The sequence below is a fragment of the Ascaphus truei genome, chromosome 2 (genome assembly GCF_040206685.1).
Source record: "Ascaphus truei isolate aAscTru1 chromosome 2, aAscTru1.hap1, whole genome shotgun sequence".
In the NCBI taxonomy this organism is placed as follows: Eukaryota; Metazoa; Chordata; class Amphibia; order Anura; family Ascaphidae; genus Ascaphus; species Ascaphus truei.
Genome location: NC_134484.1, coordinates 363,921,181 through 364,065,359, shown reverse-complemented (window position 1 = coordinate 364,065,359; position 144,179 = coordinate 363,921,181). Strand labels below are relative to the sequence as shown.

At 44.7% G+C, this 144,179-nt stretch overlaps 2 protein-coding genes and 1 long non-coding RNA gene across 8 annotated transcripts; 1 reads left to right on the top strand and 2 right to left on the bottom strand.

The window, feature by feature from the left end:
• Positions 1 to 43,719: 43,719 nt before the first annotated feature.
• On the bottom strand, positions 43,720 to 65,689 carry OXSM (3-oxoacyl-ACP synthase, mitochondrial). 6 transcript variants are annotated; one of them, XM_075586973.1, is made up of 5 exons: positions 65,137 to 65,627; positions 60,443 to 60,494; positions 59,147 to 59,221; positions 51,641 to 52,643; positions 43,720 to 44,169 (listed from the first exon to the last, which is right to left on the bottom strand). In XM_075586973.1, exons 4-5 carry the CDS (start codon positions 52,621 to 52,623, stop codon positions 43,755 to 43,757), a joined length of 1,398 nt encoding a protein of 465 aa, XP_075443088.1. In that variant the 5' UTR covers positions 52,624 to 52,643; positions 59,147 to 59,221; positions 60,443 to 60,494; positions 65,137 to 65,627; the 3' UTR covers positions 43,720 to 43,754. The 6 variants fall into 6 exon arrangements, with proteins under 6 accessions (XP_075443088.1, XP_075443089.1, XP_075443086.1 ...); XM_075586974.1 differs by lacking the exons at positions 60,443 to 60,494; positions 65,137 to 65,627 and adding an exon at positions 65,637 to 65,689; XM_075586971.1 differs by lacking the exon at positions 60,443 to 60,494.
• Positions 65,255 to 103,908, top strand: NGLY1 (N-glycanase 1). Its single transcript, XM_075586970.1, has 12 exons — positions 65,255 to 65,480; positions 68,404 to 68,518; positions 73,299 to 73,517; positions 75,798 to 75,960; positions 76,681 to 76,900; positions 77,405 to 77,526; positions 79,390 to 79,535; positions 89,255 to 89,365; positions 90,825 to 90,989; positions 94,770 to 94,955; positions 99,632 to 99,809; positions 100,187 to 103,908. The coding sequence occupies exons 1-12, from the start codon at positions 65,374 to 65,376 to the stop codon at positions 100,357 to 100,359; spliced, it is 1,905 nt and encodes a 634-aa protein (XP_075443085.1). The 5' UTR covers positions 65,255 to 65,373; the 3' UTR covers positions 100,360 to 103,908.
• On the bottom strand, positions 101,315 to 113,071 carry LOC142487510 (uncharacterized). Its single transcript, XR_012799243.1, has 3 exons — positions 112,904 to 113,071; positions 109,922 to 110,206; positions 101,315 to 101,695 (listed from the first exon to the last, which is right to left on the bottom strand). It is a non-coding gene; the product is annotated as an uncharacterized LOC142487510 (long non-coding RNA).
• Positions 113,072 to 144,179: the final 31,108 nt, after the last annotated feature.

Sequence of the window (144,179 nt, the reverse complement as noted above, 5' to 3'; positions counted from 1 at the left end):
CGAGGATTAAAAGACTATGAACAAGTACTGGAGGATCTTAAGAAATCTCATGAACTGGTACCTTATGACAAAACTCAGTGGTGAAATACTTTGGGGTAAGCAGAGAACTAAAGATACCCCCAGAGCCTGAGGGTTTAGACTTTAGTCCGGAGTCTGAGCTTCAGAATATCCTGATACCAAGTTTAAGGGGGAGGAAATAATTTTGTTTGGTGATTGGGCAGGTTTCGGGCAAAAACCTGGTGGTAGAGGGAGGCCTAAGAGAGGGAGTACTGTTATGATTCCCTCCCGCAGTACTCCTCATAGACCTGTAGGGATGCACAGAGGAGTTAAAATGAAATTAATCTGAAGCAGAAAAAGTATCTTGATAAAAACAGATTTAAGAATTCGTGAACAATTAATGAAACTTGATCAAATATAGTCATGTTACACACACAGCTCAACCTGAAAAGATGTATTACTGACACCTGGTGATGGACAGCCACGTGGGTTTATGGCTAATAATGAAATGGCAAAAGGGTGGAGTTACCTAATGACCAAGTGTTGGTTCAGTTGAATTGCAGGAACAAAGTTATAGGAATGGGACAGGTTTTATCTATAGAATAAAGTGATACAATTGTTTCTTTGGATAAAGAAATGGTGTTAACAGTAGAATCTGTAGTATTTAGTGATCCTATTTTAATAGCAACAGTTGCATATGCAGACAACACACAATTTATTTCCTTGGCTGAGAAACAGGCGAAAGATGTTTCTATTGTTTTTGGGGGGTTGATTTAAAACATTATTTTGTTCTTGAGAACGGGGGTTTATGCCATGACCAGAATGGGGAGTTGCGTCCTGTAGATCTATAGATGCAGCCACCAGTATTAGATTACTTGCCTTGGAAAATTTGGGTCAATCTCCCAATAAACTGCAACATTTCTGTGAGATTTCTGCAGCCAGACTAATGGCCCATCGGATTAACACAGTGGGGGGTCCCTGCAGTCCCATTCAAACTGAATTGGACTGCAGGGACCCCTGCTGTCTTAATACGATGGGCCATTAGTCTGGCATCAGAATCTCACAGAAATGTTGTGGCATTTACTGTGAGATGCCTTAGTTTTTACCCTGGCAAGTGATCGGATAAAGGTGGCTGCATCTGTAGAACATTTTTAAAAAAATCTTTAAGCAATACAATCATGAATGTTTGGGATAACAGAGACTTTTAGAAGTGTTTCAAGAAATTCTAGTTAGGAAAGACGATGCAATTACAACAGCAAATATTTTATGGGAATAAGTTTTTTTTTTTAGATAAGATTTTTCATGTATTCTTGAGTTAAATAGGGGTAATAATTTCACAGGTCAGGTGATGTAGTTACATGGGAAATTATAGGGATTGAGCAAAGATTTAAATTACCTTAGCATTCACAATCAATTGGTATTGTGGACCGCAAGAATCGGATTTAAAATCTAGAAAGTAAAAGATGTCTCTTCCTGAATTTTCAAAAGTTTTTAAAGGCGGGGGAGATAGAGAACATTATTGTATTGTATTGTATGTCTTTAATTATATAGCGCCATTAATGTACATAGCGCTTCACAGCAGTAATACATGTGGTAATCGAATAAATAACAGATAATATAAATAACAGATCATGGAAATAAGTGATTTAGACAAACATAACATTAAGGAAGAGGAGTCCCTGCCCCGAGGAGCTTACAATCTAATTGGTAGGTAGGGAGAACGTACAGAGACAGGAGGAGGGAGTTCTGGTAAGTGCGTTTGCAGGAGGCCAAGCTTTATGTATTATGTGTTCAGAATGTTCACAGTGCTATTCGTATGCTTCTTTAAGCAAGTGTGTCTTAAGGTGGGTCTTAAAGGTGGATAGAGAGGGTGCTAGTCGGGTACTGAGGGGAAGGGCATTCCAGAGGTGTGGGGCAGTCAGTGAAAAAGGTTTAAGGCGGGAGAGGGCTTTAGATAAAAAGGGGGTAGAAAGAAGACATCCTTGAGCAGAACGCAAGAGTCGGGATGGTGCATAGCGAGAAATTAGGCCTGAGATGTAAGGAGGGGCAGAAGTGTGTAAAGCTTTAAAAGTGAGGAGAAGAATGGAGTGTGAGATGCGGGATTTGATTGGAAGCCAGGAGAGGGATTTCAGGAGGGGAGATGCTGAGACAGATCTAGGAAAGAGTAGAGTGATTCTGGCAGCAGCATTTAGGATAGATTGTAGGGGAGACAGGTGAGAGGCAGGAAGGCCGGACAGCAGGAGGTTACAGTAATCAAGACGGGAGAGAATGAGGGCCTGAGGCAGAGTTTTAGCAGTCGAGCAACAGAGGAAAGGGCGTATCTTTGTTATATTGCGGAGGAAAAAGCAACAAGTTTTAGAAATGTTTTGAATGTGAGGGGCGAATGTGAGAGAGGAGTCGAGTGTGACCCCTAGGCAGCGTGCTTGGGCTACTGGGTGGATGATCGTAGTTCCAACAGTAATGTGGAAGGAGGTAGTAGGGCCAGGTTTGGGAGGAAGTATGAGGAGATCTGTTTTAGCCATGTTGAGTTTAAGGCGACGGAGGGCCATCCAGGATGATATAGCAGAGAGACATTCAGAAACTTTGGTCTGTATAGCAGGTGTAAGGTCAGGTGTTTGAAAAGTATATTTGTGTGTCGTCAGCATAGAGGTGATATTTAAACCCAAAAGATGTTATTAGGTCACCTAGAGAGAGTGTATACAGAGAAAAGAGAAGAGGTCCCAGGACAGAGCCCTGGGGTACCCCCACAGAGAGATCAATAGAGGAGGAGGAGGTGTTAGCAGAAGAGACACTGAAAGTACGATGGGAGAGGTAGGATGAGATCCAGGATAGAGCTTTGTTCCAAATACCAAGAGTATGGAGAATGTGAAGGAGAAGAGGGTGGTCCACGGTGTCAAATGCTGCAGAGAGGTCGAGTAATATGAGCAGAGTGTAATGACCTCTGTCTTTGGCAGCATGGAGGTCGTCAGTTATTTTAGTGAGGGCTGTTTCCGTGGAGTGAGCAGTGCGGAAGCCAGATTGTAGAGGGTCTAGGAGAGAATAGGTGTTGAGAAAATGGAGCAAGCGAGAGAATACAAGACGTTCAAGGAGTTTAAATGCAAAAAGGCAGGAGGGAGACAGGTCGATAGTTAGAAAGACAGGTAGGGTCAAGCTTGCTGTTTTTGAGTAATGGTATGACTGTTGCATGTTTGAAGGAGGATGGAAAGGTTCCAGAGCAGAGGGAGGAGTTAAAAATGTGCGTGAGCATAGGGATTATAGTAGGAGCAAGAGGTTTTAGGAGATGGGAGGGAATGGGGTCAAGAGGGCAAGTGGTAGAGGGAGAAGTGGCGATCAACAGCGACACATCCTCCTCTGAGACAGTGGAAAAAGAGTCAAGGAAGGCAGGAGGAGAGTTAGGAAGAGGTGTAGGATGGGAAGAAGAAACAGAGGGGATGTTCTGACGTATGGATTCCACCTTTTCCTTAAAATAGTCAGCAAAGTCCTGAGCGGAGATGGAGGAAGGAGAGGCAGCTGAGGGTGGTTTGAGTAGAGTATCAAAGACAGAGAACAGTCGGCGTGGGTTAGACTTGTGCATGTTGATTAGTGCAGAAAAGTAGGCTTGTTTAGCTTGCGAGAGGGCAGAGTTGAAACAGGATAGCATAAATTTGTAGTGAAGGAAGTCTGCGAGAGTGTGAGACTTCCTCCAGAGGCGTTCAGAGGAACGAGTGGAGGAACGCAGCATGCGTGTGTGGGAATTTAGCCAGGGTCTAGGGTTAGAAGGGCGAGTGCGGCAGAGAGAAAGTGGGGCATGTAGATCAAGAGAGGAGGACAATACAGAGTTGTAGTTCCTGACCAGGTTGTCGGGGTCTGTAGCAGAGCTGAGAGAGGAGAGGGAGGAGCGTAAAGTGGACTGAAAGTCAGGTAAGTGAATAGAGCGCAGGTTTCTGCAGAACCGGGGTGTAGATGGAGGTGGAGAAGGGGAGAAGCGAGATAGAGAGAATGAGATGAGATGATGGTCAGAGAGAGGAAAAGGGGAAATGGAGAAATCGGAGAGAGAGAAGTTCTTAGTGAAAACCAGGTCTACGTAGTGGCCATCCTTGTGGGTGCTGGCTTCAGTCCACTGTTGAAGGCCAAAAGAAGAGGTAAGAGAAAGAAAGCGGGAAGCCCAAGGGAGAGAGGGGTCATCAATGTGGCAATTGAAGTCCCCAAGGAGAAGAACAGGGGAATCTGAGGAGAGGAAGAAAGAGAGCCAGGATTCAAAGTGAGAGAGAAAGGCAGAAGGGGGATGAGTAGAGGTAGGTGGGCGATAGATGACCGCCACATAAACAGGGAGAGGAGAGAAATCTGGACAGTGTGAGCCTCAAAGGAGGGAAAAGCAAGAGAGGGAGGAATAGGAAGGGTTCGGTAACGACAGAGAGAGGAGAGCAGGAGCCCCACGCCTCCACCCCTGCCATCAGTGCGTGGAGTGTGGGAGAAGGAAAGGCCACCGTAGGAGAGGGCAGCTTCCAGAGTAGAGTCAGACTGAGTGAGCCAGGTCTCAGTTATAGCAAAGAGAAGCAGGGAGTGAGAGAGAAAGAAGTCATGTACAGAGAGGAACTTGTTAGAGAGGGAGCGAGCATTCCAAAGGGCACAGGAGAAAGGGAGAGAGGAGGGAGGGTGGCAGGGGATGGGTATGAGGTTGGAGGGGTTGACAAGAGAAGGAGTAGAGGTTGCAGTTGGCAGGCGAGGACGAGCGCATGTAGGAATAAGACAGGGACCAGGATTGGGAGAGATATACCCAGAAGCAAGGAGGAGAAGCATGGATAGAAAGAGAATGTGTGAGGAGGATTTGTAGGGCTGTGTTTTAGTGCAGGGGATATAGCTGTGTGGTGTCAGAGGACGCAGGTAAGAAAGGAGTTCATGTGAACTGAGAAGTGGTGAAGGAAGGAGAGATGGAGATATATGAATGGAGTTAGAGACATAATGAGGCTGGTAAAAAGAAGTGCCTAATTTGAGAAGAAGTGAAGCCACTGCAAATATAAATGGTAAAGATAGCATCACAGCAGTAATGATGCAGTCTGGTATTGATGATATCCTCCTTTCCAGCGTAGTTCAAATGCAGGAATCAGGACCAGATGGTGTGTCCACTTCTTCCTCACTTCTTTTAAACTTCAGTTGTTCAGTAGTCAAGCCACTTATAATGGGCCACTTGAATATGGGCTGCAAGCAGACTAGCTGTTCTGACTGGGTTTATATAGGCCTAAAAAGTCACCTGACAGTGTGGTTCTGTCTGCTTAATTAGCACATCTGAGGCACATTCAAACAAATGGTTTTCTACATAGGGTGTTCCCTGCCTAGGTGGCAACACTTAATTTTATTAGGGGTAGACAGAAAACAGCATTCAAATATGGTTTTTACCTAGCATTGGATCACTTGCATATACTATATAATACACACAGCAAAGGCTTCAATGATGATTTAGAGATGGTTTTTACCTGAGGAGAGAAGAAGGATAAGATCCATTAGGGTAAGAGTTCCTTCCTTTTAAACTTCAGTTGTTCAGTAGTCATGCCACTTATAATGGGCCACTTGGATATGATAAAACATTTAAGAAAATAAGTCTATGGTACGCAAATTTGGAAGGATCTTATAATATCATTGACATTATGGGTTGGACAATGTTAAAGATACAAAGGTTATCTGATTTTGTGATTCTGTACGTAATAAACATAGACATCAAAGTTTTTGGGTCCACATGGGCAAAGGTAAATATAATTATACTGCTTTATGATGCTAATGATACTGCTTTAATATGATAATGATATGATTATTATGATACTGCTAATGATAATGCCAATATAATGATACTGCTTTATTTTACAGGTCATATGTAATGTATGATGGATGATGGATACTACTCCTTGAGAAAGCGCTATGACAGCGTGAAACGCGTGGGAGGAGAACCCCCCTTTTTGTTTTGTGTTCCCATTATGTTTTTTATGTAGATTTATTAAACATTTTTAATTTGTCCCTACCCGGTGAGTTTTGAGTGCTTTTTTGGCTCTTTTGGCTGTCCGCCAATTCACTTTGTTGTTCCAGGAAGACAAGGACAGCCTTCATCATGGCAGGGGTAAGTAGAACTTTTATTTACTTTAAGCTGGCTGGTTTTATTTTGAATGGGCAAATGCACTATTATCCATATCTGGATAATAGTAATTTTTGCCCATTACATACTGTATGTGTTGGGGGAGAGGGGGGTTGTATTTATGTATTGCACTGTAAAAAAATAAAAAAATTAATGGGGAAAAGCGCTATTAGTCATCTTTGCCCTTTTACCCATTTCTATTGTTGGTACAGGGGGTGGGTGAAGGTAGTAGTTACCCCAGGGTGGGTGTTTAGACCATGCGGGAGGGTAGCACAAGGGGTTAACCCCTTCATTAACCCCTTCATTACCTTAGCGGTTGGAACCAATATGGCAATGAAGGGGTTAACTTCTACTGCCACCCTCCCACAAGGCCTAAACACCAACCCTGATGCAATTACAAGCTTCACTCACCCCCTGTACCAACAACTATGCAGTGCCTGCTATTTAACCCTTTCATTACCTTAGCGGTTAGCCGCTATGGTAATGAAACTGGCTGTAATTTTATTTTTACTGCAGAGAATTGATACCGGAGCCCGGCAGGGATCTCTGGAGACCCACAGGGACTCCCGGGGGGCCCGCGGCTCTCCGGGGGGTCCCCACGGGTCTCCGGGGGTTCGCCGCTGGCCTCCGGTATCAATCCTGTGCAGTTAAAATAAAAGAAAACGCTTTAATGCATCTTGCAATATCTTTAGCACCAGCCTTTAGCTGGCACCAAAATATTGCACGATTTTAAAGTACGATATGCTAATCACTGCTTAGTGAATAGCAGTTTCTGGCAAACAAAAATAGTGATTTTGGCATTTTTTTGGCTTCTCGTATGACTTTTTTTGGTCAGAGTGTTAAAGCTAGTTAAAAAGCCATTGGAGCTCGATAGTGGCCTGTTATCACTGTTAAGTGAATAGCAAGACAGGCAATATCGCGCTATAAGGGCATATATAGTACAATAAACCACTTATCACTCTTTACTGAATAGGCCCCTATACCGGTAAATTATATTTTTATATCTTTGACAAATGTAGTCATGTTGTCATAACAGTTTTTGTCCCTGTTGTTCAGCTACAAGACTAATAAATAGCACCCCAAACCTCTCTCCCGGTCTGTGTTTCTTCCTCTCTGAGTTAGTACAGTATAGTAGAACATAAGGAACAGGAGAAATAATGTGCGGTTGCCATACAACGAAATGGTTGACTACAGTTTGCTGTAAGGGGCAGTTTTCCCATTGCAGTTAAATTCATTACCCGCATCATAAACATATTTGCCAGAATGTAAACACTGTACTTCCTTTAGGTTACTGCTCTACCATAAAAGTATTTTATATTTACACTATAAAACAGCAATTACACCTTGTTCAGGTTACTAACTTCATACAATAGAGGTGATTTGGTGCTCAAGCATGGAATCCCATTAGATTATGTTGTGAAAGGAACACTTCTGGGACATAAGATAATTCAACCTAATAAGGAGCTCCAGTTGCCCTGAAGGCAGGGGTAAATGCACAAAAACACCCCCCCCCTAACCTCATTGGGCTGGCCCCAGGTAAGTACTCACGAACGTGTCACCAGTGGTCCCTCTCAGTCTGCGTGCTGTTGCCAATAGGGAGAAGTCCAATGCAATGTAGGTTGGTGCAACGCACAGCAAAAAAAGTGATGGCAGGTCTGGCAAAAATGTTTCTTTATTATGTGGACATAAAAACAGAAGGCTGCAACCTTCTGTTTTTATGTCCACATAATAAAGAAACATTTTTGCCAGACCTGCCATCACTTTTTTTGCTGTGCGTTGCACCAACCTACTAACTTCATATCAATGTGATTACCACCTTGGTCTCAGTTACCAACAAATAAATACAAAATTAGCTAGGCATTTTTTTTCTGAATGTATGTGAGGATAAGATGTCCTCTCCCTATCCTGACAAGATTCCTGGTCCAGGGGTCCAAACCTGGTCATTCCTGCCATCAGTTGTACTGGCCTTGGTACTAAACCTCGCCTTCTTCACATAGACATATTTACTGTATAGTATTTGGTAACTAGATTTAACTTGCTGCTTACTATTTAAACACACAGCTGTGAAGCCACAGGACATGACACGAAACGTTGATGCAGAGACTTGTTTCAGAGGTGAAGGATGGTATTGCATTAGAACATACAAGAAGACATTTAAATAAAAATACCAAATGTGTGGTAGAGAGGATACAGTTTAATGGCTAATAGGTATTACACAAAAATTGCAGGCTTTTAGGACCATGCACAGCCCTGTTGAGTCTCATGAAATTTGCATGAATCTCACACATTATGGCTGTGTCTCACAGACTCACACATTAGGTCAATCTCACAGTGCTGTGAGACCCTAAGACACAGTCTTAGTTCCCTCCTCGTCATACATCGTTAATCCCGCAATTAATGCCATAGACCCTGCTGCCCCATACATCATAACCCCACCCCCAATGTCACAAACCGTATCACTGATGTCACAGATCCTGCCCCCAAATGTCATGACCCCACCCCCAGCAGTCTCTACTCTCCACCCTCTGTAGTCACAAACCCCTGCTCCAGAAGTGGAGAGGGGTCTGAAGCAAATCTCATACATGTGAGATTCAGTCTCATGCTCCAAAGAGGGGGACCCTTGACAGCTCTGTATGTCTCTCTCTCTTTCTCCTCCTCCTACTGCTGCTGGGGATATCTCTCCGAATCCTGGACCCAGATTTATTCACACATGCTCTCACCCACACGTGCCTCCTCCTCCCTCCCTGCTAATGGTCTTAACCCATCTAATTTAATACCGACCTTAAAACTTACCTCTTAAATGAAGCATCCCAAAAGCCTGGACTCATGGCTACTGTCCCACACCCACAGTCACTCCTACCAACCACTGTGTCCCAGCACTGCCATCTACTGCACGTATTCTCTCACCTGCTGTCTCTGTAAGTCTCCCAACATACCTCTTAGATTGTAACACAGAGATTGTCTTTCCTTTCCTATTGTCTGACTTTGCTGCGCTTATTGTATTATTATAATTCCATAAACTGTATTCTTTGTAAAGCTCTGAGCACACTGTCAGCGTATATAAATAACAATATACATACATATATGTACCACTTCAAACAAGTGTTACAGATGTAACCCCCTGTGTCTGCAAGCAGCACAGGAACATTGCCCCTGTGAAAGTTGTGAATAAAAAACACAAGTCTGAGGATATGTTTTGCAGAATGACAAATAAGTTTATTGCAGTGTACGGTGCACACGCAGAGGAGAGTTTCAAAATAAAACCCTCCTAACGACATGATGGCATACAGGCCTTATTTATACACAAAATACTAAGCCCACGCCCCCTATACGAGGTTGCGTTTGCGTCACTACGTAAACAAAATATGAACATGAACACATCGAGTTAATAACATTATTATGGGATGCATAAATGAAATGATTCAGCAATAACACTTTATTCAAGCCGTTGACCTTTTCTCTACATACGGAACTTCATGGGCACCTCCCTCGGAATGCGAGACAGTGCCTATCTGTCTCTCATTTTCATAACATTGGCACTTTGCTCTTCTATAAGGTTTTGTGGCTTAGCTGAACCGATCAATATCAATTGGAACTTCAGCAGAAAAAAATGTCTTTTAAACTAACTTCCATACCAACTTTCATATAGACAATAGACAATATCAGGCACCCAAGATGGATACTGACTCAAAATGGCGGCTTGGATCCCAGTGCTGTTTATGTCATATTCTCACTTTTTCACTCCATCCTTTTTTTTTATTCTTAAAACATAGCTTTTGAGAATTAAGTTTATGATGATAGTCCAGGGATAACTCAGAGGACAAGGGCGCGTGCCCTTCACTGTCATAGTCTCGTAAGGCGCTGCGGCCAATATGTCTTTTGGAGTTGAATAACTGTGGTCGGCATCTTCTTTCTTCAAGGGACTGCGGTTTCTGGCATCTGTAAAGAGTGGCATCAGATTGGGGGAGGGGGTCTCACACTTGTGGATCATACCTTTGCAACACGTGACACACACATACATGACAACAAGTAACACCCCCAAACACACCAAAACATTCAAAAAAATTGCTCCAAGTGATCCAAGCCATTCACCTAACCCCAGAGGGTCCCATTCCATCCCATCTTCCTTTCTAAGCCTCTTTTGATTCTTTTCTATTTTATCTAGTTCATGCTGCACATTGCTACACTGATCTGAAATAAAAACACAACATTGTTCTTTAATCAAAACACATACCCCTCCTTTTGAAGCTAAAACATAGTCTAAAGCAATTCTGTTTTGTATGGCCATAAGCCTAATCTGAACCTGTTCTTGGTTTAATGATGAAATTAAAAACTGCAAAATTAAGGCCACATCCTTCCTGTAAATTGTTAGCTGACTGAACATACATTTTTACACAGGTTTCATTGGTTGGTGGAGACACTTGACCCATAAATTGATTCTTGTTCCTAGTGTGTGATACACCCTTTAAAGAGGTTCCCTTAAAAAATACAGAAATTTTACACATAATACTAAAAACCTTATTTTATGCAAGCAACCTTTCTTTGGATATGCAGTTGCTAGATAAAGGAAATTGCATCTATCTCTATCATCATATATTTTCAGAATCATCACAACATTCTATTACTGAGAATTGAAGGGGTTTGGTATCTGTGGAAGCGAATGCGTGATCATCGCCCCTGCACGCATTGTATACATCATTCACTCAGAATATCAGAACAGACAATGTCTGCGATGGTCAACATGGCTGACTTATGATCCTTTCCTTGTGGCTGACACACGCCCCTGGGTGACCCCCTCCTTTCGGTGGAGGTGCAACACACTTATGGATCAAAGTTTTGCTGCACATGACACATACATAGAGAGTGATGAGTACTGCCAAAACACATACAGGAGCTTTCACAAGCCACGCTTCCAGGAAACCAATCCTCCCATCAAGGCTCAATTGTACATACACCTTAAATTTCTAACTTAAACACACGCTAAAGAATAAAAATATTGAGTCTCTGAAAAACTGAAATGTTCTGATAAAACCGGGCCTTAGCCTGGTGTCTTATTTTCCTCGTTGGTTAACGGTTAGAGTTTTGACTCGGCAAGACGTTAACTTGATGCGGCTGTGCTTTAGGTGACTTTGGTCTTTGGTGGAGCTGGAACGAGCTTTGGTGGAGCTGGAACGAGCTTTGGTGGAGCTAGAACGAGCTTTACGTGCTTTGGGTCCAGGAAAAGAACTCTGTCACTTTAATTGCTTTATTGGTGGTTACTTTAGGCCTTTTCACCTGGGATGAAGAGCATGCTTGCGCAGGAAATGTGTGACTATTAACCCCATCTCGAGTAGGTGCACTTTCAACTTTGCCTAGAGAGACTCAAAAAATGTATTAGTTGCATACAACTTATTGTTTTATTACTAATAACATGGTCCTTAATTCGTTCCTTTGGACTGCTGATAGTCATAAGTCATCCCATATGTGTCTCATAGGGAGATAATTTATACCTACAGTATGAATAAATTCTTGTATCAATGTGTTTACTCTTGTCTTAGCATCCGCATATAGACAGAGGTATTCCCTATTAATGTTCCTAATTCGTTCCTCAAATTAAAACTAAGTAGCCAATGTGAACCTGACTTTGATACAATCTAAGTTCCTGAACTTTGGGGCCTCATCCCTTGCCAAACCACTTGCTTCCATAATTAATTCTATCCAGTCTGCAGGCCATATCCCTAAGACCTGGGAAACTGCCAGAGTTTGTCCCAATCTTCAAAAGTGGGGACAAAAAACACTGTCTCAAACTACAGGCCTATCTCTCTTCTCCCAATACTATCCACAGTCATGGAAAAATATTCACCCCCCAATTAAGCAATTATTTTACCCATACAAATTTCCCTAGCCAATCCCTATCTGGCTTTTACCCACACAATCCACTGTAACTATTCTGCTAAAAAATTTGAAATGCCTTGTATATAATGCATACCTTATTCACTTATGTAACTGCTTTTGCAACTATGTATCCCCTGTATTTAACCCTATGCACAAGACACACCCACAAATGAGAGGTGACTCCCAAATTCACCCCTTCCTGGCAAACCCATTCTAGATTACACAGCAATTTTTTTGACAATAACCACTGCTTATGGACACCTTTGGAAAAAATAAATGGTTAAAAGTTATAACATATATCACATTCAGTTAATAGACAAATGATTTTGTATAAGACTTCACACTAATGTCTTGCTTTATATAATCTCTTTGCACAGTGCTGAGCACACGGTCAGCTTTATAATTTTAAATACACTCTGCATATTCATCTGACTAAAGAAAAAAATAATTTTATAAGACTTGTTCCCGGGCACAGAGCCATTTTGTTTCTGGGCGTTTCGCCAATTGACCCTGAACAGATAAGATAACGGCACACCATGGCTTCTTCCTGAAAAATAATAATTATTGGATTGGAACTTTTGCTTAAAGTTTAAATACATGGAGCTTTATCCAGAGCCCTAAGAACTACATTTTTTATGGCCTCTCAAAAATTAACCAACGGGCTTTTATATAGCTGAGGTTTATATAACTTCTTAACACACAAATAACTCCCACACGCTCATGCTATCTCCCTCCACTCAGTTCTTTTTAATGCCTTCTGTTTGAACTTTCATAGTTTCATTGACTTCATTCACTACAAATTTATGCTATCCTGTTGCAATTCTGTCCTTTCTCAAGCTACACAAACCTATTACTCTCCATTAATCAACACTCACAAGTCTAACCCACACTAACTCTTCCTTCATCTCACCTCAGGACTTTTGCTGACTATTTTAAGAAAGAGGTTGAATCCATACACCAGAACAGTCCCTCTTTTGCCTCCTATCCTACTTTGCTTACTGCTCTATTCCTGCTTTCCTTGACTCTTTTTCCACTGTATCAGAAGAGAATGTCACCATCACTGTTGATCTCCTCTTCTCCCTCTAATCTGCTACATTTCCATTCTCCTTCAAACATGTAATAGTTATACCATGACTCAAAAATAGCAAGCTTGACCCTATCTGTCTTTCTAACTACTGAACTTGTCTTGTATTCTCTTGCTTGCTCCATTTTCTCAACACCCATTCTCTCCTTAACCCTCTACAATCTGACTTCTGCACTGCTCCCTCCACGGAGATAATTCTCACTAAAATATCTGATGACTTATATAACTGATGACCTATATGCTGCCCAAGACAGAGGTCATTACACTCTGCTCATATTACTCCACCTCTCTGAAGCATTTGCCTCTGTGGACCACACTCTTCTCTTTTTTCTGTACACACTCTCTCTAAGTGACCTAATAACATCTCTTGGGTTTAAATATCACCACTATGCTGACGACACCCTCATTTACTTTTCAACCCCTGACCTTACACCCGCTGTACAAACCTAGGTTTCTGAATGTCCTTCTGTTATCTCATCCTGGAAGGCCCTCCTTTGCCTTAAATTTAACATGGCATCCTCATACTTCCTCCCCAAACCTGACCCTATTATCTCCTTCCACATTACTCTTGAATCTTCCATCCAGTAGCCCAAGCACGCTGCTTAGGGGTCACTCCCAACTCCTCTCTCATATTCTCCTCTTTCATTCAAAACATTTCTATAACTGTCGCTTTTTTCCTCCACAATATCACAAAGATACACCTGCTCTTCTGTTGCTCAACTATTAAAACTCTGATTCAGACCCTCATTCTCTCCCATCTTGATAACTGTAATCCCTTGCTATCCCGCCTTCCTGACTTTCACCTGTCTTCCCCCAAACGCTGCTGCCAGAATCACTCTACTCTTTAAACTCTGATTCTGCGTTTCCCCTCCTGAAATTCCTCTACTGGCTTCTAATCAAATCCTACTGTTTCTGTATGCTCTCCCTACCTACCAATTAGATTGTAAGCTCCTCAGAGCAGGGACTTCTCTTTGCTCAACTGTTACTTTTATGTCTGGATCACTTATTCCATGACCTCTTACCTTTACCATTTGATACCTATATGATTACGACGTGCACCACTCCTGTGAAGCGCTATGCATATTAATGGCGTTATATACATAAAAACATACAATACAATATATACTTCAAACAATGCTTGTGAGCTTTTACCCGCATTTTTAAACACAAAATATTCCCAAACATATCTTAATCCTATAGAAATAAAATTGAAATGTGTTTTTTCTGGTTACACACAATACAAAAAACTTCTCTCATACACAGCCAAACAACATCACAAAAATAACGAACAAATAAAAGAAAAAACATTTCTCCCCTATTACCAAACAATTTCACCCTGCAACTATATTAATAAAAGTTCCCTTCTCTTTCTTTATTCTCATAAATAACCTGAATTTAAAACTACTCTGATGCTCCGGAGCTTTTGAGTTAACTTTCGTATCTTAGCACATTCCTCGCGCTGGAAAAAAAGGTGGGGGCACGCTCTGTGCTGCTGCGATTCTGATTCTCTTTCTTGCAGACATTTGATTTCATTGTGAGCAAATAATATTCATGTTTTTGCACGTACTTGCAAGTTTTTGGATGGTGATTTGTGCATACGTAATACTTAGCATGGTTTATCTTTTACACAGGTATTCATTCAGGAAAAATTCATTAGGGTATCAAATCCATCTAGCCACTCTCCATTAAGGGCGCAACAATTTTACTTGCCGGCACCGAAACTTGAGTTTATATCAGGAAATGATTTATAACCACTTATTGCATGTGGGGAAATGGAAGGAAAAGCTGATACGTTCACACCTGATTTCTGCGGCGTCCGCAGCCGGGCCTGCCATGCATAACTTTAGCCACAAAAACCTCATAAAATCCAAAGATTTATACTGCCACAGACACACAGGGATTACTGAAAGTTAGAAGGTTCCACTATGAGCCCTTGCGTTCGCATTCTTACGAATAAGGAAACCGGTGCGGCTGCCCATAGGTTCACGCTTCCTTCCATAGTAATTTATTGCAAACAAACTTTTTTCATTGGGGTGGCTTGTTTTTTACTGGGACTTGCATGTGTTTTTTCATTGACCTTGCATGTGTATTTTCATTGAACTTGCATGTGTATTTTCATTGGCCAGTAGAAAACCAGACTGTGTGGTGCTCTAAAACGTAGACTCAGCAACTTCAATTATAATGTATTACATAATTTTTGTCCTCGAAGTATCCCACATATAAATGGTGACCACCTATAGCATAAACACCTATTTCCACCAGGTATCAATAAACCGGAAGACTATAACCCCAATTGGTAAATACTCACACTAGCTAGTGTCCAGCCAAATCATTGAATAGGAAAAACGGTGTACATAGAGTAAATAAACTCACTTAGAGCAGGTGGTCCTCCCGGGATTAACCTTCCTAGGTGCGTGCATCCGGTACTCCACAGCAAGGGCAGATATCCAGAAAGGAGAATTGGAGCACAGCTACATGAAAAATATGCTAGAGAGTGTTTCCCAAAATAAGAGGTTTATTATGGTCAGAGCATGGTAACAGAAAAAATAGAGCCCTCAGGCCCCCACCGACATGTTTCGAGCGTGCGCTCTTTATCAAGGTGTACAATGATCTAATATTCCCCCTTACCTAATATAGTCTCCTTTTCCCGCCAAACGTCCCGTTAATCCGTCGCTTAGCTGTATCACCTGCCATGCGCCCTGTTGCCAGAGTGCATCACGAGTACCACGCTTCACGGCGGGTGTCGCGGTGACGTCAGCGCGTCAAGAATTACAACAAACTTTATTGACTAGGTATCAATCTTCACTTTAGATATGGGTTTAAATCCCAATCTGTATTCAATCCATAGGGGATCCTAGTATTTAAAGTAAAAATCCAGAAGAGTTCTTTTTATCCAGTAGTTCCAATCTATTACCACCCCTATATGGCATTTCAATATGTTCAATTCCTCTAAATCTTAATTTAGTAATATCCCCATGTTTACAAGTTGTAAAGTGTTGGGATACCGGATGCGTGAGATCCTTAAGTTTAATCAACCTAATATGTTCTCGCATTCTGGCCTTCAATGCTCGTGTTGTGCGTCCCACATATTGCTTACCACATCCACAGTCCAATAAATAGACTATGAATGTGGTATTGCAATTAATGAAGGATTTTATAGTGTATATTTGTCCTGTATTAAAGGATTTGAAATTAGATGTTTGATCCATGAACGTACAGGAAATACACTTCAAACATTTCCATACCCATACCTTAGGTATATAACTTACATACAATTGAACAAATTTCTGTTGATACAGGCATATATGCTAATTATTCATTATATTGGATTAAGTAAGTGAATATATTGACTAGCTTGTAGATATATACTGGTTATAAAATCTTGGATATGGTGGGGATATGTGGATTCATATGTTTCACAACCCAATATATAAATAAACACTTCTTTTAACCTTGTACGATCAACGTTTTTTCATTAAACCTTGCTTGTGTATTTTTCCTTAAACCTTGCTTGTGTTTTTTTAATTGATTTTATTCGTATTATATGTTTGTATCTTTAGTTAATATATATTATGTTTTAGTAGATTAATAAAGTTGTTTGAAGTTGAGTTAGGTTTGTTAAGTTTAGATTGTCAATAAAGTTTGTTGTAATTCTTGACGCGCTGACGTCACCGCGACACCCGCCGTGAAGCGTGGTACTCGTGATGCACTCTTGCAACAGGGCGCATCGCAGGTGATACAGCTAAGCGACGGATTAACGGGACGTTTGGCGGGAAAAGGAGACTATATTAGGTAAGGGGGAATATTAGATCATTGTACACCTTGATAAAGAGCGCACGCTCGAAACATGTCGGTGGGGGCCTGAGGGCTCTATTTTTTCTGTTACCATGCTCTGACCATAATAAACCTCTTATTTTGGGAAACACTCTCTAGCATATTTTTCATGTAGCTGTGCTCCAATTCTCCTTTCTGGATATTTTCATTGGCCAACAAAACATATTTATATTGTCTCTTCTTGTTCTCTGTATCCATTCTTTATTATTTTTGTCTGCAGACACACAACCTCTAACGGCAAATTTTGAGAACTTTGGTTTCCCATTATTCTCCTGTTACAGTAATCACATTTAATTGACCTGTACAATACTCCTGATACAATAATCAGCGCAAGCTGATTGCGTACAACTCTTTTGGCATGTTATTGTTCTGAATATGCAAATAAGGACCTGTCACGAGACTGTTCCCCAATCATATTTTTTCACCATAACTATACCCAAGAAAACACTTGAATTACTTCAGCGGGTACAACCCAGTCCTGATAAACCTTATACTTTTATAACATGGATACAGATAAGACCTTCTAAACAGATATCCATAAATAAACTCACTTGGTATGTTAATGACAAGACAGAGCAAATGTACAATCAGGGACTCGTCCTGCTCAGACAACAAAAATATTTATCACAACCCAGGACAGTCTGAAAAACAATCCCTTAAGCATACAAACACTCACCTTCATCACCAAAACACCAAAACTTTTAACGGGACTCTCACCTTAATCCCAATAAAACTTAACATCTATAACACTTTAAAATGGATAAAGGAACAGACAAATAAACTTATTTGAAACTGCTAGGTAAACCCGTCAACCAGATTGAGACAGCCTTCAAAACACATCTCTCTACACACCACTCAAAACAACTTTTTAAACTCAGGCTTTCCTCAAAAGGTGCCTTTTACCATGATTCTTACGAGCGCTCAGATTTGAGTGACCGAGGAGTGTTTTTTTCAGGTGCTCAGCTTCCGGTATTTTTGGATTCCTATTCGGTGCGCCATCTGTGAAAGTTGTGAATAAAAAACACAAGTCTGAGGATATGTTTTGCAGAATGACAAATAAGTTTATTGCAGTGCACGGTGCACACGCAGAGGAGAGTCTCAAAATAAAACCCTCCTAACGACACGATGGCATGCAGGCCTTATTTATACATAAAATACTAAGCCCACGCCCCCTATACGAGGTTGCGTCACTACGTAAACAAAATATGAACATGAACACATCGAGTTAATAACATTATTATGGGATGCATAAATGAAATGATTCAGCAATAACACTTTATTCAAGCCGTTGACCTTTTCTCTACATACGGAACTTCATGGGCACCTCCCTCGGAATGCGAGACAGTGCCTATCTGTCTCTCATTTTCATAACATTGGCACTTTGCTCTTCTCCAAGGTTTTGTGGCTTAGCTGAACCGCTCAATATCAATTGGCCTTCCTGCCTCTCACCTGTCTCCCCTACAATCTATCCTAAATGCTGCTGCCAGTATCACTCTACTCTTTCCTAGATCTGTCTCAGCATCTCCCCTCCTGAAATCCCTCTCCTGGCTTCCAATCAAATCCCGCATCTCACACTCCATTCTTCTCCTCACTTTTAAAGCTTTACACTCTTCTGCCCCTCTTTACATCTCAGCCCTAATTTCTCGCTATGCACCATCCCGACTCTTGCGTTCTGCTCAAGGATGTCTTCTTTCTACCCCCTTTTTATCTAAAGCCCTCTCCCGCCTTAAACCTTTTTCACTGACTGCCCCACACCTCCGGAATGCCCTTCCCCTCAGTACCTGACTAGCACCCTCTCTATCCACCTTTAAGACCCACCTTAAGACACACTTGCTTAAAGAAGCATACGAATAGCACTGTGAACATTCTGAACACATGATACATAAAGCTTGGCCCACTGCAGACGCACTTACCAGAACTCCCTCCTCCTGTCTCTGTACGTTCTCCCTACCTACCAATTAGATTGTAAGCTCCTCGGGGCAGGGACTCCTCTTCCTTAATGTTATGTTTGTCTAAAGCACTTATTCCCATGATCTGTTATTTATATTATCTGTTATTTATTCGATTACCACATGTATTACTACTGTGAAGCGCTATGTACATTAATGGCGCTATATAAATAAAGACATACAATACAATACAATTGGAACTTCAGCAGAAAAAAAATGTCTTTTAAACTAACTTCCATACCAACATTCATACAGACAATAGACAATATCTGGCACCTAAGATGGATGCTGGCTCAAAATGGCGGCTTAGATCCCAGTGCTGTTTATGTCAGACCTCCCCCCCTTACGTCATATTCTCACTTTGTCACCCCTTTAACTGTTATGCTCCCCAGGACATTGCCCCTTTAACTGTTTTGCTCTCTGATGGACATGTGACTGTGATCAGCCAGTGAGAGAGCTGGTGAAGGAGGAGGGACTATGAGAGAGACTGAAACATTGAGTCTGGGGAGTTAGCCATGATGGGACTCTCGGATATTCATGGACCTGGGATTGTGAGGCATGCTTGCACAGCCATCCACAAAGAGGGATCTGCACCTGCTTGTCAGAGAGTTGGAGAGTGTAGTTATGTGATGAGCTGTACACAGTGAGGATAGCTCAGTGAAACACCAGAGGGGAAAGTGCCAGCCCAGAGGAACAGCCCAGGAGACAGATAGCTGAAAGAGGGAATTTCCCTGCTGTGAAAAGGAAAGGGTACCTTTACATTTATCATAAAGAAGCAAAAGCCTGTAACTCGGAATTCAGAATAAAGAGCTTCAACGAGATATTAATGTCACATAACCCGTATATCCAAAGTGAGTGTGTGTGACACACAGCAACAGAGAATAGGTCTAGTGGCAATTAAAAAATGAATTTATTAAAGCTGCATTTAAAAAATGGGGAGACAGGGTGAGAAGATGGCAGCGCGAGGGCGGCCGGAAGGCGGCGCAAGGTGGGGAGCAGGTGTCCGGTTTTCACCCGGACCGGCCGGTAATTCCGATGCCTGTCCGGTATAAAATTGGAGGTAATACCGGACACCTATGTGTCTGGTATTACCATTATAACTTGCAGAGGGATGGCAGCGCGAGGGCGGCCGGAAGGCGGCGCAAGGTGGGGAGCAGTGAGGGCGGAAGCGCGAGGTCGGCCGGAAGGCAGCCTGTGCTGAGGCTGAAGCAGACGTGGCCGGGCGCAGTCAGGACTGGAGGAGTGTGCTGACTGGAGGAGGGAACAGCGGTGGCGGAGCCCACACCCGAGCAGCTCAGAGGCAAGCCAGCGATGTCTGTGTCCTTCAGGAAATAAGGTAAGGACACAATATGGGGATGGGGACCAGGGTGAGTTGATGGAGGGAAATGATGATGATGATGGGGAGTCAGGGTGAGAAGATAGGGGGGAGATGATGATAATGGGGGGCAGGGTGAGAAAATGGGGGGAGATGATGATAATGGGGGGCAGGGTGAGAAGATGGGGGGGAGATGATGATAATGGGGGGGCAGGGTGAGATGATGGGGGGGGGCAGGGTGAGATGATGGGGAGGTGGGGAATACGATGATAATGGGGGAGGGGATAAGGTGGTGATGGGGGCCAGCCTGGGGAGATGAGATGATGATGGGGGTATGTTTTATATGTATTGGGAGGTGGGGTTATATTTTATATGTATTGTTGGGGAGGTGGGGGTACAATTTATATGTATTGGGGAGGTGGGGGTATATTTTAAATGTATTGGGGAGGTGTGGGTATATTTTAAATGTATTGGGGAGGTGGGGGTATATTTTAAATTTATGGGGAGGTGGGGGTATATTTTAAATGTTTTGGGGAGGTGGGGGTATATTTTAAATGTTTTGGGGAGGTGGGGGTATATTTTAAATGTATTGGGGAGGTGGGGGTATATTTTAAATTTATTCGCTGGGCGTGGGGGTATTTTTTATATGTATTCGCGGGGCGAGGGGGTATATTTTATATGTATTCGCGGGACGAGGGGGTATATTTCATATGTATTCGCTGGGCGAGGGGGTATATTTTATATGTATTCGCGGGGCGTGGGGGTATTTTTTATGTGTTCGGGGGGCGTGGGTGTCCAGTATTGTGTCCAGTATTTTTGGACAAGCCACCTGGCAATCCTAGCTGAGGTTGAGGGTTCCAAATGAGGTCAAACAATGGAGACAGACAGAACTATGGGCCTGGCGTAATTGTTGTACCACAGCTGAGATATATCTATTCGTATGAATGAGACTATGGTTTCAAGCTGACCAATGGCTTATGCTTCAATCTCCTATAGTTGTTTCCCTAGACGCATCAGTTTCATACCAACACCCATGTTATCCCCTACCCTCACCCCTTCCTAAACCTTCCTAAAATCTCTCCAAAACCCTCCAAAGTCACCCACCTCAAGGATACAATGGCCTGCACTGTCCCACTGTCAGACCCATCACCATGCCACCGATAAGACTAAATCCAAAGATGACCCCAACCTCTGTCCACCAACCAAGAAAGCTCTCAATTCACCTAACCCATAGCCTGATTATAATGTTCCCACCTCTGCTTACCACAAATACATCTCAACAATTACTCTATAATCTAATCTATATGTAACCACACCTTTTGTTTTAATAACTAACTGAATAATGGAACTATATAAATGTTGTTATAAATAAATAAATACTGATATGTATTATAACCCCCTAGTCTCCCTCTGGGAGGTTTGCTCTGGCTACAGGTCTGTGTGGTGCTATATACCTGTTTGATTCAGGAGAGGCTGAGCTTCCACAATGTTGTGGGGAAGCAGCACAGGCTTTAGGCTGCGTCCCCGCTAGCACTGAGCGGGCGGCGCTTGCCGCGTTAACTTGCATATATATAAATATGTAAGTTCCCTCTCACGCGGCGCGCTCGTGCGCGGGCACACACGCTAACCCGCGCTCGGTGCTTACCAAAACAAAAAAAACTGAATTCCCTGTGCGCTCAGATGGCCCACAATGCCGCCCCCTCCTCCTCCCCCCCTGTGCACGCTTGCATAAATCAGAGGACACCCGGCGCTCATGTTTGGAGCTCTCTCCAAGCATTTGCGCACTCAGCACCAGCGAGTACTCAGCCTTTGGCGGTTTCAGGCAGTAGTTCTTCTCTTGGTGCTGCGCCTCCAGTCACAGTAAGCTCCAGAGTTCTGGAGACAGTCCATCCTGTGACAGTCCTCTGAACATACCCCTACCCAATAGACTGTAGACTCAGGCAGGGGTATATAAAATGCGATCCTTTATTGAGACAGTCACTACAGTTCTTCTTACAGCAGGTGCATGATGTTACTCGCAGGATCCAGGTCTTAGGATGGCTCTGGCCACACTGGTAGCCCCACCAGGTGCCTCAACTCTTCCCTAACCCATAACGGGGATGGAGGCATAGGTCTGTACCCTCTGGAGGGTGAACCTGGACTAACCAACTTTACATGCTTCCTCGATAAGGCATAGAAGGGGGAGGGCACTAGGTCTGCACCATGACTGGCTGTACACAGACCCAGTTCCACCTCCACACCCTGTCACTCAGAAAGGTTGCTGGAGGAGGGGAAAACCCAGGATGACAGTCTGTTATAGCCTGCATCTATCAGAACTTACATAGCAGGGGGGGCACTAAAATAGCCAAACCTACCATGGCAACATACCATTGCTTTTTCTGATTCTGAAGGAGCATGCGTATACCTATCCTTCCTATATACTTACACTCTTCCTCTATTTGATATATTCTCTATCTTCTTCAACTTACTTTTGCATGTTACGATGACAATACTAACCTTTCTTTTATTTTTATTTTTTAAACTAGACTACCCTGCTAATATTATATTAAATCGTTGGTTTATGTTTTGTTAAAAAAAATACTTAATATATACTGAAGCATGGCATTGCTGATTACATTGCATATATCCCTAAGTGGTAGGAGTTCTTTAGAATCCTTAAACAGATGGTTTTTAACTTTGTATGACCCTAATCTAAGTTATTTACATTGGTATTAATAACCCATCATTACGAAAGCTAAAAGCATACAAAGATAATAATCAGGGATTAGTGGTTTACTATTATAGATTATAGGCAACTGAGATGAATAAATCTGCAAATCCTGTATATAAACAGTGAGTTTTGTTTCTTTGAATGTATACTGTAAATGTATGGTTTGTTGATGAAAACTACTGTAGCAAAAAATAAGGTTGCCCTCCAAACCTTGCAAATGAGTCTTTAGATTGTATGCAAGAATGCTCACTTTATTTGTGAGAACCTCAGTGGTGACATTATTTTGTATCTTGTACCGTATATACCGGTATACATCAATGAAACCTCAAAGATAATAGTATATGCTTGGTGTAAATACATGCATATATAGTGAAGTCCATTCTAAACAAATTATTTCACTTTATTTTGAGAAAACACGTTCCTTAGCCCTGCTGGCTTGTGGTGTCAGTGGTTATGGTATTTTCCTGCTACTTATACTTACCATAGAGGAATTGTCCAAAGTTTTCAAACCACTGATTATTCTGATTCACATAATTGATGATTCACACCCCCACACCTCATAGAATATTTCCAAAATACTGATACTTTGAAGTCTAGGGCCCCTTGTGAGAAAGGGGATACTGGTATCAGGATCAGAACCCACAACCACTGCTATTCTGGGCAGCAGCTCTACCAGTGTGATCTAAACCAGAAGCTGGGGAACAAATACAGTATATTGTACATTTTTGGAAGTAGACTGATTAGTCTATAGTTCCTGAGGTATTCTGTGTCTCTTTTCTTATGAATGAGGTTAACTATGGGATTGCTCCATTGTTCTGGAATTTTCCTGTTCTTCAAGTAACACGTAAAGTTTTGCAAGGATTTCCTCTTCTTCTTCCCAAAGATTTCAGTTGTAATTTAATCTTCCCCTAGGGCAGGGCTGTCAAACACGTGTCGTCATGTGGCCTGCGGCTGCTCTGCAGACAGACCCTGCACTCGAACCAGTGGGGAGACCTGCAGATGGTCCTCCTCTGCCCCTCATTGGTTCTCATCTGCCCCATGTTGGCCCTCCTCTTCCCCCTGCTGGTCCTTCTCTGCCCCATGCTGGTCCTCTTCTTCCCCCCCACTGGTCCTCTTCTACCCCCCGCTGGTCCTCCTCTGCCCACTGCTTGTGTGCGCGCTAGAAGTAGGGCCCACACGGAACCAGAAGCTCCCCCCAGGGAAGGTGTGGGAGGGAGGTATTGTGTGGTTATTACAGGGAACAAGGGGGTTGTGGGGGAGAAGAGTTTGTGGGGGTATTGTGGGCGTAATGTGGTGGAAGGGGGTTTTGTGGGGGAGGGAAGTTTTGTGGGGGTATTCTGGAGGGTATTGTGTGTGTATTATGAGGGTGGTGGGGAGAGAGGATGAGATGGGGACAGAGGATGAGATGGGAAGAGGAAGAGTGAGTGTGTGTCAGAGAGGGAGAGTGTGTGTCAGAGAGTGAATGTCAGAGCGTTTGCATGAGTCAGAGAGTGAGTCAGAGAAAGAGTGAGTATCAGAGTCAAAGAGAAAGTGTCAGAGCGAAAGAGTGTCAGAGCGAAAGAGTGTCAGAGCGAAAGAGTGTCAGAGTGAGAGACTGTCAGAGAGTGAGAGAGTGTCAGAGAGTGAGAGAGTGTCAGAGAGTGAGAGAGTGTCAGAGAGTGAGAGTGTGTCAGAGAGTGAGAGTGTGTCAGTCGGAGAGAATCAGAGAGGGTCAGAGAGAGAAAGTGAGAGTAAGAGAGCGTGTCAGAGAGAGAGAGAGAGAAAGAGAAAGAGAGTGTCATAGAGAAAGAGCGTGTCAGAGAGAGTGAGTGTCAGACATAGTGTGTCAGAGAGAAAGAGAGAGAGAGTGTCAGAGAGACTGTGAGAGTGAGTGTGAGACTGTGTAGCTCTCTCTCTCTCTCTCTCTCTCTCTCTGTGTGTCGCTCTCTCTCTCTGTGTCACTCTCTCTCTCTATGTTGCTCTCTCTCTCACCCACCCTCTGTCTCCCTGTCTGTCTCTCTCTCACACTGTCTCTGTCTCACACTCTGGACCTGGATATCTTATTTACCCTATATATCTTAACTACCATATACCAACACCGAAATAACCTATACTGCTTTCTTCCAGGTCTGACTCTCAAGTTTCACACACACTCTCACACACACACACTCACACACACACACACACACACACTCACACACACTCACACAGTCACACTCACTCACTCTCTCACATACACTCACTCACACGCTCTCGCTCTCTCTCACACACACACACTACCAGAAAGGGAGCTGCTCGAGCAGAACCGGCCCGGGAGTCCCGCTCACCATCGGAGGTATGTGGGAGTCATCGGGGTCTGCGGGCAACATCTGGGTGCTGTGGGAGACATCGGAGGTATGCAGGGGCCTGCGGGGGTATGCGGCGGCCATTGGGGGTTTGTGGGGGCCTGCGGGAGACATCAGAGGTATGCGGGGGTATGCGGCGGCCATTGGGTGTATGCAGGGGCCAGCGGGGGTATGCGGCGGCCATTGGGGGTATGCGGGGGCCTGCGGCAGTAATTGCGTGTATGCGGGGGCCTGCGGCAGCAATTGAGTGCATGCGGGGGCCTGCGAGGGTATGCGCCAGCCATTGGGGGTATGTGGGGGCCTGCGGGGGTATGCGGCGGCCATTGGGGGTATGCTGGGGACATTGAAGGTAAGCGGTGGCCATTGAGAGTATGCTGGGGCCATTAGGGTTATGCGGGGGACATTGGGGTCATCGGGGGCCTGCGGAGGCGCTCTCTGGCTGCCATGACTGACGGGGGAGGAGAGAAAACGTGCTCAGAGAGGTGGGGGAGGAGGAAAAGCGCTGTTCACGGAGCCGGAGGTGGAATAAGCTCCTGAAGCAACATGAACGCGCCTCCGGCTTTTTTTTTTCTCCTTCAGCGCGCGGGGGAAATTCAGCACGAGCGGGGGAATTAAAACAGCAGCATGTGGGCTGCTTGGGCCAATCGCCAAGGGGCAATTTCGAGTCGCCCGAGGCGACCGGGCTTGTCGAACACTGAATATATATATATGTAACGGGTATTCCCTCTATCCCAATCACAGATATAGTGTGTGTGGGTGGGAACCTATGTGTTACCAGGTGTGGTGCATATACCTGTAGGTTCACAAGAGGCCTGAGCCTCCGCTTGTTGGGAACCTGGGGTGAGTCCTTCAGCTCGATCCGGTTTACAGCGCCTCCACCTGTGCAGGGTTCTAGGAATGTAGAAGGTTTCCTACACAGGACCCACATATACAATAAGTACATACACGGAGATGTATATAACCAGTTTATATATATGTAGGAATAATACACACTTATAATACTACTCCCACTAGGGGGTAACTCCACAACCTATATCGCAGTCCAAAGTGTCTTTCACTCCACTAGGAGTGTACCTTCCACCCACCACTGTGTACCCCACACTGTGTCCACAGTTAACCCCTTTGTCCCGTGGTCAGCGCTGCCACTATGTGAGAATATAATATAGATAGGTGATTTGTTGGTGCACTTATGAAGATACCTGCCGAGCGCTCCTGCACTCGGGCCTGCAAGCAACTTCGAAAAGGATCTGCCGCTTGGTGATCCCGTCTGTGATCCGGTGCTTCCTCGCATGAGGGTCTGCCAGGGGCGATCCCACCCTGGAGATAGTCTCTGTCTCTTTGGGCACAGACTTGAGCCCAAGTCTCTCCTCGGGGAGCGCAGTGTCCGCTGTGTCCCTAACTAACACTAGTACTAAGGTGGCAAGGTCCCTAACCTGTGGCCTGTCCCTGTAGCACCACAAACTGTAAGGGGCTCTGGACCTAACTGGGGCCTAGGGGACTGCTAATGCAGTGGGTCACTGACCCCTGCACTCACCTCCTTCCCCTAGCTCTTCCTGGTCCAGACTAGCGTGGGCTCCTTCCGCGTGCGAAATGTATCAAAAATCTCCTCTGCAGGGAGATTATAAGCCCTATTGGCTCCCTGGCGTCACATGGGGTCCCTTAAGGCTCATGGGACTCGTAGTCCCGTCAAAGAGCCCTCCCTGATAGGCTATGGTTTCGCGGGCTGCCACTGCGGCAACCTCTGCGCCAGTGCCTATCTGCCCCTCTCTCCTGCGATCGCCGACGGGTCCGCCATTGGGTTCGGCGGCACCCGCGATTGCCAGCCAGGTGAGGGAGGGGCGACAGGTAGAGGGGGACCTGGCTACATCCTCCCCCTGGTAAAAACCCCAACGACCTCGCTTGGGCCACAACTTACGTAACTATACACAGAATGTTATATAATAAAAATGGCACAACATAGTTATATAATAAAAATGCAACAACCAAATGCGATCTTACATATCAGCTTCTAGATCAGATTGCACATTTCATTGAACATCACAATGACGGACTGCACTTTGCTGCGAGCCCACTGCTGAGCCTCATAATGGGGTGCCCCAATTTGATCATAGGTTACCCGGTTTGGAGGGTACCTTACTCTTTGGCGCCTACGGAGCTGTTCTTCAGCAACTCCCTCTGGGGAGTAATAAGTACAGTCCTGAGGCTCAGCCTCTTCCCCGAGGGGAGAAATGTCTCTGAACAGTCTCGGTTCGGCACAAAGCACGGGCTCTGTGGATCCAAAGGCTGGCCCACTGGAGCCACCTTAGTAGGCGTTGGCCTACAGGGCCCTTTACCCGTAGCTCCTCCGGGAGATGCCCCTCCATTGGGAGGATCCCTTTGAGAGGGTCCTTCCATGGGATCTTCCAGAGTTTAAGAGATTGGTATGATCATGTACAGTCTCTTGACCAATCTCTGAGGAATCGGACTCACTGTTCAGTGGTGTGGCTAATATTTTTGTGTCCTCATCTCCCACTTGTGGAATGGGGAGAAGATGATTACGGTGCCATACCTTTACCTGGCCGTTAGTGTCTTTGATACGATAGAATCTCAAATGCCTTGCCTCCCGGTCTATTTCATATACACCGTCTCTCCATCGGTCAGCAATTTATGTTTTCCCGGGACTCCCAGATTGCGAAGCAACACAGCGTCTCAAAGACGAAGTTCCCGATATTTGACCTTATGGTCGTATCGCCTTTTATTGTCCGCATTCAGCTTAGCTGTAGATTTCTCAGCCTGTTGGTAAGCCTGTTGCAAGCTGTCTTTGAGTCTTTGCACGTATTTGAAATGGGTAGCGTTGTGTATCCCATCCGTCGATACTCGAAGGCGTACATCTACTGGCAGTCTCGCCTCTCGTCCGAACATGAGGAAGTATGGGGAGGTCCAGTTGTACGCGTAAACGTACATGTCGACTCCATTCAGTCTTCTGAGCACCCTTTAGAGTTCCGAGCATGTCCAGCAAGGTCCTGTTGAATTGTTCTGGCAACGCATCTCCCTCTGGATGGTACGGGGTCGTTCGTGATTTAGCAATGTTCAGCATTTTGAGCAATTCTCGGATCAGCGTGCTCTCAAAATCTCGACCTTGGTCTGAGTGAAGACGGTTTGGAAGACCGTAGTGAACTAAGTACTTCTCCCATAGTATTTTTGCCACTGTGATGGCATTCTGGTCTTTTGTGGGGAAAGCCTGGGCATACCGGGTATAATGGTTGCATATTCCTCGGCTATCAGGCTCAATGCACAGAAAGTCCATACACACAAGGTCCATTGGGCCAGAACTCTTCAGATGGCCCATGGGTGCTGCTCTGGTAGGCAGGGTCTTGCGTTGTATCACCGAGTACACCGGCGACAGTGGTGTTCTACGGCCTCTCGCATCTTAGGCCAGAAAAAGTGGTCTCGGACCAACCCAAAGGTCTTCTCTACACCGAGATGTCCAAGCTCATCATGTAGGGACTTCAACACCAGGTATTGCAAGTTCTTAGGGAGGACTAGTTGTCGTCTATCGGGGTGGTTGTGGTATTGCACCACCCGATAGAGTAAGCAGTTATCGATTTCAAATATGTCCGCGTCCCGCATGAGCGAAGCTACCAAGTCTTTGGTAACACGCTTCAGGAGGGCTGGGTTCCTTTTTTCAACGGCTTGCCTAATAATACTAACTACAGGGTCTTGTATTTGGTAGTCTATTAGATCTTTCCACGTAGCACTTTGTCATGAGTTATGTTAATTCCCTTCGGATCGCAGTATCCCAAGGAATCCGCAACCCGTAATTCAGAGAAGGCCACTTGATCGTTGATGGTGGCGGCAGTGCTACACATAGCTCGCACCCCTGATCCTGGGAGTTCTTCCCATTCCTAATCATCTGGAGTAGCACTTAGCCCTGGTTGTCGGGATAGGGCGTCAGCCCCTACATTCAAATGTCCCGGCTTATACTTCAGGGAGAATTGGTAATTGTTTAGCACTGCCAGCCATCGGTGCCCTGCTGCATCCAATTTGGCAGAGGTATTGATGTACGTGAGGGGATTGTTACCTGTCCTTACCTAAAACGTAACACCGTAGAGGTAATCGTGGAGCTTTTCCGTGATCGCCCATTTGAGAGCCAGGAACTCCAGCTTGTGGACAGGGTATTTCTGTTCACTGGGTGTCAGACTGCGGCTGATGTAGGCTACAGGCCGAAGGCCCTCGGGGTGCTTCTGGTGCAGGACGGCACCCAGTCCATTGAGACTGGCATCCACATGCAGAACGTATGGTTGCTCGGGATCAGCATACGCAAGCCCCGGCACTTCGGGCAGGCTTTTCTTCAACTTCAGGAAGGGCTGTTCACAGTCAGGCATCCATTTATCGCCAAACGGTTGACGGGCCGACGTTGCCTTCCTTCCGGTATCTTCGGGGTATATCTTCAAAAGATTGTTCAGGGGTTTAGCTCGACTAGAGTACCCTTCCACGAAGCGACGGTAATACCCGCAGAAACCCAGGAAGGATCGCAGCTCCGTGACATTCTCGGGACGAGGCCAGTTCATGACCGCTTCTACTTTGGCTGGGTCGGTGGCGATTCCTTGAGCTGACACGATGTGTCTCACGTAAGTCACCGAGGTGTGGCAGAACCGGCACTTGTCGAGGGACAATTTCAACACTTCTTTCCCAAGACGGTCGATCACTTTAAGCAGCCGGTCTTTGTGCTCTTCCAGGGTCTTTCCGAAGACAATGATGTCGTCCAGGTAGACTAGACACTCCCGAGGGTTCATGTCCCCGATAGTCTTCTCCATCAGTCGTTGGAAGGTATCAGGGGCCCCACATATACCTTGGAGCATATGTGTAAATTGGTAGAAACCCAAAGGGTAGACGAAGGCTGTATTCTCCTGAGCCTCTGCATTAATGGGTACCTGATAGTACCCTGATAATAAATCGAGCACACTGAACCATTGGCTTCCGTTCAGAGCATTCAGAATCTCTTCAATGCGAGGAAGGTTGTACTGGTCCGGTATCGTACGATTGTTCAGGGTTCGATAGTCGACACAGTCGTACGGATCCGTTCTTCTTCCTTACCACCACTATGGGAGAGGCGTAAGGACTCCGAGACTCCGTCAAAATCCCAGCGGTCTCCATTTCTTGCAAGACGTTCCTTACATCGTCCACATCCCAAGGGGCGATGCGACGAGAGCGTTCACGGAACGGAGTGGCGTCACTCAGTCTAATGGCATGTTGAGCGCTGCGACTGCACCCCACGTCCATCTCACTCGTGGAGAACACAGTCTGTCGTTCATTCAACTTGATTGTCAGCCGCTCTTTCCATTCAGTTGGCAACGTTGACTCGCCGAAGTTGAAGTCCAGATCGACTAACCGCTCACCCACTGCAACAGCGTTCACCTGGGGCGCTGTTTCCACAGGGCTAACCGGATATATGCAACCCAGACTTTGTCCTGCATCAAGGTCCATCGGGAATGGGGAGATATTCTGCACATATACGTAATTGTCGTCCACTCTCTCACTTCGGGTAGTACCCTATACCCTCTCTGAATCTCTTCCTCAGGGGTACTCTCCAGAGAGAAAAGCTGATCGTTCTCATCTCGCTCGGGATAACAGCACCAGACGGCCATATGTTGCACTCCCCCTGGTAATATGGTCGTCAGCCAGCGTTGACGATTGTAGAGGTTCCTGTGACGCTCCAAGGCATATACCCGGTTGCACTCGTCTCGTAGAACGGGATCGAGGAGCGGATTGGCCATCGGCAACTCGTTGGTCTCTTTGAGGTATGCTCTGATTACCGCTTGTACTATATCAGTATTGGTCCCAAAGATGATCGGATATTTGCACTGGTCTTGGGGCTCCGGGCATACCATTGCTGCTACATGCATGGGGTGTTTCTTCCGGTGTTCAGTTGGAGTATTTCCAGTCGAACCCTTACAATCCCATCAATGGGGTAGACTTCGTTACTTAACCCCCTCACCTTCATATAATCGGCCGACTGCAGGGGGCAGTGTTTGAGGTGCTGGTCATAGAACTTGTGGTATATTATGGTCACTTGGGACCCGGTGTCCAGTAGGGCAGAGGCATAGATCCCTTCCAGTACAACCCGCACGATGGCCAACGGATCTACTTGACTGTAAGCATCCCCTGATAAGGCGTCATCACTGGGGCCGGAGTCAGGAGGAGCCTCTTCGGATCCAGTAGGAGTTTCTATGTCAGATTCCGCCGTCTGTACGCGGCAGACCATTGACCGGGTAGAATTTCCCAATTGGGAGGTTTCTCCTCTGGTGGGTCCTCCCTCTCTGGACAGTCACTGGAGAAGTGGCCCTTCTTACCGCAGTTATAGCACACAACCTCGCTGCGTTCTGGACGAACCTTGGACGGGGAAGGTGGTTTGTCAGAGGATTTTGGCTTGTACCCCTTGGACGGGGCTGCAGACTCTTCCTTCTTCTCCATAGACCCCTTTCCCTTTGAGACGGAGGGGCTCCTGGGTTTTGCGGGAGAGTGTAACAAAGCATGTGCTTCATGAATTTTCACCTGGCGCAGCAATCCGGTGAACGTAGGGGGACTCCCTTCCATTAGTTTGCTGCGGAGCATATTGGCTATGGGGTGAGTGGGGCTTGATCCCCGCAGGTATTGCTTACGAAGCACCTCATCCATCCCAGAGGCGGGAATCAACTTACGATTGAGTAGGATTCCCAAGACCAGTTGCAGGCGGTGTATAAAGGCCGATAAGTCTTCCCCCTCCTTCTGATAGAGATTATAGTACCTCGTCTAGATCGCTCCTTCATCTTCTGCTAGTCCGTACGCTTCAAGCAGGAATTTCACCATCTCCAACGCCGTCAACTCTGGGTGTTGGTCCCTGTGGATGGTTACAATGGTAGAAGCTGGAGGCCTAAGACACTCCATGATACGCTGCCTTTTTATTGTGTCAGTGCATGACCATTCCTCGACAACTTTTAACGCATTCTCCCTCCATGGGTCTATCCCTTCCTCCCCCTGTGGTGTTGGAAGTACTCCAGAGAAGGCTTTGAGTTTCCGGTAGCTTTGTGACTGGGAGGCCATGGTGATGGCCTCTACGAATTGTGGTAGCGTCACCCCCATTACGGAAACGTCATTAGTTACAATACTGTCTCTGATATGCCGGGGGTTCATCACACGGGGAGTGGGTGCTAGTGAAGGAGGCGTACTGTCAGCCCAACTAGTGGCTCCTGTGAGAGCACTTGGAGTAAAGGAGACTTTTGGTGGGGGACGGTCTACCAGGTTTGGGGTACTTGACACCGGGGCAGTAGGTGGCCAAGTACTGGTGGATGGTTCATCTGGAACCTGAATAGGGCCCCTTGATGAAAACATTTCCTGTATTTCTGGTAAGTCCGAATATATAAGGGGGTAGCCTTCTGGCGGGGCCTCGGGGGCTACTAGGGTGTTCGGGGCCGTTTCTTGGCATATGTCCCACCCACAGTGAATAGTATGGCGCTCCAATTAAAAGTAGAGTCGAACACCCTGCCCCGGTACCATACTTCATCTAGACCTAGGAGCTTCCTCAGAGAGTCCCGGATGTCAGTTTCCGCCACTAACGCTGGAACGTTCCCTACGGCCACTACGTAACTAGGTGGTTCCCGGGAGGAGATGGCCCAAGCATGGACCTCTTGACTTGAGGGAATGACCATGTTGCTGATCTCTTATGATACTGATTTGAATAAGCCACCCCAGGTCTGCGATCTCAGCAGCGCCTCCAAATGTAACGGGTATTCCCTCTATCCCAATCACAGATATAGTGTGTGTGGGTGGGAACCTATGTGTTACCAGGTGTGGTGCATATACCTGTAGGTTCACAAGAGGCCTGAGCCTCCGCTTGTTGGGAACATGGGGTGAGTCCTTCAGCTCGATCAGGTTTATAGCGCCTCCACCGGTGCAGGGTTCTAGGAATGTAGAAGGTTTCCTACACAGGACCCACATATACAATAAGTACATACACGGAGATGTATATAACCAGTTTATATATATGCAGGAATAATACACACTTATAATACTACTCCCCCTAGGGGGTAACTCAACAACCTATATCGCAGTCCAAAGTGTCTTTCACTCCACTAGGAGTGTACCTTCCACCCACCACCGTGTACACCACACCGTGTCCACAGTTAACCCCTTTGTCCCATGGTCAGCGCTGCCACTATGTGAGAATATAATATGGATAGGTGATTTGTTGGTGCAATTATGAAGGTACCTGCCGAGCGCTCCTGCACTCGGGCCTGCAAGCAACTTCGAAAAGGATCTGCCGCTTGGTGATCCCGTCTGTGATCCGGTGCTTCCTCGCATGAGGGTCCGCCAGGGGCGATCCCACCCTGGAGATAGTCTCTGTCTCTTTGGGCACAGACTTGAGCCCAAGTCTCTTCTCAGGGAGCGTAGCGTCCGCTGTGTCCCTATCTAACACTAGTACTAAGGTGCCAAGGTCCATAACCTAGGGCCTGTCCCTGTAGCACCACAAACTGTAAGAGGCTCTGGACCTAACTGGGGCCTAGGGGGCTGCTGGCCTAATGCAGTGGGTCACTGACCCCTGCACTCACCTCCATCCCCTAGCTCTTCCTGGTCCAGACTAGCGTGGGCTCCTTCCGCACGCGAAATGTATCAAAAATCTCCTCTGCAGGGAGATTCTAAGCCCTAATGGCTACCTGTCGTCACATGGGGTCCCCTAAGGCTCATGGAACTCGTAGTCCCGTCCAAGAGCCTTCCATGGTAGGCTATGGTTACGCGGGCTGCCACTGCGCATGCGCAACTCCTCGGGGCCGCCGCGAACCTACTGCGCATGTGCGGACTATCAAGATGGCGGCGCCCTGCACGGGAGCCACCGAGAACCCTAACGACGCGCTTGCAGCCCTAACAACCGTCCGCTCACATCCCCGGCATCCTCCGTGCCAGTGCCCATCTGCCCCTCACTCCTGCGATCGCCGACGGGTCCGCCATTGGGCTCAGCGGCACCCGCAATCGCCAGCCAGGTGAGGGAGGGGCGACAGGCAGAGGGGGACCTGGCTACATATACATATATATATATATACAGTGGTTGACAAATCACCAAAAAATCTACTCGCCACACAAAAAAATCTACTCGCCACCTAGTACCAAACGTGTGCTGCTTGGGCCAATATTTACTCGCCCGGGGGTTAAATCCACTCGCCCGGGGCGAGCAAATGTATAGGTTTGTCGAACACTGTATATATATATATATATATATATATATATATATATAATATATATATATATTGTGACAAACGCCCCTCTTTTGTAGTGCTGACGTCTGTCTGGGTTCTTCCCGACACAGTCTTCTAGGGTTATTTAATACAAAAACAGGATCATGCAAAGTATTAAGCTGCTTAACTCAGGCTTCTGCCTGCTTTATTTTCATCCAAGTAAGGTACTGCAGCTTTAACATGTGTAGGTTAGAGGTACTCAGATACTTTCATTCAGCAGTTCACTCATTTCATTGTTACAGTATTTCCCACACTGTTATTTCAAGTAAAAAGAAACCAAATTATATAAACAAAATCCTATCCCTTTCAGGGATCTAACTACACATCAAAATCAGTCTCTCTAACAGCTGCTGGCCAACTAAACTGGTTCCCCAGCTTAAAACAATGCTCTCTCATTTAGGGTCACAAGATACAGCACAGTCTTTTAGCAACAGCAGTAACCATTTGTTTATCTTATCTGTTTGGGGTGTCCAGGCAAATCCTCTGGTACTGTGATACGTGGAGAGGCCGTCAACCTCGATACTGGATGCAGGAGAGTAGCGACACCCCCAGCCCCCAGGCTCCAAGGAGAGAGAGTGAAATGCAAAACCTCTCTGCTCTAAATACCTGTACATGTGATTAGAAGAGCAGGTGAGGGAGAACTAGAGCCATTGTAATCTGTGGTCTGGATTTTCCATCCAGCTGCCTGAGTTAATGTGAAGCTGTGGAACGGATCATTTTTAGCTATTCCTGCACTTTCTGCTCTAAAATGGGGCAGAAAGCTGCCTAACATCTTTGGACTATGTCACAATATATATATATATATATATATATATCAGCATCCATGCATATCCTTTATAACTTTGGTAGGATTGAGTGTCCATTGAGACATCAAATGATAACACAGGAAGCACTATTGGAAATATGCAAAAAGTACATTGTGTACAGTATCTGCTTAAAAAAGCAGGAGTGACAATTTATAATGGTTATATAAACCAATGAATTGTACATTTTGGAACTATACATTTTAGCACTGTAAAATACTTTAGGGATTATTTATCAAAGCCTTCTGATTATGACACTGGTGCAAAAACTACAGCACACAATAAATCTTATTTTATGTTTATAAATATTTGCACCAGTATTGCAGCCAGGAGACATTGATATTAAACCCCCTATTTTTTGATGTACACAATTAAAACAGATATTACAAAATTGCTCATATTTATTTGGCCACCATGTGTGACTGCATGATTGTCATGCTAGATTTTGGAATATTAGCAGAACAATTGCTATTCAAACATGAAAGCAAGGTAAAACAGCGAAAAAACTTAGGCGCTAACCTCCACAGAAGAAACCCAAAGGAAAACAGGTTAAATATTACCAGTTAGAGACAGAAGGAAAAAACGAATGTTTTTAATTTAATTCTTTTATAAATACATGTTCCGAACAATGTTTCAAAATGCATATTCAATGCATAATGGGGATTGTTTGTTTTTTTTTAAGGTGTGATATATGTCAAACTGTATGTCTTTTATATGTGGGATTGGCATGGATAAGTATAACCACTTACAGCAGCTACATCTAATAATGTGATTATATTGATTTGTCCCTGCTGTGGGGTATTAGTTAGCGTTTTATATATTTTTCATTCCAGGTCCTGTATACTACGATAGCCTTTAGTGTGAGCGCAGGGGATCTGATGTGATTGGTGCAATGTCGGCTGTCCAGCACTATCATTGGTGATGCAGCGACATATATCGGCCTATCAGAGTCCCGCGGTGACGTCACTATGGGCAGGAGTAGACATACAGACCGGATAAGCCTTGTTGGCCTCACGCTCCATTCTGAGCATGCGCGGACATTCACTATGGGCGCTTCTTACCCACAATCCCTCGGGTAGTGGATGCGGCGCCATGAGTGACGTCACGCGCATGCGCACGGGGCGAATGTGCTAATCTTGCGCAGATTTCTTCAATTTACCTATCATTAACCAGGTATATAAGGTGCCTTATCCCAGCACATCCCACACTCCTTGATAAAGGACCCCCAGGTCCGAAACGCGTAGGAGGTTCCTGTCTTTGTCCCAACAAGGGGATTACTTGTCTCGCTGCATGCACCAATAAAGAAGCAGTTTTACTCCACACCTGGCTCCCTGGCTGTGCGCCATTCGTTTTTTCCTTCTGTCTCTATCTGGATTCCGGATCCCTCATGGCTGGCACGCCTGTCCATCATCCCTGGAGATGACGTGAGTAGGGTTTTATGGTCTCTAGACTTGCGCATTGCGGATTGGCATACCGGGGCATTGAAGCAGTGGTGGAAAATTGGAGAGAGGGAGATAGACTCAGACGTCTCCGTCAACGAGAGACGTTCTGGATATATCAGTTACAGACGCTGGCCCCACATGGCCTCAATGTGGATCTGGATATTGGGGCATTTATTTAGTTGCTCCTGATGCCTGGGTTCTCTCTGTGAGTGATGGGGCCAAAAAACCATCCTTCCTTTTCCCTTGCCCACCCCCATTCGGCGCATTGCATCTATATATCATAATTGTTTGTCTAAGTACCTATGTTTTCATTTTTTATTTTTATTTCCATTGTTGTTCTCATTTTGACTCTAACATCCAGCCTCTTTTCTCATTGTCTTTTGTTCTCTTTTAGGCCTCAGAATTAGCCTTTAGAGTTGCTTTAAGCTATATTAACATTTGTCTTATTGGTTTAAATAGTGTATTTTAAATTTTGTGCATAAATTCTGAATAAATTGTTTTTTATTTAAAACTATGGATATTATGTGTTTTATTCACTTTTCATTTTGCTTGGTTTTGTTTTAAAGCCATTGAATTTAGCTATATAATGCTTTTAACATTGTATTTTAAAAGCTATATCTTTCATGCTTTTGCTAACCAGATTAGGTAGTGCAATAATTAGACTCTGTCCCAATTGTTTTTTGCTTTAGCACATTAAGATTTTCAGTATATCTGTTTGAGTTTAACTTATGGTTCATGTGTGTGTACTATGAAGCTTGGGGAAGCATTGATAGTGCATTAATGATCTTTGAATGTAATGGTTTGTTAATTAGGGTTATATGCTATGCTTGAGGCTAAGCTATAACTTAGGTTGCAAGCAGATAGTATGATTAACGGAGGAATAGTAAGCCTCCATTACCTTTACTTTAACCCAGGTGGGGACTGTTTTCAATCAATGTTCTGAGGGTCTATAAAAGACGAATGGACCCCTTAGTGTGTATTTCTGAGCCTGATGAAGCCGAAGTTTCGGCGAAACGCGTAGCTCCCAACTGGCCTAAGTTTTTGTCCCAGGAGAGCCTCTGTAGCGGTCGCAGTTGCAAGCTGTCTAACGTCACCATTACACTTCAGTGTCTTCCAGACGCGGTAGCAGGGACCACAGCTGCAGGGCGTGCGCCCGCACTACGAGTGCAGACCAAGGACATTGTTTCTATGTGAGTGCTTTGCCTATACAATACCATCTACCGATTAAATTTGGCGTTTTTTACTAATGCATTTGCCTCACCATCTGTTTGAATACTCCACGTGGGAGACGCTGGGATAGAGGGGCAGAGTGAGGGTTCCCTTGTCATACCTGCCAGTGACCCAGCCCCCCCTGCTGCATGGACAGGGGCAGGAGAATTGGATTGCTACAGATACCTCTTGTTGTAATTGTACTTACACTAGGCCGTGTAAGTATTGTGGATCCATATATATATATATTTATTCCCCTCCCCCTCCCATCTAACCCCATGAGGTTTGATTTATCTGAAGACTGTTTTCTCCGTTTAACCCTTGCTCCCCTCTGTTTTCTTAATTGTCAAACATGAAAGCAAACCAATTTTTTTTAGAAACAAACAAAATGCCTGTGACGTATTTGTGTGGGCTACGAAGTGAATGTAAGAAGATGACATCCTGGGTAGTTTTAGCACCAGTGGCCACAGACCATTACCCTGCATTCCAAACCATTGTCATGTGCAGGTACACAAATTCCATTGAGTAAAAAAGTGACAAAAATCCTCAATGATAAAGAACACTTATGAGCATGTTCAAAGGCTGAAAAGGGTCCACAAACCTACCTTAACACAAAATCACATAACATAGTGTTTCCACTGCACCAAAGGATTCTGTGTAATGATATGTATATGAGCACTCACAGTGTGTTATGTTTTGCTTCTTATCCACTTTAACATGGATCCCTATCAGGTTATGGCTGCTGTTCATGGAAATCCACATATACAAGGTAGCATAAGTGATGATACCATTAGTTCAGTATCATGCACTGCAAAAGTTGTTTGTTAGTTAACAAAATTACAAATGCATATTTGCACTGAAAACTTTGAAATTATTAATTAAATACTTCATTCTTAAATTAGTAAGAATAGAAAAAAAATGTTCAATCACTTAATTGCAGAGCTCAACTTTATTCGAAATACAAAAGTCATAATTTTTTTTTTTTTTACATAATGTTTAATTTGTAATCTTTTTACAGTCATTATCGATTTTTACATTTTTGTCAGATGAGTCCAACGTATTTATTATTTGTTTGTTTTATTGCATACCTAATAGAAATACTTTAAAAAGGCAATATTAAGCATTACAGGCATACCCCGGCTTAAGGACACTCACTTTTAGTTCACCCACGAGTAAGGACATATCGCCCAATAGGCAAACGGCAGCTCACGCGTGCGCCTGTCAGCACGTCCTGAACAGCAATGCCAGCTCCCTACCTGTACCGAAGCTGTGCGCAAGCGGGGAGACTATAGAGCCTGTTACAAATGCGTTATTTACATTAGTTATGTACGTACAGTATAGGACGATTGCAGTACAGTACATGCATCGATAAGTTGAAAAAAGGTAGTGCTTCACTTTAAGTACATTTTCGTTTTACATACATGCTCTGGACCCATTGCGTACGTTAATGTGGGGTATCCTGTATTGACTTGGAGAAAACAGAAAACATTGCAATCTAAATGTTCCTATTGGAAACATTGCTAAGACTTCAGTGCCATCTGCTGGCTTTTTCCAGTAAGCGATTTCCATGTTACACAGATAAGTATTTTAAAGTGTGTGATACAATAGATTGCAATTTTTTAAAGAAATTCTTGGAAACTGGTAGCTTAAAAATTACATATCTCACTGTGTTTACTTGCATGTCTATACCCAGAATATCTGAATATGTGTTTTGACAGCAGTTGGGAAATTGAGCAGGATGTTCACTTGAATAGGGAAAGGTATCAGAGGCGTGGCCCTGATTCTGTTACCTGTAATACTGTCCATCCGTTAGTATGACACAGAAAACCCCATTGGGGCTTCAATTGGGGGTTTCCGATCGGTAGCATCAGATCCTGATTTGCAGAATAGAGGCCAAGGAGAAGTGGCAATGCTACTTTATAGATTATAAGTAAAACTTCCACTCGTGAGCACATTAACAGATCTGCAACCCTGTATTTCCCCATTATCTCTTAGCATACATTCCTTCCACTGCAGCCAGGGATTCTGGGAAATGCAATGCAAATGAGCACGCAGCTCTATTTAGTAAAATTCTTAACCATCTGAACCCTTTTTGGCCCTACAATTTGGCTTAAGTATGTAGCTATGAAAAAGAACACGTATGAACTATGTAATATATTAATATATCACTACCAATATTTCCTTTTGGTCCTGAGTGGTCTTCCCCTATTAACCTTTACAGTGCAGACAAGGTGCAGGCACCAGAGTGCCACTGTGTTTCTGGCACTTCAGGACCATGGGATCGCTGCAGGAACAATCTCAAGCCAGCCACAGATGTTGGAGCATTCAGCGCGTTCATCCCTGTAAAACGAGCAAGTGTTTATGATGTACTTGTTACATCACAAGAACCTCTGGTGTGCCAGGGCTAATGCCGTTGCAGAAAAATCATGAGGGCACTGTAAAGATTAATGGATATTTCAACATCAAAAACTTCTATGTGAAAAAGGCAATAGTTTTACCATTTAGAATTTCTGTAAATGTATCAGTGTACTTTGCATTGATTTTATTCAGTTTGTGTTATCAAACAATAATATGGTATTTATATAGAGAAATAGAAAGAGTAAAGAAGGAGAGACCTAGCCCACGTTTAGTACACCTCCGTTTCAGCGTTTCCTATAGTAATTGTCCTCCACAAGTCTTTAGCACCATTCAGATGAACTCTTCTCCAGCCCAGGGAAGACAGTGGCCTTACCTTGTCCCATAACAGGCTCAGACTGTCCCTATAGGAAATTCCCTAGCGGGCCTAGCATTTAATGAGCCTTAAAAGTCCAGACTGGCCAAAGTCTACCAGATGACTGGGGGACACACAAAATTGAGTCGTCTCGGGAAACTGGCTAAATCTTCTATGGCTGAGAATGTCTATCTGTTTATGTGTCTCTTTAGTGGCCCTGAAGAATCTGTTTCCCCCAGTGGGCCCTTGATACCCTCATCCAAAATGGTTCCTCAGTGGTAATGGTGTGCATAGTGTGTAAATTAAAAGCAATTAAAAGTAATCATGCTCGATATGGGTTTAAGTTGTCTTAATTTTTATTGTAAAGACAACGGTTGAAATGGCTACAAAATGATCCTAGTACAAAAAATGTCTACTTTCCACAAGTAGCCATTGTAATATGGAGCTCTATCCAACTTTGGGTCCTGTGGTCAAAAAGCATGTTCAAAAGTTCTTTGCCCATTTATGATGGTTAGCAATGCATTTTAGGTTCTTTCAGCATTATTACAGTTAAGATAGCAATGTGAAGGGAAAAAGAAAAGCTGTTTTTAAGTCACCAATTAAAATGCATGTTCGTTATCTACACCATATTACAATAAAGCCAATTATTACCAACGTGTCATAACACTATAGAGCAGGGGTGGCCAACCTGTGGTCCAAGGGCCGTGTGTGGCCCATCAGTTGCTTCATATGTGGCCTCTTAAGGGGGGGGGGGAAGGGTGTGTGTGCCAAGCATGTGCATTTTAAGTGAAACGTCTTTGTCTTTTGTCACACAAATTGTATTTCTGATGGTGATGTTTTTAATTACAAATCAAAACACGATTTCAGTGACAAAACACAAAGAAATATGACGTAGAACGCACGTGCACGGACCTAATATATTTATAGTAACTGTGAATTCTGCGTGTGCGACTCTGCATGTATGTGTATGTGTGTCTGCGACTCTGCATGTGTGTGTGTGTGTGTGACTGTGTGTGTCAGCACCAGTATCTCGGGGGACACAGCTCTCTAGCTCTCTCCCTGCCCGGTGTTCCCGGTTCCTCTCCTCCCCCTCTGGCACGCGGCCCGTGGTGCACATGCGCAGAGGGGAGCGTCAATGTACTTTGTGGACAAGGGAAGTAGTGCGCATGCATGGTGGGGCCTGCAAGCTCCTTTTCTGCGCATGCACGATGGACGTATGCACGCGACGAGCGCGCATTCATTAGCAGTGTGACGTCACTTTTGTCACGGTTTTTCGTTACAAGGCAATGCATTTTTTTTCCATGAAAACCCTGTAGGCGCGCCAGCAAAGAAGTTTCACTTAAAAAAAAACCCTGGGGCTCTGACTGCAGACAGTGCAGAGAGACCATAGACACATGGAAGAGAAGCCAGAGCGCCATCCAACCAGCTTCACTCCTGAGCTCCTATGGACTAGTGACACCTGGTGGGCTCCTAAGCAGCACAGGGTGCAGTGAATATACACCCTGCCAGATGAGAGCTCCATGTGGTGCTAGCTGTGGAGACTGGAGACCAAGGTAGGGACAATCACACAACTGCCCCTCTTGTCCCCAAATGCCCCCATCAAAACTTCCCCATGTTACCTCTTTCCCCCTCCCCATGTGTCACACCCTCTTCCCCGTTCATGTCACATCCACTTCGCCCTTCTCCGTGTCACAGCCTCTCACGCACACCCCTCCCCCCCACTTGTACTCGGTCAGGTTATACCCAGTGTCAGTGTATAGGTCCGTCAGGTTATGTCCTTTGTCAGTGTATAGTGCCATCAATTTATACTCCGCACTATACACTGACACAGAGTATGTAGCCAGGCGGCACTACACACTGACAACGCATAACCTGGTGGCACTCTACACGGGCACGGTCAGTTCATCCTCTGTCACTGTATCCAGTTATTCATTTGATTTTTTTTCTTATTGTGGCCCTTTAACAATGGTACTAGTAAATTCTGGCTCCAACCCCCAGTCAGGTTGGCCACCCCTGTCCTAGAGTATTACGGACCTGTGACAACTGCCATCAAAATGTATCAATTAAAAATTAAAAATGAGCAAAGAGAGAACGCAATATGATTTTTAGGTAAGAAACCAAACAAAAAAGATGAATTTGAATTGACATAAAGAAGCATACCCACACCTACATACTGTATATTCCCTTTATCTTATCCCGAGAAATTCACTGTACAACTATGGGCATGTCTCAGTGACAAAATGATTTATAAAGCATACACTGCCAACACTTGTTTAGTAGGTTTTTCTTTTTTAATCCAATGTTTTTACACCATCAGGTTTCTCGCTATTTTGTTCCTGTCCAACATTAGCAAGCTAGAAACAAATTTCCTAGAATATTTAGCAGACCACCTGCCTCTCTGCTGTTCACATGCTGCCTGTCATTTTCATTCCCCTAAGATCCCAAAATAATTCATCAAATATTGTTGCAGTATCTCATTCTTGCACCATCTGGAAGATATGTTTACAACGGAGATGACATCAAATCTCTTATGTTCCCGACCTCTGGTTAATTTTGATCTCCGTTTAGTTCTTCATTTCTTTTAAAGTAACTTTAGTAAGCTGTTTTCCCAGGAAATGTAGTGCTGTAAAAATAACTTAACATTGAATGCACTGATTCTCATATTGCTTCCTTTTTATACATTGTGCTATATCCATCCAGTTTATTATATTACTTCACACACATGATGTTTCTAATATCGATGGAGGTGTTTTCTGGGGGCGCATTAAAACTGCAAGACCTTTACCGAAAAATCAAGCCAGGCCATGGCCCCTCTGGCACTTGCGATCACATGATCGCTCTTCCGACTTGTCTCTCCAGAAGTCGCACCCCATAATGCCTTGCATGGCGCAAAACAAGGCAGTATGGGGTACGCCTTCAATCAGTAGAGGGGTGAATCTGTAGCAGTCACAATCCTTCAGTTCCACACGCTTCTTCCCCCTCCCCCTCACCCCCCTCCTCTTGGACATGGATTTTTCCAGCCCTGGTTATCATAAGCTAATGCATTTAGGCACTAGGGAAAGAGGGGATGTGCATTAATACTTAGTAATCACATTATTCTGTTTTATAATTCCTAGGTACTAATAATTCATTTTTTATTCAAAATAATAATTTCATTTTTTTTTATATAGATTTGCAAAACAAAGTGTGGCATTGGTGCCACCAAAACCAAATGAATTAGTTAGAGCTACTCGTCTCTTAACAGATTTCCACTTCTGTGATTTAAGAGGAACATAATTGAGATCAAACTCAGACTCGGTCCTATCCAGGTTCAGAGTAGGTGGCAATGTTCCATGATAACACGAGAGCACTGTGAATGCTGCTTCAATGGATCCCGCTGCCCCAAGAAGATGCCCAGTGGCTCCCTTAGTTCCAGACACCGCAAGAGAGTATGAATGTTCTCTAAAAAGTCTCTTGATGGCTCTGTTTTCAGCTGCATCCCCAAGAGGTGTAGAGGTGGCATGGGCATTGATGTAGGATACGTCCTCGGGTTGTATTTTGGCATCCCTAATGGCTGCATTCATGCACCTAATCAAAATTAAAAGAAAGGTGAAATGATGTGCATTCAGACATATATAAACCTAAGAATCCATATTTAAATTAGCTGAATTTGTAACAAAGTGTATCCGGCTCTGCTGTGAGCTATTTGAGACAATTTTGAATCCATGTTTCTGATCCCAAGAAGATTACTAATGCTATGTCAAAAAAAAAAAAAAAGATAGTGGTCTACCGCATATTTCTGGCTTTAAAGCAGCAACATTACACACACACAGCCCCTCCCCCGTCCCTTTTTTTCCCCTTATTATTTTTATATGTAAAGCATGTGACAATGTATAATTCTGCATTCTGACCTATACTGCAATTGTTTGGTGCTCCTGTTATAAATCTGTAAAAATCCTGATTGTGTGCCCAGCGTAATGGCCACTTTTCAGTTTCAATCAATCCTTCAGTCAGTGTAACTCAGCAGCTACAATGTATCTGGATATTACTACGGTAACTGACTATTGTTACAGTTTCCAGCTCAAACTGCTGGGAATATTGGCAACAAATGATCACAAACAAGAAAGGGTTACAAGGATCTTACACTCCTGGGGAGGTGGCTAAAACCTGCTATAGAAATCAAAAGATGCTCAATATATTAAAACTCGTTAAAAATAGCATTAAGAGTTGAATAAAAAATTAAAAAAAAACAGTCACTTATCTAATACTACTGAACTGATTTATTAAGAAAAAACAGAAGATTTCACATTTTACCGCTTTAAAGTGTCTGTGCATGGCTACTTTGACAGTAAGTAGTACTGTTCTTGTCATGCTAAATGGCAATAACCTACACTGGAGCTTATAAGATGTGTTGAAAATTAGAAGCCTGGAACCAACAGAGTTCAGAATCTCTTCTTCCTACTAGTGAAGCATTCTTATAGTAAAGCCGTACTTTTCAGGTTGGATTCAACACAACGCTCTCTTATAATGTTTATACATGGGTTAAAACAAAATGTGGTAATAAATAATTTACATGTAGACACTACTTTGTATAACAGCATTTTCTTTGACATCAAAGAGTGGCTGAATAGTGAATAGTCGGACACAGAATCATATAAGCAGTTTCTGTAATTGGCGAAAAAGAGGAATGAGCCTACAAGTGCATAAGCTTCGCGCAGGTTTTTGTATCGCATGAGAAAGAGCAGAAATGGGAGGGAAGTCACTGGTAAAGTGATATGAAACAGGCCAGGGGCTGCCTTGAAGGGCATGTGCAACTGGGTGCTTCAACGTGGTCTCTTTTTAATGTCTGACAAATAAAAAAAGACATTTTAATTTCCTTTATTTTAAAGGCTTCAGCTCCTTACTCATTTTGTTCCAATTAAATAGAAGTATTCCCTGACCAGGTCTGGCGTAAGATGGCAGGGTGCTTTTTTTGATTAACTGCATTTTGCTTGGGCTACCAGCAAGAATATATTGAAACATAATGCAGAACGGTCAATAAAAAAACGGATACGACAGATCTAAAGGAGAGGAGTAAAGACCTTGTTCCCATAGAAACAGATTGAACGCAAATGCAATGGTTGACATGCTAGACTAAGCACTGGAACACGGACTTCATTACGGAAAACCCAGAGAGCCCTTTAGTAATATGCATCATGGGCTACAAATCTATAGAACATCACCTATATCTATATTGCTTATCAGTTTTAGTAAGAATGTTTTAAAGGATCTTTTTTAAACAGGAGAAAACTCTACGAGTGCATCTTATGGGAATCTTTTGTTTCCTGGTTTTGATATGGTACATCACCTACCTACAATATTAAAGGGGAAAAACAATAACTGGTAAATCTTCATTTAAGACAGACAGATAAAAGGGGACAGAGAGAGAGACACACACACACAGGGGCAAAGAGGCACACACAAGGGGGTAGAGAGAGGCACACACATACACACACTATGGGGCGGAGAGAGACATACGAGGGGGCAGAGAGAGAAAGAGACATACAAACACACACAAGGGAGCAGAGAGACACACACGTGGCAGAGAGAGAGACACACAAGGGGGCAGAGAAAGGGAGACACAAGGGGGCAGAGAGACACACAAAAACAAAGGGGTAGAAACACACACACAAAGTGAAGAGAGACGAAATAGACTGGATGCAACTATTTCAAAGATAGACAGTAAAACAGAAGCAGAGAAGGAACATCATTACTGTATTTAAATAATATATAAGTGGTATCCTTGTGTATTTTTATTTATTTTTGTCTAGTGTGTGTGTGTGCGTGTGCGTGTGCGCGTGCGTGTGTAGGAATCAAGAACATGCAATTTGGGATGACCTTAATACAAGGAGACATGAATAAAAATCGATGAAAGCAAGGGTGCTACAAGCAGGAATCCTAGTCATGGTACTGGCATAAATAGCAAATGGGGGAAGCCGTGCACACCAAAAAAAAAAAGATGCAAAAAAGTTAATGCAAAGAAGTCATTTAATGACTAAAATAGTCACATAGACCAATGTTTCGGTGCTAACCACCTTCATCAGGGCTCCAGTGACAAATAATACAGAACCCTTAAATAGTGTCACACAGCATCCACACCCACAAAAAAACAAACAGCCACCCTCCCTCCCTCCAGCTGCTCCAACCGCCCATCGCTATGCATCAAAGTGTCCACCATGAATTGTGGGATTGATCTCCTGGACGGCGTCATGACGTCACGAGTCGCCGTCTCATAACAAAGAAACTGAATGAGGAAGTTTTGCTATGTCCCAGACAGGGTCTAGGGGACGGAGCAATGACCTTGACACAATCCACCAATCACGGCCCCAGGATGCCTCCTCTGCTGACGTCAGTGTACCAGCATAACTGAAGCAGCGGCAGGCAATGGGCTGGCAGAAGGGAGGATGCTTCACCCAGTGCAGAATAAGACCCCAGTCACAGCGCACAATCCTGTGAATAAAAAAAAGAGATAATAACAGAGATAAAAGCTAAACGGCTAAACAGCTCCTCACTCAACCACTGCCCAAAGGGAGTAGGGGAAGCCAACATACAAAAAACAAAATAATAAATAAAAAATAGATCTATAGCTTGGTATGAAAAAATTAGCTGGATAACAGCAGGATTGTTTAATATACACTATGAGCAATAATAGTGCTCATAGAAATAGTACTAATAACACAGGGAATTGCCATACCAATGATGCAATACAGAACATCAAATGAACAATATACCGACCAAGTATCAAAAAATTAGGGAATTTAAGATTGAGAAAACGATAACTGAAAAAAAATGGTGATAAAAAAGTAATCAGAAATGGGGAAAAGAGACGAGCCAAGGGGGACTTCCCCCCCCCCCGTCTCCCTCCCTTTCCCTCTCTCCAACCCTCCATCCCCCCTCTGTCTGTCTACCCTCCTCCACTCCCATTCCCCCCCACCCCTCCCCCTCCTCCACTCCCTTAACCCCTACTATTAAAAAAACAATGTTGGCTAGCATGCACTCAATAAAGTCGTACTTAAGCAATTTTATGTTATTGAAAACTATGTACTCATTCATGTAAATGTCAATGCCAATAAAAAAGATTGATACAAAAAAGAAATGGGGAAAAGACGGACAAAAAACAAAACAACAAAAACATGAATAAAAGGAAAGGGGGTAATTGGGATCCTGAACCTAAGCAAAAAATGATTTTATAAAAAGCAGGTTAATTCAAAATCATCATTTAACCCGGTAGGTTTGTGGCTTTCAATGAGAAGATCCAGAATGCCTCTCTTTGTGGGAGTAATTTGTCGATGGCCCATGATTCTCTGATTTATCCTTAGCTTTTTGCCATTAAACAAAGTATGTCTACAACAGTGTTTACTATGGGTGTGTTCGTGTATGATGGCGCTATATTGATGATGTATTTCTGATATGGAAAGTGTTGTGCGGCTATGCTGGCTGAGTTTATAGACCATCTTAACACCACACCCATCCCCATTCGCTTTACATCGTCATGGAGCAATATGAACATTACTTTTTTGGACATTTCCATAAGTAAGAATGAAAATGGGTGGGTTACTAATATTTTTTGTAAATCCACTGACAAAAACACGGTCCTTCACGCTAAAAGTCATCACCCCCTAATCTCGTTAAGAATCTTCCATTTTTCCAATTTTTAAGAGCTATACGCATCGTAAAAGATCCCGTAGACTCAAAAGTGGCTATACAAGTAATGAAAGACCGGTTTAGTAGATGGGGCTATGATGAAACTCTACTCACAGAATGTGTCAACGAGCTGAAGTATATACTGGGAAAAGGGAAGACCGTAACACTGTGCAACGTTTCAATTTTCCTTTTGAGTTCAACCTGTTATCTTAAGGGATCAAATTCTCCATACTGAAACATTGGCCAATCCTGCAAGCAGATCCTCTTATAGGTGCACGATGCAAAAATAACCATATTCTAGTCTAGGCAGAAGGCAGATACCTGGGAGACTCGTTCGTTAAAACGGATGATCAACAAAAATATGCCATAGAGCATTTTTTGAGTTACAAAAAACAGGATGTTATAAGTGCAAAGGGTGCTCAGTATGCAACTCTATTATTGTACGGGACACATTCTATCATCCTATCAATGGCAATATAGTAGGACTAGGAGAAGTGAGAATCTTCACTCTTTGATAAAGCACCCTTTGGGTGTGAAACGCATCAGAGGACTTTTTACCTGTTGCTGATATGCGCAATTAATAAATTATTTTTTGTTTTGGATTCAAGCCTCCAGCCCTATTTTGCTTCCTGTGATCAGTCTTTACCCTACCTTCTATCAATGGCAAAACGCTAAGGATAAATCAGAGAATCACGTGCAAAACATCGCACATGATTTACTATCTGAAATGGCCTTGTGGGCTCTTTTATGTGGGGAAAACCACACGGTCCCTCAAAACCAGATTTATCGAGCACAGAAGTAATATAAAGAAGGGAGAAGATAACCACAAGCATTGTAAAGACCATCGACACAATGTTTCTGCCATGAGATTTATGGGGATTGAACATCTATCGCATATGGGTATTGGAGGTGACATCGACAAATTACTCCTACAAAGGGAGGCATTCTGTATCTTCTCATTGAAAAGCCTAAAACCTACCGGGTTAAATGATGATTATGAATTAACCTGCTTTTTATAAAAAATAATTTTTGCTTAGGTTCAGGATCCCAATTATCCCCCTTCCTTTTATTCATGTTTTTGTTGTTTGTTGTTTTGTCCGTCTTTTCCCCATTTCTGATTACTTTCTTATCACCATTTTTTCAGTTATCATTTTCCCAATCTTAAATTCCCTCATTTTTTGATACTTGGTCAGTATATTGTTCATATGATGTTCTGTATTGCATCATTGGTATGGCAACTCCCCGTGTTATTAGTACTATTTCTATGAGCACTATTATTGCTCATAGTGTATATTAAACTATCCTGCTGTTATCCAGCTCATTTTTTCATACCAAGCTATAGATCTATTTTTTTTTTATTTTTTTTTATTTTGTATGTTTGCTTCCCGTACTCCCTTTGGGCTGTGGTTGAGGAGCCGTTTAGCTTTTATCTCTATGTTATTATCTCTCTTTTTTATTCACAGGATTGTGCGCTGTGACTGGGGTCTTATTCTGCACTGGGTGAAGCCTCTTCCCCTTCTGCCAGCCCATTGCCTGCCGCTGCTTCAGTTATGCTGGTACACTGACGCTGACATCAGCAGAGGATGCATCCTGGCGCCGCGATTGGTGGATTGTTTCCAGGTCGTTGCTCCGCCCCCCAGACGCTGTCTGGGACATAACAAAACGTCCTCAGTTTCTTTGTTATGAGACGGTGACTCGTGACGTCATGACGCCGTCCAGGAGACCACTCCCACTACTCATGGCAGACACTTTGATGAATATCGACGGGCGCTTGGAGCAGCTGGAGGTATGTGGGTGGTTGTTTTTTTGTAGGTGTGGATGCTGTGGGAGACTATTTAAAAGTTCTGAATCATTTGTCACTGTATCCCTGATGAAGGTGGTTAGCACCAAAACGTTGGATCTCTGTGACTATTTTAGTCATTAAATGACAACTTTGCCTTAACCTTTTTGTATCTTTTTTTTTTGGTGTGCACGGCTTTCCCCGTTTGCTATTTATGTATGTATATATAAATGTGTGTGTGCATGTCTGCATGTGTATACAAGTGGGTTTGCATGCATGTGTGTGCATGCATGCAAGAGACTTTGATACGTAACCCCATTTGAGAGAGCAATAGTAGATATGTTGGCTTTTGTACCTGCCTTTTGGGGGGTTAGGTATCCCCCAAAGTCTCCCAGCTGCAAAATAAGAGAACACGTAGGAAAAAAAGTTGCACCATATTGAATGCACAAAAATGTAAATGTCATTGTTTAATAAGTTATTTGTTTCTTTGATCAGGTGCACAATTTTGCCCGGATATTGAGAGATGTGACTGTAATTGCGATGTAGATTTGTTTCATATTTATGTGATGGGGGTCAAAGGAATTTTATTTCATTCTAAGGGGGCTCAGTCTAAAAAAGGTTGGGAAGCACTGCTTACACATGCCCTAATTTTCTCCCAACTGGACTACTGTAACCTTCTTGCCTCTAACCCTTCTCCCCTATAATCTATCCCAAGCGCTGTTGCTAGAATCTCTTTACTCTTCTACATCTGTCTTCTGAAATCCCTCTCCTGAATTTCCAATTATTCCTTCATTTATCCTTCCCTCTTTTAGGCCCATACACTGCCAATCCTTATCTCAGCCATAATTTCTCACTATAATCCTGCACACCTCTTGCGTTCTGCTCAAGGATGTCTTCTGCGAAAAACCTTTTCCTGACTAAAACCTCTCGCTTACTACCCCAAACTCCTGGAATGCCATGCTCTACGAAAACCGCCAAGTAGCTCTTCTCTCCGCCGTCAATGCCAGTCTCGAAATTCACACCTCGTTAACAAAGCAGTTCAGTAGCTCCAAAGTGCTTGCCCATTGCATACACAGTTGCTTTAACACCCTCTTACTATCTCTGTAAATTCTAACTACATACCACTTAGATTGTAAGTTTGTCAGGGCAGGCACTCCTTTTCGTAATGTTCACTTTTTTGTGTTTGACGCGCTTATCCCCATTAGGTCGCATATTATCTTGTTGTATTACTGCTGTGAGGCACTACACAAATAAAGATATACATTCATGTCTGAAACATCCACTGACGTGCTTTTGGATGAAGGAAATACTTTCAGCGAAGAAGCAGAAACATAATGTATGGTATCAGGAAGGGCTAAGTAGACATCCCTAAGTAGACCTACCAAGGGATGTGGTAGGGGAGTAAAGGTCAGTAATTGAGATACATTCTCCCCTACTTGTGAATGATATGGACTCCTCCTCCCTTTGAGTGCAAATGACTCATCTCCAAGTGAATGAGAATACCTGCTCTCTCCTCCTCACAACAGTAAGTCAAATCACCTGGCCCTCACGTAAACGGATTTCCCCCTGCATTGAGATCAAAGTTCTTGCATTTACCTGAAAGCACCATCCCCATCAGAACTTGGAGCTGTTATATGGCAAGCGTCACCCGACAATCCATAGCCCAAAACTTCTGCATAGATCTTGGCATTTCTGTCCACAGCATGTTCATATTCCTCTAGCACAAGCACTGCTGCTCCCTCTCCCATTACAAAGCCTTCTCGTTCAGGATGGAAAGGACGGCAAGCCAGCTGCGGACTTGAATTGTAACTAGTACTAAGTGCCCTGGCTCTCGCAAACCCAGCAAGTGATAGGGGGCTAATGCAGGCCTCTGTGCCCCCGGCTACCATGACATCAGCGTCCCCATGAGCAATAAACCTAAACGAGTCTCCAATTGCATGGGCTCCAGTGGTGCAAGCTGTTGACACAGCATGATTTGGCCCTTTGAGCTTGTACTTGATACTGATGTGACCTGCTGCCATATTTACTAGGATCCTGGGAACAAAGAAAGGGCTGACTTTGTTGTATCCCTTTGTTTTTAACAGTATGGCAGTCTCAGTAATATCATCAAGAGGAACCATCCCCATGCCTATTGCTACACCTGTGGACACCTGTTCATCTTCAGACTCTGGTTTCCAGCATGAGTCAACAATGGCTTGTTCTGCAGCTCCCAGGGCCATGACTGTGGCAGATGACATTGCTTTCATCTCTGATCTTGAAACATAGCTTTCTTCACTGAACTGTCCCTCAGCATGTCCTCGTGGCACACGGGCAGCTACTCTGCAAGGGATATTTCTATATCCTTCTCCTTCCAGAGCGATGATGCCACTGTCTCCTTGTATGAGACGATCCCATACCAACTGGGTGCCAACACCAAGAGGTGATACTATGCCAATGCCAGTGACCACAACCCGCCGGCACGACTTGTGAGGTGCAACAATACTTAGGCCTCTTTTGTTCATTCGAAAACTTTCAACATTTTTAAGGATCAAGTGATGAAGTTGGACAGATTGCAGCAGCTTTTTGGAGTGAGAGATCATGATGAGTGCTAATCATATGCCTAATAAAAAAAAACACAATGACCAATTGCAAAAATATATAGATATATATTAAACACATTTAACTAATATTACAACATTTAAAATAATGTGAATTAGTTTATCTTATAAGTGAAGAGAATTGCTCATCAAAATATAGATGCAATTTATCTACTTTTATATTATATCAAACAATAACAAGATTGCCACGTTCAAAATTGTAGTTCACAATTCAAGAAGCCTTATTTATCCTAGAGAAATGCAGCTTTGTAATAAGTTGTGATATTTTTTAAGGGAATAATGTGAATGCTTCCAAGAAAAAATTATTATGCACAGATATTTCAGGACCTCAGAAGTCTTTTCTTCAAGTGTACTCTATTCTTGACTTTGCTGTTGTTTAACAAGTACTGTAATCTTCCCTATGTTATTTTAAATTAGCTAATAAATGGTGCCCTGGAAAAACACCCTCCCATCATTTACAGACCACTACATAAGGTAGGGTTTTACTCAATATGCTGTAAAGCTATTTCCCCATTATCACTGCCACTGAAATAAATGGGACTAGAAGTTTATTTGGCTCCAGGAAGCAGCTTCACAGCATAATAAATAAGGACCGTGGACCTTGGAGTTTCATCCTGACTATCGCAGAGAAGTGTTACAGGCACCATGAGCACATCATAGTTAAATCCTCTGGAAAAGGCAAATGTTCTCGCTTAGCTCTTCTTTAAGACTTGCTATAAACATTATCGGATGGTATCCCACAATGAATCCTATGATTACTGGAAGTATTCTAAACTGGTTACAACATTTTTAAGACTCTGTTTTTAACAAATTATTTTACATGTTTCTTTCTAATTACTGGAATTGGGGTTATGAGCATCCCTTTAATAATCAATACCGGTAAAGATTTATAAAAGATTTATAAAAGATCTATAAAATCTCTCTCTCTCTCTATATACATTGTATGTGTGTATATATATATATATATATATATATATATATATATATATATATATATTAGTCCCAGACAGTGTAATTGAAGTTGGAGGAAGCGTCCCACGTTGTCAGTGATAATCACTGAATTCATAGAAACCCATTGAATATAAACATGAAAAACATGAATAAGTCCCATGTTGCATGCAGGTTAACTAGCCCAATCCCTATGACATAAAAAGTTAACTCTGCAATTCACAGCATTGTGGTAAACATCCATAATATGGGGAGTATTGTTTCTAAAGGTTTTTACTCACTGCATTCTGTGGGTCCTCGTGGACTGTCAGCGTGCTCCTGCCGAAAGGATCAATATGGAATTGCAATGCTGAGGCAGTGCATCTGCTTTGAAGGAAAAATGTGACCGGACTGCTGTATGCTAGTACAAAAAGAATTTTATTGGCACATAAAAAAGCATCAAGGGAAAGTCCTCTTACACGTTTCATGCAGGTGTATGCACTTTATCAAAGAGTCTTTGATAAAGTGCAGACACCTGTACAAAACGTGTAAGAGGACTTTCCCTTGATGCTTTTTTATGTGCCAATAAAATTCTTTTTGTACTAGCATACAGCAGTCCGGTCACATGTTTCCTTCAAAGCAGATTCACTGCCTCACCATTGCAACTACACATTAGATTAAAGACCAGGATGTCTGCTCACCCTATTATATCTCTCTTTCATTTATTCAGTTTAATGGCCTTCATAGCAGCCCGTTTTATCTTGATATAACAGGCCCAGTTTCTTATTTTAGTTATTCTGATTTCTTCTTCGTCCTCTATGGCAGCCACAAACTGCTGTGATAACATCTCCTTCCAACTGGGGTAGGACAAGGATTTTATGACACCGGTATAAAGGAGGCGTCCCCTTTTCAGTTATTCTTGCCATACCATAGCTGGGGGACAGGGTATGCCGCAGAGCAGGTTATTTTTTTTACGTTTTGGGCCACCTGATAAAGGGTTGCTCTTATACCCCCTTCCTTATTTCCCCGGGAACACAGGCCGCTCTCAAGCCGTCATGCGAGCATGCACCCAACTCGTCTCCTACTCTGAAAATTGATAATTGGTTCGATATTTGGCATCTGAGTGAGACAGAGAGGATACAAGAGGTAAGCTCCGTAGGGTGCGTGGCTGTAGACTTACACAGCGTCTCTCCCGGCTTTAATGCATGTTTCTGGAAGATGCTAGCCAAACCTAAAGTGAGCACGAGTGATGTAATTTGGGTACAAATCTGGCAGATGGCATGCTACCCTCACTCGAAGTGACAAGAGAAGGCAGGGGCTACCTTACATGCCACTCCTTGACAAAGGCTGCTGTGGCAGCCGAGAACACTGGACACTTCCTTTGGCTTTAATAAATATTTGCATTTATGAAATCTGTGGAGCCTCCTTTCGTTTGTATCCTGTACTTGGATTGCAGTTGGCCTCCCCTAATCGAGTTGGAGAGCACAGGTATTAATATCTTTCATATTTTGATTATTGGTGTGCAAACTTTCTCATATTACATGTATTCAAGCCAGTCTCTCCTTACTAGCAGGGTTCTTTTTTGTCAGTAGGAGATATAACTTTGATTCTGCATAAGCAGTAGGTCTGCTGTACCTGCTGCTTCACGGGACCAGAAGGCTAAGCAGTCTCAACAAGAAGTTCAAGCCCCAAAACCTAAGAAAGCCATTTCTAAATAAAAGTATTGTGCAGCAAGTGATGTGATGTTACCTGCGTCTCACACTAAAAAGCTATGTAATTCATGTATTGTGAAGAATGTGCTTCTCATCTGAATAGTTTTATTGATTGGCTGAAGACTTAACTCCTGCAATCATTTGAGAAGATGGAGTCACAAGGTAATTTAAAAATATCCAGGTCTCAGACATCCATCGATGTGGACAAATAAAGCATCCTGGAGGTTCAAGACCAAGATTGGTTTTCAGAGCAAGATATTCATTGGAAGATATAAAGCGACAGTATTAGCACTCATGTCAAGGACAGTAAGAATCTGGGTCTCCAACTTGGGGGAGAGACTTGAAGCAGGAACATGTAGGTTGGTACAATACTTCTCAAATCTTAAGGATTCCATTGATTTTCTGTGGGATGCTTCTATAGACATATTTTGATTGATTGCAAGATCATAAGCATATTCAGTGGTGTCAAGGAGGGCATTATGGCTGAAAAAATGGGCTGCAGATACTTTAAAGAATATAATTTTTTAAGCATCAATTCAAAGGATGCATAGCTCCACATCCCAATACAATATGTCCACGCTTTTGTCTAGATAAATTACATTTCCAGTTCACGGCTCTGCCCTTCGGACTAGTCCCAGCACCCAGTACCTTTACGTAGGTCATTGCAGTAGTGGCAGCATCCCTAAGACTTGACAGAGTTGCTGCCACATCACACCTAGATGACTAGCTCACCGAGATTCCCCCAAAACAAGTAGATACTTACCTCCTAGGGGGTGCCGGTATCGATCTGCAGGTTTAAATGTTTCGGTCACACAGGCCAATAGGAAGCCGCAAGGGATGACATCACAGCTTCCTATTGGCCCGCTGGACATCATGCCCCGGCAGAACTGCTGCCTGCACAGATACCGGCACCCCCTACAGAGGTAACTACCTCAGGATGCAGGGGTCCCCGTAGCTGAAATTAACCAATATAGTGCCATGCCACCTTTCATTTGATAAAACTTCAAAGATAGTTTCTGAGGGTCAGAGGGCATATGAGTTCCAATCAGGTATACAAAATGCCATTGTTGCCAGCCGCAAAGTTTGATCTTCTATTGTGGACAAAATCCATCAATCTTCCTCCAGGTCAAGGTCAATGGTCAAGCAAAAATTATCGATCAATGTTCTAAAGATACGTGCAGTATATTGCGCAATTCTGAAACTAAAAGATGTATTAAAAGGGTCACCATTTGAAATCTTGTCTGACAATGTCTCAGTACTGGCTTACGCCAATCGACAATGAGAAACACGAAGTCAAATAGCCCTCAAGGATGTCTCGAGAATCCTGGATTGGGCAGAAGAGGTTTCACGTCTATCAGAAAATACATACCAGGGGAAATGAATGTTGAAGAACTTCAGAATTTGGGGACACAGATTTAGTCACTGGAATAGATAAAAACACAATATAGTGCACTATATTGTACTTCCCAAATTCGGAAGATTTTCATACTTGGAAGAATATCTGGAACAGCTCTTAATAGGGTTCAGAGTTGCATTTTCACTATTATTCACTTTTAACACGTGTTAACATGAAATCTAATAATATTTAAATAAATTATCTTTTCACTACAAATCACTTGTTTTGCACTTAATTAAATATTATTTACACTATTGATTGATATTTTAGTGCACTGCTTTTATAACGCTAGTTGGGAGCGTCGTTTACATTTTTTATTTTGAGATTAATGTTGTAATCGTACAGAAATGGGGTCCTCCGACAATCGACTTTATGTCCTCCACAGTAAACAAAAGAAAGTTCCTGTTTATGTCGTATGATGGCAGGATCCAAAGGCAGTAGTATGGGACGCCTTGTTGGTAATATGGAATTTTCAATTGATATATTTTCTTACTTCAAGCAGTAATGCCCTCATGGGATTTAAATTTAGTATTAGATCAATTGGCATCAGCAAAGTTTGAGCCTCTTCAAGATTTGCCCATTAAAGCTGCAGTTCAAGCAATATGCTACATGTGTTTTTTTAAATAAATCAGTTCTGTACTATGAGAAAATACTTGTTAAACTTGCAGCAGACTATTATTATGGTTAACAGGGAGAAGGAGTTGCTCAGTGAGTAAAGACAATGACTGGCACTGAGGTTGAAGCAGGGGAACCTGGTTCAATTCACAGTGTCGGCTCCTTGTGACCTTGGGCAAGTCACCTTATCTCCCTGTTCCTCAGGCACCAAAAACATAGATTGTAAGCTCCACGGGGAGGGACCTGTGTCTGAAAAAATGTCTCTGTAAAGTGCTACGTAAAACTAGCAGCGCTATACAAGAACATGCTTTAAAAAAAAAAAACCAGGAACTAGAATCCCATTAGTCATTTGATTAACCCTCAGCTTACACCCGCCTAGCACTATTTTTATGTGTGTTATGTGTGTGTTATGTTTGTGTGTATTTTCTGTGCTTATTTATTTGAGCAGATATCAATAAAATGTACGTTTGAAATTATCCATTACATACGTCTCAAGTGCTTACTGTAGAGCTTGCCCTCCAGTGCCTTTATGATTAACAATTAATCAGACACCGGGGCTTGCCTTGGGGGCAGGCGGGCTCGGGCTGGTCATGAAGAAGGTTCCTTGGACCGAAACATCAGGCTTCTGTGTGTTATGGGTCAATAAACATCCTCTATATTTTGCATTCATTTTGTCTGGTGCCGACCAGAATTCTGGTCTTTTCTTCAAGATATATAGTAGAAACAGCTTCAGTAAGTACTAATATGTATATAGAAAACTTGCTATTTGTAAAAAGAGGAAAACATTTTAAAATACACTAGAACAAAGGCTCTAGGTGCAGGTGTGACTAGGAAGAGATACCCATGTACCTCTTGGGAATGGGTATCATGGCAGAGGTGATGCCTACCTTGCCAGGATTGGAGAGATATAGAGATGGAGTTTGAGTACGAATCCGATCAGTCAAATTAAAATAAGGGTCGGAGTGGGCGAGCTGCTGAGCAGGTGGCAGGCCTGTCTCGGCCCACCAGGGAGAGCAGAAAAAGAGCCTGCGCGAAGCAGAGTGAGAAGCACCAAGGCGGCGAGACGCGCTGAAAAGACAGGGTCTGCAGAAAGAAAAAGTCTGACTGGATGCACAGGATCACTACGGTGATCTGGTAATGCAGCATGGAACAGAGGAAAGAAGACAGAGAAGTGTTAGAGCTGAGGAAGAGAGCAGCAGTGACAGAGGAGCCAAGGCCCAGCTGCAACAGAACAGGGATAGCAGATAGTGGGTATGATTTAGCTAGAGCATGGAGGGGCCCGCAGAGTAGGACAAGTGAAGTCCTGAGGTCCTGGGTGCAGAGCAGCACAGGGATAGTGAGTTCGGGGAGCTTGTGGGAGTATTAAAAGCACTTATTGGTAAATTAAATACAGGCGTGCCCGCACAGTCAGTAATTTCGCAGGTTACGTCAGGTGAATCTTCGTGTCATGCAGGGAGCCTCAGGCCTCGGACATGGTAGCATTGACAGCGCTCAGCAGCGCTGACGCTCATGCTCTCCTGCTCAAGCAGGAGTTTTTTTCTGTCCCTGCATGAGCGTCAGCGTGCGCGCTTGTGTGCCGGGTGGGAGGCAGGGCTAGCGCGCCACGTCACGGCGCCTACGTCACGGACTGCCATTGGCTTTTGACAGTCACGTGACCGGCCCTCCGCTTCCCTCAGCGGGAAAACTTACATTTCCCTATCGGCTGCAATTCCACACGCCTCCGGAAGCGCCAACTAAAGCCGTGCGGATAGGGATAATGTTTCCCCTCAGCACGGCTCAGCGCGCCTCAGCATGGTCTTTTTGACCTGGTCCTGGACTTATATGTGTAATGTTGGTATGTTAGGTATGCACTTACCTTTAGAGATCAAGGAGAAGATATGGAAGGAGGATTTTATCGATTTATTGACATTGTTGCCAGTAGATGATGACGCTTTAGAAAAAGCAGATAGAAAAGGCAAATTAAGATCAGATTTTGCTAAAATGAGACAGTTGGCTATAACATTTGGAAATTGGCTTCAGGATTTTGCAATATTAGCTAGTGTTATTGGTGAGAAGACATCCCAACCTTGTTCTGCTATGTTTTGTTATATGGACATAATATGGGGTGCATATAAGGTGTATGGCGTTATGGTTTAGTGGAGATACGACGAACAGTTTTGTCAAAACAAGGCGATAAGGAAGAATGTTAATTGGGATGTGACGGAAATTGATTTATGTTTGACATTAATGACACCTAATAGGCCTTTGCCCTTTCCAGTTGTGGCCAGCGTCTCGAGGCAAGCGGGAACACAGGACGAAGACCAAGAGTATGCCGGTTGTTTAACAAAAGCCACTGTAAGTGGTATAGCTCATGCAAGTTTAGGCACAAATGTTCATATTGCGAAGGAGCTCATTCAACACTGCAGTGCTTTAAAAAAGGAAGAATGGTAAGTTTTAGAACAGGCCCTAGGGATTAAAAGTGAGAGGACGCCGGTGAGCGTTCAAGAGATGGGACGGTGGCTAGACAGGTACGTAGAGGAAGATAACTCAGGGCACTGCAGATTTTCAAACTAATTTATTCAGTCAAATATATCGACGTTTCGGCCGGCACAGTGGCCTTTTTCAAGTGTGACTAGCATGCCAGTCACACTTGAAAAAGGCCGCTGTGACAGCCGAAACGGCAATATAGTTGGCTGAATAAATTAGTTTGAAAATCCACAGTGCTCCGAGTTATCTTCCTCTACTTACACTCTGGATTACGGACAGGTGTTCCCTGAACCAGGAGCACCGGTAACTGTATGTATTTCTTATATTTTTTTGGTGTGCAGCATAGCTCCCATATTTGGTTAGACAGGTAACCCAGGAAGCAAAAAATATTGAGGAAGGTTTTTCAGAGGGTTTTTGGACACTTTTGAGTTAAAACAACAATATTTGGCTGAAAATTTAAAATCGGTTTAAAAAAATGAAGTAATTGAAGCTAAGTTGACAAAGGAGGTGATGATGGCTGGCCCCTTTAATGACATACTGTTTGAAAATTGTAGAGTGTCTCCGCTTCGTTTGGCACCTAAATAAGTGCCAGGAAAGTTTAGGTTAATTAACTATTTGTCATACCCCAAAGGGGATTCGGTGAATTAGGACATCGATATAAAGAGGATTATAAAGTATCTTATACCTCTTTTGATAAGTCTTTGAAATTGGTGAGGAACACAGGTAAAAGGGCTCTCCTAGTGAAGACAGATATTGAGTTAGCGTTTCGTTTGTTACCTGTTCCTCCTTTTTGTTACCATCTGTTAGAATAATTTGTAAAACAAACAACCTACAGTATGTTGAAACGTGCTTGCCATGAGATGTTCAATTTGGTGTTATTATTTTGAAATGTTTACTACATACTTGGAAAAGGGTAGTGAGTGTAAAATGTCCTTCAGTCTCTTTCGATCTATTACCCAAGCATAACAATACTCCGCATTCTGGATTTAGCACATGAAAAGAAACGTTTATTTTGAAGATAAATACTCACATACAAAAATAGCACAAAATGGCAGAGACATAAAATAAGTTAGGATATCTTCAAAGATGGTTGCATATTACAGTATTCTGTTCCTGTGAAAAATACTTCTATTTCTCATCTTGATATCATGATGTTCAACCCGATTCCTTCTTTAACCTGGTTTTAACCATTCTTTACTCCATCTCGCTGTAATCCCTCTCACATCCTTCTGGTATAATCCCTCTGTCCTCCAACTAGTTACACACTGCTAGATATTTATCCAGATATTATCCCTTTGTACCACAAACCATTACCAGATAAGGTCCTACAACTTAAAACTGATGTCATACTGATAAGGAACTACCCACCCTCCATACAAGTTTATAACAAAATTTAGCATTTCTTCAGGAAAGATCTGAGAACTCCTTATTAATACAACCTGATGCCATAGCCTTTTAGGATTGTATCAGCTCCAACCACAGTTGTCTATGGTCACTCAAATGTTACCCACAGGGCCCCCCTTGTCCACACAACTCAGCACAGCTGCAATCCCATTTTAACGCAAAATAATATCCCAATGTAACTGAATCTATCAAAAGATACCAATAACCCCCCATTAGAATATCATATTGTATATAATATGTATTAAAGAGTTGTTGCAAATCAGACAATATCATACTGCATGCTTGGCATTTTGTCTTTATATACCGGATTCAAACCTAATTACAATATAACTTATGCAACAAAAAACAAACAAAGATGCCCAAAGCTACTTCCAATGTGTCAAAAATACACAGTGCAATACCTATATATGCTCTTGAAAAAGGGTCATTTAGTTTAAGGGTTAAACTAAATGACCCTTTTTCAAGAGAATAAATAGATATTGCACTGTGTACTGTATTTTTGTCACCTTGAAAGTAGCTTTGGGCATCTTTGTTTTTTGTTGTATACATTTAGCCACGTCCACAAGTACTCCTTTTGACACTTATATACATATACATATTATGTGGTAATGTTTGGGGTTTCTCAGAGCTTGTTGGGTATCTGTGTGTTTACAATATAACTTAACTATAACTGAACTGGGAATTCTTACAGTGAGACAAGAAGATGTCATTCAATTTGACATTATCTGGATGCATTTTTGTTTGTGGGATCTACCATCTACCAGCAGATAGTAATCAATGTTCCCAGTTGTTAGGTACATTCAAGAGTGTGGCTTAAAAGTTTGGGGTATCTTTTGGCAAAAGGAAAAAAAAAAACAGAAGGTCCAATGACTGTGAAAAAAATTTTGGGAATAGAAATTGATACCTAGAAAATGGTGTTCAGATTGCCACAAGAAAAATTAATCGAAGTTATCGCTGTTGGTAGCAAAGGTGAGGAGTTGTAAAAAGGTACACTTAAAACAGCTACAATCATTGTTGGGTCATTTGGCTTTTGCTGAAAGAATAATGCCGATGGGAAGAGTTTTCTGCAGAAGATTAGCAATGGCAATGAGAGAAGTTAAGAGTCCTCATCATTTTGTTAGGGTAACAAAACCAATGAAGGAAAATTTGGAGATATGACAATCGTTTTTGTTCAATTATAACCGGAGATCCTGTTGGCAGTATGAAGCGATGCAAAATTGGGATATACAGTTGTTTACCGATGCAGCCTGTTCGGTGGGTTTTGGGGCCTTCTTGGCAGGAGAAAAGTGTGCGAAAAAATTGCCACTATGGTGGGAAGGTTTGACAAGAAACTTGATTATTTTGGAATTGTTTCCAATACGGGTGGCGATAGCGATTTCGGGAAAAGAATTGAGCAACAGAAGAGTAATCTTTTGGAAAGATAACTTGTTCACTACCTGCACCACACTGATGTTATCAGTGACTTGTTTGGTTGTTGTTAAGATTTTAAGTAATTTGATGGTCTGGTGTTTAGATGAATATATGGTTCAGAGCTCGCCACGTGCAAGGAGTTCAGAATTGTATAGCTGATGCTGTTGTCTCGTTTCCAGTGGGCAGAGTTTCAGAGGTTTGTTCCGGGAGTATCCAAGGAGGGTCGGAAATGGCCAGATATCTTATGGAACCTTGTTTCAGAGGTATTGTAAGTCTATACCGTTTGAGTTAAAACTGCAATGTTATTTGGCCGAAAACTTAAAATCATTTTTTAAACATGAAGAAGTAGTTGAAGCTAAGTTGACAAAGGAGGTGGTGTTAGGACGGATAGTGGGCCCCATTTATGACATACATTTGACAATTGTAGTGTTTCCGCTTGGTTTGGTACCTAAATAAGAACCCGGGAAGTTTAGGTTAACTCACAATTTGTCATAGGCCAAAGGGGATTCAGTGAATGATGACATAGGGTCGCTCTCGCCAGCAACTTGGGCGGTGTACTCGAAGGTATAGGGCGAATATATAGTACAGCGACTAGAGGATTTAGGAGATAACGAGGCAAGACTTAGGGTTTTACTTTTATTTTTGTGTAAACTGAGAAATGATGGTGTGGCCGTTTTTTTATCCAAATTGGTGTCAGTGTATTTTTGGTATTGGATGGAAACGCCTTTGGGAAGGTTATGAGGCATCCGATGTTCATGAAGATACCCATGTACTCCCTGGGAATGTATATCATGACAGAGGTGACTCCTACATTGCCAGGATTGGAGAGATATAGTGATGGAGTTTAAGTACGAATTAGATTGGTCAAATAATTAAAATAAGGGGCAGAGCTAAAATGACAGTTAGGCTAGTGAGTAGATTGTCAAATTAACCATTTTATGTCAACTTTTGCAATACCGGTTTACAGGCTTCCCTCCCTTTATAAAAAATAATAATATATATGTTTATAGTTTGTATTCTATTATGTATTTTATTTATATAATGGATGATTTGTCGCAGTGGCGGGGATTCCTTGCCAGCTGAAACGATATGTTAAGGAATGGACAGGTGGTTTGGCCCCAGTGAAGTCTGGGAAAGGTATAACAACACATTAGCTTATGGCATGTGTTGCTACAACCTTCATTTTATATTGTTGAACGTGCCCACTTGGCAGTAATGTCAGTGGCTGGCATATGGTTATGTTAAATATGTTATATATTAAATTGCTGGCAAGGATTGGAAAATGCTAATAAAAGCTGTGGCAGTTTTTTTTATCCAAATTGGTGTCAGTGTATTATTTGGTATCAGATGGGGCGGCCTTTGAGGTTATGAAAGAATGCGTTGGTCAAGCGTCATCAGTAACAGATACTAACGAAGAAAAGTCCCCAGCACTAGTATTCCAAGTTGAAAATGAAATCTGTTCAGCAAGAATGAAACAGCAAAACTAAGCCTATAAGCTTTTATATAAGTTGATAGTCAGGTGAAGTGATGAATGGCCTGCAACCCCCGAAACGTTATCTTCTCTGAAAAAAAATTAAAATAAGTTTTTCAAATGTCCTTGTGACTATATCTAATTTGAGTGCTGTCAACTTGATGCTTTTTCTTATCTAAAGTGGGATGGTGAAGGACTCCCACCTTGTTCAACTGCACTGCATGCTCAGGTAAGACTACATTTTGTGCATATAACTCACAGTGAACCCACTTGTACTTTTATATGTATATAGAGAGTGCGATAGAGAATGTATTGTTTATGTAGATGGCGCATATATTTATGTAGCACGTATGGTGTATGCACAAATGTAGCACAAATTATTACTTAAGCTGGTGTGTTGCAGTGGGACTAACGTGTTATCACAACCACTATAGTTGGTGCCGTAAAGTGTGCTACATCTGTATGTATATAATGCACATGTTGTGTGCATGTGTATATATAATGCCTTCACTGTATGTGTGGTGTAGGGTGCATGTGTAATGTGTGTGATGGGGATATAGATATATATCTATCTATATATATAGATATATATCTATATATATAGATAGATATATATCTATATATATATATAGTTTGTATCTGTTCGACCCGTGCGTTTGTGTGTACATATGAATATGGCGTGTTTATTGTGTGCTTGTATATTTATGGTGTTTGCTTATTGTATGGTGTATGACCGCCTGATTGCTAGCACCTGGTAAGTCATGGCTACTACACAAAATAAATTTTAAAAAAAGTACATTTTAATAAAGTCTATTTACTTTGTGGGCTGATTTTGCACACTATAAGACAGTAACCAACTAGACGTACTTTAACGTATGGGGAACGACAATGGGCTGCTTGTGGCTTAAGGTTGATCATGCCTAAAGCATGGCCATTGACATGTATGGAGATAGTAGCTCGTTTGTCCTTACTTGGTATGTCATTCTGTTTATGTAACTTATAAAACTCTGCACCCCCAGCTCCAATAGGTTGGAGCTTTACAAATAAACGATGATAACAACAACAATAGCAACGATGGCTGTGTTTTTCCTTACTAACAGTGCAGATAGAGCGGCTTATTCCCTCTGAACTCCTTGTCTCTCCCTCCCCTGTGCTGCCTGCTGCTGCTTCCTGATGACGGATGGGAGGTGTTGCTCTTTGTTCATATCCGGCCCTGCGCTGTGCACTTGGAGGGTGGCGCGGCGCATTGCGCTCCTTCCTGCGTGGGGAGACACATTTGCGTCTCGTACGGTATATTTCCTGCCGGTTGCCGGTTAAGGTCCAGGAGAGCCATGGCTGCATCCGATGCCTCGGCCGTGGCGGAGCTCTGTCAAAACGAGCAGCAGGTTTTTCTGGACGCTTCCCAGCTGCTGACCATTTACGCGGATAACATCTTGAGGTGAGGGGGGGGGGGAGAGGCAAGCTGCTGTCCTCTGTGACGTCACAAAGCGAGCTGGTCTCCAGCCTGGTGAGGTCATAAAGGGTTGCTCATGTTGATAGTAACGTGAGAGGTAATATCTGGTCATCATACACTGGTGGGTCGAGTTCCTCCTACCTGCTTCTGGACTAACTGCGAGAGCACCCACATTGCCTGATTTTCCTATTTTCTGAGGCTTCCTCCAGAACTTAGCACTTTGTGACTGGCTGAGTATCATGTGCTTTTTTCGTGGCCTTCTGGGAGTTGTAGTTCAGATGTTTATCTGCACCACAGTTCCCAGAGGAGCTATTTGTATTCCCAATGTTTTTAAAGTACCAGGGAGAGAGGGAGGATGAAAGGAGACACACAAAAAAAAGGAAAGAGAGACATGAGATAGAAACGTAAAGAGGGAGAATCAATTAAAATAAAATAAAAAAGCAGAATGAGAAATGAAGATGAAAAGCAAAGGAATGGAAATTAAAAAAAAAAAAAGTTGGAAGGAAAAAAGGGAGTGAACAAAATGACTGAGGGGGGGGAGTAGAAAAATCAGAAATAGGATGAAAGAAAAAAAGGGAGGATGAAATCAAATTTTAAATAAAGGAAAGAAGTAGAAAGGAAACGAGACAGCAATAACAAATTAAGAAGGGGTAATTTGGAATGTGAAATGACAGAAAATAAAGGTACAGGCAAGGAAACCAAACAGGACCAATTTAACACAAATAAGAGAGAGAGCCAGATAACATAGGATACATACTATAGGGGTATAAGACCGAATGCAGCCTATTGTATTATTTATTTATTTTTTACAAACTTTGAACCAGGGGTCCTTCAGAGTTGAATTCTGCTAATTTAAACAACAGAGATCCCTGTGGTTCTAGAGATACTTACGATTATTTGCCAGTGTTCCTTCCTGGCCTCTCAAAGATGAGCCCGCATTCATCCAATAGGAAGCTGAAACGTCATCCCGTATGATGTAGCTTTCGAGTGGTCTGCAAGAGCCCTAGTATTTGTTACATTTTTTCTATTCCCCTAGTAGGAGCAGAAACACTAGCAACTAAACTGGTAAGTATGTTGGGTACTAGGGCAAGACCGTGTTAGAATGATGTAAAAGAAAAAAAATCAATATAAAAAGAAAAAAACCAGAGTAGGTAGAAATCTCTTTAAATATCATGAATTGCATTCGTTTTAACTTCACATTTTCTTTATAATTTAATAGAGAAGGTTTCATCTATCACAGCGGGTGCGGTGTTGTTAAAGGAATCCTCACAAATTCCTAGTTAGACTTTCCTATATTTAATTTCTTATGTCAATACCTTATTTTATAGCCCATACTTTTATTAATAAATGCCCTGTTCCTTATGACAAACCTGTAGCTTACCGTTGGATGTCTGAAGGTCTTGACAGGTCATGGTCAGTGCACAGCTCAGTCTAAGGCCACTTCAGCCATTTTTAACCCTTTTACTGACAAGGTCTGGGAATGCATTAATTTGCAATATTTCTTGTCAGCAGAGGGGTTGATTCTTGTGAGTTTTATTGTATTCCCATCATTGCCACGGGATCCTGCAGTTCATTGCTCTATACCGAAGGTGCTCACATCTCACAGTTCCTCTTTATATTTAAATATGGCATTTTAGGGTTTTCTGCTGGTAAAAGGGCATAACACTTTCTGATATGACACACCTGAGCCACCTTTAGCCGTAACAGGCTTGCAACATATAGACCAATATCATTCCACATTACAGCAAGCCATTAAGCAGTTAATGATGGCAGCAGATCTGTTGAAGTCGAGGGGTGGTTGCTTGTGATGTAACATGGACCGATGAGACCATCATTTTGGTATATTCTTTCTTTTTGCAGTGCTATATTACAAAGGGAAAACACCTCGTTCATAGTAATGCCTGTCAAGGCCCCGAATCTAATAAGGCCCCAGAGAACTGTTAGCTACTTGGCACTCCCTTCCAAGCAATACCCAACTCTTAAATCGGCACTCGCGGTTTTATTTATTAATTTTTTATAGGTTTGAAGCATGGGGTCTCAGGAGCTGAACCGTGTTAATTTCAGCTCCAGGGATTCCCTTCTTCCCGAGTTACTTACCTCTGTAAGGGGTGCCAGTAGCAGCTCTGGCTGTGCTAGTTGGGACAATGGTGGGTTTAAATGTCCTGCGTCACGTGGGCCAATAGGAAGCAGTGCGTGTCGCCCCTTACGGCTTCCTATTGGCCCACATGACCGGGACATTTAAATCTGCGGAGCTGCTATTGGCACCCCCTATGAAGGTATGTATATCGGGAAGCAAGGGGTCCCCAGAGCTGGGGGGGGAGGGGAGAGAACATATGCAATTTTCAGATTTTAAAAAATTGTAATAAAACAAATCACTCTGTGTTAGCGTTAGTTTCATTCTGCGCAGCTACCAGTTATGTCAGGTAACACATTGCAACGGATACAAACAGAAAAGCAGAGTGAGAAAAGCCGGACATGCATCAAGGCAATAACAATGCAAAAACATAATGTACACGCAGGAAGTAAGAAAAATATGAATACAAAACACTTGCCAGCCACTGATCAAATGGGTAAATGAGCAGTAATATTATTATGAAGAACGGCGGCACATAAGGCAAACATTTCAAGAGATCAATAAACAATAATCCTGTTAACTTGGTGCAAAGATCAATCCGTCCTAATCGTGACGTTATTGGAATGAAATCTATGAATACTGTAGTTTTCCCTTGCGTGACTTTTTAGATATGTTCCCCGCCTGCTCATTTAGTTTTATGGAGAATGGAACCTCTTTTTACAAAGTAAAATATAAGGCGCCCATGGGTGACAAACTGTGCGTCGGTTTCATTCCTATTTGAAACGTGAATAATATCTGTGACAATAGGTTCATCTTTCTTTTTTAATTCAACAGGAGTCCAAACGAAGAAAAATACAGATCCATTAGGATCGGGAACTCAGCCTTTTCCAGCAGACTTTTGCCTGTCAGAGGAGCTGTTGAATGTTTGTTTGAAATGGGATTTGAAGAGGTATTTATTTTGTTTATAAATAATCTTGGCAATGCTGTATAATGCACAGGCTTGTATTCACTGAAGTATGCTAGCCACTGACTTAAATGGACATTGACTATTTATAATGGCTTATACACTTTAGTAAACATGCCCAAAGAAACACATTTTCAGCATTTTAGTGCTGAAGTGGTTAAAATGTATGTAATTTGTGACGGGGAAGGGGTACCCAGGCTCACTAATAAAGGTTAAGCCCACTGGGTTACCCCTGATCCGTGTGTTGAGGTCCTAGAATGTTAGCTCTTGGACCTAGATATCAGAAATGCATTACTGTGACTTTGTGCAAATTATGAGACATTAAAGATGTGTTTTTGCCTTTCTCGGGGTGCTGGGACCAGGAGATTTCTAGGCTGTAAGTTTCAGGGTGGGTTTGCCGGAGAAAGTCTTCACAGAATGTGTCTATGTATCGGTGTTCCGGAGTTATAGGATTTACCAAAAGTTGGATCCGGGAATCGAGTGAGATTCTCGGATACAGCCAAGCACATTACTCCGGGCAAACTCCGACCCTGAAAACGTTCTTGCGACTCACCACCAGGATTCCTGCTGCAGCATAATCCAGACATGGTAAACGGGGCATGAAGGGGTTAATGTAAACCTGCAACATACAGGGGATCCCTAGTATAAGGAGGGGTGCCCAGATACATGCACAGGTACCCTGAACCTGGTATAGGGGGTCATGGGGATGCTCCAGCTATATGATAAAGCTGAGAGTGGTTTTGTGTGTAAAAGTATTAAAGTAATTTCTAGAGTGTGCCAAGGATGAGGCTTGTGAGTGTAGGCAATATATACCCTTACTCCATCCCTGACACCAGAACAGGGACTTGTACATTTTTACCACACAAAAGACAGGACACGGTATATTTTATTAAAGAGTTATATTTAATAGGTATATGCAGTGCTTGACAAATCACCCAAAAATCCACTCGCCGAACCAAAAAATCTACTCGCCACCTAGCCCCGCTCCCAGCCCCACCGCTTAAAAAAAGAAATTGAATAAATTCCTAGTACGAACTAATAACATTCGTTTTTGACATAAGTTTATTTATTGTATTACATGTATACTTTACTATTAGTCCGTGTGTGTGTGTGTGTCTCTCTCACTAATCTAGAAAAAAAAAAAAGCCAGATATGAATGACTAGTTTCTTGAACCCCTTAACCAGTGTCAGGATGCCCCCACTTCACAATTTTCTAAAGCAGCAATCCCACCTGGGTTCTTACCTGATCCGCAGTCCCTCAATGTCCAGGTACCCTCATTCCTGCAATGTTGTATATTGGAGGGGAGGTGTTCCCTACATGTCTTCTGGGTTAGGGGGGATTCCGATGTCTCCCGTGTGAAGCTTGAGAGTCCGATCTGGAAGAAAGCAGCATAGGTGTAGGTATAGGGCAGTTAAGATATATAGGGTAAATAAGATATCCATATCCAGAGTGTGAGACAGAGAGTGTGGGTGACACACACAGAGAGAGAGGGTGGACGACTGACTGACACTTGACTGGGTGGGTGCTTGTGGTGTCACACAGACACACACTCACTCCCACACACACACCCTCACTCTCCCCCCCACACACACTCACCTCTCACACACTCTTCCCCCCAAACACACAGTGGAGTATGAGGCAGCGATCCGAGCAGGCCACCTTCCCCTGCACTCAACACCCGCCCAGCAACCGGGGGTGGAGGAAGAAGTGTACCTGTGCATGTAAAAAAGCGCCAAGACATTGCCCTCCAGCCTCCCCACCCCGTGCGCGCCAGTACCTCATCCGCTTCCCCCTCCACTCCGCCCACATCGAGCGAGCAAGCATGGAAACGAGAGCGGGCAAGTATGGAAACGGGAGCGCACCTCGCCAGCTAGCCACGACCGCGCACCACAACCGCCCCGCTCCCATCTCCCGCAACCCGGGAGCGTCAGGAGGCAAGGGAGCACATTGTCCCCTCCCGAGGAAAGGATCATCCCCCCCCCCCCGGCGGACGCACACGGGGACACACACACACGATGCAAGGGGGGAGGCATGAGAGGGCAACAGTTCTTACCTCTGCAGAGAAGGAAGGGCGAGTTGACTGCTCAGCTCACATAGAGCATGACAGCGCACCAACACGTGCCAATCAGGACGGGGGATTTTTTTTTCAGCGCATACGCTGCTTGTCAGGTCACCAGCTGTCAAAATCCGTTGGACAGTGGCGACCAGGTGACCGGATTTGTCAACCACTGGGTATATGTACTGATAACCTGTGAATGAACTGTGGGATTTCCAAGTCATGGATTCCGAGGGACCAGATGGCTACCAAGCTTGGTGCCTATGTGTCAGTGCGGAGTCCGGACTTCAAAGCCTCGGGGATGCCAAGGTGTTAGAACAGGAGGGGTTCTGCAGTTATGCTTGAGTACCCGCAACCTGGGCTAACACAGTGCTATCCGGTCACCATTTGCCACCAGAGTCCAGACTCTGCAGAGCCTGGACAGCGAGTGGGCTCAGTATGCAAAGAGGCAGAGGTGCCAGGTTGGCGCATGCTCCTTTGTATAATGAAAAAAGGTGCCCGTCCGGCTTTACAATACCGGCAAATCGGTGATTGTCTGGCAGGAGAATTCCCACGCTCTGATAGGCTGTAGAGGTTTCACAAAACCCATAATAAACCTTGCAGCCAAACAGGAGAGCAGATTCCAAGCGCCAAACTAACAGCGGCAAATTCAAAGATGCTCTGTGCTGAATAGACGCGAGCCGGCTTCAAAGATTTTGAGTGAGAAAATGTTCTAAGTCCCGCTTTTCGAGAACATAGTGTTCGCGGCTGGCATTGCATGCCGAAATCAGTTCCAGGATTTTGTGAGTAGCTCCCGGTCATTGGAAAGGGCTCCTACAGAGGTAATTTTTGTGAATTTCGTTCCGACTATTTTATTTGTTAGCCCCGTTCCCAGTAAGTGTGTTAACCGTGCAAATTGTGTGTATGTCTTTTCCTGAAATAAATTACAATTTATTTTACGTCATTGCTTTGCTCAATGATCCCGGTATAAAAAGGTGTTGATAAACCTGGTCTCCCGTGACATAATTAACCATTATGTACCATTCATCTTTGAGGAAGACTATGGGGAGATTAATTGCATTGCAATCCTGTGTTAACTGCCATTCCAATCAATGGCAGATAATGTGGAATTGAGGTGCAATAATGGGTAATGCACCTTCGTGAATCCCGGTGTTTCAACATGACGTGTCAATGCATATTCTATGAAATGAATACTACATATAAACATGGTGGAGCCTGCTATTAAAACATTAGGTAACACGCTGGATGCCTTATGTCTGCTGAGGATGGAATATAGCCCAGCAATGTGTATTGTCCAGATGCTTCGACTCTGTGACGGTGCTTGTCTCGAATCAGGAGGCGAACCCACAGGGCTGAGGTAGGAATGCAGAATAACCAACCAGAGCCCTGGGACAGAGTCCTGTAAGAGTTTTTGTAGTTGGTAAGCAGACAGGGTTCAGGGCTGGTGGCAGTGGTGCAGAGTCCAGGCAAAAGGTCAGGGCAGGCGGCAGAGGTCAGGGCAGGCGGAAGGCAGCAAGGTCGGGGTCACGGTCCGGGGTCAGCAACAGGGATTCCAAATAGGCGAAAGGGTAATGTTGGGGCCATGGTGCTTTCGCCCCTGTGCGGTGGCTGGGAAGTGACCCGCGTGAAGTGGGTGCTTTCCCTGGCCTTGGTGGAGGGGGCTTCACAGAGCTGGTTCACCCTCATTGGGCAAACCGCTCACCTGACTGGCCTGTCGCAGCAAGAAATCAGTTTCAACTGATTTCTTGCACAACGCGCACCCCCTCCCACACGCGCACGCCGCATGGACGCGATCACTGCCTTAAGGCAGTCATAGCTCAGCGTGCGGACGCATACGCACGGTCTGCGGCACCATGGCCCCAGCCTAATGCGTGACAGCGAAGATCAAACGGAGCAGCACCAAACAGAACTTTGCTCGGTGACTCCCACCAGGAACTGCAGACTGCCAGTACCCAAAATGGCCACAGTGAGCAGAAAGGGCAGGAGAGACAGAAAACCTGGACCGTAGTGAAAACCTGGCACGGATCACAGCAGAATCCTTACAGACCCGTTGTTGGATAACTGATTGAGATGTCTATATGTTGATTCAGAGGAAGGCAAACAGAAATAAAACTTAGAGCAACTATTGTCCATACTCTTTTACAAAGGGAAAAAAAAATTCTGGCTCCAGTAAATAGGAATTAACAAACACATATTCAATAGTAAATAGGAACATGGTCAGATGTAATCTAATATGTCTCTAAATCAAGAGCACAGTCCCATTTATGTAGCAATACATGTTAGAATCACGATCAGGTGAAAGCACTAAACCACTCATCACCTCTCTACCAATTTCAAAGTTGTTTAATGACATGTATGTGCTATAGAGTTGCAAATTTTGTCTCAAAAAGCTTAGGTAAGAAAAGCATCATAAATATTTGGTTTATTATGGGCTTATTGCTGACAGGGGAAATATTACAGCATCAATTCCAAAAATGAAATAAACTAGGTGCTCATTTCTAAATCTGTTTTTACAGTGACATGGTGCAGCATTTTAAGAGCTTCTGTGTAAAATGTAAGAGAACAATTTTTTCCTCTTATCTCGGTGGACAACTGTTCCTTAATCCTTTGGGCTTAAAATACCTTACACCTAAAACTGGCCTGCCGTCTTTCAAATGCCCTTGTTATAATGACATGAATATACTTATTAAAGTATTACTGTTCTACAGGGAGAAACACATATTGTGTTTCCTAAAAAGGCATCCGTTGAGAAGCTGCGTAAAGTCAGAGACATTATAGCCGCAGAGAGGAACAAGAGACTGGATGGATCCAAAGTAACACAGCCAGCTGAAACTAGTACACAGCCAGCACCCAGCAGGCCCATTGCACCGAACTCAAGCCCGTTAAGCAGACCTCTACCAACCGCAGATGCTGCATCTAACTTCTTGGTAATTGCATTTTGTTTTTGTCTGATCTGACAATTTATAAATAAAATAAATAATGTATGCTTTTGCTGTTTATGACTTGAGGTACGCAGTTGGTTGTACTGTTTACTAGCAGAAACTAGGTACATTCACCTATGCAAAATATACAAAAAATCTCAAGCAAATGTACTTGGCGTATTGGTAGCTAGCTTAAATCTTTGCATGCAATAATTATGTTGGAATAATATAGCATTACACGTATTTCCTAATTGCATATTATAGCATTTCCTTTGTATTGCATGAATGGATGTAACGCTAAGATGCCGGAATGCGAACATGCTGCTATCATGATTGTCTTTGGCAACTTCAGTTCCAAAAAAACAATTAAGCAAAATTAAGTTTGGTGGACTCTTGTGTTTCAAAAAGAGATAACAAAACATAGAACCCCAGCAAGCTCTTTTTGGGAACCCCTGAGCCCCCACAAAATATATGCATATGTGTCAAAATGGAGGGCTATTGAGCATGGCATATGTATACAACAGACAACAGAGAAGCCCAATGCTACATCCAACATGACAGAAATACCCAGTTATGGGTAAAAGCCCGCCCCTCCCCACTTCCCTAGTTTGCAAGTTCCTCAGTCTTCTGGATATAGACCCACTGTGGTCTTTCTCCCTCCTAATAGAGGTAAATGAGAATTTTAATCCTAATAGAGGTATATTAGTATTTTATCTGGTAGTGTTAGGCCTTGCGAACAGGTGTCTGCCTTGTCGTGGCTCACAGGCTTACAATGCTTTGGCCAAAGGGTTAAACTAAATGATCCTATTTCAAGAGAATATATAAGTATTTTACTGTTTATTTCTGTCATGTTGGATGTAGCATTGGGTTTCAAAAAGAGAGCATGCAGACGAAAATTTGAATTGAGAAAGGTTAAAAAAAAAAAGTATGTGTTGTTCGTAGCAGAGGGCCAAACTGTTACAGAAATGTCACTGGGGTTGTATTTTGAACGTGAGTGTAAATGTGGACGTGCAGAGCATATGCTGCCTCAGTGTGTGTGCCTCTGACACCCAGAAATCAAATAAAATTGCTCTGGTAGATTATTTGCTGAGGCGATGCCTCTGTCCAGTATACTTTGACTCATAAAGAAAACAACCAGGGAAGCGCTATATTAGTTGGGATCAGGCTCAGCAGCCAATTTTGTGTATAAACCACATATAAAACAATAGCATAAAATAGCATGAATGAATACACAAAAATATAATATTATATAATATGAGTAACACAAGTCTCTGCCAGTTGGAGATTGTCCAGGTGATGTAAGTGCAAGTTAATGCCCCTGTCTGATGTGACAGACTCGGGCAAGAGTGACCTTTGAGAGGTATATATCCAGAGTGGTAGCTGGGATGGAAAGCGCTACCAACTGTGCAGGTAATGAAGTGTGTAGAAATGGGAAGGTGCCGTAGGCATCAAATATGGAAAAAGCTCACCCAGACTTCAAACTCTTTGCGCTGGTGGCTCCTTTTGTTTCCTCCTTCACAGCCTCGCTGCAGAAACTCCGCTGCACAGCTCTCCTGGGCTTGCACACCAGGCTTGCTGAGCCTGATCCCAACTAATATAGCGCTTCCCTGGTTGTTTTCTTTATTGTCCTTATTCAGCAAGGTTTGGGTACCTTGCATTGGAAGCTGCTTATGTGTTTGGATCATTTTGGTTCCGTCTGCCATTTTTTGTGCTATAACCACAATTAACCCCTCTCACTCCTAATGGTTCATGTCACATAACCTATTAATGGTATAAAAGTATATGTATTCATAGGATTTAACTACTCACATCATCAAGGTGGATTTTCGTTTCCATTCAATTTATATTTTAAAAAAAATTTTTAATTACACTTGGATTTATTTAACAATCCATTTTACGGTGAGTGGTTTCAGGAACAGATCACCAGGCGCACGAATTTTTCTTTTGTGTACTTTGACTCATATCAGGGGTATGAATAAACTATTTTCACGTATGCATCAGATCCATAACACAACACAGCACAATCGATTTCTTCAAAGTGCAGGCCTGGCACTGATGAAAGTCCATATGGGACCTGAAACGTTGTCTTTGCACTGTTCTCGGCTGTCACATTAAAGGAGAATTTCATTATGAACCTGTTAGTAGACCTCTACTTTGTATGTCTATCTTTGAGGAGACCTGCACTTTGAAGTATTCTTTGGTGTGCCTTTAGCAATACTGATTTAGAGGAGAGCTTAATTATATAACAAATTGTGTGGTTTTTTTTTTTGGTTTTTTTTACATTAGGCATCTGAAATCAAATTTTTCAAGACCTTCCAGTCAAACTCCCAACATGTATTACTGTATGAGATTCCTGAACTCCAGCAAAAGGCACTAGCACATATTCCAGTATCAGAAATGAAAGAGAGAGCACAGAAAAAACTACTTGAATCCAAAAGAATTGAGCCAGGTAATGGAAGGGGGGGGGGCTATAGATGCCTGCTTTCACATAAGTAATAGGAACTAACATTGTGCAAATAAAGTATTGTTGTTATTTGTACAGGAGCTTGACAAGGAAGGAGAATGATAAAGATGTTCAATAGTGCTTAGCATAACTGTGCTATTCTAAAAGGAAAAGAATGGAAGGAATGCTGTTTAATGTCAGCCCGGGCAGATGAAGAGATTTTCACTCTAAACCAGCGGTGCGCAAACTTCCCGCGCCTGTGCTCCCCTTACCTGCTGCCTCCTCGGTTGCGCCCCCCCCCCCCCTCGCCTCTAATGATGGGTCAAATGACACTATGGGGTCATTTGACGTCACGTCTCCATGGTAACGAGATGTCATTTGACGCTGCGTTGCAATGGAGACGCGTGGACAAGAAGCCGGTAAGTAAATTTACAGAGGCTTAGCGCTGGGCTTCTGTAACCACCGCGCGGCCCGCGCCCTCCCAATAAGTCTCGGGGGCGCACCCCCAGTTTGTGCACCACTGCTCTAAATCACACCCTGTTGGTAGTTGAGGTGGGAGTAGAACTCACAGCTTGGTGTATTCAAATCACCAACTTGCCTAGTATGTCATAGCCAGTCTTCATGGCTTCCCTTGTGGCCCCTTGAGCACTGTTGCAGTACACTCCAAAAAGAAGTTTGAGGCTTGTAACTAGAACACACTCATAAAGCTTCCCATTGTTTGTATAGATACCACTGTGACTGGGGAGGATTTTCTGTTGTTGGAGCTGCTACGTTGGTATAAAGAGAACTTCTTCAAGTGGGTGAACAGCCTTCCCTGCAGTCGCTGTGGAGGCCAGACGCAAGTTAAAGATGCTCTGCCTCCTTCTGCTGAGGATCTGCAATGGGGGGCGAACCGAGTGGAGAATCATTACTGTGAAAAGTGCCAGCACATCAATAGGTTCCCCAGGCAGGTATCGAACAGGGATCAATATTATTATTCATGTAGTTAAACCCAGTGGGGTGTAAACTGATAAAACGTTCATGAAGGATTGCCGTGTTGTGTCCCAGACTCTGCACCCCCTTATCCCTTTCAGGGCAGGAGGACACTGCTGTTTATTGGAGGTTACTCCAGCACCAAAGTGGTTAACATGAAGGTTTCCATAAATCTTCTAAAAGTGCCTATTATGTACATTTCCCAAGTAGCAGCAACATAAACTAATGGCAATGATATGTTATAAAGGCTGAAGCTACATGAATGCTGTATTTAAATTTAATCTTAAAACAGGAGTTATTTTGAACAGCTGTTTCACTATTACATGGAGCAGCGAAGTGGATAAGAGAACTCCCCTAAAAAGAAGGATTGAAAAGTGCGTGACTTTGATCAGTACGCGTGGTCACTGTGGCCATGAATAAGGTGTATGTTGGTTGCACACCAAACCACGGCTGAATACATTTGATTTCAATCTCCTAGGTACAATGACCCTGAAAAGCTTCTGGAGAGCAGGCGTGGGCGTTGTGGAGAGTGGGCTAACTGCTTCACTTTGTGCTGCAGAGCTTTGGCACTGGAAGCTAGATATGTCTGGGACTCAACAGGTGAGCAAAGCATTTCACACGGTCCTCTTTGAAGGTGTATTGCCACTGAACTAAACATTGGAATTACAAGAAATCACTCAGTACTCAGCAACACCTTTTTTAGCATGGCTCTTTACATGAAAATTGCATATATCTTCAGTGTACTGTATATAAGCACTTTCTAGGCAAGCTCCTCTTCCTGAAGAGTTGACCTATAACTTTCTATAAATGTCCTTTATTCTTCACTGGTCATGTTTTTTTCTTTCTTGACAAAGAAAAGCAGCTTATACATATCATGGAAATTTTTTACAAACCGTTTGTCTCTGTCCGTAGCTGATGTAGGTTGATTCACAGAGTGTAGCCTTTTTCTGTGCTGCAAATCATTGTAGTCACTCAACTATTCCTATTTAGATGAGAAGGGATTTCAAGCTCCATAATTTGCGGGCCTATGTTAAAATACCATGTCCCATTAACACACTCAGACCTGTTCCTAACATCATTATTTAGCTTGACTTCAGAGATATTTTCCTTCCCATTCTGTATTTCTCACGGAGAATTTCCTCTTATCATACAGCTGTTCACTGCGTGTGCATTAGTAATCTATTGCTTGCTTTAGTATATTCAGTCAAGTACTTTGTTTACTTCTGTACATACAGATGTACGATTCAACTTCACCCTGCGCGTCACTTGTAGCAGGTGGACCGCGCCCCAAGTGCGGCCGTGATTCCGGCCAAGCACGATCACGGCCCAGCGCAGGTGGAATTTCCCGTAAGGACCGCCGCCGCGGGGGAGTCCCTGCTTCTGAATGGGACTCCCGCTGGGTTAATCTTAGTGGGCCACACCGGTCTGGAAGAGCTGTGCAGAGAGAAGTGGTCCCTCTCTCTCTGTCTCCCCGCACAGCTCTTTTAAAAATTAAAAAAATCAAAATTGTACGTGTAATAAATACATTGCATTGAAGCAAGGGGTCTCTGGAGCTGAACAGCGTTACTTTCAGGTCCGGGGACCCCCTGCTTCCTGAGGTACAGGCCCCAGTATGGGGTGCCGGTATCTCCTGCAAGTTTGAATGTCCCGGTCACGCGACCAGGACATTTAAACTTGCAGGAGATACCGGCACCTGATACGGAGGCCTGCACCTAGGGAAGCAGGGGGTCCCCAGACCTAGAAGTAATGCGATTCCGCTTCCTTCTGCTTTCTCTCTCTGCTCAGCTCTTCCAGACTGGTGCAGCCCTGTAAGAATAATGCAGCGGGAGTCCCATTCAGAAGCAGGGACACCCGCTGCGTTAATCCTTATGGGAAATTAGTGTACTGGCGTGGGGAAGCCTCGATCGGGCCGCGGTCAGGCTCCATTGAGCTGCAGTTTCCTTGTGCCCAAAATGAACATTAAAAAACCAGTCCATCTGTACTAAAGAGTTTAAAGCTCCAAGGCCCCATCCTTCCCTATTTGTTGTACAGTTTTATTTTATTTTGTTCTTTCCCCATACTTTATTGTGAAATCGACAAGTCGTTTTTCTGTTTCGGAGAAATGTTGACTAAAAAAAAAGTGTGTGGTTGGATCATCTAATAAGTCTGTAGTGAAAAGCGGCTGGTTCTGCACTTTCCATGGTGCTTGTCATTCTGCTTTTTTTTTTTTTTTTTGCAATAAGGCTTCTGGGCTTATATTTAGAAAGCCACGAAACATCCTAAATTATGATTGAATTGTTTAAAATGATTTAGAAGTTGTGAAATGAAAAGAGGCACTTCACTTATATGTAATTCTCAAGTGCTGGGCCGTTAAAAGCATTGTAAAGTTGATTTTGTTCTCTAGGGTTGATTATAGTCAAATGTTACATGGTGTATGTAAACATTGCATTATAGTCATACATTAATGTTTTTCACTTCCTGCAGATCATGTCTGGACTGAGGTGTTTTCTTCATCTCAGAACAAATGGCTTCATTGTGACCCATGCGAAAATGCCTGTGACAAGCCTCTCTTGTATGAGGTGGGATGGGGGAAAAAGCTCTCTTATATCATTGCATTCTCCAAGGATGAGGTACAGTGTATAGGAATCTCTGAAATACGTATGTACTACAGTTCTGTTTTTCTGTTACAATGTGTGAACGAAAGTAATGTATTGTAATATTAGAGTTGTAATGATTTTTTTTGTATTTAATGTAACGGTGTTTCCCCCACCCTCTGGGAGAAGGAGGGGGTGGGAGGAAGAGGAGAAGGAGGGAGTGGGAGGAAGAGGAGAAGGAGGGGGTGGGAGGAAGAGGAAGAGGAGAAGGAGGGGGGTGAGAGGAAGGGGGCTATTTAATCGCCGGCCAATCAGATCAGATAACTCACTGGTCCTATGGACGCAGTGAGAAAAAAATACCAGACTAACAAAAATATACAACAAGCAACAGAGAAGCCCAATGCTACATCCAATATGACAAAAATACACAGTAAAATACTTCTATATTCTCTTGAAAAGGGGTCATTTAGTTTAACCTTTTGGCCAAAGCTTTGTAAGCCTGTGAGCCACGACAAGACAGACCCAGTTCACAGGTCCTAACACTACCAGATAAAATACTAATATACCTCTATTAGAATTAAAATTCTCATTTACCTCTATTAGTAGGTGAGAAAGAATAACATTGGGTCTATATCCAGTAAAATTAAAAGGACCTGCTGACTTGGGAATTGGGGAGGGGCGGACTTAAAACCTGGGAGTGTGGGGCCACTAACCTCCAGCAGCTTCTACATTCATACAGGGGTTCCTAAAATGAGCTTGCTGGGTTTCTGTGTTTTTTAAATAATGTGCACTAAAATAGGAGAGTTAATGTAAAAAAAAATCCAAATGAGGGGATACCGAGCAGAACACCCAGCCGTGACACCCACTGGGAGGCAAACTCTGAAACCGTTACAGTGGACTCGGCGTACGTTTACTCTGCCCGGATAGGGGAGCGCACCAGCATCTGGAACATGGCCACTATGTTTGTTGGGACCTCCCTCTCCAGACACTGCTTCCTGGTCTTATAAATGGCTAGCTTAGCCAATGCCAGGAGCAGGTTGATGAGGAAATCCCTAGGCATATTGCCCCGGGACACTGGGCACCCAAAAATATAAAGGTGAGGGGAAAACTGCAGCCAGAACTGCAGGAGAAGGCCCCTCAAGGTGGATAAGAGGGGCTGCAGTCTGGCGCAGCTAAAATAAATATGGTACACAGACTCCCGCTCGCCACAGAAAGGGCAGGTGGCGGGGGAGTCCGTGAAGTGGGCCAAGTACTCTGCCGTGCTCAGTGCACCGTGGAGGACTCTCCAACTCAAATCCCCAGCGGGACGGGGAACCAACTCTGAATAGAGTTCCCTCCACCGGGGCCTCTCGCCCTCGTTTGCAGGAAGCACCCGCCTCCAGATGGTATCGGGGTGGGCGACATGGGCGAGGTAGTGCACTGTATGGAGCACGAGAGAGTACAGGGCTCTCCTCGGCATGCCAGGGACATATCCCCCAACCTGCTGAGGTTGGGGAAGAGAGGAGCCTGAAGGAGTTGCCGTGGCTTTGGTCCCACGCAAAGATCTGGAGAGTTGGGGGTGATAGGTGGGCAGGGCTCCGGTCTGCAATACCCCCTCGAAGGTGCGTGAGTCGGGGTGGATGGTATCTTTAATCTCCTGGATCAGACGACGAGGGACGCAGGCAGTAGGCTGACCCATGCGGTGCGCAAGCACCACTGCCCTTACCCAGTCCGGCCGTTCGTAGTCAAGAAGATCCCCGACTCTGGTCACCTGCGCCAGGATGAGTTAAAAGCAGATATAGGGTGAATCCAACATCCGAGCCCTCACTGTTTAAACAGCAGGGGCTCAGCGAGGAAACCAACCCCCACCACCGCCTGTCCTTTCCTCGTCGCAGAGACCTGGCTCCAGGACCTTAGTAAATCCCGTAGTATGCCGGCAGCACCGAGAAGTCTCTACCTAACCCCTCGGGCTTGATGATAAACACTTGCCGGTCATACCCCATATTGCGCAGCTGGCGAAAGAAACTGGTCGCCAGCTGGCAGCACTGCGGAGACGGATCTGCGAATAGGTATCTCTGCAGGTATTGGAGGCGGAAAGTGTGTATCTGGGAGTGAACACACACCACTCCCTGTCCTCCCTCTCCCAGAGGGAGGCACGCAACACCCGCAGAGACCCAATGCTTCCCCATCCAGAGAAAGTCCAGCAACGTCCTCTGGATCTTGCTGACAAATTCAGGGGTTGGACCCATGGCTATGAGCCGATGCCACAGCTGACTGGCCACCAGCTGGTTGATCACCAGATACGCCCACGACCTCAGACGAGCGATGACTCGGTCTTCAAGATCACTGAAGTTTTCTGGGGTCGGGTTCTCCGCAGCAGACAGGTAGACACCCACATACCTGATGGAATCGCTCCCCCACGAGACATTACGAAACGCGGGGGGGCAAGGAGTCTACCTGTAAGGGACCCACCAAAAGGCTGGAGTACTTGGACCAGTTGATCCGAGCTGAAGAGGCCGCAGTGTAGACCTCTTGGCACGCTTGCGCCCACTCCAGATCAACTAGGTCCTGGGCCACGAGGAGCACGTCATCAGCATAGGCTGACAGGACTACCCGCATGTCGGGCTCCCGCAGCACCAGCCCGGTGAGCCTCTTCCTCAGCAGGCAGAGGAAGGGCTCGATTGCCAGCGCGTACAGTTGCCCGGACAGGGGGCATCCTTGACGTACCCCCCGACCAAACGCCAAAGGTGCCGTCAGGGACAAATTAATCTTCACCAGACACTTTGCGGAGGCGTACAGCATCTGGAGAAAGACCACAAATTGTGGGCCAAAGCCAAACGCCTGCAGGGTCTCTGTGAGGTATCAGTGATCCACCATGTCAAACGCCCTGTCCTGATCTAGGGACAGAAAGACGAGTGACAGACCAGTCCCCTGCGCGTGGTGCAGCAGGTCCCGGACCAGAAAATTGTTATCATGAATGCTCCGGCCCGGGATAGTATAGAATATAGGACTGGTCGGGTGAATCACCTCTGCTAGCACGGACTTGAAAAAAGGAGAGTGTCGGTGGCGCTCCCTCGTGTAATATAAATCCCTAATTCGGATAAGGGCTACAATAAATGAATGAAAATAAATATAAGAAATACTGGCCCTGAAAGTGCTGCAGCTCAATCAGAAAGGATTGTCCCGTGATCCTTAGTAGATATGTGAGTTGTCGAGGAGATGAGCGCATGCAAACAAGAAAACAAGAAGAAAAAAACAGAAGAATATATATATGGAATACAACACACCTAATAGTTTGTTAGAGTGGGGGTATTAAAATAAAGGTTCTATATGTACTCACACGGGCATGTGTGAGCAAAGACACCCAGCGTTGTCTTTACCCACAGTGCGTTGGTTTCTTCTACGAGACTGTATTTAAGCTCCCTTATACCCCATGCTGCCACCAGAACCTGAAGAAGCAAGCAAACTTGCGAAACGCGTAGTTCTTGGTGGCGCTTGGAGCCTTTTGACTTGTGACGGCCACCGTAGCCTGTGTGATCATCCGGGAACCAGTCTTGCAATCCGGACACGGAGAAAGGATCGATCTGAAAACCGGAACTGTTTACCTTGACTAAGGGGATCATCACTCATTTCTTTTATGTAAGTTTTTCTGTACTTCATGTAATAAACATTTTTTATACTTTATTACCATCCTGGTTGTTCTTCTCCCTTGGGTCCGCTGCGAGTCAAAATCAGTCAGTGTACGGTGGACGCAGAAACCTAATGACGGAAGGAAGCCACCTCTAAAGACCATTTATGTGCACCCCACTCACACAAGCCCGTGTGAGTGTTAATATCCTTGTCATCTTCCCCCACAACACCCCCCCTCCCCTCCAACCATTCAGCTAACACTGGTTTGTTCTACCTCTACCCATGGGCTCACTCCAATGAGTTTACCACGGACACAAGTGGCAGAAAAGCAGCTGATTGTGTGTATGGACAGAGCTCAGTAACTGTGACTCAAATATGCCCGCTATCTCCCAGCGATGGAATAAAGCAACTGACAGTGAGCCAAAGACAACACTGAGTGTCTTTCACTGACACACGCCCGTGTGAGTAAATATTGATAATTTATTCATCTCATTTCCCTACCCTCATAAGCAGCCACTAGTATCTTCTAATCAGCAGGTTACATTTCTTTACATTTGGGCTATTGTGTCTTTTTTTGCTTATGGGTCCACCACGACGAGTATACTTCCGCTACTGAGGACATAGAAGAAACCAACGCACTGTGGGTAAAGACAACGCTGAGTGTCTTTGCTCACACATGCCCGTGTGAGTACATATAGAACCTTTATTTTAATACCCCCACTCTAACAGCACGGACTTGAGCCTCAGCGAGAGCACTTTGACTACGATCTTATAGTCCGTGCTAAGCAGCGAGACCGGTCGCCAGTTAGAGATCTGGCAGAGATCCCCCTTCTTCGGCAGCAGAGACAGTACTGTCCGCGGACACGAAAGGGGCATCTCACCGGTCTCCAGGGCTTTGGCCAGGACCTTGGTGATATCGGGTCCCAGTATCTCCCAAATAAACTGAAAGAACACCACAGTCAGCCCGTCTAGCCCCGGCGCTTTTCCGCAGGACATGAGACGGAGGCTTGGCCAGAGTCAATGGTAACTCAAGCCACTCCCTTCCATCCTCGCTGACTGTGGGAAGCCCCTCCCATAAGACCCTGCATGTGTTCGGCTGGATGGACTCCGGAGAGAACATTTGGGCTTTGTCCCGGATGCTCTTTGGGTCCATCTCCATGTACACACTCTGCAGGAATTGGTCCACTGACACAGACAGCCGCTCCTCGAGATTGAGCACCTCCCCCCTAAGGGCCTCGATCTCAGCATCGCGCTGTCTGCTAGCACCTTTTTTTGGCGTGCTCCTGACAAACGAGGCGCAGACAAACCTTGCCCACGTCCCACCACTGCTCTAACGTGGCAAAGTCTGACCTGCAACCTCTCCAGGCTGTCTAAAAGTCCCGGACCGACGTCGCAAACCCCTTGTTCTCCAACAACGTATTGTTGAAGTGCTAATAGGCGGCCGAGGGCGCTGCTGGTAGTAGCGCCACCGTCATGGACGCACAATTGTGGTCCGAGAACAGCGCCAGCCTAATGGCACTGGACTGGGCTCACGACAGGCTGTGGTTGGATATATACAGCCTGTCGACCAGGACATCCGTTCACCCATATACACCCTAACATGGGTGAACTCAGTGGATGCCCCGGGATGTTGTTTTCGCCAGACTTCTACCAAGGAGTTGCGGACGATGATCTCCCGTAGGGTCGACGCAGAGTACGGGCAGAGTACGGGTGTGGCTCTGCACAATTCCGGTCCAGAGTCTCGAGGGTGCAGTTGAAATCACTCCCGAGCACCACGTACTCGTCCGCGTCGACTGCCTCCAGGTATTCAGACAGTCTGACGAAGAACTGCATTCTCAAGGATCCGGTGGCAGGAGCATACACGTTCAAGAAATCGTGCAGTCCTCATGCCGGACCCCGAGATGCAACAGCTTTGGCATGCAGTAGCTCTGGCTGAAAGGACTCTGAGAACAAGGTCATCACCCCACTAGATGACGAAGTGAGGTGGCTAAAGAAGACCCTGCCTCGCCAATCCAGATGCCAGCTGGCTTCGGCCTCTGGAGTGGTATGGGTTTCTTGCAGGAAACTCACAGAATACTTATCCCTACAGCCATTTACATTAAGCATACCGATGCTCAAAGCCATTGGTAGTCAGGAGTTTTTCTTGTGCTTCCCACAGGCGCTCTGGGTGCTAAATCCTGAGTAGCCATGTGGGCTCGCAACAAGTGGTAAAACTTCCGGGTGCGAACATGGTCAAGGGTCCCGAAGTTTTTGGCCCTGTGTTTGGCCCTCATGTATTCCATGAGAGAGTGGACAATGAGTGAGCCATCCTTCCACCTCTCGAGGGCCAACTGCACCTTCATGCTTCTCTGCCCATAGAGGGTACTTTCCAGTAACTCAGCTAGGATAACGGGAGTCAAGGATTCCACCGACTCCGCAGTGTCAGAGGACTCCTCACTGAGCCCCAACTACCCGGGCTCCTCTTGGCTGATTATCTCAAAACTCCAACCCTTCCCTGCGGGAGTTAATTTCCTCGGCCTTAGAATGAGTCCCCCATTGGTGTTTTCACGGTGGGGTCCATTGTACCCTCTACGTTTGGTTCTGGGGTAGAAAGTTCAGGGGCAGCTGGTGGTGGTTGGGTGGAAGCAGTGGACCCCTGAGTAACCTTGGGGGCCACAGAGGCACACAGTGCCTTCACTACTTCCTCCCCGCCACCTGGGCAGAAGAGATATCGCAGGAGCCTGCAGTAATCGTGAGAGGGTTCTCCTCAGTGAGCAACCCATGGGAGGGTCCGGCCCAGCCGGCGCCTCCTGCAGAGACCCCGATGGAGACTCCCCACAGAGAGGACCCACATCAGACGCCTCTCCGATGTAATTTGGAGTACTCGCCACAACACCACCACTCATATCTGCCCCACCCTGCTCCATCCCCCACACCCCCAACAACCCCCTTAATCCCACTCCCAGAGTCATACATGGGGATCAGCCCAAGTTCTTCCCCCTCCTCCGATGACATGAGCAGGGGCATTGCCCCAGGTGTGCCACGCGAAGGTGGCACAGCCGGAGGGGGATCCTGGCCGACCCCAGAATCCCCGAAGACAGCTGCATCAGATGTGGTAGATCCACCGAAACAAGTCCCTGGGGTCTACCTTCCAATTGAGAGGGGTATTGGAAGGCACCCCAACATCTATGTCATGGGGCAGGGCCTCATGTTCTATAGCACTCTGGCCTCCCACCCCTGAAACGTTGGGTACCTCCCTTCCCCTCTCACTTCCTCCAGATCCCATGAGCCTACAGCCTCAGCCCCTTGGGAATCTGAAGTGGGACAAGACCACACTGTGCGGAACTGATCCTTTGTTCCGCTTGGGAGTCTTTAGAGGGTGAACATAGTAAGGTTCACCCTCCTCGTCCTTAGCCACCCTCTTGTTGGTTTTAAACTTCTTCCTGGGGAATGATTCCCCAGGAGTGGGTGCTGCTGTCTCCCCAGCAGGAGTTTCCTACCGCTCCCCCACACCCTGTACGGTGCTTATATTAGGGGTCGGGTGTGCTCGGGGAGAGACAGCAACAACAACAGAGGGTGGCTGTACAATGTTGGCCTTTTTCCTCTCCCTTTGTTCTTTAGGGAGAAGTCCAAAAGTCGATGCCTGAGCAGGGGCAGCGACCTCTCCTGCGGACCTGAGCCCTCGAGGGCCCCATTGTGGTGGGTACAGCGGTACAGGGTGTTTTGGCAGAGGGAGGAGCGGGTGCAAGATCTGGGGTAGATCTTTTGTTCCCTTTGGGACAGCTCCTACGAGTGTGCCCCAGCTCCTTGCATAAATAGCACCTAACCTCCTCCGTGCCATAGTACACCGTGTACATGATGCCCTCGTAGGGCACCCCAAAGGACCCCTCCGCAGACTGTGCTTCCTGGCATCAGCAGTTGTACCTGCCGCCTGAAGGAGAGCACGTGCCTCAGCGACCTGTCCCTGCAGCCCAATAGTATTTTTGTAATGGGAGACTTAATGTCTCCCAGGGCTTGCAGGTGGGGGTGCATGTGGCAGTCTGGGAGGAAGGGGGGCACATTAGAAAGAATAATCCTAGTGCCCAACCCTTCCAGGGGTTCAATGGGGATGTAGGTCCCCCCTACTGCAATGCCCCTCTGCACCAGGGTGTGGATGGCAGCCAGCGTACCTGCCACCACTGCAGAGGGACCCACTACATCCGCCACCGCCCTCACATAAGCCTCAATGCCCTGGCTAGGTGATATTGGGCACCTCACCCCATGCTTCCTGCTTAGGCATGGTGTGGCCCCAGCATTGTTGTTGCTGGGGTCAATGCCTGCAGCTGCCACCTGCACCCACGATGGAGCTGGGGCTACAAGGGTTAAGCTACCAGCAGGAGCTGGGAGAGGTGCAGCCAGGGCACTGGATGTACCAGGCTGAGGGCTGTGGACATGGTTGGTGCTCCTAGGTACCTTAGGTGTTGGGGTCCGGGTGCAGCCCCTGTTTACCTACTATCTCTCCTCCCCTTAGGCATGATATTAAAAAGCCTCTATGTTAGGGGAGGAGGTAGTGCCCAGGGAGAGATGTGCAGAGAGGAGCTGTCCCTTTAAGAACAAATTAATAACTACCTCTCTGCTAAGGGAGGTAAAAAAAAGACAGCTTTTAAATCGCTGCAGTTTTTTTTCCCCTCCCATATTAATTCCTCTCTCCCTAGCAAGGAGCTGCACCACAGTATCTCTTTCTTTAATTGCACAGAGCTCCCAAATCCAAATGAAAAACAAATCAACTTAAAATAAAAGTGAAGAAAAACAAACAACCAGTGATGGGGGAGGGGGTAGGGGTTGAAGCTGCAGTTACCAGCCCAGCCAAAGTACAGCTGTGCTGGGTTGAATCACGGCAGCCTCTGGGTGAAAACAAAAAAACATTTTTAAACACCAAAATAAACCCCAAACACCCTACAAAACACACAGTGTATTCCCCTACAGTTCCCACACCAAAATACTGTATGTCAAGTGAAATTAAATTAGAAAACAATAAACCCAATTCCAAACCAAATGTTTGGGAGCTCTGTTCACACGCTTCCTGAGTGGGAGGGGGTGGGAGGAAGAGAAGGAGAGGGTGAGTTACAGTGCCATTAAAAAAAAAATGGGGGGGGGCGTGTCCCTTTCTTGTCTGGCGAGTAGCATTTTGCATAATTTCTCGTGTCCGGAATAGGATACATTGTAACTCAGGGCTGTCAAACATGTGGCCCACAAGGTGCCGTTATCTGGCCCGCACCCACTCAGCAGGCAGACCACGTCACGCATGCAGACAGGCGCTGCACTGGAATCTGGAGTGTGAATGAGTCTGATCACCCCCACACCCCCACACCCAATCCCTCCAATTGCCACCCCAACCCAGGGAGAGAGGTGTGATGGAGGTAGAGGGACACCAGTGAATACCAGTGACATTTACACATTTTGAAAAAGGAAAGCTCAAAAAAAGGGCACACATAGGTTATAGTGACTATTTAATTTTTTCCTTCCGCCGCGCTGATGATGCAGCCCGAGTCTTGTAGCCGAATTTAAGAATTGGCCTCCCAAGCTATTCTGAGTTTGATGGGCCTGTTGTAGCTGCTGAGTTAGGCCGCGCTTATAGTGCGCGACGGCGACGTGACGGATGACGTCACCGTCGCTACCCGCGAAAGTTGTATTTCGCTTTGCAGTGACGTCGCAAGCGACCTAGCCATTGATTGGTTCAGAGGCTGTCACATGTGGCGACAGCCTCTGAAAAATCAAATTTGACCGTCTTCCAAATTTCGCGCCACCATACTATACTATTACTATAAGCGCACGCGACGTCGGCAATACATTTGTTTTGCCGCGACGTCACGTCGCTGGCACTATAAGCGCAGCCTTACACTGGCGGAAGGATTGATTGAAGCTGGAAGGCAGCCAAGATGTTAGGCACACGATCAGGATTTTTACAGATTTATAACAGAAGCACGATGGCTTTACATATAAAAAGAAGCAGAAAAAAGGGGGGTGGGGAATGTAGTAGTGCGGTTTTAACCTCTGCAGTCCTGTGCTCTGTTGTGTGATATGTGAATAGTGTGGCAATTAGTAAAGCACTGTGTAGAAGGTAGATTGCTGGATTTTACATTTGGAAAGCTTCACAGCCTGTAATACCATGTTCTGTGACGTTTAAGGTTGTGGATGTCACCTGGAGATATTCGTGTAAACACGGCGAGGTGATCTCGCGAAGAACAGAGGTCCGAGAAAGCTGGCTACGGGAAACGATTGCTGGTCTCAACAAGACGGTAATAGATTTTACCTTGAGGATTAACGATGTAGGTCATTATATAGAACATGGAGATAATAACATTGGGTTTTCCCCTCACACAAAAACTGAAAGCAGATAAAATGACCGATTTGCTTCTTAAACTCCAGAAAACATTAAGGCCCATATTTACTAAGCAGGGATATTCAGAAAGACACCTTAAGGTGTCAGTGGCCCTAGGTCTTTTCTCTTTCTGTTTAGTGTCCCCATGTGTCTCTCTATTGAAGTGAAACTTATTTGCTGGCACCTACAGTGTTTTCATGGGAAAAAAAGAACTGTAACGCGGGTGACGTCTCGGTAGTAATAGGCCTGCGTTGTCGCGCTTGCGTATGCGCACATAAACACTGTCTGGTCTTGGCCTTCGGCGGGTATGCGCAGAAGCCTCCTGCGCTCACACGCATGCGCAGAGGCCTCCTGCGCTCAGCGCGCATGCGCATGGGCCTCTTGCGTTCGGCACGCAGGCGCCTCCTGCTCTCCGCTTGTATGCGTAGTGGCCTCCCACACTCAGCGCACATGTGCAGAGGCCTCCTACGCATGGCGCACATGTGCAGAGGCCTCCTGCGCACAGGCACCAGCGCACCAGCAGCAGGACACGGAGACCACACACACACATTGACTGACACACACACAGACTGACACACAAGGAATTCAGTTATAAATATAGAAGTGCAAATAGCTAACACACGCATTCTAAGTGAAACTTCTTTGCGTTTTGGCACTTAAATTGTGTTTTTTGATTTTTAAATAAAAACATCACCATCACAAATACAATTTCTGTGACAAAACAGTGACAAAAGACAAAGAAGTTTCACTTAAAATGTGCGTGCTTAGCATACACACCATTTTTTTTCTTTTTTTTTTTAAATGTCATTTCTTTTCAACATTCACCCCATAGGCTGGACTTTTCCATGCATTTATTAAGATTCAGTAAATAAGTATTTTCCTGTGTTTTCCTTGAGTTTACCACACTCTAGATAAGGTAAAATGTCTGACATTGTTTTGGTATTTTGTACACTCTGCAATGTGTTTTCCTGCTGTACCTTATTGCTACCCTTCCATGCATTTGAAAATAACTAGTATGCGGCTGCTGTTTTATATTTAATTTCTCAAGTTACTTTTTTTGCACTGTTATTTTCTGAATTTTTTTTAGTGTTGGCATTTACCAGTCAGGGAGAACTAAAGGGACAGTATTGTGAGAGCTGTTGTACATTGAGATCATCATTCATAAATTGACATACTGTATTGTTGTTGGTAGAAAAGACTATTGCAGTTCTCCCAGTCACTGGACGAAGACATCTAAGATTAACACTACTAACAGGCAAATATTCTTGTTTTACTAGGTCTAAGGTATTTTAATAATGACTTTGAACAGAAGTGAATTTGGGGAGGGAAAAACAAAATAACAATGCCATGTTTTGTTTTTCTTTTTTGCTCAACAGAGGCAGCAGTCTCTGCAAGAACAGAGAAAGAAGGAGCTTCTTGGACGGTTAGTTGTGGAGATTGTTGAGTTTATGTCTCCTAAGACACCAATGCCTGGAGAACTCGGTGGCAGGGTATCTGGATCACTAGCCTGGAGGGAGGCACGAGGTGAAAGGGGTTTGAAGGTGAGTAAGTTGTGTGTCAATTTCCCTGTTTCTATTGAATTATTGTAATATTGGAAAGTCTATTGCTTGTTGACTTAAGAAAATAACTCAATGCAAATACAGAATTTTCTTCAGGTTGTGAAGGGGGGTTTTGGGCCATCTTTATGCATGCATGTCGTAGTGCATAGGCAACCAAAATTACTTTGATGTGGGAAACGATGTGGTCAAACGCTAAGAGGGACTGAGGTGGCTTTGAAAACACAAATGTACACCTGAAACAGTGATCCTCCCCGATGTAGGACCCTCCTGAGCAGAACCATGCTATTTTCAATTACAGGGACCCATGACCCCCCGAGATACTGGTGAAGTTATTTGGTTTAAATGTCCGTCCAGGGCAAATAAAATAGCTGCCAAAAATATCAGACCAGTAAGGAGCCACAACATCATCGGTTGCGGTTTCCTATTAGATGGCTATTTAAATCCCTGTAAAGAAACATTGGTAACTTCGCTGGTAAGTATTTTGAGAACCGGGGAGGTTCCCATAGCTGGTAATTAGCATGTTCAGCTTTGGTGTATTTACTTGTCCAAGTTTCATGTTTGTACATAACGGTGTCCGATTGCCTAAACAAAGAACCTACAAATTACATTTTGATCGCTGTATTAAAAACAAAGTTTATTACATCTAACAGTAAGAATTAGCTTATCTTGTTATATTTCATTGATTTTTAAAGATTGGGCCCTATAGCCAATATATACGATGGCCCATATTTACAAAGTGGCGCTATGCCATAAGACAACTTGGTCTGCTACATATGCTGCACAATGAAGTTAAAATGTTTCAAACAAAGAACTGTGAAAGGGGGTGGAAGCTGAAGGTGACGCACGTGCTGTGCTCATAGACCTCAGAATGAGGTACAGTTTACAGACTGTAGACACTGGAATAGATATGAGGAGTCTTTGTGAACATGTAGATGCACCCCTGAGTGACGTATTTCTCTTTTTCTGAAATTGGATTAATTCTATTATGGGTTATTATCATTTTATTGTTATTTTGAAAGTAGTGATGCCTTAGAATGGACCATGAGACTTCTTCGTAGCTATGGCTAGTAGTTGAGCTTTCGCTACCTCAGACGTTTCTTTTATGGAAGAACAGGAGAAAAGACTAGTTCGGTTGCAAACATTTGCATGCTGACTACATCTCTTAAGTACTGTAACAGTGGACCATTAAAGTATCAGCTAATGCAGCTAGAAATCTGCAGTGACATTAAAAGCTACTTTTCTAAGGAATACATTATTAATTATAAGCCAGAGTGAAAAGTAAAGAAACAACACATATTGGTGCTTCTTATATAAAACGGGATTGAAAATCAATATAATTTTGTCTTTAATGTTTCCTATTTGTGCTCTACCATAAAGGCTCCTTTTGTGGTGTAGATGTTAAACAAATAAACTACATTTCCTAAATTATTGCCCTCCTTAGGGTTGCTAGGTGTCCGGTTTTGAACCAGACAGACCGGTAATTTGCCCCTCTGTCCAGTAAAAAATGAGAGATAATACTGGACATGTATGTGTCCGGTATTCTCTCTCTCCCTGAATGGGCAGCACGAGTGCTAAGAGTGGCCGAGTGCAGGGTCTCCGCTCCTACCTCTGATGCAGAAGCGGCAGCGTGAGTGTCCTGCATGCAGCAGCATCTTGTATCCAGGGCAACGGGCGGCATCATCAAGCCAGGAGAAAACTGACCAATGGGAGGGCTCCATGTCATTGAGTGTGCACAGCTTCCCCATATGCATGCTGGGAAATGTAGTTTCCTTACAGCTATACATGTGGGAGAGAAGAGCTCCTTTGTGTCCCTGTCTGCCAGGTGAGGAAAGAGGAGGAGGAGGATGGTGGTGGTGGTGGTGGTGGTGGTGGTGGTGGTGGTGGTGGTGGTGAGAAGGAAGAAAGAGGAGGAGGAGGGTGGTGGTAGTGGTGAGGAAGGAGAAGGAGGGTGGTGGTGGTGTGAGATGAGGATGAGTGGGGGTGAGAGATTGAGAGGGTGAGAGGATGAGGGGGGTTGCAACAATCTTGGAAGTAGTGGGAGACAAGCATGAAGATCAGTATAGCACGCCATGTATGACTGCAGGTATTTAAAACCAGAGACATAACATAAAACACAGACAAAGCTCAGTGCACATCCAGATAAACTTATATACGGTACAGTGCCTAAATATACATGTATAAATAACTAATAAATAAAATGGTCTTTTAGTTTAACATTTTGGCCAAATTTTTGTAAGCCCTTGAGCCAAACTTCACGGCAGACCACGTTTCAAGGGTCCCTACACTAATATAAATTCTTAATAACCTGTGCATTGCCAGGAAGAATGATTTATAATAAATCTGTCAATATAAGTTGCAAAAGTTCTAAGTCTGATTGAAGCTTTTATTAACCTGTACATTACCAGGAAAAGCACTCTGTAATAGATTTGTCACAATCACACTGCATGCAGGCAAGTTCCCCTGATAGTTGGAGATGCCATGGAGGGAGCTTTTAACCATTTAAATGTGGGAGGGAATGAGCTTCAATTGGATAGGAGGTTGTCACCCTCCAAAACAGCCAAGACTAGCTGCACAAGAATTATAAAACATACAGAACACCTACAAGTTCAAATTGAACCCCCAAAATGCCCACAACATATATATAAGCATATAAGTTTCACAGAGGAGTGCTACTGAGCATGGCAATATATATTTAAAACCAGAGACATAACATAAAACACAGACAAAGCTCAGTGCACATCCAGAAAAACTTATATACGGTACAGTGCCTAAATATACATGTATAAATAACTAATAAATAAAATGGTCTTTTAATTTAACATTTTGGCCAAATTGTTGTAAGCCCTTGAGCCAAACTTCACGGCAGACCACGTTTCAAGGGTCCCTACACTAATATAAATTCTTAATAACCTGTGCATTGCCAGGAAGAATGATTTATAATAAATCTGTCAATATAAGTTGCAAAAGTTCTAAGTCTGATTGAAGCTTTTATTAACCTGTACATTGACTGCAGGTATGTAATTTATAAATGATCTGACCGTTATGTCATTTTTTTCTAAATTTCACTCCATGTATGCACCAATTTGCACCATTTCATATTCTATTTCGTAAAAAATACTGGGAGGGCACTCAATCTCCAAACCCCTCCCCAGAAGTTTTTACGAAATAGAATAGTGCAAATTAGTGCATACTTGGAGTTAAATTTAGAAAAATTGACGTAATGGTCTGAGAATTTATAAATGACATACCTCCCCACCGACTTTGAGCGTGCCACATTTTTCACCACAGTGTCCAGTATTTTTGGAAAAGCCACCTAGCAACCCCAGCCCTCTTCCATTAGCAGAATTTCATCTCAATGTGAGCAACTTTTCAGTAGCTATATACTCGCTCGCTGGATTCAAGGGTCTTCAGCTTATCAAGCAAGCAAATGAACCATTAAATAATATACAGAGTGTCTTGGTTATTGGTGTCAAAGTGTGTTTTGTGGGAAATGCTAAAGATGTCGCAAAATCTGGATATAGTATATTGGTGCTGTCATGAGTAATTCTTCAAATAGTGTATACACCGAGAACGAGGTTTTATTTTTCTATGGAAATTCAGCAGCCTCTCCAACTCCTACTCAAACTATCTAATCCACAACATGTACAGTATGAATGTAGCAATATCTTTTTATTCGCAGACCGTGACCAATTTAAACAAGCATATTACAACCACTTCATTCAAGTGTAACTGTTTCTATGATTTTATGTTTCATTAATTCAGAACAAGAGTGTTGTTTTCATCCCTTCTGAAACGGAGAAAACCACCAAGCATTTCCACCTTCATTATAACATAGTCGAAGATTGCTACACACGAGTATCGAATAGCAATGAGGTGATCCCTGGCTGGGAAAATGGAGCTTGGAAGATGGAGTCTCTGTGTAGAAAAGTAGAGAGTGACTGGAAAATGGTACGTCTAGTGAGCTGTCATTGATCACGTTACTTCCCCACATTGACCATGATCCAAAAAACTAATGTAGAATGGCGACCCAGCATTTATTTATTTAGAAAATGTTTTACCAGGGATTATAGGCTAAAGCAGTCAAATTCCGGGCATTATTGAAATTCCTGCCCTCTGATTGGTTAAAATTCCAGGCATTATCCAATCAGTAATGCCCGGAAATGTAGCTGCTTGTAAAGTGCTGATTTCAATGTGATTATTTTCAGCCAATCAGCTTTCAGAAGAACTGAGACAGGGCAGGGGATTGGTTAAAAAGTATCAGCCACGGGTTGACTCCTCCCCCTTGCTCCGTGAACTGAGAAGATTCAGTTGAATTGGTGGGGTGGGGGAGAGTCTGCAAAGCAAGTGAGTGTCTGTCTGCAGTTTGTTTCTGGCTGTAGTTTCTCTCTGTGTGTGTGTGTGTGTCAGTGTGTGTGTCAGTGTGTGTGTCAGTATGTGTCAGTGTGTCAGCAGCAGGAGCAGCAGCAGTGTTTGAGTTTAGCAGCAGCTGTGTGTGTGCTGTGGTGTTGTGTTGTATTTGTGTGTAGCAGCAGTTTGTAAGTAGAGGTTATGTGTTGTGTGTAGAGGTGCTGAGTTGTGAGTGTAGATGTGCTGTGTTGTGTGTGTGTGTAGAGCTCCAGTGTGTGTGTGTGTGTGTGTGTGTGTGTGTGTGTGTGTGTGTGTAGCAGCAGTTTGTATGTGTGTGTGTGTGTCAGTGTCAGCAGTAGCATCAGCAGCAGTGTTTGAGTGTAGCAGCAGCTGTGTGTGTGCTGTGCTGTTGTGTTGTATTTGTGTGTAGCAGCAGTTTGTGTATAGAGGTTCTGTGTTGTGTGTAGAGGATCTGTATTGTGTGTAGAGGTGCTGTGTTGTGTTGTGTGTAGAGGTGCTGTGTTGTGTGTGTGTGTGTGTTGTGTGTAGCAGCAGTGTGTGTGTGTGTGTGTGTGTCTGTGTGTCTGTGTGTCTGTGTGTCTGTGTCAGCAGCAGCATCAGCAGCAGTGTTTATGAGTGTAGCAGCAGCTGTGTGTGTGCTGTGCTGTTGTGTTGTATTTGTGTGTAGCAGCAGTTTGTGTGTGTAGCAGCAGTTTGTGTGTGTAGCAGCAGTTTGTGTGTGTAGAGGTTCTGTGTTGTGTGTAGAGGTGTTGCGTGTAGAGGATCTGTGTTGTGTGTAGAGGTGCTGTGTTGTGTTGTGTGTGTGTGTGTGTGTGTGTGTGTGTGTGTGTGTGTGTGTGTGTGTGTGTGTGTGTGTGTGTGTACACGGGGTGGCAGTGTGTGGATATAGATATCTGCAGTGTAAAAGTATATAGAGGTGGATTCATGTATTTACCATTTTAATTTAATAAAAAAATCTATATAGCTTTACAAAAGTGTCTATTATTTATTAAATAAGCCTACATTTAGCCTATAATAGTAATAATCCCCTCAGAACAGGGCATTATTGGCCAGTAATGCCCTGTTCTTTGGGGATTATTACTTAATTATAGGCTAAAGCAGTAAAATTCCGGGCATTATTGAAAACCCTGCTCTCTGATTGGTTAAAATTCCGGGCATTATCCATTCAGTAATGCTTGGAATTTTAGCAGCTTGCAAAGTGCAGTTTTCAATGTATTTATTTCCAGCCAATCAGCTTTCATAACAGCTGAGACAGGGCAGGGGATTGGTTAGAATGAAGTAACAGCTCTGAGACAGGGCAGGGGATTGGCCGTGAAGTATCAGCGACGGGTTGACACCTCCCCCTCCCGAGCTGACAGATATTCTTGGCAGATTCAGTTGAATTGGGTGGGGGGGGGGGGTCTGCAAATAAGTAAGTGGCTGTCTGCAGTTTCTTTGTGGCTGCAGTGTGTGTGTGTGTGTGTGTGTGTGTGTGTGTGTGTGTGTGTGTGTGTGTGTGTGTGTGTGTGTGTGTGTGTGTGTGTGCTGTGTGTGCTGTGCTGTGCTGTTGTATATCTATGTAGAGGTGGTGTGTGTGTGTGTGTGTGTGTGTGTGTGTGTGTGTGTGTGTGTGTGTGTGTGTGTGTGTGTGTGTGTGTGTGTGTGTGTGTGTGTGTGTGTATAGAGCTCCAGTGTGTGTGTCAGTGTCAGCAGCAGTGTTTATGGGTGTAGCATGTGTGTGTAACAGCAGTTGTGTGTGTGTGTGTGTGTGTGTGTGTGTGTGTGTGTGTGTGTGTGTGTGTGTGTGTGTGTGTGTGTGTGTGTATAGAGCTCCAGTGTGTGTGTCAGTGTCAGCAGCAGTGTTTATGGGTGTAGCATGTGTGTGTAACAGCAGTTTGTGTGTGTGTGTGTGTGTGTGTGTGTGTGTGTAGAGGTGTAGTGTTGTGTGTGTAGAGGTGCTGTGTTGTGTATAGATGTGCAGTGTTGTGTGTGTGGTGTGTGTGTAGAGGTGCTGTGGTGTGTGTAGAGGTGGGGGGGGAGTGCAAAGTTTAGTAAGTGGCTGCATTTTTGATTGTGGCTGCAGTGTGTGTGTGTGTGTGTTGTGCTGTTGTATGTGTAGCAGCAGTTTGTGTGTGTGTAGAGCTGATGTGTGTGTATAGAGCTCCAGTGTGTGTGTGTGTGTGTGTGTGTGTGTGTGTGTGTGTGTGTGTGTGTGTGTGTGTGTGTGTGTGTGTGTGTGTGTGTGTCAGTGTCAGCAGCAGTGTTTATAGGTGTAGCATGTGTGTATAGCAGCAGAGTTTGTGTGTGTAGAGCTGCTGTGTTGTGTATGTAGAGCTGCTGTGTTGTGTGTGCAGAGCTGCTGTGTTGTGTGTGTAGAGCTGCTGTGCTGTGTGTAGAGGTGCTGTGTTGTGTGTGTGTAGAGGTGCTGTGTTGTGTGTGTGTAAAGGTGTTGTGTTGTGTGTCTAGAGCTCCAGTGTGTGTGTGTGTGTGTTGTATGTGTAGCAGCAGTTTGTGTGTGTAGAGCGGATGTGTGTGTATAGAGCAGATGTGTGTGTATAGAGCTCGTGTGTGTGTGTGTGTGTGTGTGTGTGTGTGTGTGTAGAGATGCTGTGTTGTGACTGTAGAGGAGGTGCTGTGCTGTGTGTCTAGAGCTCGTGTGTGTGTGTGTGTGTGTGTGTGTGTGTGTGTGTGTGTGTGTGTGTGTGTGTGTGTGTGTGTGTGTGTGTGTGTGTGTGTGTGTGTGTGTGTAGCAGCAGTTTGTGTGTCTTGAGCTGCTGTGTGTGTGTGTGTGTGTGTGTGTGTGTGTGTGTGTGTGTGTGTGTGTGTGTGTGTGTGTGTGTGTGTGTGTGTGTGTGTGTGTGTGTACACACAGAGGGGGCAGCAGTGTGTGGATATAGATTTCTGCAGTGTAAGCATATGTAGAGGTGGTTTCATGTATTTACCATTTTATTTTAATAAAAAAATCTATGTAACTATACAAAAGTGTCTTATTTATGAAATAAGCCTACATTTAGCCTATAATAGTAATAATCCCCTCAGAACAGGGCATTACTGGCCAATAATGCCCTGGCTGGGTTAAAGTCCCCCAGCTTCGCCTCGGGCCTTCAACTCTTCCAGCCAGGGCATTATTGGCCAGTAATGCCCTGTTCTTCGGGGATTATTACTTAAGTAATACATTGAGTGTTACCTCTCGTTTCCAAGTATGTCCTGGGCCTAGAGTTATGGTTACAAATACATGGTTACATTAAATGAACAGGATTATACATTATATATAAAGAAATTGCATGAACAGTTAATGATAATATATGTAATAGGCATATGGAACAGTTACAGACAAGATTTAAATGTGAGACGGCTTTAGTTTTGAAAGAATTTAGACTAGTGGCGGCTTTAAGAGTCTCCAGTAGATTGTTCCAGTTGTGAGGAGCACGGTAAGAGAAGGAGGAGCATCCTCATCTTAATCCCATTGGGAAGCTGAAACAATAGGACCATGAAGCATAATTTCTGCCTAGAATAGTTTTTTTAAGTTTGAAGACTACTTTGTTTTTAAATAACCCTTCTGGTATTTTGCAAATGTTGTAGGTCCTCAGGCCTGGGATTGTAAATCCATCCTCTCTATAGTGGGCAAAGAAGAAACAGGTGCGCAAATCACATCAGGACATGGAAGAGAAGTAAAATTCCAAATAGTGCAATATTGTCAACCCCAACCATTAATTCAATGCTGATAGTTCTATAAAGTTTAAACTCACGTGTGCCACGTGGTATTATAAGTTACCAACTTTAGTTTCCAGATGGGTACTCCAGATCCATAGAGAAGAGAGGGATATCTGTATACAATAAAGGAAAAAAGCAAAATAGTATAATACTGCTTTTAATTTTAAAAAACACAAAGTATTCCACTTACATAAGTGCCTTATGTAAGTGGAATACTTTGTGTTTTTTTAAATTACTGGTAAGCAGTAATACCACGTGGCACACGTGAGTTTAAACTTTATAGAACTATCAGCATTGAATTCATTGTTGGGGTTGACAATATTGCACTATTTGGTATTTTACTTCTCTTCCATGTCCTGATGTGATTTGCGCACCTGTTTCTTCTTCGCTTGCTGATTGGATTTGGTCTGAATCCTGTGTCGGAAGCTGCACTCATTAAGGATAGTATATTATTTTATGTTGTATGTTTTAAGTGATGTTATTTGCGCTTGATTTTTTTCTTCCTATAGTGGGCAGGCTTGTTTTTAATAAAAAAATACTTAATAGATGTTCTCCCTTTGCAGGTTTATTTGGCTCGCAATGAAGGTTCCCCATCAGCAAGCATTAGCTGGAAGTTTGAATGCGCGTCAGTGGGGCTCAGAGTGGAAAGTCTAAGTGTTCGCACCAGCAGTCAGACCTTTGAAAGCGGTAAAATAAAGTGGAAGCTGCATTCTAAAGAATCGGAGGTGGAACTAAACTCTGGTAAGCACACATCTGTAATAAAATAAAAAAACATGACATTGCATATTAAACGTGTAAATTCACAAAATCCAGGTATGAACTCTAACCGTGTATTCTTTCAAAGTGTTTTGCGGAATTCTAGTAAATTGCAAAAAAAAAAAAAAAAAAAAAAAACACCTTATAAATAACATTTTATCCCTCAATACATTTTTATACAATGATATTGAGTGCCAGAAAACCTGTATTATTTCATTAGGTCTAGAAGATGTGTTGACCTGTTAGACTTTTATTACTTTGATACATCATCTGTGAACTGTTCACTGAGCAAAAATTGCAAATGTAATTAGTTTCTGTGCTGTGCACACATTTTAGTAACTGTTCCATTGATTCCTTTTTAGATAAAAAGCTTCATTCTTATCCTGAGTTTTTAAATGCATCGGAGGTGGTGTTGGAAGCAGAGTTAAGCGGCGGAGATGGAAATACAGCATGGCAGCATACGCAGCTGTTCCGAGAGAGCCTAAATGAGAGCAAAAACTCGTTGGAAATTATTCTAACCCTTAAAGATCCTTAAAAATGTGATTTTCTGATAGGCAATTTGGTGGATTATTCTGCTGTCATGAAAGGAGGCCATGTTTGGGATACTAATGATATTAGCCGACATGAGATCTAGGTGATGGGAACTTTATCTACCTAAGCATTCACATTTCCCCACTATAAAAGAGAAATATTTACATAGTGGGTCAACAAATCGTCTTGCAACCAACACAGCAAGGTTTTTTTTTGTGATTAGTTTCCCCCTTTTTAAAAGTAGTAAAAGTGTGCAAAGGTTTGCAAACACTAACACAACAGAAATGTAACCAAAATGGAAAGTGTTCACTAGACATGTGCAGGGTTGTTACTGATTTGTTTTGTGCAAATCTAGTAAGATTAATTTTTCCAAGGTTCACTGTAAAAATTGCCAAAATCAAAGATGTTTAGAAAACTGTTCTATGCCACTTTATGGACAAATTTTTTTTAAAAAAAATTAAATTTTTATTTTATTTGAAATTGAGATCATAAAAAAAAAATTCTGGGTTATGAGTGTTGAAAATTCTTTCGTTTTGCAAATATACAAACATGTTTTTGCACATTGCCGGGATCCAGTAAGCGCAGATGCAGGGTATTGCACCACGATTCTGCTTTTACTGCCATTGATTTCAGTTGCAGTTAATCCAGGTGTGACATTCCGCAGCAGTGCTTAGTCACTCGCACCCCTATGTATACCAAGTTTAAAAATGTCAAATTAAAAACCTGTTTTTATGTGTTTTTATTTTTAATTTTTTTTTAATTTTAAAGCTACAATCCCCCCGAAATTGATTTATTTTTTTGTCTCTCTCAAACTTTGCCTGAATCTATTTTGCAAGATATTTGTAGTTTATTTTATGTCCGTTTTGACATTAAAAAAATGACAACCGTGGCCGTATAGTCACAAATAGAAAGTTGTGTCATCTCCTGATGACGTTGCTCCTTCCAATTCGTTGTGTGAGCGAGCCCGAAACCCATGGCCCTTTTGTGTATAATACCTGCCCGACCGGTGGAACATTGTTGGTTGCGAACCGGGGGTTACCCGAGATTGGGGACTCCCCCAATCAGGTTAATAACACAAATTGGGAGCATCGTGGATTGCTGCTTCTATATAAAGGGTTTTATTGTGATTTATAAATCAAGGTTATGAACAAGAAGAAATAACCGTGGAAGGGGACATAAGACTCGACACAAAAAAACAGCACCGCTTCATGTGAATAACTCTGGATAAGGATAACTGTGGCGGAAACACATTTTCCAAGTAGCTCTATCATTCTAAACTTCACTCCTATCCATGCATCATGTATGTTTCTCTTGTGGAGGAGGGGCTCCTGACTGCAATACTGGAATAAATAGAATGGAACTACATTGTTATGCCGTGCATATTTTAATAAATCCTCTATATTTCTACAGTTTATATACCTTTTGTAGTTTAGTACTTGAGTCCCAGTACAAGATGAGTAGTAATGTTCACTATTAAGGTAGGGCAGTCGGGTCTTTTTTTTTGGAGTTCAGAAGGGGCTGTTTCCTTTTAAACAATTCTCCCCCCCCCCCCCCCTTACAAGAATGTATCAGTTTAATTTATCAGGGACCTCTGCAGTTCAGTTAAGACAATAAATAAACACATGGGGCTTATTGCTTTACACTTATATTATTTAAAGCCGCAGTCCCACCTGGCTGTATTTGAATTTTTTTACAGCATTGGAATCGGGGATATTCCCTGGAGCTGAACCATGTTATTCTCAGAGATACCATAAAAAGCTTGTTTAAATCACAAAAAAAATGTTATCTTTTACATTATCACAAACTACATTTTTAGAACAGCGTTGTGCTGTACCTAAAATATATTATTGGGTCACAGTTAAGTTTTGGAGTAAATAAATCAGCCCTTGTCAGTGTATGTATAATTTTATATAGCGCCAACAGTGTAGATGGCGCTTGACAAACTTTAAATACAGGGCAAATAAATAAATATCCCCATCACTGGGGATAACCGCAATTAAATGATTACATAAGGCGAAGGAAGATCCTGCCCCCAAAAAGATTACAATTTAAGTGGTATATTGGGAGACTTGCAGACGGAAGCAATACAAATGCGTCAGGGAGGTCAAGGTCGAATGGAACCCCTAGGCAACGTACTTACGAGACTGGGTGGCTAGTAGAATTACTGACTTTAATTAAGTAGGAAACAATGGTGCCTGGGTGCAGACAGAAGGCTAAACAGGCAGAGATTGCTTATAGGCAATCTTTAATTTGTGACTACTGCAGGTGTAACGTCAGGTGTAGATAAATATAGTTGTCATCAGCATAGAGATGATGGCTGAAGCCAAAAGAGTTAATGAGGTCACCCAGCGAGAGTGTATATAGAGAGAAGATTAGGGTACCTAAAATGGAACCTTAAGGCAGGGGGTGCAAACCCTGGGGCGTGGGGTTTACAGAGGCCACGCGCACTTCCCGAAGGCACTTAAAATGAAATGCCAGGGAAGCATAGAAGGCCTCTAAACTTTACTTACCTTGGTTCAGACAGCGGCTGGAGACACGTCGCCATGGCAATGTTGCATCAAATTACATCGCGGGTCATGTGACATTGCGTTGCTATGGCAACGTGCCGTCATGACGTCGGAACCAAGGTAAGGGGAGGGGGACAGCCGGCAGGGGGGTGCAGGAGAAAAAGATTGTGCACCCCTGACTTAAGGCACACTAAGAGATCCATAAAGGTAGAGGAGCAGTTAGCAAGAGACACCGAAGGAGTAGTGAGACAGGTTGGAGGAAAAACACTAGAGGGCAGGATGGAGTAATTTCATTGACATTTGACAATATGGAGGTCCTTATCTTTTGTGAGTGCGGTTTCAGTTGAGTGCTGTGCAGATGTACAATAGGACGGAGTCTAGTATATCTGGGGCATTACAAAAATGAAATGTGTAACCCCTCTCTTACCTAAGACTAACACCTGCTGCTAATGTGGGGCCCCGAGTTTTCCTCCCTTATACGTTACCCAACACGTGGCCGTAGGTCAGACAAAGGGAAACATACCACAGTGTTGTTTCTAGCATAAGACTATGTATAAGGTAATTATCGTTGTGCACCAAGATAAACACTATGATCCCCAAACGGAAGGATCATGCAATACATATACAATACATATGGATATAAACACTTCCCATCAGAAACTGCGCAGGTGTGTACCCGTGTCTCTCCCTGTGAACACCCCATCCTGGGTATAAGAGCCTGTGTAAAGGTGCCGACACCGTTGGAGCTCTTAGTGCAGGCCTGCCCAACTCGTAAAGTGAGAAGGGCCGAACTGCTCCAAGGAAAAAACATTTGGGCCGCACGGGTAAAATCATCATCATCATCATCTCTCCTCCAGCACGTCTCATCATCATCATCCTCATATCTCTCCCAGAACCCCTCACTATAAACCTTTACGATACTCCCCATCTATCTCTCATACCCCCATCTCTCCCCGTCACCCACACAATACCCTCCTCCACATCAAACACACAATACCCCCCTCCACATCAAACACAATACCCCCCCACATCCCCCCAGCCCATTCCATGGCAGCAGCCACCCCCCAAGTCAGCATCCCATGTCAGCAGCCCCCCCAAGTCAACATCCCATGTCAGCATTCCCCCCCAAGTCAGCAGCCCCCCCATGTCTCTCTTCCCTCAATATGTCACTCTCTCCCTCCTCTCAATATGACACTCTCTCCTTCTCCCCTCAATATGACACTCTCCTCCCCTCAATATGACACTCTCCTCCCCTCAATATGACACACTCCCCCTCCCCTCAATATGACACTCTTTCCCCCTCCCCTCAATATGACACTCTCTCCCCCTCCCTTCAATATGACACTCTCCCTCCCCTCAATATGACACTTTCCCCCTCCCCTCAATATGACACTCTCTCCCCCTCCCCTCAATATGACACTCTCCCCCTCCCCTCAATATGACACATTCTCCCCCTCCTCTCAATATGACACTCTCCCCCTCCCCTCAATATGACACACTCTTCCCCTCCCCCACTCTCGCTCTCTTAAGCCTGCTCACTTACTTTCACTATAAGCCTGCTGCAGTCCCCCATGGGCGGCTGAGTACTGGGACAGGAGGAGGAGGGGCTGTGTGTGTGCAGGGAAGGCCCCGCCCCGCTGCAGGCAGAGATCACACAGGGAGCAGCAGCACGGAGCTTGTGAGCTTCTGGCCGCCCGTGCACAGCTCTGCCCGCCCCCAGGCTTTCCCGCACGCAGCCTGCGCCCCCCCAGTTTGCGCATCGCTGCGTACAGCATGCGGACGCGCGCACCTTCTTTCCTTAACAGGGAAGGGGGGCCGCCGCGGGCCGTATGTTGTGCAGTAAATCATAACCAACATTGGTCCATATTAACCATTGACCCCCTGCTCAGGAGCATTACCACCACGAGACCCAGATTTGTTTTTCAAAGATCACAAACAATAGGAAATATTGTAGCCCCCAGTGTAATTAAAAAGAACATATTAACTACAAAAAAAGATTTTTTTCCTAGATTAAAAGGATGTTTTGCATGTGGGCGCTGTAAAATTTGTAAGTATGTTACGAAATCCACAACTTTTACCAACATTGACAACACGAGATCTTACAACATCCCAATGTTCATAAATTGTAGAACAGAATTTGTGATCTACATGCTGACTTGTGGTTGTCAAAAAAAAAATATAGGTCTAACGACACGTATGTTTAAACTGAGAATTCTTGAGCATATGCGATTAATACTTAAAAAAGATGAGATACATCCTGTATCAAAACATTTTAATGTTTGCCAAGCTGGTACCTTAACAAATTTCAGATGTATAGCAATTGAACAAATCCCCATACATTACAGGGGCGGTGATAGAATAAATACACTTTACCGCAGAGAGGCCCACTGGATTTTCACACTCGATACACTAATTCCCAAAGGGTTGAATACAGAGTGGGACCTCAAATATTTTCTTTAACATGTTCATTACTTTAGAGAAACTGCATAATATGTATGAATATTCACATCTGTTTTCTTTTGCAACACCTGTCTTCTGTCATAATTAACAATGTTTGGTAATCTTGTTGCTTATTTCTAAATCAACCATTTGTGACTTTATTAACATGTGTCTGTTAGACCAGCGGTGCGCAAACTGGGGGGCGCGCCCCCTTGGGGGGGCGCAAGATTATGTAGGGGGGGCGCAGGCTGCGTGTGGAGAAACCTGGGGGCGGGCAGAGCTGTGCACAGGCTGCTTCCAGTTCTCTGCTGTCTTGCAGAGGGGGCGGGGCCTTGCAGAGGGGGCGGGGCCTTGCCGCGGGGCCTTCCCTGCACACAGACAAGCCCGTCTTTTACCCGCCCGTTTTCAGCTGCACATGGGGGGACCGGAGCAGGTTTAGTTACTCCCTCCACCCACTGTGTGTGTGTGTGTGTGTGTGTGTGTGTGTGTGTGTGTGTGTGTGTGTGTGTGTGTGTGTGTGTGTGTGTGTGTGTGTATGTAGAAATGTGTGTGTATATGTATGTGTGTATATGTGTATATGTGTGTGTGTATATGTATGTGTGTGTGTGTATATGTAGAAATGTGTGTGTATATGTAGAAATGTGTGTGTATATGTATGTGTGTATATGTGTGTGTATGTGTTTTGTATGTATGTGTGTGTGTGTGTGTGTGTGTGTGTGTGTGTATCTATATATGTATGCGTGTGTGTGTGTATATATAAAGTATGTGAATGTGAATGTGTGTGTGTGTGTATATCTCTCTATATGTGTGTGTGTGTGTGTGTGTGTGTGTGTGTGTGTGTGTGTGTGTGTGTGTGTGTGTGTGTGTGTGTGTGTGTATATATATATATGGATTGTTGTGTGTGTGTGTGTGTGTGTGTGTGTGTGTGTGTATGTGTGTGGGTGTGGGTGTTGGGATTGAGTGTTGTGTGTGTTGGTGGTGATTATGTGAGTGTTGGTTGTGACTGTGTGTGTGTAGTGATTGAGTGTGTGCTGTGTTGCTTGTGATTTGAGTGTGTGTTGTGTGTGTGTGTGTTGGTTGTGGGTGTTGTGATTGAATGCAGCGTTGCACAAACTGAGGGGGGGACGCCCCAGGCGCAAGATTATTTAGGCGGGGCGCGTGCAGCAAAACCTGGTTGTGCAGGCGAAAAAGATGTGCGCGCCCGGGCGGCCAAATAGAATAGTGGAGGTTGGGCCACGTGATTCGGAGGTACGCGGAGGAGCATGCCCCAGCGCTGTGATGTCAAACGCCCCTCCCTCCGGTGTCTGCCTACAATAGCGCTGTGGTCCTGCTCTCCTCCGCTGGCAACCTGCTTCGCTGCGATCCTCTTCAAGTGTGAGGGTAGGCTGCCAATATATCAATCATACTATGAATGTACAGAAATAATAAAAAAAAGTGTAAACACTTCCCCGCTCGTGCTTGCAAAATTATGCAGGACACCCTGTGCTCATGCTTGGAGAGTTGGCGATGTCACCGCTCTCAGCGGCAGCGTGGACGCAGCCTAATTTTGCAAGAGCGAGCTGTTGAAGTATGTAAGTATTTAGGCTGCGCTTATAGTGCCGGCGACGCAACGTCGCCCGAAAACATGCATTGTCGCCGCCGCGTGCGCTTATAGTAAGCGTGACGTGGCGACGCGATTTTTTGAAGCCGGCAATATTTGATTTTTAAGGGGCTGTCGCCTCATATGACAGCCCCTGAACCAATCAATGGCCTGGTCGCCCACGCCGCCGCCGCAAAGCGAAATACAACTTTCGCTAGCGGCGACGGGTGACGTCGCGGGCACTATATGCGCGGCCTTAGACATATTTGTATTTACATTGTATACCGTTTAATAAAGGGTTTTTTTTCATGGGATTTTGATTACATCAGGCAGGGGGGGCCCGAGAAATTTCATGGATAAAAAGGGGGGCTCGGCATAAAAAGTTTGCTCACCCCTGTGTTAGACAGTGAGCATTATTTAATGATCACTAAGAATACTTAATGTCCTTTGACATTTCCATCCAACCAATCCCTTGTCACTATCCATTTCCCTCCCCCCCCCCTTCTTTTTTATTATAGCCTGTACCATGTCTCCATATAAATAATATTATTGTGTTACAAGATCGTACCATTGAGATAATACTCAAATCTTAATATTGTTTTTTGTAATTTTTATTTATAATTGTATGAGTTGCATTGTTCTTTAATTATTTTGATCATTACTACTAAGTATTCTGATATGTTCCTTTGAATGTTCATTAGTTTTCTTGATTATTCATAGAGACATGAGATGTTATAATTAACCAATTAATGTAACATCAATCCATTCCAGCTGCGTGTTAATTGAATAGGAGGGGCTATATATACCAGATACACTCTCAGTCCCCATTATCCCCCTTGAGAAAGGGCACTAAGGTGCCTGAAACGCGTAGGGTTGTCATGTATTAGTTTTTGTTTGTTTCCTTATTTTCATTTTATGTAGTCTTAATAAAAGTTTTTTTAGCCCTCAACTTGGTGAGCTGTTGGTGCACTTCTTTGGACTTCAGTGATTCTGCTTTCCAATCTCCACCTTACATACGTATGTTGTGCAGGCCTGTCTTAGTGTATTAACTTAGCATGCCTGTACGTCGCAAATACTTCAGTACCCTTTACTTGAATGTCGCTGAGGATCCCCTCTGTCGCTAAGCGTGTCTTCTGATATGTGGCAGATGGCTGCTCTGCTTTGACTACACTCCTGGAGTCGACCTGTGATCTTGCCCAGCTTCCGTCGAAACGTGCAGCTCACTGGCTGGCTCACTCCTAACACTAACACTCCTTAACATGGCAATAACAGAGTTCCTCATACTTCCTCCCAAATCTGGCCCTATTTCGTCCTTTCACATTACTGTTGGAAGTACTATCATTCACCCAGTAGCCCAAGCACGCTGCCTAGGGGTCACACTCGACTCCTCTCTCACATTCTCTTCTCACATTCAAAAGATAGCAAAAAACTGTCGTTTTTCCTCCGCAATATTACCAAGATACGCCCTTCTGTTGCTCGGCTGCAAAAACTCTGACACAGACCCTCATTCTCTCCTGTCTCGACTACTGTAACCTGCTGTCCGGCCTTCCTGCCTCTCACCTGTCTCCCCTACAATCTATCCTAAATGCTGTTCCAGAATCACTCTACTCTTTCCGAAATCTGTCTCAACGTCTGCCCTGCTGCAATCCCTCTCCTGGCTTTCTATCAAATCCTGTATCACACACTCAATTATCCTCTTCACTTTTAAAGCTTTACACTCTTCTGTGAAAACAAAATTAACTAAACATATACTAAGCGCTCAACCTATTAACCTAACTTAACAATCCACTATAGTGAAGAATAAGTGCTCTAAAATATGTTGGAATCTCCTTCTCAAGAAATACCAATATATTAATGGAAATCCCACAGACTGACGTGGCAGACTGGGAAAATGGCTGCCTAAGGAATGAAAAAAACAAACCTATCCACAAGGTAAGTACAACATTAGCAAAAAAAATACACAGAAAATAAACAAACAATGAACAAAACAAAATTGGGTATATAAACCTGACAAAAAATGAAGTCCCAAAATCTTGGTAGTAGGGATGATGAATAAATCCGAAATCCAATCACACTTAAAATCCTTTAGGATGGCGGAACCAGATCTGAAATCATACAAAACAGAACAACCATTGCGCAGTATCTTCTGGTCAATCGTTATCTCCCCCAAATAAGCGGGGATTCACGCTAGTTCCCACCTCCATCTGCATCACCCCGGCATCCTCTCACGCAAGCGGACGGCACGTTGTATCCTGTGTGTAGGGACTAACGGCATGTGAGTGTACTGTTGTTTAGCCCTGTAGTATTTTTATTAAATTTTACGGTTTCATTCCATTGGTGCCTTATTTCTCCTTGCTTTCTGGTGTATGGTGTTGCGAGCGTGTATCTGAAGAGAGGTTACATCGCCTGACAACACATATATGAACAGCTAGCCGGGAAGGAAGTTAAAGATACCTTTTGAGGCCCTTTTTTATCTATTTTTAAGTAAGTGGCTGGCAACGGTGGGGGAAATAACGATTGACCAGAAGATACTGCGCAATGGTTGTTCTGTTTTGTATGATTTCAGATCTGGTTCCGCCATCCTAAAGGATTTTAAGTGTGATTGGATTTCGGATTTATTCATCATCCCTACTACCAAGATTTTGGGACTTCATTTTTTGTCAGGTTTATATACCCGATAGTGCGCCAAGGACTATTTTCTTTTGTTCATTGTTTGTTTATTTTCTGTGTAATTTACACTCTTCTGCTCCTCCTTCCATCTCAGCCCTAATTTCTCGCTATACACCATCCCGACTCTTCCGTTCTGCTCAAGGATGTCCCTCTACCACTTTTGTATCTAAAGCCCTCTCCCGCCTTAAACCCTTCTCACTGACTGCCCCACACCTCTGGAATGTCCTTCCCCTCAATATCCGACTAGCACCCTCTCTATCCACCTTTAAGACCCACCTTAAAACACACTTGCTTAAGGAAGCATATGAGTAGCTCCATGGCTGATAATTAACACCTCATACATTAACCTTGCCCCTTGCAGACGCACTTACCAGAACACCCTCCTGTCTACAAATTAGATTGGAGAAGAGGGGGGACGCAGAGCAGCAAACCACCCCTCTCCAGCTGTCCAGATGAAAAAGGTAACCCTCGCTCCCTTCACTTGTCCTTCCCAATACTTCATCCTCTTTCTTTGTAGCATGAATGGATAATCAGATATAAAGAACAGCCACAGTCCAAAACTTCAGTCCAAAAGGGCGGAGGCAGTGTCTGCCTGAGCAGCACACTGCAATTAGTCACGGTGTCCGTTCCGTCAGAGCTCAGAGGCCGTGCATCTCCTGTTGGATAGATCAGTGAAAGTTACCTGTGAGAAAGGCGGATAGAGAGCACAGCTGCTTGAAGAGATGGGGTCCAAAATATTGACTGCAAGCAAGATTTTGGACCCCATCTTTTCAAGAAGCTGTGCTTTCCATCTTCCTAATTAAATATTCCGGTACTAAAAATAATCTATCTTATGGTCTTTGCTCAATCAAGCTTAGAAGGAACCAGGGGAAGCTATGCCTGACTTTCACACACCCAGATCCACATAACCTACCTCTGTGATAATGAACCTGGGATACCCAAACTGGATGAACTAAGGGCATGGTGCCTTATGCATAAACCCAAAGCCATAGTTCTCACAGAAACATGGCTAACCCCTAAAAACCCCAATGCAAATATCGCTGTGTGTGTGTGTGTGTGTGTGTGTGTGTGTGTGTGTGTGTGTGTGTGTGTGTGTGTGTGTGTGTGTGTGTGTGTGTGTGTGTGTGTGTGTGTGTGTGTGTGTGTGTGTGTGTGTGTGTGTGTGTGTGTGTGTCGGATGACCTCACTAATCGAACAAAAAAAAAAGCCAGACGTGAATGATTCTGAACCCATTAACCAGTGTCAGGATGCCCCCGCTTCACAATTTCTAAAGCAGAAATCACGCCTGGGATCTTACCTAGTGAGACGGAGGGAGGGAGACAGGGAGAGGGAGACAGAGAGACAGAGATAGGGAGAGGATGAGGGAGACAGGGAGGGAGACAGAGGGAGGGAGGGAGAGACAGGGATGGGGAGGGAGGGAGGCAGAGGGAGGGAGGGAGACAGGGAGAGGGAGGGAGGGAGACAGAGGGAGGGAGAGGGAGACAGGGAGAGAGGGAGAGAGAGGTAGACAGAGGGGGAGACAGGGAGGGAGACAGGGAGGGAGAGGGAGACAGGGAGGGAGATAGGGAGGGAGGGAGAGGGAGACAGGGAGGGAGACAGAGACGGAGAGAGGGAGACAGAGAGACAGAGATAGGGAGAGGATGAGGGAGACAGGGAGGGAGACAGAGGGAGGGAGGGAGAGACAGGGATGGGGAGGGAGGGAGGCAGAGGGAGGGAGGGAGACAGGGAGAGGGAGGGAGGGAGACAGAGGGAGGGAGAGGGAGACAGGGAGAGAGGGAGAGAGAGGTAGACAGAGGGGGAGACAGGGAGCGAGACAGGGAGGGAGAGGGAGACATGGAGGGAGACAGGGAGACAGAGACAGGGAGAGAGACAGAGACAGGGAGGGAGACAGAGACAGGGAGGGAGACAGAGAGAGGAAGACAGAGGGAGGGAGGGAGGGAGACGGAGGGAGGGAGGGAGACAGACAGAGGGAGGGAGACGGAGGGAGGGAGACAGAGGGAGGGAGGGAGACAGAGGAAGGGAGGGAGACAGAGGGAGGGAGCGAGACAGAGGGAGACGGAGGGAGAGGTAGGGAGGGGGACGGAGGGAGGGATACAGAGAGAGGGAGGGAGGGAGACAGAGGGGGGGCGGGGAGACAGAGGGAGGGAGACAGAGGGAGGGAGGGAGGTAGACAGAGGGAGGGAAACAGAGGGAGGGAGGGAGAGGGAGACAGAGAGAGGGAGACAGGGAGGGAGATAGGGAGGCAGAGGGAGGGAGGGAGAGGGAGACACACACTGATACACACACACACACACTGACACACACAGATACACACAGAGATACAGAGAGAGAGAGAGAGAGAGAGAGAGAGACAGGGAGAGGGAGACAGGGAGGGAGAGGGAAACAGGGAGGGAGAGGGAGACACACACACACACATACACACACACAGATACACAGATACACACACACAGATACACAGATACACACACACACACACACAGTGATACACACACACACGCACAGTGATACACACACGCACAGTGATACACACACACGCACAGTGATACACACACACAATGATACACACACACAGTGATACACACACAGTGATATACACACAGTGATACACACACACAGTGGTACACACACACACACAGTGATACACACACACACGCACAGTGATACACACACGCACAGTGATACACACACACGCACAGTGATACACACACACAATGATACACACACACAGTGATACACACACAGTGATATACACACAGTGATACACACACACAGTGGTACACACACACACACAGTGATACACACACACACAAACACAAACACACAGTGATACACACACACACAGTGATACACACACACAGCGGAGTACAGACAGAGGCAGCCACGATCAGGCGGCTCCCCACCTCCCCCTGCACCCACCCCGCGCCCATCTCCCGCACCAAAGGGGGGGGAGGGTAGGAGCGCCGGGACACAAAGGTACAAACTGCCGCCTCCCCCTCCCCCAGCGGGCAGCCACGGGTCCCGGGGCAGAATGGGGGGACACCGCGCAGCCACCACTGCCCGCCCCCGCGCCCATCTTCCGCACCAAGGGGACCAGGGGGGAAGGGTGCACCAGGACAGGAGGCAAAGGCACAAAAACCCACCTCCTATCACCCCGGGCGGGCAGAGGGGGGAGACACCCGACAGAGGAGCCAGGAGCGGGAAGAGACACACACACCACGTGAGCTCTGCAGAAGGAAGCGGAAGCCCCGGCCCCGGCACCCTCTACCCGCAGCCAATCCCCTGCGGCCCGGCCGGCATTCTAAGTCCCGCCCCCCGGCAACCATTCATTCATTCAACATAGGGAAAAAAATTACCTGCTCTCGCACGGCATCCTCCTCACCGCCGCCTTGCCGCATACCGGGACTGGGGCCAAAACGCAGGACAAATCCGGGACAGACAGGGAACCGGGACAGGACACAAAAAACCGGGACTGTCCCGGCAAAACCAGGACAAATGGTCACCCTACCATTCAGGGATACTCAATTTCTAGGAGAGATAGATCAAAGAGAGGAGGAGGGGTGTTATTTTATATTGCAGACACCTTACAATTTACACTGTTAAATTGCCCCCATGCCCACCCTCTTTTAAAATCCTAGTTGGCAAAATCTGCCTCCCCTTTTCTAAGTCTATCTTGGTTTCTGGAATCTACCGCCCCCCCTAAAGCCCCTCTACAGTCCCTGACTGATATCACCCAGTTTCTTGGCTCCATTTTCGCTCTGTGAGTATCGGCCTTAGGCCCCACCCCCGTGACGCCTCACGCTGAGAGGATTATGCGTAGGCGCCGTGCTACCGTTGTCAGGCAAAAGAACTCAACAAAAAGTTAACTCTGGCAGCAGGATACCATCCCATCTTCTACACCTGCGGTGCTTACTCCGCCTCCTGACGATTGAGTGGGCGAATGACGATCATCACAGGCATCCTTGTGCCTTTCATCTGATTGTCTTACAGCCCTTTATATGCTTTCTGATCCCTGCTCCAAATCGGCTGAGCATAGTAGTTCTTACCTGCGACGATAGAGGAGATTTCTCTGAGAATAATGTCCACCGTGTCCTTGAAATAATTAGCAACGTCTCACAGTGTTGTGGAAGAAGGCCAGAAAGAGGGTCAAAGACAGAAAGTAGGTGGTGTGGATTAGATTGTTCCTGTTTATTGGATGAGAAAGCAAGCGAAGCAAATACATCAACTAGAGCCAGGCATGCACAACGCCAGTCCTTGAGGGCCGCAAACAGGCCAGGGTTTCAGAATATATCTACTTCAGCACATCTGGCTCAATTAGTGGCTCAATATGACTGAGCCACTAATTGAGCCAGCTGTGCTGAAGTAGGGATATCCTGAAAACCTGGCCTGTTTGCGGCCATCGAGGACTGGAGTAGTGCAGACCTGACTAGACTTTGTGCATGGCTTTTTTTAATCTGTTTTTTTGTTTGTGTGTTTTTTCTGCAAAGGGCAAACACCTTCACCAATTCTGATGACATTATGAGGGTACCTTTCTGCCACCCTAACTTAGATCTGCCACAAGTTTCAACCAAATCCGTGCAGCCCACATCATGGAATACATTTTTTATTTATTGAAGTGATTTTAAAAAATTCAACGGTACATCTCATCGACCGGATTTTTGATACAAATTAGATGTATTATTTTCCAACTTGTCCAACATTTTCAGTCAATTTGCTTGAACCGTTTCAGAAAAATTAAATATTTAAAATAAAAATAAATTGGTAACCACGGTAACAAACACTGCACAACAACAACCTGCAACTTTAGTTTGACATCTAGGTGGCAGTGATAATTATTCACTGCACAATAGATTTTTGTTTCCTTTTTTAGACTGTTTATTTAGAGCATTTTCAAAGTAAAGTATAGGGGGGGGGTTACAGAAAATAAAGTGGTGGGGAGGGAAACATGTACTCTTCATATACATATATACAATTCCATCGATTTGTAGGTACATCATTTTTGTTAAGTAGATAAAAGCTGATACAGAGTCATTGTATACTACTATACAATATATGGGCCATTCAGAGATACATGTGCCTGGTCATTACCGGGAAATGGGTATATCCTCTTTAGTAGAATACCATTTATATTCAGCATATTGTGAGTTAACCCATGAATGCCAAATCCTACTAAATTTATCAAAAGTTCCCTTCAGTCAGCTCGTGAGACGATCCATAATGTTAACCTCTCTCAGTGCGTTCAAAATCATAGCGACGGGAGGAGGTTCCACTTATTTCTAGTAGCTCGCAATAGTGCATCTAGTGGCAGATAATATTGGTGGTCAGTATTTGGAGACTGTTTGGGCATTCTCTGAACTCTTTTATTCAATAATGCTGTGAATGGATCATTTGACACTGCACAACCAGTTCATTATTCAATAATATCAAAAATCTGAGACCAAGTTTTGGAGATTTTAGGGCATAGCCACTAGATATGAGATATTATTCCAACTTCCTCACATCCTCTCAAACATCTATTGGAGGAATCTGGAAACATTTTATGGTGTCTATCGGGGACCAAATACCAACGAAATAGAACTTTATACCTATTTTCCTTTATATTTGTGCAGATTTAGCTTTTAGTCATCATAGTGCAGGTGACCTGCCATTCCTCTGGTGGTAAACTCGTACCCAGCTCTCTTTGCCCGTTAAACATATATAAAAGCTTAGTATCTAGGTACATGTCCTATAGGAGATTATATACAATTTAGATACAACCTCTCATAAAGGAAGAATCCAGACACAACTTTTAAAAACAAGTGATCCCTCCGAGTTTCTTTCCAGGCAAATTCAGAGAGAATGTCAAGTGTCTTAATTGAATAAAGCGGAAAAACTGGAAAGACCATTTTGTTTGTAATTCTGTAAAGGATTTTAGCATTACTGATTCAAAGAGGTAGGTTAGTCTCATAATTCCTGCTTCCTCCCAAGTGTAAAAGTTCTTAGCCTCAGAACTAGCGGGAACTTGTGCATTAAAAACTAATGGTAGCATAGGAGAGGTGCATTGAGCCAGGCCAGCTTTGCCGGACCATTTATCCCAGTAAAACAAGAGAGCAAGAAATAGATGGAATGTCATATATTTCTCTAGGACATTTTGACTTGGGAATCCCAAGTAAGTTTGTATCACGCTGTGCAGCCCGCAGACCAGACCAGTCCCCTGTACTGAGGTGGGATGTAGAGTATACGCACCAAAAGCAAGGGGGCGTGTCCGGGATGTGGCGTAGTAGCGTGGCCAGGCCTGGATGTAGTTAATGAATGGTCAAGTACTTGCCGAGTCCGAGGATATAGAAAGTTCCGTAGTCAAAATCCATAGCCGAGTCCGAGGGTCTTAGAGCTTAGAGTAGTCAGTAGGAAAGCCGAGTTCAGGAGCCAGAGGGGGTATTCAGATGAGCCGGGTCAATAGCTGTAGGAATAAACACAAAGAGCGCATGACACAGGTTCCAGGCAACACAGGTAGCAAGGAGCTATGCAGAGCAAGGAAGTGAAGGCAAAGCAGGATATTTAAAGCAACAGTGACCAATCCGGACGAGGGGCATGGCGGGGGCATGTCGAGGAGCTGCTTGTGAGTGGCTGGGAGGCCAGGGAGTAGTAGAGCACAGCTGAGAGTGCTGGAGACATGGTGAAGACTCCCACGCCGAGCGGGGGGTGGAGACAGGCATAATGGGCGCGCTATAAATCCTTGAAGGAAGCGCTCGCTCTGTAACACCAGCACCAGAATCCAAGATGGCGGCCGCGGCGGAGTTCAAGGTATGCACTGGGCGGCGGCATGGGTAGCGACGGGGGGCAAGGGCAGCAGCCGCTGCATTACTGGTAGTGAGTAAGGAGGGGTCACGCCGCAAGGGACGTGGCCCCCGATTCCTTACAGTTTGCAAGTGGAGTGGGGGATAGTGCGTGTTCAACTTCGACCCATCGTTTGAGATCAATATTAGTGTCACGGGAGACCAGGACAATTTACACCAGGGATCAGTACACTATACAGAATAGCAGATTTGAACAAAAGTGAATTTATTGGAAAAAGTTTCCGCAAACTTCCAGTACATAAAACACATACGCACACAAACTCACCCAACTGGGGTAACTGGGAGAAGAACCTAAAGTCCTAGTTGCAGGGACATCTGTCCAGAAGCTAACCCCGATATGCGTTCCCAATTTGTGCTGCTGTCCTCTGTAGTATGGGCAGCAGTGCCTTGCTCTCCGCTGGCTAGCAGTTTTAAATTCCATGTCGTTGCTTCACTCCCAACAGCTCAGGCCGACGCTGCACACAGACCGCAGCAACACTAGATGCTCCACATCCCTGCACTGGGTATCCTCAGTTCCCTTCTGCTAACTCCTTTACAGCGGCTCTGCCAGTCCCCTGTCAGCCCACAACCTTCACCAAGAATATCCAGTCAAGAATGACTCTCTTGAGGCTGGGGAAAAGGCATATTTATACCCCTGTCACAATCAGGGGGGTGCCTGCTAGTCTGGGTGGAAACAATATTCCTGGTCTCTGCACACGGCCATAGGCCACCTCGATGAGATTACAGGGGCTGAAGGCAGCCTAAGACAATGCCGATTCAATCCCCTTCCACAGTCAAACAATACAGATACAGCCCCAGGAGTTACAGCTTTCTTGCAGAGCAAGTCCACTCAGCAGGTGGTCAACTTCTCCTTGATTCCTCAATAATGGGCCTAATCCATTAACAGTGTCCAGGCCTACAATACGAGACTGATGTGATTACAGCTCACTTTGCAAGAGAGAGTTATCCCTACAGGTCCCCACTCTTGAACCAAGCTGTACATCACTAGTTTACATTTAAACAGCAGTCCGAGGTGCTGTTTTTTATTTTTTTCCCCTTTAATATGTGCATCAATGCAATCCACACACTGATAAGTAATTAGCTAAGTTGCCAATCGATCCATTCTCCTGTTATCGATCAGTGAACATTCGACTCAGGGGTTCACAAAATGGCTGCAGAGGAGTTTTCTGCAGTCAGTGGAATGCATTTTCATATTAAATATGACAATGTTCTCTGGGGAAGATCATGTGACCAGGCAGTCACTAGATACAATTGATGCACTGCTAGAGAGAGGACAGAGCTAAAAAAAAAAAAAAAGGGTGTGTGCCAGAGCCTGGTTCAAAAGAGGAAGGGGATGTGACTTTGTAAATGGTTGCTATAGAAAGAAACAATGCTTGTTACATTATAATACATTATAAATGTAATTCAGAGTGGTTGTAAAAAAAAATAATACAAGTATTTTCTCATACTTCAGAACTGATTTATTAAAAAAATGGTGGTCTTAACCTTTATTTACAAACAGCCAAATCTACCCCTACCGTCAGAATTAGCATGTCAGTCAATGAGAGCTGAGAATTGTGCCGCAGCCAGTGGGGGATCATTCTCTAAGTAAAAATCAGCTGGATCCTTTGTAATATGAATACCCATGTATTATATCACCTCTGTTGAATTCTGATTTTCATAATACCTTGCTAAGACTTATGTACTATTTTTTCCCCATTGACACAACATAAGTCCACCCATGTCATAAATCAGGTACGATTTGACGACAGAGAAAAAAAAAAACTCCCCCAAAAAAAGATGTTTACATTTTTTCCTCAATATATAAACATGCATAACTTCCTTTCTCTAATACTTAGACACATGTGAGTCATGTCAATAGATTTAGGTGATTATGACGGATGCAACAAGACTAATTTTGACCGTCTTGCTCCAAAATCTGAGTGACAAATGGATATCTGTCCGTGGCACTTCTTACTCATGTAGTGTGTGGTCTTATTGTATGCATCTTCTTGCAACGATCACAGATATGTACCTCTTAATATGCACGGTAAATGACGTCACATGATATTCTCATTTTTAATAAAGTCCTCCAACTAAGCAGTGACCTGTGTGTCACCCCCCCCCCCCCCTCTGTGATGCACAAGGGGTGTCTCAAGAATGTTTGTTTCCTTTGAGGCTGCCATCCCAGGGGTCTGGCTATAATTTATTGCCTTCTAAATGACGCATATGTCACCTTTAGTGATAGCCCCCCAATTAAGTCCTCTTTCTAGTTCTGCACACACCCAGGAAGAGTCTTGACCTATTTTTAAAACCAAACTACATTACTACTCCCCCGTGGTTCATAACTACCCTTCTAGGGCCATAACTATCCCACTGGGCCCATAAATACCTTCCATAGGCACTACCCCCCCCCCCCATGTCTATAACTACTCCCCCACCCTAAAGATCACACCTCTCCCCCAGTCACATAACCACCCCCCAGTACATAACTACCATCTCGTCCCCCCAAGCCAATATCACGTTCTCTCACCCCTCCCAGCCCATGTCTCATTGTCTCCCCTCCACCAGCCCATATCTCCTTGTCTCCCCTCCACCAGCCCATATCTCCTCACCCCCCCATCCTCCCATATCTCCTCCCCCCAACCCTCCCATATCTCCTCACTCCCCCCCCCCCCCCCACACACACACACACACATCTCCTTCCTCAATCCCCCACCCTGGCCCATGTCTCCCCCTCCCCCCCCCCCCCCGGCCTTCTGTGTCCCAGTCAGGGACTCTCAGTGGGCCACAGAGTTAACAGGGGATGGGTCTAAGGGGGCCTGTTCCTTTCCTTTGTCCTGGGCCTGAACATGTCTGCTGGTGGCCCTGCACACAGGCCCCAGAAATCAAGAGTAGCTTGTGCTTCATTTTGATTTTTGGGATAATTTCCACAAGTTATAATTATCCATAATTATCACAAGTGGATTATGGAGTGTACCCCATCCCTGCTGAATAAGATGATGAAGGAAGTATCCTCTGTCAATAAAGGCTACCGACATATTGGGTGCAGCCTTTCAGCTGCTAAAAGGGTTGCACAATCTATTGCCATATAACCGCTCAAAATAACTCCTCCTATTGCTCCATATAATCTACCTATAACTCCTATTGCTCCACATAACCCCTCCCTATAACTCCTACTATTGCCCTATATTACTGCTCTGTATAACACCACTCGCTCTTTGAGATGAACAATCTCTCCCTGTGGTGATCCCTATGTCTCTGCTGATCTCTTTTCCCCTTTGGGTGTGCTGATCTCTCTCGCTGTTCCCTCCCTCTCTCTCCCTCTGTTCCCCCCATTTCGCTCTCACTGTTCCCTCCATTTCTCTCTCACTGATCCCCCCTCCCCCCACTCTCGCACACACTCCGTCTCCCCCAACTCACCTTGCAGGCCGCCTGTTGCCCACCACTGGCATAGAAGCATTGCAACAAAAAAAAGAAGAATGTATTGCATCTGTTATAGAAAGGGATAATCAACTTATGACATCCATTATATGACAGTTTAAAGTGATCCACCCAAGGATTTCTGTAATTGTCTACTTTCAGAAAATATAAATTGTGTCTGGGCGTATTGCTGTTTAGTTACTGTAATTACATGAGAAATAATGGTGTATCAAAATCTGTCTAATGCTGCTTTAGGACCTGTTTTAAAAGAAAATCCATTAGCTAAGCAAAAAGAAAATAGATTCAATTTTATATTTCCTAAAAGTAGACAAAATGTCATTTTTTGGGTGTGTAATATGGCTGATCCAGACAAAACGAAGATAGCCATTTTAGATACTCGATTGGAAAGTTTGAAAATGTATTATGTTTTGCATTCCAATATCTCCTGACCAATATGCACATGGGAACAACACCAATTTAAAATTCATCTTTTCATCTGATGTATGGTTAGCTAGGGAACACCTTTGCCTTGCCAATTATGGTGTGCACCTTTTGCATTCGCCCTGAAAATTTTCATAAAGAGCCTTATGCTGTTTTACTAATTTGGGGCCTGTATTTGCATAAACAGTATGTAAACCTTCACATATCTGGTATTAGTGTACTCAGGGGACCCAAGGTGGTAACATTTAGTATCCCTTACCATGATTACACTGAACTTGTGAAAGGCATTTTGATGCCAAAATTTGTGTAAATGAGAAAAAGGTAAAGACCACAGCTTTCAACAAAATTTCACATCCTGAAATCTGTTTGCGGATAAGTGTTACCCATGTCTAAATTCCTTGAGGCATTTTTGTTTCCAGAAAATAAATACTTTCATGGGGGTATTTTTATGCTATAGTTTTTGTTTTGTCAAAGTGCGCTTTGTGTATTCAGGACTAAAAAATGCAGTCTTATAAAAGTGGCTTTACTGTACCTCTTGGTTTTTAATTGTACAGGTAAACCCCGTTATAACGCGTCCTCGGGGTCCACCCCGAGACCACCGCGTTACTAACGGGGTCGCGGAAAAAAAATGGCCGCCGCTTTAGCGCATATTCATCCCGCGGGACAGGAGATGGGAGCGGGGATGTCCCTCTGGTCCCCGCTTCCCCCTGTCACCGCGGGACAGGCCGCAGGACAGGAGATGGGAGCGGGGATGTCCCTCCGGTCCCCGCTTCCCCCTGTCATCGCGTGACAGGCCGCGGGATGGGAGGGGGGATGCCCCTCCGGTCCCCGCTTCAGGAGGAGCAGAGGGAACTGGCAGGCAACATCCACACCTCACGAGCCGCACGGCGCATGCGCATGCGCACGCGCACGGCGAACGTGAGGGGTGCCTGCATAAGTTTCCTAAAGTGATCGCTGTCGGGATGTGCTGCTTTGGAGACAGGTAAGCACAGTCTCCGGAAGACCGCTAACCCCCCCCCCCCGCCGCAGCACAGGGCCCTCGCGCAGCAGTACAGGGCCCGCCGTAGCGCAGGGTCGTCCTGCCACTCAGCCGCAGCGCAGGGCCCCGCCACCCCCCCACAGCACAATGACGTCCCACCCCCCGCCCCGGGCCGTAACACCAACCTAGAGGGGAGGGGGACACACCGGACGCTCGGACACCCTTTCCCCTGGCTGTGAGGGGGTTAATGTTGAAGAGGCACCACAGAGGTTGGGTTACCTTGCTGTGTGTGTGTGTGAGCAGTGTGCAGTGTGTGTCAGTGTGAGCAGTGTGTGTGCAGTGTGTGTTAGTGTGAGCAGTGTGTGTGCAGTGTGTGTCAGTGTGAGCAGTGTGCAGTGTGTGTCAGTGTGAGCAATGAGCAGTGTGTCAGTGTGTGCAGTGTGAGCAATGAGCAGTGTGTGTGCAGTGTGTGTCAGTGTGAGCAGTGTGTGTGCAGTGTGTGTCAGTGTGAGCAGTGTGTGTGCAGTATGTGTCAGTGTGAGCAGTGTGCAGTGTGTCAGTGTGAGCAATGAGCAGTGTGTCTGTGTGTGCAGTGTGAGCAATGAGCAGTGTCTGTGCAGTGTGTGTCAGTGTGAGCAGTGTGTGTGCAGTGTGCAGTGTGTGTCAGTGTGAGCAGTGTGTGTGCAGTGTGCAGTGTGTGTCAGTGTGAGCAGTGTGTGTGCAGTGTGCAGTGTGTGTCAGTGTGAGCAATGAGCAGTGTGTGTGCAGTGTGCAGTGTGCAGTGTGTGTTCAGTGTGTACAGTGTGAGCAATGAGCAGTGTGTGTGCAGTGAGTGTGTGCGGTGTGCAAAAAAAAAAATTTTAATTTTTTTTTTTTTTTAACGGGAGCCACGGGAAAACCGCGTTATAACCGAATCGCGGTATAGCGAGGCGCGTTATAACGGGGTTTACCTGTATTATTATTATTTACTAGGTTTGAAGCCGTGGGTCTCCAGGGCCTGGGCTGCATTGATTTCAGCTCCGGGGACCCCCTGCTTTCTGAGATACACCCCCCCCCCCCCCGCCTGCTCTCCCCATGTCGCGCGCCCCCTGCGGTGTCAAATGATGCCTCGGAGTCATGTGACGTTACGTGTGACCCACGGCGTCATTTGACACGGCGTCTCCATGGCAACGGGCGTCAAATGACGCAGCGGGGTCATTTGACATCATGTCACATGGACCTGCGGCGTTATTTTACGCCGTGTTGTCATGGAGATGAGTGGACACGGAAGCCAGGTAAGTGAGCCGCGCCCCCTAAAAAAGTCTTGTGCCCCTAGTTTGCGCACCGCTGCTCTAAAGGGTCTGTTGGTAGCAGCTCCGGATGGGCACAATGTCTGTTTAAAGGTCCCATCGGGCCAATAGGAAGAAGCGACATCATCCCTCGCGGCTTCCTATTGGCCCATGTGCCACAGAACCTATAAACAGAAGTGACATACCGGCATTACCTTCAGATATAAGTATTTCGGGAAGCAGGGGGTCCCCAGAGCTGAAATTAATGCACTTCAGCTCCGGAGACCCCCTGCAAAAGCTTCTTTAATTTGGGGCTTCTATTTGCTAAAACAGTATGCAAACCTACACAAATCTTATAGCAGCGTGCTTAGAGGACCCAGGGCAATCAAATATAGGATTTCTTTAGATAATTAAATTGAGCTTGTGTTTGGAATTTTGATGCAAAGTCTGAAGTTATTATAAATTTATGAGAAAAATATTAATACCAGTTTCCAACAAAATTCAAGGCCATGCATTTTTTTTTTCTGGAAATGTGCCAGCCATGCCTACATTTAAAGCTATATGTATTTTCAGAACATATATACTTTCATAGGGGTATTTTTAGGCTTAAAGCTGCAGTTCAGTCAATATCCTGCATGTGTGTTTTTTTTAATAAATCAGTTCTGTAGTAAGAAAAAATAGTTTTAGCATTTTCTGTTTTTAAAAAAACAACTTTGAAAGACCAATTTTCTCGTATTCTATTTTAACAGCCATTTGCTAAGGCACTGCCCCTTCATGTCCTGTCACAAGCCCTGGCACACCCCTTTGTCAGCCCTGCCCTCCCTCTAGCACATGTCAGTGCAGGAGTGCTCATGAATATTCATGAGCTTCCACTGACTGACAGAAGCAAATAAAAACAAATGCCAGCTCTAATTATGTCACCAAATTTCGCCTATCAATACATGGAGAACGAATTGACCTGCAGCTATACAGTTCTTTAGGTAATTAGAGATTGCACACATGAAACTAACTGCAGCTTTAAGGGTACAGTAGTTTTGTCTTGCCAACAATGGTGTAAAGAGCTTTGCACAGTCTTACTAATTTGGGACAGCTATTTGTCAGAACCGTATGTAAACTTATACCTATTTGGTATCCGTGTACACGGGGGACCCATAATAATAATTTAGTATTCCTTAACATGATTAGACTAAGCTGGTATGAGAAATGTTGATGCAAAGTCTGAAGTTAGTTGTCCTGATAGTGTTCTCATACATTTACACCATTTTTAATAAAGATTCCCAGTCAGAAACATTTTGTTGGGAATAAAATGTTACCCATGTTTGCACTCCTTGGGGCATGTACTTTCAGAAAATATATAGTTTAATTGCAGTATTTTTTGTCTAGATGGTAGTTTTGCCTTTCCAATTATGGTTATACCTTTTGCATTCAGCCCTTAAATATTACAACTTTGGGGCCTATATGGGCAAAAACAATATGTAAACCTATACAAATCTGGTATCAATGTACTCAGGAGACCCCAGCAATAACATTTAGTATTTATTTCCATGATTACACTAAGATGGTTCATCATTCATAATTTGTTCAGTGGTCTTGATACATTTATCATAAATGTATATTGTTTTCAACAAAGATTCCTAGCCAAAAACGGTCTGTGGAAAAATTCATGCTACCCATGTTTAACTTCCTTGGGACATATACTTTCAGAAAATATATACCTTTTATTGAGGGTATTTTTGTTAGGGGGTAGTTTTGCCTTATTAAATTCAGGGCTGAAAAAATTCAGGTGTGAAGAGTCTTGCTAATTTGGGGTGTGTGCTGGCCAACAAAAGTATGTACAGTAAACCTATACATAGCTAGTATCAGTGTACTCAGAGCAATAATATTTAGTATTCATTTTAATGAAAGGATTTAATTTGTTAGAGAAATCTGGGACAATAACAAGAAAATAAGTAGTTTTAAAATAATTTATTTATTTATATATATATATATATATATATATATATATATATATATATATATATATATATATATATATATCATCATCATCATATGCAATCCACTGGAGAAGGATACCAATAGAAAGCTTAACTTGTGCAAAAAAAACACTGATATATTGTTTTCAATGAGAAATCCATGCAATATACGTTTTTTTTTTTTTTAAATAAATCAGTTCTGCAGTATTAGATAATACTTACTACATTTATTTTTATTTTTAATTCAACTCTTAATGCCATTTGAATGAGTTGAATATATTGAGCACTCTTTGATTTCTATAGCAGGCTTTAGCACACTTCCCCAGAGAGTAAGATATTTGCAACACTTCCCTGTTTATGATAATTTGTTGTCAATATTCCCAGCAGTTTGAAAAATAGGTAATGTTACCTTAATAATATAAGAATACATTTTAGCGGCTGAATTACACTGACTGAAAGATTGATTGAAACTAAGGCTGCGGACATGGTGCCTTCTCCCGTGCGGAGGCGCACGGAGGCTGAGGGAAAGCCTGTGCTTTCCCTGGCCATGGTACGCGCGCCGTCAGTGGGCATGCCAGTGACGTCACAGAGCTGGTTCGCCCTCATTGGGTGAACCGCTCATGTGACCGACCTGTCGCGCCAAGAAATCAGCTTTAACTGATTTCTTGCACAACGCACGAGCTCGCCCGCATGCCGCATGGACGCGAACACTGCCTTAAGGCAGTCTGCGGCACCATGTGCGAGGAATATAAGGCAGCCATTTAGTAAACCCTAGGAAGCAGGATTTTGCTGATAAATCAAGGGAGAACTAAATCGATCGTCAGATTAGATCATTCGTTTTCAGAAAGGGCTACATATATTAAAGCAATTTTTTTTTAAAGTGCTGCTTGGATTGCCTCTTTCATAGGTACATAGATAATGTCTCACAGATATCATGGTTAAAGAAGCGCATAGCAATATTTTAAAACTATGCTTGGCCTGACAGGTGCCAATTGCACTGGCAGCAACAAGATGAAGGTTCCACCACTTTCCACCCAATAAAAAAAGCACTGAATATACATGGTTCTGTGCTTCCGTGGGAAAATATAACCTTGTTAACAAAATACAGAGAGGACAATATATATATATACAGTAAGACACACACACAAAAAGGCAGTTGCTCACACTATATAAATAAGTAGTTAAGCCAGACCCAAAAATTAATACAGAGAATCCTGAGAAAAAACAATTTCTAAACGGGATAGCCTGTAACTAAATAACTAGGGAAACACTGGTGGTGCTGGGGGAAAGAGAAATAAATATAACACACAAAAAGACTGAGACAATCCCCAAAATAGCACTCTAAATATACCACAGAATAACTAATTTAATATAAAGAAAAAAGACTTGGATTCTAAGTCAAAATAGAAAAAGGAAATGATTTTAATAGCGAGCAATAAGACACACTAACATTAAAAACATAAACACACAGTAGGCAGCATAACAAAAATAAAAAAGCTGTGACTAGAAAAATAATACAAATAATATCGCTGAAAGTAAAACCAAGAGCTTAAATGTATCAAAAATGTAATAATATACCTCTCAAAAATATGAGGTGATACAAATGAGCTAAAGGATTACAACACCCCCTAAGGATCCTAGCAACAAATAATATAACTAAACCCAAAAGAAAAAATAATTAAGTATATACAATGAATAAACTTATTGTCAGGGTTCTGCTCGCCACAAACCAGGACCGGACCGCGAGGCTGAGGTGGGGTTGTAAAAGCACCGACCTGAGACCGCGCAGACTGATCCGGATTGCGCAGTTCGTTGTCGTACATCGCAGGATCAGGATAGGAGAAGACAGCGTCGTCATTGTACAAGCCAGGGTCAGGGCTGGAGATATCAGGATAAACATTGTTCAAGCAAGAGTTTGGCAACATGTAGTCAGGAGAGCCCCGCTTCAGCTTAGGAGCGCGGGGTTGGGCTCTGCGCGAGCGACGGCCATGGCCCATGGTGCTGGTCACAGGAGATGGTAAGTAGACCAGCGTAGCACACCGCTTGCTGCACGGGTGAACCAGTGCTACAGCGCAAGAGTCCTGAGCGGCTGGGGAATCCTCTGTAACAGCGCAGGAACCAGGACACGGCCTCTCTAGATTAGGGAAAGAGTAGGCCCCAGGAACCAGGAAGCTGAAGATCCACAGGGAAACCTCCGCTACAGTGCAGGAATCAGGAGACTGAAGGGCGCGGGGGATACCTTTGCCTCAGTGCAGGAAAGCAGGAAGCTGAAGACATAGGGGATACCTTTGCTTCAGCGCAGGAGAACAAGCGGGAGCTTGAAGGAAGCTGAAGGACGCAGGGCGGAACCTCCGTATCAGCATAGGAGAACAAGCGGCTTGAAGGGAGCTGAAGGACGCAGGGCGGAACCTGGTATCAGCATCGGAGAACAAGCGGCTTGAAGGAAGCTGAAGGACGCAGGGCGGAACCTGGTATCAGCATAGGAGAACAAGCGAGGGCTTGTGGCAAAACAGTCGACATCCAGTTAGGACTATGCTCGGCAGGGAGCATTATGGGAAGACAGTACTTAAAGGCCAGCGGGCCAATCCCCGGAGGGGGGTGTGAAGGTACTGCTCCAATGAATGAATGCAAGTCTAGGTTGCAGTGATAGGCTGCACAGCTGCAGTAGATACCAGAGGGAGTGTGTATTGCTTTGATGAGTGAATCCAGGCTGCAGCAAACCTCAGGAGAGCTGATCCAGAACTGCACTGGTCTGCAAGGTAAGGCAACCAGTAAACCATGGAGCGGATTCCTTACAGTACCCCCCCCTTCACGCGAGACCTCCGGGCGAACATGAGCACTCATAGAGTTGGAGGACCGGGAATTGTTGCTGAACAGTCTAGGATTGGGGTTAGAGTCGTACTCCAGTGACTCATGATTAGTCCTTAGTGTACCCCCACCCCCCGGTGAGAACTGTGGCCAGACAGGACCATCCATGGGCCTTGGGGACATTGAGTTGTTCCTAAAATTCTTTAGGTAGAAAGGGCATCCGTAAACGAGCAGTTCTTTAGTGAGTACAGTTCTAAGAAATAAGAGTAGTAGAAGAAACATCCTTGGTACATGGCTCGCCCCGCAAAATGACTTGGAAATCCAGGGTTGTGAAGAACCAGAGGGTTCCAGAGCAGAAACGGCAGAAGAACCCTTACAGGAAGCCCAGTCTTTAATAAAGGAACCTGAATCTAGGATCAGCGGCCCTGATAATTGATCGAATACACCAGGAGGAACTTTGTAACAGAAAAAGTCTTGGCTGACCACTGCATGTTGAAATTTGCGAGAAATTTTTCCTCTAGAAGGCTCCCAGGTAATGGTTAGTAAGGGTATAGGCTGGTTGGAAGCATCTCCCGGTATTGGTATGGAAGGTGACAAGGCAAGCAGTAAACCCGGCATAGGGACCGAAATCTTGGGATACATACAGAGTATTTCCAACTGAGAGGAAATAACAGGGGCAACCGAAAATTCCGAGGGACAAAACCATGGTTTAGCAGGAGCAGAGAAGCAAACAACAGTAGAGCTCTCCAATACTGGGAAATCTTCATTGGGAGATAGTATTGTCAGTGAATCAGGAATAGTCCTTGGGATCTTCAAATCAGTAGCTTGAGAAAAAGGCAGAGCCAGGGTAGTGGTGGGAGGGAAGCTAACATCAGAAGCTGAAGTCTGTACCTCAGTGACAGAGCCTTGAGAATCAACAAGCAGCAAGTATGAACTATGAAAACTCTTAATGACAGGCACCTTAGGAGTACAAGGAGTCTTTTCCGAAACTGCAATGGCCCTAACCACAGGGGTACCTAACCTGTCAAAAACATGAATAGGCGTGTTTTCTAGTGCAAAATCTCTGATCACAGGACTCCTAACCGATAGTGAGGGTGTCTGGGTTTGATTAGAGAAAAAATCAGATGTATTGATAAGTGACTTAGAAACAACTACTGAGGTTCTAGATTTGCTGGACATGTGAGAAAAATTACCCTTTAAGACAGGAGCTTTAATTTCCTCCCAGAGTAACCCCATGTTTGCTGGGACATATTTAGACACAGTACTGAGGGACTGGGTTTCAGCAAAGGCAGGACAGCTAAATAGCTCAGATTTAAACCCCAGGACTTGTAATATGTGCATGGTGACCTCAGACAGTACTAAGGGAGTGATCACAGATATGCTGATCCCCAAAGGATTAGCCTGGAGAGAGAAATCAGGGGGACCCCCAGACAGGATACTCATTGTAGAAAGAGCTTCAGAATCAGAAGGAGAATCATTACCTCTCAGAGTCTCAAAACTAGTAAGACACAATTCAGCGAAAAGGGATACAGTGTGCAAGCTTTTTACTAATCTATATGAAAAAGCGTCACTTTGGGGAGAAAACCGTGCGTCAGCAAACATTCCTGGGAACATAATATGAACCCCAGGAGGGACATACAGACTACTGTATGCTTTTAACCCTAAGCATAAAGAGGAGAAGAACTCAGACAGTACACGGGGGTTAATCATAACTGTACTGGTCTCTGAAGTAGGTATTTGGTAAGGAATATCTGGGAAACCAGAAATTACTGCAGACTCCATAATGTGGGAACTATGCGCTGAAGCAGGGATCACCGCTATGTGGGCGACAGGCTGGTTCAGTGAAATACCCGGGAGAAGGAACTCTGCGACCAAGCTTAGGGAAAAACCTGACTCCTGAATACATTTATCAGGAACCAGAACTTTAGCCGAAGTCTCCGGAGACGAAACTGCGGAAACTTGAGCTGAAGCAGGGGATTTATAGCAAAGAATATCTAGGGACTCCGTACGGTTATAGGAATCCCTCAATGCAACCTCTGCTGTCTGACTTGTGGACTCATTCTCTGAGGCTAAAACGAAGGCATTAACTTGGAGGCAGCAAGAATTTACAGGGGTTAATGCAGACAGTGCCTGAGAGTAAAACACAGGAAATTTTTTCTCTGTATTAGGAGAGACAAGGGATCTCTCCTCTGGAGCTAGGGGCGTGACCGTGGCTGGCAGAGAACAGGGAATTATCAAAGGAGACTCAGAGAGCTGCCCCTCAGGGGTTAATACAGAAATGACCCTGGGAACAGAACTTAGGGATTCTTTCTCTGACGGGGAAAGCGCACAGGACTGCCTAGCAGAGTTTAAAGCTGGAAAACCCTGAAGAGCTGGAGTGACAGATTCGGAGTTAGAAATAGGGGAACAAAGGGACTTATTCTCTGATAGTAGAACCTTAGTGTTGGCTAGTGAAACATATGTATTCTCCAGGGGAACCTCACAGGACTGCTCGGCAGGGGTTAAAGCTGGAAAACCCTCAAGACCTAGAGAAAGGACTTCTGAGCTAGAAATAGGAGAACTAATGAACTTATTCTCTGATACAAGAACATTAGTGCTGGGTAGAGCAACATATGTATTCTCCAGGGGGACCTCACAGGACTGATCGGCAGGGGTTAACGAAAACATATCATTGGTGTCAGGGAACCCGGCCATACCCTCAGGGCAAGGATCCGTGGTAGACCAGGGATACAGCCAAGCGGCAGCGAAGCTGGCGAGGGGAGGATCCTGTTCCTTTATGCAAATGTCCAATGTCATGGAAAGGATATGGAGTGTTTTTTGGGCATCAGCCAACATGAGGAGAGGGTCCACTTTTGCTATATAAATGTCTAAAGACAAGGCCAGGGAAGAGAGTTCCTTTTGGGCGTCGTTCAATTCTAAAGGGTACACATTTTCCCAAGTTAAGGGGTAACCAGGAAAGCAAATACAAGCGGCCAGCGATTGTTTTAAGTCCCGGAGGCGGTAAACCTTCATCATGAGATCATTACGGCATTTGTTTTGCAAAGGGGTTAAACCTACAAACACAATCAGATCTTCAATCAGGGGTATTATCTCACATAGAAATTGGTATTCACACTGGGACTGGTTTACAGGCTGGGACAGGCTTTCAGACAGAAACTTACCAACCCTCACCACAGGGCGGTCCGAGTTTGTGTGGCCGAGCATACTGTCAGGGTTCTGCTCGCCACAAACCAGGACCGGACCGCGAGGCTGAGGTGGGGTTGTAAAAGCACTGACCTGAGACCGCGCAGACTGATCCGGATTGCGCAGTTCGTTGTCGTACATCGCAGGATCAGGATAGGAGAAGACAGCGTCGTCATTGTACAAGCCAGGGTCAGGGCTGGAGATATCAGGATAAACATTGTTCAAGCAAGAGTTTGGCAACATGTAGTCAGGAGAGCCCCGCTTCAGCTTAGGAGCGCGGGGTTGGGCTCTGCGCGAGCGACGGCCATGGCCCATGGTGCTGGTCACAGGAGATGGTAAGTAGACCAGCGTAGCACACCGCTTGCTGCACGGGTGAACCAGTGCTACAGCGCAAGAGTCCTGAGCGGCTGGGGAATCCTCTGTAACAGCGCAGGAACCAGGACACGGCCTCTCTAGATTAGGGAAAGAGTAGGCCCCAGGAACCAGGAAGCTGAAGATCCACAGGGAAACCTCCGCTACAGTGCAGGAATCAGGAGACTGAAGGGCGCAGGGGATACCTTTGCCTCAGTGCAGGAAAGCAGGAAGCTGAAGACATAGGGGATACCTTTGCTTCAGCGCAGGAGAACAAGCGGGAGCTTGAAGGAAGCTGAAGGACGCAGGGCGGAACCTCCGTATCAGCATAGGAGAACAAGCGGCTTGAAGGGAGCTGAAGGACGCAGGGCGGAACCTGGTATCAGCATCGGAGAACAAGCGGCTTGAAGGAAGCTGAAGGACGCAGGGCGGAACCTGGTATCAGCATAGGAGAACAAGCGAGGGCTTGTGGCAAAACAGTCGACATCCAGTTAGGACTATGCTCGGCAGGGAGCATTATGGGAAGACAGTACTTAAAGGCCAGCGGGCCAATCCCCGGAGGGGGGTGTGAAGGTACTGCTCCAATGAATGAATGCAAGTCTAGGTTGCAGTGATAGGCTGCACAGCTGCAGTAGATACCAGAGGGAGTGTGTATTGCTTTGATGAGTGAATCCAGGCTGCAGCAAACCTCAGGAGAGCTGATCCAGAACTGCACTGGTCTGCAAGGTAAGGCAACCAGTAAACCATGGAGCGGATTCCTTACACTTATATACACAATAGTGAACATAAGAAAAAATTATATATCTTAAACCAAGGGGGATACACAGGGGAAAATAAGATGAAAAGTACTCAAACCCTGTGCAGCAATAACCAAAAAAATAATAATATCAAAAAACATATTTTTGAGAGGTATATTATTACATTTTTGATACATTTAAGCTCTTGGTTTTACTTTCAGCGATATTATTTGTATTCTTTTTCTAGTCATTAGATTATTTATTCTGTTGTATATTTAGAGTGCTATTTTGGGGATTGTCTCAGTCTTTTTGTGTGTTATATATATACGGTAAGGTCCGGAAATAATTGGACACTGATGCAAGTTTTGTTATTTCGGCTGTGTACCAAAATAAATTCAAGTTACAGTTAAATATGGGCTTAAGGTGCAGTCTATCAGCTTTAATTTGAGGGTATCCACATCCAAATTGGAGGAAGGGTTTAGGAATTACATCTCTTTAATATGTAGCCCCCTCTTTTTCAAGGGATGAAAAGTAATTGGACAATTGCCTGAACAGCTGTTTCATGGACAGGTGTGGGCTATTCCTTTTTCGTTATTTCATCATCAATTAAGCAGGTAAAGGGTCAAGGGTTAAGACTTGGAATGGCTTATGATCCGAAGCATACCATATCATCTGTAAAACACGGTGGATGCAATATGATGGCATAGGCATGCATGGCTTACAATGGCACTGGGTCACTAGTGTTTATTGATGATGTGACAGAAGACAGAAGCAGCCGGATGAATTCTGAAGTGTATAGGGATATATTGTCTGCTCAGGTTCAGCCAAATTCAGCGATGTTGATTGGACGGCGCTTCACTTTACAGATGGACAATGTCCCAAAACATACTGCGAAAGCAACCCAGGAGTTTTTTAAGGCAAAGAAGTGGAATATTCTGCAATGGCCGAGTCAATCACCTGATCTCAACCCAATTGATCATGCATTTCACTTGCTGAAGACAAAACTTAAGGCAGAAAGACCCACGAACAAAGAACAACTGAAGACAGCTGCAGTAAAGGCCTGGCAAAGCATCACAAAGGAGGAAACCCACTGTTTGGTGATGTCCATGCGTTCCAGACTTCAAGCAGTCATTGCCTGCAAAAGATTCTCGACAAAGTATTAAAAATGAACATTTTATTTATGATTGTGTTAATTTGTCCAATTACTTTTGTCCACGTACATTTGAGCCCCTGAAATAAGGGGACTGTGTATGAAAATGGTTGCAATTCCTAAACGTTTCATATAATATTTTTGTTCAACCCCTTGAATTAAAGCTGAAAGTCTGCACTTCTATTGCATCTCGGTTGTTTCATTTCAAATCCACTGTGGTGGCGTTCAGAGCCAAAATGATGAAAATTGTGTCAGTGTCCAATTATTTCCGGACCTAACTGTGTGTGTGTATCTATATATATATATATATATATATATATATATTAGAAAAGAAAAAAGAGAGAGAGCGCACGCCCCATAGCATAATACAGTACATTTATTGGGAAAGGGGAGGGGGGGGTAGAAAATCCACTCACAAGGGTAGGTTCAAATCAAGCAGTGTGTGAAATATATCACTGCCAACTCTGGTCACTCAGCCTCCAGACCCTGCAGTCCAATTCTCACTTGAAGCTGCTGGTAGATGTTCTCTGGTGCATGAGTAGAAAGGCTCCTTAAAATCAATGATGCAGTCTTTGAGTTTTAGGAAAATCTCCAATCTCTGCTGGCCGCAATGTGTATCAGCGCTTGATACGGCCTGTCATGCGCTTGCGTGATGACGCAGTTCCGTTCCCTAATGCGTTTCGTCACGTGCTGTGACTTTCTCAAAGGGTTGCTGGTGAATCCTGCCCTCACTAAGGATTTATAGCAGCCGGTTGCTAGGCAGCTAGATCGTGTCCTTCAATAGGTTCAGAGTTCAAATGGATAAGCCTATCATAGCAGGCTATTGTCTTAGATGAACGAGCATGCTGTCAGAAAGTGAAGGCATAATATAAACAGAAACTATATTGGGTTAGAATATATAAAGGGAGGAGAATAGGAATAACCAAGGGACAAACATTCCTAAAGTCAAATAATTCATCACATGATAGTAAATCAAAACACAAAAAATGAATGAAGCTACAAAAATAGATGAAATTAAATAAATAATAAATTAAATATTGTTAATAAAATACATATGCATTGAGACATTATCTACCTAATAAGGGGGACATTTAAATAGGCAATAACCCATATATATTACATCCCATAGGGAAAGATAATATAGAATTGGACATATTAATATTTTTTTAAAAAGACCAAAAAGTGGAAAAAAATTATTATAAATGTAAACGTCCTAATAGCAAAAAATGCTAAAACCAATAAATAAAATAAACAAAATAAAATAAAATGTAATGTGACTCAGTCACTATAGATTGACATACATAATAATGACAAGATTCAGATTATAATCATAAATACAACAAAGGAATATATAATGTGAATAAAAAATATATAAATCTAAATAAAAAAAATAAAAAAATAAAATGATTGTGAATTTTGTCAGACACCAAATGGTTGTTTAGAATTCCTGAAGGTCATACCTCATATAATATAGATGAATAGTAATAATATAGGATATTGGTGATATAGATGGTATAACTTTACACGAAAATGGGAGTAAGCGACCTTATGTTTATAAACATTTTGTCCTGATGCATATAAACATTTTGTCCTGAGAGAACTTAAAGATATAAAAACATACATTGTATTATATCTATTTAAAGAGAGGAGCAGAGGAATACAGAGTATAACAATATAACCAAAAACTTGGCGCGACTTCACTCCCTTTTCTTTTTCATATATATATATATATATATATATATATATATATATATATATATATATATATAGTGTTCGATAAACCTATACATTTGCACGCCCCGGGCGATAGGATTTAACATCGTGGCGAGCTCCTATTGGCCCAAGCAGCACACGTGTGGTACTAGGTGGCGAGTAGATTTTTTTGTTCGGCGAGTAGATTTTTTTGGTGATTTGTCGACCACTGTATGTGTATATATATATATATATATATATATATATATATATATTGTGGCAGGACGGCCTCGCGAATGGGGTTAGTAAGACGCTAGACACAGTGGGAAACGTTCAACTATAGTGGTTTATTAGCCACAACCAAAATAAATACGGGTGCACTGTCCCTTTAAGAAACTACTTTCTTGCAAATTAAAGCCTAGTCCCGTTAGGGACACTAACTCACTTCTTGAGCCCTTACTAACAGGACAGCCAGCTAATCTGGTCATGCCCAAAACATGCTACACAAACGATAACCAATAAGCATAATAAGAATAAAGTCTTATCTGTTTCAGCTCCAAACAGCAAACAGGAACACGGTTCCGGGGAGCAGGCTGTGTCCAGCCTCGCAGCAATGTTTATCTTTATCCTGGGTTGGGGTCCCAGCTGGTCCCAGCAGCAACGCTCCCCGCAGGACTGGGGACCAGAGCAGCAGCAGCTGCTACGGCTTCCAAGCCGGGAGAGTTCTCTCCACCTTCCTGTGGAAAAACAAGCTCACCTTGTGTGAGCAACTTCCTGCTTTTTAAAGCACTTGTTTCACTGATAGTTCAGCCCCTGTTTAATTAGGCTGCAGGTGTGCTTCTTTCTGTCTGAGGAGATTAACACTCTGTGAACTGGCTGCAGCGTCTCTCCATTCACTATTCCAGCCTACTGAGTTAGTGACTCTGTCACAATATATATATATATATGTGTGTGTGCGTATGTATGTATGTATGTATGTATGTATGTATATATATATATATATAATATATATATATATATATATATATATATATATATATATTGTGACAGAAACCAGGGGATGGTAATAAATTCCATATATAGGGCTCCCAGGATACTGAACAGTTTCTATCCTGTTTAGGCTGGAAAGTGCAGCCTCATAATACATGCACTCCATCCCACAGTTTGGCAAGTGCTGGAACTGACGGACGAGGGATCCAGACCAGAGTTTGTCTGCTGCCTGATTTCTGTCACCTTTCCTGCTAGTTAGAAATCAGGTATTTAAGACTATTTAAGATTTCCTGGTTCCTCTTCCCTCTCCCCAAGAGCCTGGAAGCAGGAAGGCTGCTGGAAGCAGAGAGTGGAAAAGCCTCTCCCCAAACAGGTTAAATCATTCTACTCCTTTTTTCTAAAACGGCAAAGTTCCTTATTTTTGTTGTTGGAAGTGGAAAAGCCACTCCAACCCTGAGTCAGGGAAAACCTTAGTTAAGTTATTGCTCAGGTGAGCAGGCTTTTGTTTTGCTTGTGTTTCTTTTGTATGCACTGTGGCAGTCAGTGCCTGGGACTGAATAAACCAGGCATAGCCTGTTTAAAGGAACAGCACGTTACGCCTCGTCATTTAACCTACCCTAAAAGACCATGTTCTAACAGTCCCGGACAGACGGCGGAGCCCCGGAGTAAGCCGTTTGTCACAATATATAGAGACAATGTGACCCAATGGGAAACAAAAACAGCACTCAAGGTAATAATGCAAAAAACAAATATATTAGAGATAAAAACAGGCACAAAGATTCCAACATTTCGGTCCTGTATAGGACCTTCCTCACGCCCCTGAGGAAGGTCCTATACAGGACCGAAACGTTGGAATCTTTGTACCTGTTTTTTTCTCTAATATATTTGTTTTTTGCATTATTACCTTGAGTTCTGTTTTTGTTTCCCATTGAGTCACATTATCTATCTATTGAACACTATAGAACTTGCACCTACCCTATTCAAGCCAGTGAAGTGCCTGCTGTTACTATTCTCTCTCTCTCTCTATATATATATATATATTCTATATATATAAAACTGAAAATGTTGTTTGTGAGTCCCTGTAGACCATTTGATTTGTCCATCGGTCCGCCCGCCCTACAACAGTCTCTAATTGGCCGGTGTGTACCACCCCTCCACGGTTCTCATTGGCTGGTGCGCTCTACCCCAGGGGTCCACAACCCCCGGGCACACTGCTGCTGCAGCCTGAGGTGAGGAAATGCTCCCTGGTGGTGGTGGCGGTGGCTGTTGCTGGGGGGGGCTTAACTGAGACATGTGAGTATTTGCCCCCTCAGCTCCGTATTTGCCTCCCCCCAGCTCCGTTTTTGCCTCCCCAGCTCCGTTTTTGCCTCCCCAGCTCCGTTTTTAGCTCCCCAGCTCCATTTTTGCCTGCCCCCCGACATACACAGTGACAGACACACTAACACACACAGTGACAGACACACTAACACACACAGTGACAGACACACTGACACACACAGTGAAAGACAGTGACACCCCTCCTTCCCCCCTGCCTTCCCCTCCACCGCCCCTCCCCCCTGCCTGCCCTCCCCCCTCCTTCTCCCCCTGCCCCTGCCTGCCTTCCCACGCCCCTGCCTTCTCCCCCTCCCACCCCTACCTTCTCCCCCCCTTTGCCTTCCTCCTGCCCCTGCCTTCCCCACCTGCCAATGCCTTCACCCCCCTGCCCCTGCCTTCCCCCCCACCACCCCTGCCTCCCCCCACCTCTGCCTTCTCCCCCCACCCCTGCATTCCCCCCCGCTCCTGCCTTCCCCTCCTACCAATGTCTTCACCCCCCTGCTCCTGCCTTCCCCCCTGCCCCTGCCTTCCCCCCCACCGCCCCTGCCTCCCCCCCTCTGCCCCTGCCTTCTCCCCCCTGCCCCTGCCTTCCCCCCCTGCCTCCCCCCCTGCACCTGCCTTCCCCCCCTGCCTCCCCCCCTGCGCCTGCCTTCCCCCCCTGCCTCCCCCCCTGCACCTGCCTTCCCCCCCTGCCTCCCCCCTGCACCTGCCTTCCCCCCTGCCCCTGCCTTCTCCCCCCTGCCTTCCCCCCCTGCGCCTGCCTTCCCCCCCTGCCCCTGCCTTCTCTCCCCTGCCTTCCCCCCCATCCCTGCCCCTGCCTTCCCCCCTGCCCCTGCCTTCTCCCCCCTGCCTCCCCCCCCATCCCTGCCTTCCCCCCCTTCCCCTGCCTTCTCCCCCCTGCCCCTGCCTTCTCCCCCCTGCCCCTGCCTTCTCCCTCCTGCCCCTGCCTTCTCCCCCCTGCCTTCTCCCCCCTGCTCCTGCCTACCTCCCCACTCCTGCCTTTCCCCCCTGCCCCTGCATTCCCCTCCGCCCCTGCCTCCCCCTCGCCCCTGCCTCCCCCCACCCCTACATTCCCCCCACCTGCCGCACACACTGCAAACGCCCTCCCACCCCTGCCTCCCCCCCACCCCTGCATTCCCCCCCTGCCCGTCTTCCCCCCACCCGCCGCACGCACTCCCGACACCCTCCCGCCTCTGTCTTTCATCCGCCGCCCGCCCTTCCGCTTCTGCCTTTCACCCTCCCACCCCTGGCTTTCACCTGCCCGTCCTCCCGCCTCTGCCTTTCACCCACTTTCATTCCTGCCTCTGCCGTTCACCCACTCGCCGCCCGCACTCCCGTCGCCCTCCCACCTTTATCCAACCCGCCACCCGCACTCCCGCCTCTGCCTTTCACCCACCCGCTGCCTCACACCCCTGCGCCCCACAGCCACCGCGCGCACTCAACAGACACCTGCCGCCTCTCACCCACCAGCCACATTCGACACACACCCGCCACCTCTCACCCACCCTACACACACCTGCCGCCTCCCACCCCTACACACCGACATCACTGACCAGCTGCCGCACCCACACACCACCCACCCGGCACCTCCCGTCACACACCCACCCGCCGCACTCACACCCCTACGCACCGACATCGCTGTTCAGCCGCCGCCCGCACTCACACCCGCTCACACCCTAGCGGGACCCCCACCTACAGCCAGCACTCACTACCCACCCGCCACCCGTACTGAACACCCACCCGACACCTCACACCTGCTCACACCCTAGTGGGACACACACCTCACATTTTGACATCACTTATGTCATCAAAATATACATTGTACTGTGGTGTGTTTACAATAAACCATTTTTAAACAACAACATCGTATTACATTTTTTTCCATGTTTCTTTTCAACATTATTATACAACCTTTCCACCAAATAGTCAACCTATTGTTCCCCTATTTATAAATAATACTACCTATTACGGATTTACATCCCAAGCAACGCTGGGTATATCAGCTAGTATATGTATAGATATATATACTATGACAGAAACCAGGGGATGATAATAATAAATTCCATATACAGGGCTCCCAGGATACTGAACAGTTTCTGTCCTGTCTAGGCTGAACAGGGCAGCCTCGTGGTACATGCACTCCATTCCACAGTTTGTCTGCTGCCTGTTTTCTGTCACCTGTCATGCTGATTAGAGATCAGGTATATAAGACCTGTTTCCTGTTTCCTCTCCCCCTCTCCCCAAGAGCCTGGAGGCTGGAAGGCTGCTGACCTAAGAGGGCGGAGAAACCTCTTCCCCAAACAGGTTGAAACTTTCTGTTCGTTTGTCTAAGGCTGCAAAGATACTTATTTTGTTGGTGGAAGTGGACAAGCCACTTCCAACCCTGAGTCAGGGAATATCTAAGTTTAAGTTATCGCTCAGATGAGCAGCTTTTTGTTTGGCTTTGTTTTCTGTTTGCACTGTGGCAGTCTCAGTGCCTGGGACTGAATAAACCAGGCATAACCTGTTTAAAGGAACAGTACGTGACGTCTCATCATTTAACCTACCCAAAAAGACCGTGTTCTAACAGTCCCGGACAGACGGCGGAGCCCCGGAGTAAGCCGTTTGTCACATATGGTGGAGAATGCGGGCAGAACACTAAAAGGTCTGCGGGTTAAAGAGGAGTTTTTTTTTCTATTTTCTCCTCTCCAAACAAGATGGAAGACATGGTGAGTGCGCTGGTACGCAATGTCGCTGTCCAGAAAGACACGAATGAAACCCAGCAACAGCTGTTAATAGCCCAGCAAAAGACTAATGCAAACCAGCAAGAGACTAATGCAAACCAGCAACAGACGAATGCAGCCCTGCAGGAGGCGAATGCAAACCAGCAACAGACGAATGCAACCCAGCACCAGCTGTTAATAGCCCAGCAAGAGGCGACTGCAGCTCTGCAAATCGCGAATGTAAACCAGCAAGAGACAAACCGCTTGCTGAGAGAGGAGCAACAACGGTTCTCCCAGGGCTTGCAGCAGGAACTCGAGATCCTGAGGGGGACTATCAGTAACCTTCCACTGGCAGAGGCAGCCCCAGTCCCGAAAATGGCCAGGGCAAGCCACTACCTTCAGAAGATGGGACCCTCGGATGATGTGGAAGCCTATCTTCTCACGTTTGAACGCACGGCACAGAGAGAGGGATGGCCAGAAGCTGAGTGGGCTGGTCTAATCGCACCCTTCCTAAGCGGCGAACCCCAGAATGCTTACTTTGATCTAGAACCAGCCGAAGCTAACGTCTATGCAAAATTGAAGTTTGAGATCCTCGCCCGCCTCGGCATAACCACGGCTGTTCGTGCCCAAAGGTTTCACGCATGGTCCTTCACGATGAATAAAGCCACCCGAAGCCAGATGTATGACCTCATCCACCTCGCCCGGAAGTGGCTACAACCCGAGATCAACTCAGCAAGCCACATCGTGGAACGGTTGGTCATGGACCAGTTCTTGAGGAAACTTCCCTCTGCCTTACGCCGTTGGGTCAGTCGGAGTGACCCCCACAATGCGGATGAGCTTGTGGCCCTCGTAGAAAGGTACAATGCAGCAGAAGAGCACCCGCAACCCACACTCGTGGAGCAACCCCACTACCCGAGGTTCCGGGACTCTTCCAGAGACGGTAAAAGGGTACCGGGGTTAAGGGGCGCTGAAGAGCGGCGACCACCTTCACGCAGCACCAGCAACAGTGGCTCGCACACCTAGGGCAATAGCCAACATGGGGAGCCGGGAAAAGGCTCTAAGTGGGACACAGACTATGTACCTAAATGTGTAAATTGTTATGAGAGGGGCCACACAGCAAAAATCTGCCCACTAAATGATGAACCCATGCAATGCAACAGCGTGGAACCTTATTCGCTGTGGTCCCAATGTATGGCCTAGCCCAGAGGACCCCTTGAATAACCATTTGTGGGCATTTGTAAAGGTCAATGGTAAGAGGGTTCGGGCACTTCTTGACTCTGGGAGCATGGTCACACTAGTGTCCGAATACCTGTTGCCTATTAAGAAGAAACAGGTAAACAGTTCACAAAGAGTGGCAATTTGTTGTATACATGGGGATAATCATGAATATTCCACTGTTGATGTTTTTTTTTAAACAGAGTTTGGTTCTTTAGATTTCAAGGTGGGTATTGTACCCAAACTGGCACATGATGTGTTAATAGGGACCGACTTTCCCCATTTTCTAAAAATGTGGTCCCCCACTCAGAATAGCGCCCAGAGTTCAATAGCAGACCATAACGAAGTATTAGAAGAAACAAATCCTTTCCCTTTTTCAGAAATGGATGTTGACGAGGGCCCAAATAAGAAGGGGGAAAACGAGGAGTGCTGTAAAATTCCCTTCCCCATCACTACTTTGGTAGGGAATACCCCAAATCAAGATGTTGATCAGGCACTTACCACCCCAGAACCGAATAAGACCCTCGCTGACCTAGAGGTCAGTCCTGGGAGTTTTAAGAAGGCCCAGTGGGAGGACCCCACATTAGCGGTAGCAAGGGGAAATATACGGGACCAGAATAGTACTCCTGGCCAACCAGATAGGTCACTTGCTTACCCCTACTTCGAGGTAGAGAACGACCTAGTATATCGGGTTGATAAAAGGAAATCAGTTACAACTAAACAATTGTTGGTACCACGGACATTCCGTAACGTAGTACTACACTCGCACATAGTCATCCATTGGGGGGACACCTAGGGGTGGAAAAGACAAAAGAAAAGGTTCTCCGAAGCTTCTATTGGCCTGGGGTTCTGGCAGAAATTACAAACTATTGCTCCTCATGCCCGGAATGTCAGATCACCGCTCCGTTCAAAGCGTACCGCAGCCCATTGGTACCCCTTCCCATAATAGAGGTACCATTTGACCGGATTGCTATGGATCTAGTAGGACCCCTAATAAAGTCTGCTAGGGGACATCAGCATATATTGGTAATATTAGATTATGCCACCCGATATCCGGAGGCAGTTCCCCTACGTAACACCTCTGCTAAAAACATAGCAAAAGAGTTAGTAGTTCTGTTATCCCGGGTCGGAATTCCTAAAGAGATCTTATCTGACCAGGGAACACCATTTATGTCCCAAGTAACAAAAGAGCTATGTAAACTCCTAAAAATCAAGCATCTCAGAACCTCAGTCTATCATCCACAAACAAATGGTTTAGTGGAAAGGTTCAATAAAACCTTAAAGAGCATGTTACGCCGGGCGGTCGATAAGGATGGGAAAAACTGGGATTGTTTGTTACCATACCTGTTATTTGCCATTAGGGAAGTTCCCCAATCATCCACAGGCTTCTACCCGTTTGAACTATTGTATGGCCGACACCCAAGGGGCTTACTGGATATAGCCAAAGAGACTTGGGAACACGAGGTTACCCCTTACAGAAGTGTAATAGAGCCTGTTGCCCAGATGCAGGACCGCATTGCTGCAGTCCTACCCATAGTGAGGGAACACATGGAGAAAGCTCAAGAAGCACAGAGGAATACGTATAATAAGGTTGCTAGGGTCAGAATTTTTTTTCCAGGTGATAGGGTACTAGTTCTGGTTCCCACCGTGGAGAGTAAATTCCTTGCTAAATGGCATGGGCCATATGAGGTCTTGGAAAGAGTGGGAGAAGTAAATTATAAGGTAAGACAGCCAGGTAGGAGGAAACCTGAGCAAATTTACCATATAAACCTACTCAAGCCCTGGAAAGATAGAGAGGTCTTGTTAACCCTAGTACCCCCAGGTCCGTCAGAGAATCAAGAAACTGACCCAGAGGTTAGCATAGCTGAAACACTGTCCGTGCATCAGAAACGAGAGGTCCAGAATTTAGTGAGAAGAAACAAAGAAGTCTTCTCTACACAGCCAGGTAGAAATAGCGTAATTGAAATATGACCTAGTCTCTGAACCGGGGGTCCGAGTTAACCTTAAACCGTACCGAATTCCAGAGGCCAAGAGAGAGGCTATAAGTTTAGAGGTTAAAAAAATGCTAAAACTAGGCGTAATTGAGGAATCCCAAAGTGGGTGGAACAGCCCTATAGTTTTAGTCCCAAAGCCAGAAGGTACAAGAGGAGAGAAAATTCCGGTTGGTCACAGATCATGCACCCCTTACCTGGATGTGTCAGAACAGGGAGAAGAATGCTAGAGTGACCAGGTGGTTCCTAAGCTTACAACCCTTTAAATTTTCTGTGGAACACAGGTCAGGGCATAAACATGGCAATGCCGACGGGTTGTCAAGGATGCACTCCCTAATATCCATGGTCGCTCATCCGTCGAGGTCTGAGCTGGGGGGGAGGATATGTGACAGAAACCAGGGGATGGTAATAAATTACATATACAGGGCTCCCAGGATACTGAACAGTTTCTGTCCTGTCTAGGCTGAACAGGGCAGCCTCATGGTACATGCACTCCATTCCACAGTTTGTCTGCTGCCTGTTTTCTGTCACCTGCCATGCTGATTAGAGATCAGGTATATAAGACCTGTTTCCTGTTTCCTCTCCCCCTCTCCCCAAGAGCCTGGAGGCTGGAAGGCTGCTGAACTAAGAGGGCGAATAAACCTCTTCCCCAAACAGGTTGAAACTTTCTGTTCGTTTGTCTAAGGCTGCAAAGATACTTATTTTGTTGGTGGAAGTGGACAAGCCACTTCCAACCCTGAGTCAGGGAATATCTAAGTTTAAGTTATCGCTCAGATGAGCAGCTTTTTGTTTGGCTTTGTTTTCTGTTTGCACTGTGGCAGTCTCAGTGCCTGGGACTAAATAAACCAGGCATAACCTGTTTAAAGGAACAGTACGTGACGTCTCATCATTTAACCTACACTAAAAGACCGTGTTCTAACAGTCCCGGACAGACGGCGGAGCCCCGGAGTAAGCCGTTTGTCACAATACACATATATATACACACACACACACAGTTAGGTCCGGAAATAATTGGACACTGACACAATTTTCATAATACTATATATACATACTAGCGGAGGGACCCGGCGCTGCCCGGTACCAAAACCTCCTGCTCCCTCCACGTCACTCTCCGCCTCCCCCCCCTGCGCAGCTCCAGTCCTCCCCCCCTGCGCAGCTCCAGTCCTCCCCCCCCCCCCAGCGCCGGCCTTTCCTCCCCCCCCCGCGCAGCTCCAGGCATGTGTCCCCCCCTACACAGCTCCGGACGTGCCCCCCACCTGCGCCGCTCCGGTCACCGTTCCCCCCCGAGCAGCTCTGTTCCCCCCCCCTGCGCAGCACACAGGGAGACACACACGCACACACACAGTGAGACACACGCGCGCACACACACACAGTGAGACACACGCACACAGACGCACGCACACAGTGAAATGCACGCACACAGTGAGACGCATGCACACAGACGCACGCACAGTGAGACGCACGCACACAGACTCACGCACACACACACACACACACACACACACACACACACACACACACTGTGACACACACATACTGTAACACACACACATACTGTGACAAACACACACATACTGTGACACACATACTGTGACACACA

Coding starts and splice junctions, on each gene's coding strand:
- OXSM (XM_075586974.1), bottom strand. CDS start 52,623: ATGATCTCTCACTCCAAAAAGCTGCTGCAATCTGTCCAACTTCATCAC. Junction 44,170..51,640: donor GATGGGGATGGTGCTTTCAG/GTAAATGCAAGA, acceptor AATTTTGATTAG/GTGCATGAATGCAGCCATTA.
- NGLY1 (XM_075586970.1), top strand. CDS start 65,374: ATGGCTGCATCCGATGCCTCGGCCGTGGCGGAGCTCTGTCAAAACGAG. Junction 65,481..68,403: donor TACGCGGATAACATCTTGAG/GTGAGGGGGGGG, acceptor TTAATTCAACAG/GAGTCCAAACGAAGAAAAAT. Junction 76,901..77,404: donor CACATCAATAGGTTCCCCAG/GCAGGTATCGAA, acceptor TCAATCTCCTAG/GTACAATGACCCTGAAAAGC.